Source organism: Myodes glareolus, chromosome 19 (genome assembly GCF_982192425.1).
Source record: "Myodes glareolus chromosome 19, mMyoGla1.1, whole genome shotgun sequence".
NCBI lineage: Eukaryota > Metazoa > Chordata > Mammalia > Rodentia > Cricetidae > Myodes > Myodes glareolus.
This window is the reverse complement of record NC_142044.1, coordinates 5,979,203-6,113,597: the sequence shown is the minus strand read 5'-3', so window position 1 is coordinate 6,113,597 and position 134,395 is coordinate 5,979,203. Positions and strand designations below refer to the sequence as shown.

Sequence of the window (134,395 nt, the reverse complement as noted above, 5' to 3'; positions counted from 1 at the left end):
TTTTTAATTGACTTGTATATACTTCTGGTTCAAGAAGTAAAAATAAGTCTCTCTCCTACACTGACACCCATCCTTTCATTCTATTTAAAAAGATACACACCAGTACCAGTGTCTTGTACATCTCTCCAGAAACACCATATGCTGTCCATACAGTACCGATCTGTGTATTACTTCCAAAGATTGTATTGGAGATCGCCCATGTGGACACCCTATGCCCTTTCCCATGTACGTCATTAGAGTTGGAATACACAAGGTTAGATGTCCTTTATTTGATTGTTTTAACCTTGAAGTCAGTGATTCCTCCTAGATTTAGGGCTTCAAAACTGATCCCCCCGCCCCGCCCAGGCAACTGCCTTCTTTTCCCACCGCTACTAATCCTTGTCCCTTAACTAAGAACTCCTACAAAGAATAGCTCCACTTTTCTAGACTCTTCTCTGCACTTGATCTGCCTGCCTTTCTGTACCAGTACTAACTACATTGTTTTTGACAACCACCATTTTAAAACGGGTATTCCTCTTCCCTCTGCCCCTCTTCTCTCCTCCCGCACCCCTTCCTCTTCCTCCAAGAAGCGTCAAACCAGAAAGGGTGGTGATGGACGGAGTTCCCTGGATGACTCTTCTGTGGTCCTCACTGTCATTCTTCTCTTTCCTTCATGCCAGTGCGTGAGCCACCTGCACAGTGTTCTCATTTCTTAAAAAATTAGAATTTGAGAATTTCCTATGTACAGTTCAATTATCCTTGCTTGGTTTTTCTTTTTACTGTTTTTCCTAGACAATTTTAACTTGTAACTAACTTACATTCAGCATCATTATGTTAAATTATTTATCTAAATTAGTGCCTTCTCAAAAAAAATGGCATTCGTTTACTTAAGTCTTTTTGTTGGATCTTTCTGGTAGATTTTGCATTTTACTTTACAGGAGCATTTTGTTAGGAATTCTTTACCAGATTTTATCAGGTTTTCTTGCCGGTACCAATGCCATCCTTTCCTTTCCGTCTCTACTTTTACCCTGGTCTCACACACACTGCCCGATGATCCAGTAGGTCAGTCTCCTGCCAGCCCCCGTCTTCATTTTCTCAGTGTGTGCGTGTCCACATTTCAGCTGCAGGATCTTTGCGTGTACAAACATTGATAAGCAGGTCTGTGTGCTAACTGATAACTGGCTTGATACCTCTGGAATATCGTTAAATGGCAGGCTAGCCTGTACTTGGTTTAGAGAGAACTGATGCTACTGAAGTGTCCGTGGAGCCTGATTTTAAGCCAGTTTCCAAGAATGCATGCTGAACTTTATCACGTGCCTTTTTGTTTGACATCCAGGGGGGAAGCACGTCCAGTTCCTCCCCTTCAGGCCGAAAGGGAATCTTGTAGGATTGTGGTGTAGCATTAAACCATCCTTGCATCCTGGATGGATTCTTCATCTGAGTCGTGGTACATGCCTTTAGTCTCTGCTACTCAGGAAACCGAATTCCGGGACCATTCCTAAGTTTGAGTTAGCCAGAGCAACGTAACAGAATTCTGGCCTTGAAAGGGTGTGTTTGTGTGGGTATACATTAGCAAGTTGACTATTTCTTTTTGTGTGCTATGTCTTATGTGTCTGTTCTGTGACATGGTTTGCTTTTTAATTAGTTGATTCCCACTTGGATAAATTTCTCACTTTTTGCCCTAGTTAGTTTGATTCTCTTCCCTAATTTCATGAGTTAATAATTCATTATATTTATTTATTTATGGGTATTTTGAGACAGAGTTTCTCTTTGTAGCTTTGGTGACTGTCCTGAAACTAGCTCTTGTAGTCCAGGCTGGCCTTGAACTCACAGAGATCTGCCTGCCTCTGCCTCCAGAGTGCATGCACCACTGCTGCCCGACTTATTTTTTTAAATTTTAAAACACATTTTAATTAAAATATATCAGTCACCCCCTTTCTCTTTCCTCCCTCCTGCCCCTCCTATGCCTCCAATTCTAAAACTGAATCCTGATTTTATTTGATCATTATAGTTACAGATAGATGCACAAACACATAAGTTCAGACCTGGACTCAGCTCTGAGCGCCTCTCAGGTTGGGATCTTAGAAGAGCCAGTATAGCCATCGCTGATAGGAACCAGGTGCCAGCTAGTTTTGGGGATGGGAATATTGTTCCACTAGGCTCTCCCAGTCCTAAAGGAAGGCCTCGTTCCTCTTTAGCCTGAAAGTATTTCCAAAGATTCCATTTCTGTCTTCACTACTTTTCCAGGTAGTAGGTTTTTTGACAGAATTGGGGTATTTTGTTGTTTGTTTATTTCGTCTCATGAATTTTCATCCTTTTAGATGTCAAAAACAATGTGTAATAACCTTTGGGAAACTTACCTCTGTACTTTTTCTCAATGTAGAGACTTTAGAGAAACTTTAGAAAGACTTTACATGACACGCATTTGAATGGCTAGTACATTTGTTGTTCGCATTTTCTGTACACCTGGCCCTGTGTCATCAGAGCACCGGTGTCGGGAAGGAAGTTCTGTAACCTCCTCCCCGCCACGCCTCCAGTGCCCCTGTGCTCAAGCACACCCAGGGTGTGAGGGTAGGAGCCACTCTTGCCCCGCCCTCACTTCCCACTGCCCCTGCCTAAGCTGGAAATGAGGAGGACTAGAGATGAGTACATTCCGTCAGCCCCTGCTTACCGTGCACCCACCTCGGGCACAGGTGCTCACGTTTTGCAGCCCTCCAGGCGGTCTGCCCCGCTGTTTCTGGTACCGTCCCCCGAATTCCAAAGAGCAGGTGACATGTTGACCTGCTTTGTGCAGGGCCTGTGTAAAGCTCAGTGAGAGACAGTGGGGAGAAGCCGTTAGCTCAGAGTCCCTCAACTCTGAAGGTGTTGGTTTGGATTCCAAGCGGACCTTCAAGGCGGTGGGTGGAAAGGAAACCTTAGAGGGTTTTAGAATTTTCTTGGTCTCAAATCTGATATTCTCATATTGTCACAATCACATACATGAAACCATGTCCACGTATGCATGGTGATTAGTCACTGTTCCATTAAAATGCTGGGACCTTATGACGTGGACCAGCCCCTAAATGTGTGAATCCCATGTTCACACCATCACAGAGCATTCTGGGAGCACTTTCTGCTGCCTCTTCCTTATGGGATAGAATTTTCTTTCTTTCTTTTTTTCTTCCTTCCTTTCTTTCTTTCTTCTTTCTTTGTTGTTTGTTTGTTTTTAATTCTTTTAAATTTCATGTTACATTCCAACCACAGTTCTCCCTCTTGCCTCTCCTCCCACCCTCCTTTGCCTCCCCTCCCCCAGGCCACCTCCCAACAGGTCAGGGCTCCGGAGAGGAGTCAACAAAGTCTGGCACATTAAGTTGGTGAAGGACCAAGGCCCTCCCCCTTGGATTAAGGCTGAGCATGACATCCCACCATAGGGAATGGGCTCCAACAAGCTAGCTCATGCACCAGGAAGAGATCCTGGCCCTACTTCTTGGTCCCTGAAAGACCCCCGATATTGGAAGACTCTCACTCAAGCCTCAGGATAACGCGACCCCCCCCCCCCAGTAACTCACGAGAGACCGTCCTTGCTGCAATCACACGAAGTTTAATGACAAGACGACATGACAGGAACCAGTGCACTGGGGCCGAGACTCATAACCCATGCAGGGGAAGAGTTCGACCCTGAGTGACCAGGAGAAGTAGTTTTTGTAGGAAGAAACCACACAGCCCAGTAATCCGAAAGGGGGGCAGGGAGGGTGTCACAGAAAATTCCGAAAATTCCAGTGATGATTACAAAGGGGCAACTCCCTGCCTCTCAAGATCATTCTCAAGGTCATAATCAGCTAGTTCCTATTCTAAAAGTACCAATGATAATTACTAGGGGGGTGATAATTACTAGGGAGAATCTCCCTGTTTCTCAAGATTACTCTCAAGATTACAATCTACCTTTATCTTCAGCTAGTTCCTGAAACCCTGAAACTGGCTAATCCTAGATTTCTGATTCTTCTCTTCCTGCTAGATTTTTGGCTCTATTTTCCTGCTAGGGGGATCTGGTTTTATCCAGGTCTTTCAGTCCCCATCAGATAGTTCAAACTTCACGACTGTCTCCCACACGTGGAGGGCCTAATTCAGTCCCGTGGAGACTACACAGCTGTCAGTCTAGAGTTTGTGATTTTCCACAGGCATGGTTCAGCTGTCTCTGTAGATTTCTCCAGCATGATCTTGACCTCTCCTGCTCATAGATTCCCTCCTGGGATAGAGTTTTTTCAAAGCAAATTCACCCATTTTTAAGTGTCTGTCATTGCCCGAGTCCTTCACAGTCCTATGACACATGAAGCACTATTTATTGTAGCAATGATGGCAGGATTGAATTCTAACCTTACTCATGTCTTACTCAACTTCTGAAAGATTAATCACACATGAAGTTAAATCTATCAGTTGAGAGAAACACTGGTCCCAGTTCATCATGACGGAGGCTCCAGAGCCTGGGGCTCACCCTCATACGTAATCAGCACCACCTCATGAGATAATTGTGAGGAACAGGCATTTTTAAAGGCCCCGGTCCATCTATGTGTCTGACTGTCCCAAACAATCTTGCCAATCAGAAACATGTGGCTGGGGAATTCCTTGCTGGCTGCTGGCTGCTGGCTGCCGGCTGCTGGCTGGGAGCTCAGGGAGCCTGGGGTCCCGCAGGGAAGTCTGCAAGGAAGTCTGTCCCAGGGTCTGTGTGTGCTTCCTTCCAGAATGGAACTGGAATCCAGAAATAGTCAATAAACCTCTATAGAAGCACAGACTTCTTAGGACTGAGTTACAGACCTTCTAGAATGTTCTGCAACATTCACTTTTTTAAATCACTAAGGCCAGCCCAGCAATTCAATAGGAAAAGAAGTCAACTCCACAATCAATAATAGAAACAGCAAAGGGTTCGTGACATCCATCTACTTCACATACTGATACATCAAAACACTGAATTGCTATTAGAGTCTTTAAGTCAAAGGTTTTATTGTCTTCAAAAGAAACTTGTTTGTTAAAAGACTATCAAATCTGCTCCACTCTCATCTGCCAAGTATATTGATTGTATCCTGTATTTATTACTTTAATTAAAAAAAAATACCAGCATTGGTTAGAGATGTAGCTAAGTGTGACACATTTGAATAAGAATGACCCCTCTTAGACTCACCTGTTTGAATACTTGGCCCATAGGGAATGGCACTATTAGGAGGTGTGGCGTTGTTGGAGGAAGTGTGTCATTGTGGGGGTGGGCTTTGAGGTCTTATATGCTCAAGCTAGGCCTGATGGGACAGTCTTCACTTCTGTTACCTGCAGATCAAGAACTCTGTCAGCCCCTTCTCCGGCGCCATGTTTGCCTGCATGTCACCACAATTGCTGCCATGATGGTAATGACTAAACCTCTGACCTGTAAGCCAGCACCAGTTAAATGTTTTCCAAGAGCTGCCTTGGTGTGTCTCATAGCCATAGAGACCCTAACTAAGATGCTAAGTGTCCTAAGATTTGCCTAGCATGTTTAAGGTCCTAGATTTGAGTCCCCACCATGCGCACAAACCAAACATCATTTATGCAACTTGAGAGAAACCCTTTTGTGGCATTCTGTGAATACGAATGATGCACAGTTATTTTTTTCAACTACATTCTACTTCTGTCTCTACATGATATTTTAGAATTTATTAGAGGCAGCAATATAGTAGTTAAAAGCTCAGAACTGAATTGCCTGAATTATAATCTTTTCCTTTTCCTTACAACCTTGCAGGACACTTTACCACGGAGAACACATTGGGTTCTTGCCAAAGGCATTTTCTGCATCTGTCAAGATGAAGGCGTGGGTTTTTTGTTTAAGCCCATCTATATGATTTATTAGATCTATCAGCATTATCCACCCACACATCAGCATGGGCATCAGCAAGTGACTTTGTCATTGAGATAGAGGATAACTGTAGAACCCAAATTAGTTCCTCCTGAGCTATATTTTCACTTATAGACAGATAGATTGGTTTTCTCTTTAGATCTGAATAGGCGCATAATAAAAGTTTCTGTTGTATTAAGAAGATTAGAAACCAAACACTTCACAATCAATAGGATGTCTCTGCTGAAGGAGAAGGAGCAGTAGGTATTAGCAAGGACGTGGAATCGAACGCTTCACACACTCCTGGAGGGGATGTAAAGTCATGCCTTTACGTGTGAAAACAGTCTGGAAGCGACTCAGAAACAAACATAGCCACTACATGAGCCAGAAATACAATTCCTAGAAAAAACTGAAAATAGGTCCGCCCAAAAAATGTGCCCACAAATGTTCAGACCACCATCATTTCTAACAGGAAAAAGTGGAAAATGTAAAACCTCATCAGCTCCATAAATGAATAAACATGATCAAAAAGCCCCACAAATGTGTGGGGTCCCATTGATATGAAACATTGGGAAGGAGCAGATTTATGAGACACAAAGTTGCTAAGTGTTTTTTAGGGCCCAGGAAGGAGAACTAAGAGGTGGGGTCAAAAACTACACAGGACAAGAGTTTGACAGTCGGTAGAAGACAGGCAGCCCATCCCTCCTGAAGGAAAGCCCGAGAGAGCTAGCAAAACACTGTTGGAGATCCCGGGGGAAGCAGTCCCCAGTTACATAGTTGCCAAGAAGCTGTGAAAAGATACATCCACATTTAGTTGTGTAAAGAGAGATTTTACAGAAAACCTTCCTTTATTCCTCCCTTACCTCTGGGGCCATAAGATCTCCCCCAGCTCAGCTGCCTTGCGCTCTGGGCCTGGGCTGTGGGCACAACCTGGCAGGAGGCAGTTCCTGTGTTTTGATAGCCTGCCTGAGGAAAGGTAGGCCTTCTGTCAGTGAAGTCCCTGCCCAACAAGAGAATCTGAACAAGTATCAGAAGATCCAATAGAGAGCATTTGAAGGAAGAGATGGGTAGACGCCAAGGCAAGAACTCCTCCAACAATCTGAAAAACAACATGAAAACACCAGATCCCAACGACCCTACAATAGAAGGATTTGAACACCTTAATCCAGGAGAAGTGGAAAAAAATGCCATTATGAAAGCAATAGAGTCCCTTAAACAGGGTATGAATAACTCCCTTAAAGAATTGGATGAGAAGTACAACAAAAAGTTTGAAGAAATGAGTAAAGAAATGGATGAGAAGTATAACAAAATGTTTGAAGAGATGAGTAAATCTGTGAATGATACTCTGGGAAACCAAGAAAAAACAATCAAGCAGGTAATGGAAACAGTTCAAGAATTGAAAACTGAAATGGTGGCAATGAAGAAAACACAAACCGAGGGTCGGCTAGATATGGAAAATTTAGGTAAACGAACAGAGACTATAGAATCAAGCATAACCAATAGAATACAAGTGATGGAAGAATGAATCTCAGATGCTGAAGATACCATAGAGAAAATAAATACTCTGATCAAAGAAAACAGCAAATCCAACAAATTCTCATCACAAAACATTCAAGAAATCTGGAACACAATAAAAAAAAAAACCAAATCTAAGAATAATAGGGATTGAAGAAGGAGAAGAACTGCAGATCAAAGGCCCAGAAAATATATTTAACAAAATTATAGAAGAAAACTTTCCCAACCTAAAGAATGATATTCCTATAAAGGTTCAAGAAGCATACAGAACACCGAATAGACTTGATCAAAAAAAAAAAATCCCCTCGCCATATAATAATCAAAACACAAAACATACAGATTAAAGAAAGAATATTAAGAGCTGAAAAGAAAAAAGGTCAAGTAACTTATAAAGGTAAACCTATCAGACTTACACCGGACTTCTCTATGGAAACCATGAAAGCCAGAAGGTCCTGGATAGAGGTACTGCAGAAACTAAGAGACCATGGATGCAAACCCAGACTACTATACCCAGCCAAGCTATCATTCACTATCAATGAAGAAAACAAAATATTACAGGATAAAAACAAATTTAAACAATTTGTAGCCACAAATCCAGCCTTACAGAAAGTAATAGAAGGAAAATCGCAACCCAAAGAATCCAACATTGCCAACACTGCCTACAATAACCCAGACATCTAGTGACCCTTCACAAGCACAACTCAAAGAAGGGAAACACACAAACTATACTAAACAAAAAATAAAAATAAAAAAAATAATAACCAGAGTCAACAACCACTGGTCATTAATATCACTTAATATTAATGGACTCAACTCACCTATAAAAAGGCACAGACTGAGAGACTGGATACGAAAACAGGATCCAACATTCTGCTGTTTACAAGAAACACACCTCAACCACAAAGACAGACATCTACTCAGAGTAAAGTGTTGGGAAAAGGTTTTTCAAGCAAACGGACCTAAGAAACAAGCGGGTGTGGCCATTCTAATTTCCAACAAAATTGACTTCAAACTAAAATCAATCAGAAGAGATGGAGATGGACATTTCATACTCATAACAGGAACAATTCATCAGGAGGAAATCTCAATCCTGAATATCTATGCCCCTAATATAAAAGCACCCACTTATGTAAAAGAAAAACTTTTAGAACTCAAGGCAGTCATCAAACCACACACACTAATAGTAGGAGACTTCAACACACTTCTCTCACCAATGGACAGGTCAATCAGACAGAAACCCAACAGAGAAATAAGAGAATTAATAGAGGTAATGAATCAAATGGACTTAACAGATATCTATAGAACATTCCACCAAAATAGGAAAGAAGAATATACCTTCTTCTCTGCAGCTCATGGAATCTTCTCAAAAATTAACCACATACTCGGTAACAAAGCAAACTTCCACAGATACAAAAAAATATTAGTAACCGTCTGTGTCTTGTCGGATCACCATGGAATAAAGTTAGAATTTAATAACAATTCTAACACCAGAAAGCCTACAAACTCATGGAAGCTGAACAGTCAACTACTGAATCACCCCTGGGTCAAGGAAGAAATAAAGAAAGAAATTAAAGTCTTCCATGAATTTAACAAAAATAAAGACACAGCATACTCAAATCTATGGGACACAATGAAAGCAGTGCTAAGAGGAAAGTTCATAGCACTAAGTGCCCAACTAAAGAAAACGGAGAAAGCACACATTGGAGACTTAACAGCACACTTGAAAGCTCTAGAAAAAAAAAGAAGCAGACTCACCCAGGAGGAGTAGAAGACTGGAAATAATCAAACTGAGGGCTGAAATCAACAAAATAGAAACACAGAGAACAATCCAAAGAATCAACGAAACAAAAAGTTGGTTCTTGGAGAAAATCAACAAGATTGACAAACCCCTAGCCAAACTAATCAAATGGCAGAGAGAGAACACTCAAATTAATAAGATCAGAAATAAAAAGGGGGACATAACCACAGACATAGAGGAAATTCAGAGAATCATTAGATCTTACTATGAAAACTTATATGCCACAAAGTTGTCAAATGTACAAGAAATGGACTGGTTTTTAGATAAGTACCATTTACCAAAGTTAAATCAAGACCAGGTGAACAATCTAAATAGACCTGTTCATCGTGAAGAATTAGAAGCTGTTATCAAAAACCTCCCAACCAAAAAAAAGCCCAGGACCAGATGGTTTCAATGCAGAATTCTACCAGAACTTCCAGGAAGACCTGATACCTATACTCCTTAATGTATTTCACAATATAGAAACAGAAGAGTCATTGCCAAACTCTTTTTTATGAAGCTACAGTTACCCTGATACCAAAACCACATAACGAAACAACCAAGAAAGAGAATTACAGGCCAATCTCACTTATGAACATCGACGCAAGAATTCTCAACAAAATCCTGGCAAACCGAATCCAAGAACACATTAGAAAAATTATCCATTATGATCAAGTAAGCTTCATCCCAGAGATTCAGGGCTGGTTCAACGTATGCAAATCTATCAATGTAATCCATCATATAAATAAACTGAAAGAAAAAAACCATAAGATTATTTCATTAGATGCTGAAAAAGCATTTGACAAAATTCAACATCCCTTTATGATAAAGGTGTTGAAGAGATTGGGGATACAAGGTCATACCTAAATGTAATAAAAGCTTTTTACAGCAAGCCGACAGCTAACATCAAACTGAATGGAGAGAAACACAAAGCCATTCCACTGAAATCAGGAACACGACAAGGCTGTCCACTCTCTCCATACCTCTTCAATATAGTGCTTGAAGTTCTAGCAATAGCAATACAACAACATAAGAGGATCAAGGAGATTCGAATTGGAAAGGAAGAAGTTAAACTCTCGTTATTTGCAGATGATATGGTAGTGTGCATGAGCGACCCCAAAAACTCTACCAAAGAACTCCTACAGCTGATAAACACCTTTAGTAATGTGGCAGGGTACAAGATCAACTCCAAAAAATCAGTTGCCCTTCTATACACAAAGGATAAAGAAGCAGAGAGGGAAATCAGAGAATCTTCACCTTTCACGATAGCCTCAAATAGCATAAAATATCTTGGGATAACTCTAACCAAGGAAGTGAAAGACCTATTTGACAAGAACTTTAAGTCTTTGAAGAAAGAAATTGAAGAGGACACCAGAAAATGGAAAGATCTCCCCTGCTCTTGGATTGGGAGGATCAACATAGTTAAAATGGCAATTCTACCAAAAGCAATCTATAGATTCAATGCAATCCCCCATCAAAATCCCATCAAAATTCTTCATAGACCTTCAGAGAACAATAATCAACTTTATATGGAAAAACAAAAAACCCAGGATAGCCAAAACAATCTTGTATAATAAAGGAACTTCTGGAGGTATAACAATCCCTGACTTCAAACTCTATTACAGAGCTACAGTATTGAAAACAGCTTGGTATTGGCATAAGAACAGAGAAGTCGACCTATGGAATCGAATAGAAGACACAGATATTAACCCACAAACCTATGAACACTTGATTTTTGACAAGGGAGCTAAAGGTATGCAATGGAAGAAGGAAAGCATCTTTAACAAATGGTGCTGGCGTAACTGGATGTCAACCTGTAGAAGAATGAAAGTAGATCCATATCTATCACCATGCACAAAAATCAAGTTCAAATGGATTAAAGACCTCAACATTAATCTGACCACTTTGAACCTGATAGAAGAGAAAGTGGGAAGTAGTCTACAAGACATAGGCACAGGAGACCACTTCCTAGGTAGAACCCCAGTAGCACAGACATTAAGAGAATCAATGAATAAATGGAACCTCATGAAACTGAGAAGCTTCTGTAAAGCAAAGGACACTGTCAGTAAGACAAAAAGGCTACCTTCTGACTGGGAGAAGATTTTCACCAACCCCTCATCAGACAAAGATCTGATCTCCAAAATATACAAAGAACTGAAGAAACTAGACACTAAAACTCTAATTAACCCAATTAAAAAATGGGGTACTGATCTGAACAGAGAATTCACAACAGAAGAACTTCGAATGGCCAAAAGACACTTAAGGTCATGGTCAACATCCTTAGCGATCAGGGAAATGCAAATCAAAACAACTATGAGATACCATTTTACACCAGTCAGATTAGCTAAACTCAAAAACACCAATGATAGCCTATGCTGGAGAGGATGTGGAGTGAGGGGAACACTCATCCATTGTTGGTGGGAATGCAAACTTGTGCAGCCACTGTGGAAATCAGTGTGGCGGTTTCTCAGGAAACTGGGAGTCAACCTCCCTCAAGACCCAGCAATTCCACTCTTGGGAATATACCCAAGAGATGCCCTATCATACTACAAAAGCATTTGTTCAACTATGTTCATAGCAGCACTATTTGTAATAGCCAGAACCTGGAAACAACCTAGGTGCTTCTCAATAGAAGAATGGTTAAAGAAGGTGTGGAACATATATACATTAGAGTTTTATTCAGCAGTAAAAAAAAACAATGACATCTTGAATTTTGCATGCAAATGGATGGAAATAGAAAATGCTTTACTGAGTGAGGTAACCCAGACCCAAAAAGAGGAATATGGTATGTACTCACTCATAAGTGGATTCTAGCCATAATTAAAGGTCTTTGAGCCTATTATTCGTGATCCTAGAGAAGCTAAATAAGAAGGTGAACCTGAAGAAAATCATGCAGTTTTCCTCCTGGAGATTGGAAGTAGATAAGAGTGCCAGGCAACATTGGGTGCACGGGGGCAGGAGTGGATGGATGGGGAGAGGGTTAGAGAGGAGGGAGTAGGGGAGGACTGGGGAAAGCTTGGGGGATTGGGATGAGGGGGAGGGAGGAAAGATGGATATGGGAGCAGGGAAGTATATATCTCAACTAAGGGAACCATTTTAGCGTTTACAAGAGACTTGATTCTAGAGGGGTTCCCAGGTCCAAGGAGAGATCCCCAGATTGTTCCCTGGACAGCAGAGGAGAGGGTGCCTGAACTTGCCTTGGCCCATAACCATACTGATGAATATTTTGCATATCACCATAGAACCTTCATCTGGCAATGGATGGAGATAGAGACAGAGACCCACATTGGAACATTGGACTTAACTCCCTAGGTCCAAAGGAGATGCAGAAGGAGGGAGAACGTGAGCAAGGAAGGCAGGATCAGGGGGAACCTTCACCCAATGATGAATGGAGATTGAGACAGAGACCCACATTAGAGCACTGGACTGAGCCCCCAAGGTCCAAATGAGGAGCAGAAGGAGGGAGAACATGAACAAGAAAGGCAGGACTGTGAGGAGTGCGTTCACCCACTGATACAAGGGGACTGATCTAATGAGAGTTCACCAAGGCCAGCTGGACTGGGACTGAACGAGCACGTGATCAAACCGGATTCTCTGAATGTGGCTGGCACGGGGACTGTCTGAGAAGTCATTGATAGCAGCACTGGGACTTGTTTCCTCTGCATGTTCTGGATTTTTGGGATCCTAGTCAGTTTGGATGCTCACCTTCCTAGACCTGGAGGGAGCGGGGAGGAACTTGAACTTCCCACAGGGCAGGAAACACTGACTGCTCTTAGGGCTGGAGAGGGAGGAGGAGAGGGAGTGGGGGGAATGGGAGGGTATTGGGAGGAGGGGCGGAAGTGGAAACTTTTATAAATTAATAATAAAAAATAAAAAAATCTATAACATACAATATATTTCATCATGTTTTCCTCCTTCTCATTATTAATCATAGCATAAAGTTGCTTTGGGAAATAATATTAGTAAAATTATATTAGTATATAAATTAAGTTATAGTTAAAAAAATAGAGTTAGGACTTAACATCACAAGACAATTAAACAGCACCTGTACAATACTGAGAACATTATCGATGCTAGCTAAATATTTGTAAGATGATAAATGCAATAGTTATTATAAATAATTTCTTTTATAGTTTATGAACATTTAGTTTGATTTTAAAATTTCATTGGACACTGACAACAATTTTCATGATTCTTCGAGATTTTTATGTAAGATATTGAACCTTAAAGAACAATTTTATTAAGAAGAACACAGAGAATTGGAAATTTTTGTACTTAATCTTATATATTTCATATTAAAATATTAAAATATTTAATCCTATATTAAAATGATAATTCTTGCCCTAAAGGGAAAAATTGCACCCACTTGCACCAAGGTTCATGGAACATTGTGAAAAAGGCTGCGGAAAGGATATTAAGAACCCGAAGATGGGGGGAAGTGCTGTGAAATGTGGTTCTTGGACATGACAAAGATATTACACCCATAAACCTACAACATCAAAACTAGCCTGCAAAAGGACTACACAAGATCAAGTCAATCAAAATTCAATGGCGCATGATGTAGATGATCTCCAGTCCTCACTGACGTGCAGCTGGTAGCTGTTGAAGAAGGGAAGAGACACTCACTCTGTTTGGAGAATGTGGCTACTGGTAGAATTTCTATTAAATGTCCCACACCCATGCATGTATGAGCAGACAAACAAGAGTGGATAATTAAAAAGGTATGAAGTTGTGACATTGAGGTGGATTGCTGAGGGGGACAAGATAGGATATGAGAGTGGGAGCAGTGGGTGGTGATGATTATAGTCTACTATATATACATATATATGAATTTCTCACGAATAAATAAAAATGATGTTAAGAGTAATATATCTTCAGCAATTTCTCCCACTTTATTGCAATTTTGAATAAATAGCCATGTGGAGATACTTTAAGAGTAATATCTATGGCCTGTTCCTTAAGGACATTATGTATAATAGCAAAGAAATGCCTTAAAAATGCTTCTTAGATTGTTCATTTTATTAAATTATTTTATAAAGCAAAAAAAAAAAAAAAGAAAGAAAGATTTTACAGTTACAATGCTCTCTAAGCGGGGGAGAGGTGGTGAGAGAGCAGGTTAAACACCTTAGGGCTTTCTTGACCAATGAGTATAAGGCTTCTCTGGGAGCTGACGCTTTCCTGAAATTAGAGAGAAGAGAAGCTTGCAAATCCTTGCAAATACACTAGACACCCTTGAATTGTAGATGAGTCAGTTTTATGATACAGCAATTAAATAACAATAAACTTAAAATACAAAAGAATTGCCGTGTGTGCATGTGTGTGTTTGTGTGTGTGTACAGATATAATGTCTGCCTTTTCGTTTGTTTTTCTAAACTATTCTATAAAAAAATTGCTTATTCTGCAGGAATATGCTTTATCAAATTAAAAGCAACAAAATACTGCATTTCACCATTTGGTGGATTTAATGTAGTGATCGTGGCCCCCGATGGCCTTAAATCAAATCAAAGCGGTGAGTTTCTTTGGCTGTAACCGCCTGAGCTGCAGCTTACCTGTAAAGTGAAAATGGTATTTCCCACGTGATTCAGTTTGTGTTTGTTGGTTTGTTTTTGCACATGTGTGGACATGCATGTGTGGATGCAAGCGTGTGTGACAGATGTGTGTGCAGCTGCCTGTGGCTTGAAGCTCTTGTCTGGAGCCGCTTTTGATTGCTGTCCTCTGTACTCAATGGACCATTGGTTGTGAGGAATCCCCTGCCTCTGTGTTTACATGCTGGAGTTCCCACTCAGCATTTATGTGGATTCTGAGGATCCAAATCCTGGTCTTCACACTTGCATCCAAACCACCTCCCTGTGGAACTCTTGTAGAAAAGAGAGAACACACGAACAGGCTTAAACCCATGCCTTAAGGTCTCAGTTTCACAAACTAGTCACAGATAGTTATGGAGGGCCTATTCTAAGCCCAGTATTGTTCTAACCGGTCCTACCCTTGTCTGACACTATGAACCCTGCTTTGAATCAGTCTTCCTTTGATATCTTCTATAGGTTTCCCAAAGGGACAAGGACATGGGGGCAGGGAGCCAGGCTACCACCTCACTCAATTGAAGACCAAATTTTTGGTACCTATGATCACAGAATTTTCTGTCAAAATGGTTGGCATGTAGTGCAGTCTGCTTGCCCTCTCCTCTTGGTCTGTGTTCCCTGGAGATGGATGCTGTGTCCACAGCTCATGTATCCACACAAAAGAGCACAAGGCCTCTCCCAGGACAGGACTGGCCTGGGTGAGAAGAGAAGGGCTCACTGTCCATAGCCTTCCCAAGTCTGCTTCTGTCACTGGGAATGGAGTATCCAAGACACATGTGAATCTCGTGAAAAGCATGGGCTCTAGCTCCCAGTTGGAAGGAGAGTTACAGTCCATTGCCTTTTGATTTCTCTGGAACTCCTAAGCATGTGGCTATGAATCTAAGACTCCTCTGTCCCCACATAGGCTGCCTGCATTTTAAAAATTACTATAAATGAAGAACCAGTGCCTCGAGAGGGTGTGCATTTGCACTTCCTTTGTGATCAATAATGTCTTTGTTCTCTCACAAAGAATATTCAAGGTTTTAAATTATGACAATAAAACATATCCCCCCCAAAAAAGATCCATTTATGTAGATTTCCCAAGTGTCATATGCCGTGATATGTTTCCAAGGAAAAATGGAAAGGCTGGTAGGAACCAATAGATGTTAAAAATGGGAAACAGTAGAGAGAGGACACAGGAATTTCAAAGAGAGTATAGATTGCAGGAATCCATTTCAACACTTCTTCTCTTCATTGCATTTGGTGTCCATGGACTGACTTTTCTGCAAATGTTCAAATATTAGTCGACTGCATTTGATATAAGCACTGTAGCCGATGTGAAAGCTAAGTCCTAAATAAGATTGTGAAAACCATTCATAGGACACTATGTTGGAAATGCAAGACAGGGGCTCATTATGTGAAGGTCCCCATTGATAATCTCTTCTAGTCAATAATTACTCTCAATACATTTTTCTTTATCATAATATGAAAATTTTGCTCAAAGAAAAAGAACGTATTGCATAAATCCAGAATGTCACAGTTTTATTATATGAAACCAAACTTACAGATGTCCACAAAGATAACTAAAGATGTACTTGAGGAAAAATCAACAATTATGTATCAATAATATAGATAATCAGTTCCAATGAGTGACTTTTTTATAGCAAGGGCAACCCAAACACACAGGTGATTTCAAGAAGCTCTCTGGCTGGCCTGGGTCAGTAGTAGCCCGTTTGCCTAACCTTCCAAGAAGCATACAAGAGGACAGAGCCACCTAGTGGTGCACATAAGTATTGCAGTTACTTTGCAAGTTACTTGGTGCAATAACTTTTCAAACTTAACTTTGAAATCAAAAGTGAGAATTGAAATGTAAAAGATGCTAACACAGAGTTGTGAACTCCAAGGAGTTTAAAAGACACCTTTGGTCACAGCATTAATGCAAACTAAACGCCTCTCCGTAGAGTCCGACTGCACCGAGGTATAAAGTTCGTCTTACACAACACTGAAATAGACCTTTGCATCCCGAGAGATATAGGACACGGCTTCTGCCTGCCAGGGCTTCACAGATCAGTGGCCTTGAATAGTTGGTAACCTAATGCTTAGGCAATTAGACATTATTTCCCCCACAACAACATAGTCACTGTGCTTGCTTGCAATAGTTCACCGGAGTAAGTTTACTCAAGCAGGTATATATTTAATGTGACTTGTGTGTCTAATGAAGAGAGAGAGATACAGCCCCATTACCTTTACTTTGTCTTTAGGCACGGGGTCAAGTCTTGTCTGTCCAGGGCTTGTGACACTTCTCTGATTCACACCCAGGTCACCAACATTACCAGTGCTATTGTCTTTATAAATATGGTATAGCCTTGGAAGTGGAGCCTGCTCCCCTGACTCCACCCAGAGACTCTCAGGGTTCCCTCTTAGTTGCAGAAAACCCCAGTGCATTCTGCCTTTGGCTTTAAGACTTTGACACTAAGGGGTTGGTTTTGCCTTTTTCTTTTAATACTACCTACCATGAAGCCTAGATGACCTTTAAACATGCTGTGTAGCTGAGGTTAACTTCCAGGCATGCCAGGGTTACAGGCATGTGCGACCACAAAGTTTCTAAGTAGTGCGCAGTAGCCACGCGATCTACGAACTGAGCCCCATCCCTAGCCCAAGTTACAGATGGTGACTTTCAAAACTAAACATAGATCCTGCAGAGTGTGAGGGTCACAGGATGGATGAGTAGAAGGCTCTCGGATGAAAGCCTTGCCTCCGATAGCCACTGCTTTGGGACCTAAAACAAAGCATTTGTCCTCAAAAGGGTCATGCGTTAAAGGATAATACAGGGCTTGTCTCAATTCGTGGTCAAGAGGAGCACTTAAAATTATGCAGGTGCCAAATCTAACGCGCTGCTGACAAAGTGTGCTCACTGAACCTTCCCAGCTGCTGGCACTCTCCCTCAAGGGAGGGGTGCTTTGGGAATGTGTGCCTCCTGGGCTTCTATTGGCCCAGGCACAGCTCTGCAGGGCCCTGTGACCATTCTTGCCTGTCTTGCCCTTTATCCTTGAGCAGTGATGAAAATGGCCCAGCTTCAGTGCAAGGACTTTCAAAGTAGTCCTGGTTTCCTAGTCCACCTGCTGGAACAAAATGATTGAGACTGAGTCATTCCTAAACGAAAAATTTCATTTCTCGCAGTGCGAGAGGCTGGGAAATACTCAGTCGAGGTCCTGGCTTTCTGATGAGTGACATCTTGTTGCTCCAGCCCCACAGTGGACAAACGTGTCCTCACACAGTAAAAGGGATAGAAGGACAGAAGTAAAGCCACCACACCTATCAGTATTATTCTGTGGATTCTGTCAACGTGAACTAGAAAGTGACTTTTTCTCGTTGCATCAAGTGCCTGACAAGTAGCAACCTTGGGAAAGGTTTATTCTGTCTCCGTCTGGGGACAGAGTGCATCACGGAGAAAGCATGGCAGAGGGAACACAAACACCATGTATCACATTGCAGCTGTAGGCATGAAGCAGAGAGAAGCAGGAAGCGGGGCCGCTACCAGACCTCTAGGCACATGCCTAGTACCACTCTCTCTAAACTGAGGCTGCATCCGCTCAAGATGTTCCAGCCTCTAAATCCACCATGATCTGGAGACCAAATTCTCCAGCACGGGAGCCCATGAAAGACCCTTCACAGTCAAAACCCAAGACCCAAATATTCAAGCCGTAACACTTGTCCGACGGGTGCCTGGCATCACTGTGGCGTTTACACCCAGCTCCCTCCCAAGCTGAGCCTCTCAATCTGGAAGGAAAAAGCAGAGATGAAATGGTCCTTGGCATAGAAAACAAACCCTACCCAGCCACCAGCTGCACTGCTGCAGCCTGGGGAGAGCTGACTTCCGGAAACACCCAGCACCCTCCATTTCAGACTCTCAGAAGGTGAAAGGATAAAGATGGTGGGCTTATCAACTTTTGTCAGCCAAACAATGACTCTTCATGTAGGGAGAATGAGGCCCTGGCATGTCTAGCCCAAACAGTTCTTATCAAAGCCAGAGTTTCACTCCCAATTCCAATTCCCCAATCATATCCCTTCCAGCCCTGAGTTCTGTCTGGATCCCCAATCTCACTTCCATCACCCATCCAAGTAGAAGCTCATTATCAGTCCAGAATGTTCTCTCCCACCACAGAGCCGGGGAGCTGGGGTGTCCACAGAAACAGAGGCAGCAGCATCTGGAGGTCAGCTCGCTCTGGGTCTGAACTGCTTTGCTCAGACTGCGCCTCCACCCCTTGCTGAGCGGGAATGGTCCCTCCAGACCAGCAGCCAGCATCTGTCTCTAAACTTGCTCTTTTCTCCTCTGTTGTTGTCTGAGAATCTCAAGGAGCCATTTCCTCCTGGCTCTGAGCTACTCCACAAGCCCCACCTCTGATTTAAAAAAAAAAAAGTTGCAGTAATTAAATGTGGGAAGTTCATTTTGTGTTGTGTTTGGATATAAAGTGTCCCGGACAAAGAGACTTTGAAATCCTTCATCTGGACAGTTTTGGCGAGAACAACTGTCACAAGGGCAAGGACCTCCAGTTTCACTCTGGGGGGGGGGGGAGTATTGACTTGCCCAGCTGGGAGGAGTTTCTTTGTGTTTATAATTACCCTCCTTCACCGGCACACAAAGGTCTCTTGACAATAATTACATAAGCTTTCTGAGCTTGTGCTGGGGTTTTGCCCCCTGGCTTGACAGCCAAATGGTTTTTAATGATTTTGAGTCCTGGATACGCTGATGCTTCGGAAATTTGACACAGGCACACCTGGGATCCGTCTCTCAGGTAGATTACCTCCTTCCTGCCTTGGCCAGTTCTCTCAGGCCTGCCCTCTGGCAGCCCCTTGCTCCCTCCCTGCTTGGAGTCCGCCTCCGCTCAGCCCCAGCCTCTCCTTTGCTTATCCATCCATCTGGAGACCAGAATCCCAGCACAGCCTCCAATCACTGACTCTGCAGTGTTTTGCCTTAATTTGTGAAGCAGGAGCCAGGTCACGTGTGTCTGTTCTAAGAGTTATTGCTGCTGGTAAACTATGCGGACTTCTTCGACGTTTTGATGTGGACAGTGCTCACACCAAGGAACCAAGTCGATTTCTTTCTTTCACTAAAGTACCTTTCCTAGGAAGGCAAACCCCTGCAGTCTTCAAATTCCAAGACTTCTCCCCTCTATTGACGCATAAACTCAGTGGGCACCCAGACTCGGTGCAACAGCAAGCCTGGGGTTAAGCTCATGACCTTGTCCAGGCCTGTGGCAGGCCAGCCCTCCCCTGGGGTGGAGCAACACCTGTGTCCAGCACTTCAACCCTAGCAGCTCAGCTGCTGCTGGAGATCTGCGGGCCTTCAGCCCAGCGGGAGTTTGGGCACAGTTCACGAAGACCTCAAAGGTCTCTCCTCCGGGCGGCTAGATCGCCAGCACCCCTGGCCATGGCACCGCAGGGACGACTTCTCATCCGCGGGGGTCGCGTGGTCAGTGATGACTGCTCACAGGTGGCCGACGTGCTAGTGGAGGACGGCGTGGTGCGGGCGCTGGGACGGGACCTGCTGCCTCCCGGGGACGCGCCCCGGGGGCTGCGCATCCTGGACGCGGCGGGCAAATTGGTCCTGCCCGGAGGCATCGACACACACACGCACATGCAGTTCCCGTTCATGGGCACCCAGTCAGTCGACGACTTCTACCGGGGCACCAAGGTACCCAACTCGCAGGCCTATAATCTGGGGTCTGTGGCGACCCCACCTCTCTCGCTCCTGCGTAGTGCTAGGGACTGGAGTGGAGGTGAGACACCTGAGCTAGCCAGGGTCGCCAAGAGGACGCCCATCTGGGGTGAAGATGCTGCTGGAGGGTGCCAAGCCCAGCATACGGCTCCTCTACTCCTGTTGGGTGACCTGGCACTCCAGAAACTGTTTCTTCCTCTTCTCTCCTTCCTCTAGGCGCCATTTCCTGGTGTCTGACATTCCTCTTCCTCGTGATAGTCCATGGAGGTTTCCAAAGCTTCTCCTTCTATATGCTTGCTTTTCAAATAGGCTCTAACCAACTTCTTCTCCCAGTTCTCCACTCCAGCCGCGAACAAGTGAAAATTCCTTTCACTTAGCACAATGGTTCTCGATCTCCCTGATGTTGCAACCCTCTAATACAGTTCCTCATGTTGTGCTGACCCCGACCATAAAATTATTTTTGTTGCTGCTTCGTAACTGTAATTTTGTTACTGTTATGAATCGTAATGCCAATATCTGATATGCATGATATCTGATATGTGACCTCTATGAAAGGGTCGTCGGACCCCCAAAGGAATCGTGACCCCCAGGTTGAGAACCACTGACCTAGCCATTACTTTTGTGACTGGAGAAGTTGGGGTGAGTTGGAAGCCTATAGCTTCCAACCCTGACCAGGATTTGAAGACAAGCATTCTGGTAGCGCGCCCCCACCCTTCACTCACACCAGGGTGACCTCCCTACCCACTTCTCCCACCCACTTGCTCCAAGCAACAGCTAATGTGGATTCTTGACGCTTGAGTACCCGCCCTTAGTGATGTTCAGGAAGTGGTCAAATCTGGATCCCAGGAGAGGAAGGCTTGGGGTCTCTGGGGGAAAATCCACACGCTCAAACCAATGAAATGGTTCCTAAAGGTTTCCTCCGAGCTTCTGAAGCCAGCACGGGGTTGGCAAGGTAGCTTTACAGGAGAAGAAAATGGCGTTCCTCAGCACCCAGGCTGAAGAGGTCAAACCCGTACCATTTTCAAGTCTTGCCTCTAAGATGCCTTGAGAGAACTGGCTTCTTCCAAAGTGAAGATCACACCGATTTCCTCAAGGCCGAGGTTCTCCATTGAATTCCTGTGTCTTAGTGTATCCAGTCACAGAGACCTGGTACAGAACGACAGGCTCTCTCTCAGAGAAGCCCACAAGTTGTTTATTTCAGTTACTAGCCTGGTCTGTGAACCCTTTACCCTCCTCACCCCCGCCCCCACCAACATCCCCAGTCCTCCATGACTGCCCAGAACAGGTTACAGAAGGGAGAAAAGCAGGCATATTTGACCCAGAGAGAAGGGTTGGGGGCGGTCTGCCTAACACAATCTTTGGAACTCATCTTCTTAGTTACTCATTACCAATGATATCAACGTGATAAGAAATATCTTTTTTGCTGGATGAGCTGTTATTTCCTTTCAAAATAAGAGTTCTGTATTATGACTATCTCTATTTCCCTTTTTATAAAATGTCATGAACTCATTTTTTATATTTGGGATGAATCTGCCAGCTATTGGAACAATTCATGGTTATAGATAAGTAGAGAAATAACAGATAAGTAGAAAGAAGAAAAGCATCTCCAAGCACCTTCTCAACACCCACCCATGTTTTGGTCTATTTCCTTATGCTTTTTAATTTTGTACACCGTGGATGCTTGACACCATTTTGGTGTGTGTGTGTGTGTGTGTGTGTGTGTGACTGGGAGCATGTAAACCCGCACGTGAAGCCGTGTGACCAGCTACTGTCGTTACACTGTTAACTTTTTCTGTGATCTCAGACTCATCATTGGCAGCAAGTCGCTAATCTCAGGTCTGACTTTGAGAGCCCCCATTTGCAGAGCGGGGAGCAACTGTCCTGTCTACCACTTGCCAGACTCACTTCAGCATCCCCCTGGAAGGCTGAGCAGTGACTTTCCTTCCTTTATTTCTGATCAGGAATCCAGACAAAGCAGCTACACAGAGGAGCTTGGAACACTGAGGACAAGGGACATGTCTTCCCTTTCTTAGGGATCCGCTGAATGTGTCCTAAGGTCCAGGCAACTGGTTCTTTGTCTTCTACCCATTCCATGGGCAGTCTAGAATCTCATGGCACAGAGAGACTTATACTTCCTCACTGAGAAGGTGTCTCCTTGCAGCATGTGATAGACTGCTGCCAGCATGGGAAGGGACTTAGCCACCAGCTGACTCTTTAGCTATTGCTCCATTTAAAGACTGTCACGTGTTAAACAAAACCTATTTCTTAATGAGCCGAGTATGTCAAGCAGAAATTGATGTGAGTAGGGAGAGTAAGGTCAAAGGTTTTGTAAACACACAATGTCTGCTAAATACCAGAGCGTACTCCCAAAGGATCTGAATGTTAACCTTAAAAATGGTTGCTGAATTCCAGGATGAGAGTTTGGAAAGGCCCAGGAAGAGACAGGGCCTCATAAGGGAACCCGATGAGGAAGGGCCAGACCCATACAAGCACTTTGGCATGGGCCTGAGCTCTGGGAAGAGACGCCATGAGGTCCTTTTGTCTTCCCTCCTAGACTTAACAGCTCTCAAGGTGGTGTTGATGAGCCCTTTGTGTGTGAAATTAGGGACCAAGAGACCTTTTGTAGGCAATGAATGTATTACATATTTCAGTGCCTAGAGAAACACAATTTTAATGCTGTTAACTGCCATTTCTCCTACACAGATCACACTGTATACCAACTGGGCTAAATTATCCATTATCCTTTATAGTCATAGGTGTCATTACCTACGTTTTTTAACAACTGAAGAAAGAATTGAAACCAGTTAGCTGCCAAGGTGGCACCCCTCAGAAATGTCCGAGTTAAAGGCTTTTGGATAGCCAGCTCAGCTTAACTCCATCCCTAGAGCTCTGCCCTCTAAGGCCCTGTGCTTTTGGGGAAGCAGCCCACATTCTGATCTCTCAGAGCGGCCAATGACGGAGGAGCGAGCCGTGCGGCTTCTGTGTGAAGGTGAGCTGCAAACATCCTGAGGCGCTACGGCAGCCCTGCTCTTTACCTTGCCAGTGCCGGCGGCAGTTACAGTTCTCAGAATGAATACGCAAACCACAGGTATTAGATCCCTAGGGCATCCAAATACGTATTTATAGCCACACCACCTTCGAGAGCGTAGAAAGAAGTGCTTTGTACATGGAAAGCCATAAAGCGAATATGATCTAGTATGCTTTCAGGAGCTGGACCCAAAAGGTAGAAGCAGAGCTACTTGCTTTCTGCAGCCCCAGGATGATCAATTCTAACATCTGACAAGTCGAAGGGCACTGCTTGTGGTGTCCTTTTATTATTGGTCGCGTGATTGTGATGGGCCCCCGATTTAAAGAGTGAAATATAGGCCAACTAAAGGTTAGGTGCTTTGTAACTCTAATTCCTGTCAGGCATTGGTTAAAGCCCTGTAATGGATTTACTTAATTACAGGTGAAAGCTTTCTGCCTGGGGTAACTAATGGAACCGGCGGCCTTCTGCTGTGAGGGAATCCTCTTCATCTCGTTGTGGCTTGGCCCCAGATGCAGAGTGATCTTCCGAGAATCCAGTGGCTACAGAGAACAATGTGATTTTCAAATTCGGTAGATATTGTGAATTCAATAAACCTGCAGGAATTACATTTTGGCTCTTAACTACACTCTGCAAGTGTTTGAATATATGTATTTATGACGAGACAAAGGCCCGGGGTGGGCGGATGGACGTGCCTTCAAAAGCAAAGAGACTGAGTAGCAGGCAGTGGACCCATACTCCTAAAAGCTGGGGGAACATCCCAGCATGCATTTTTCTTTTTCTTCTCGTCTGTTTTCTTCTGTTGCTTTCTTTTTCTTTTCTTCCTTTCTTTTTCTTTAAAGGACAGACAGCTCTGCTTTGCTTTGGAGAGTCTTGGTGAAACGCCCCGAGGATGATCACGTCTGAGGGGTAGGAGTAAGCATTTTCACAGCTGGATTTATAGAGCTTTCCCACCTGCAGAAGAAACCTTGAGGTCCCCTTTTCTATTGCTTGCCAGAATTCGACTTTGCTAAAGAGCTGGGTGACTGACCCAGTGGCCTCCAGCACATCACTTCCTGCCTTGGCTTTGTGAGCATTCTCTGGGTAAATAAGTCAGTTAATAAAAGCTGTTAAAAGTCTTCTTTAAACCAATATATTCTTGTCATCTAGCTCTTGGCAAGTTGCTGGAGATTTTATAGACGCTCAATGTCTGCTATTATAATAAACTGCATTTAAAAATAAAAACATGCAATAGAATAAAGAAAAATAGAATTTAAGTGACCTATAGTCTTAAGATTTTTCTGTCTATCCACTGGGACTTCTCTCTGCAGGGAGTTATACAAACACGTGTTTATTCCATGGACTTTGCAGAGTTAGTGGTGTTCATTAAATGCTTCTCTATGTCGTTAAATGTCACAGGGGTATACAACCTTGTGGCCCATCGTTCTTGTTCAGACGGTTTCAATTTTTCCTGTTCAACCTCTGTAATTCTTGGGTATCAAGATGTATTTCTACCAATCTTCAGAAATCCCAGAAATGCCCCAAAGTCAGGCATTGCAAACCAAATGTATCCACCTTCCAAGCTCTTGTTTCTGCTTCTCCTGTGATTGATAGGATTGACAGCTACACTCTCTTCTTCTCCATGGTGTGGTCTTAGGGTTTCATTGTTGTCTTATTGTTGTTTGCTAGTATGTAACAACTAGCCAGATAGGCCAGTCTTTGTTTGGATGCTTGCTAGTTGCCTGGGAAGTCATTCCCAGAATATTTTGCCAGGATAAATGAATGTTAGACACATCTTAAAGGAGCTTGATACTCTCAGAATATTCATAGTTTGCGCTTCTTTATAGCCCCCACTTCGCAACCTGAGCATGGACACAGACTGGCTTTAAACAGAAAGCTACGCCAGCTTAACGAAGAAAAAACTTCCTAATTTTAAAATTACTTTGTTTCTTTAATTACTAGACAGGCTAAGCTTTGAATGAGTGTGTTCTATTAATGTTTTGTCGTTCCAGTTCTGAGCATTTGTAATTTTGTGCTTTTTAAAAAATTGCCTATTTAATGATCATAAAGTTAGTTTTTGGACTGCTCCAAAGGAGGAGAAATAAGATCTCAAAAATAAACTTGGAAAGCTGACGTTAAGCAGGGCTTTGTCTGACTGGGGGAGGCTGGGTGTGAGGAGTCGTCTAAGCCCAGAACTGGCCTCCCTTCACCGTTCAGACCAGGACACTCCGTATGTTTCATTTCCAGGCCTTCGCTTGCCTGACTGACGTGTTCTCATGTTCGGCAAACCAAGGTCTCCAGAGTTCTGTCAGGAAGCCCTCTTTCACCGTCCTGGCTTGTAATTGGGAACATGAGAATTAGAATGGCAAAAGGTAGTTTTGTCAGAGAAGACTGATTTTTTTTTTTTAAAGAAAATTCATGCATTTAGGTGGGGATTCATGAGAAACGTGTTTCCAGCGATTGCTTAGAACTCGGGGCTTGTGCACCATCTGAAGAGAAGGAGCGGAAAAAGAAGCATAGACAAGAATACAAATCACTTCCTCATAAGGATGCTTGGGGAGGTGGGATACATGTGTGGGAAGACAAAGACGTTTTAGGAAAGAGAAATGGACCATAAGGAAGCAGATGGGGGTAAGGGCAGCTTTGCCATGACGTCTGTTTGGGTTTCTAGACCATGGTAATGAGTCACCCATCCCTGAATGCAAAACTCTTTGAGTAGGAGGGTATTTATAATTGGATTCTTGGGCATGGCTCTACTTGATGGCAGAGGTGAGCGCACAGAAAATACCTGACCTCACATGTCTTTGACTCAAAATAATTTTAAACAGTGGCATTTTTGGATACCCAACTGCCAACTAATAATGACAATTTCTTTAGATATATTTAAAAATTATATTGGTTTGGGAAAACGGCAGCAGTAGCTTCTTCTCTGGGGACTATGATTTCTCCAGCCATGAGTAGATAGTTGGCTTGGTTTACAGTATGAAGCATGAATTCCTTTCTGTTGAGTAGGTCTTAAGTCCAATTAACCAGTAGTTGGTTACCCCAAGATTAAAGTACTACTATGGCACCATCTTGCCCGCAAGCCATTCTCATGGTGGAGGGTCATTTGTTAACACCTGAGTGGAACTATCAATTGCTCTTCTCCCTTGGCAGCTTTCATAGAACCTACTGATACAACAAGAGAAAGTCTATAAGGACCAGGGACAGCCAAAATTTTGGGAAACAGAATTTCCTGCTAACTTGCATCATGCATAGGTTCCAACTTGTGAATGGGAAAGACAACCATCATTCTCCCGGCTCAAAATTTTTGAGCAGCTCGGCCCCTCCCTTCCTCCTCCTTTAAACACTGTAATGGGCACAGGGTGTGCAGAAACGAAGCAGCATCAATAAATCTCAAGGACGGGGTCAAACTTTCCGGGAGGACTCTAGACTGTGACCAAGGTTAAGAAGAAATCAGTGGGTAAGGTAGAGAAGAGGTGGGGGAGGGAAGAGAAGGAACAGCATCCCTCTCTGGGGTGGAAAGGACTGAGTCTCAGAGGACAGATAGTGCTGGTGGAGGCGTGCGTAGGTTTGGAGATGACTGTAGGAAGCCGGGGAAACAGGTACGACGTGAGACCCACCAAGACCTTGGGGGTCATGTAACAATTTCTCTTTCTTCATCGTAAGAGGAGAGCAAAGACAAGGAAAGACTGGCAACCCCAGTCTCAGGGGCAGGTGTATGGCAGGGAGACCCCCTAATTCCAGTTGAGTGTGGATTGTCACCCGAGCACCCCCAGGGTAAAGAAATCAAACCACTCACAGCCCACACACTGCTCTTTCCTCCTTCTCCTTTCTGCACTAGCTTACCTAGTTAGGCTAAGAAAAGGGGGACACAGGGCAGGGACGGTGGCAATGTACAAGGTGGAAAGACTCCTGGAACTGATCAGCATGGCCTTGGAGTGGGTATTTGAACTGGATTAAAAATTTAGGGAAGCAGAATGGCAGATCTCGAGTGAGACACGTAACTGTCTAGTGGAAAGTTGGATAAATAATGTCCTCAATAGTTTGAACTTGTGGCGTTAGGAAGGCAAGCAGATGCAGGGCACCTTCAAAACTCAGACATACTTATGGAATTGGAACTTAAGCTGAGATTATAAAATCTGTTTGCATACATTTTAAGACTATAAGAAAGCTACCAGTTCAGCCCAGCTGGACTATGAGGTTTCTTTTGGTTTTGTCTAGGTCCTGTGGTGGATTTTAGTGAAGCAGAGTCACACTTTTCAGGATGAGTTTAAGACACAAAAAATGGGTGACACCATAAAATAGAAGAATATGCTTTGGAAATTTTCAGTATTGGCTTACGACCTGATATATTCTTCAATAAGAACTTGTGTTATATGACATTATGATCCACTGTGGGATAGTTGATCTCTAGGTAAGTTCTATTGTATTTACACTAGAGACGTGATAGGCTCTTTTGTCCCCCAAATGGGGATTTAGATAAATTAGAAGGCTTTCAAGGGCACAAGCCAAAGAAATTAGGAGCTGGGAGAATTTATTTATGAGCCAAGATTAGGAAAGGTTAAAGCATTTTGCTGGCTGACTGACTGGTAAAAGGGCTGTCAACCAGGAGTAACGACAACAGAAATGATGGTTTCAAGTCCCATTCGGGCTCCTGTTCACCCTATATGCAACCATTGTCCTGTCTTTCTCCCCTGGACACTGCCATTTTATCTGGTCCTGGATGGCCTGATTCTGTCCTTTCCCGCAGCCTGCTGAATTTCCGGCTCTCCTCCTCAGAGTCTCCCTTCTCAGCATTTGCTGTCCCCAGGAACATGGAGCACATGAAAGCATGCCTACCCCAAGCCCAGTACACGTTTGTGCCGGAAACATGTCTACCCTTCTTCTGCCAAGTATTCTTACTACCGTTCTCTGCTCAGTCTCCTCTGCTCCGTCATGAGGTCAGCAATACTGAAGCTGGAGAGACAATTGAAAGGTGCCTACTCCAAATTAGTGATTTCTGAGCACAGGCAAGCATGTGCTGTGTGTTAGATACCATCATGGTGGTTGACAGCTTCCATATGTAGGTCCTACTCTTAAATTCAAACTCGCTCAGATCCCTGATTTGAATCTTTCTCTCTGAATTCCCCGGAACCTTTTCTGTAACTCTTACAGGCAACTGTGTAAAGTTTCCCCACAATTAGTATTTTTCACAGTCTGTTGGTGTTAGGAATGGACCCGCCGTCTGTTTTCCCGGATACTGTCTTACAGTTATCTGTTTCTCCCTCTAGACCAGCAGTTCTCAACCTGTGAGTTGTGACCCCTTTGGAAACCCTCTATCTCCAGAAATATTTGCTTCATGATTCATAACAGTAGCAAAATTATAGTTATGAAGTAGCAATGAAAATAATTTTTTGGTTGGAGGTCACCACACGATGAGGAACTGTATTAAAGGGTCACATTGTTAGGCTGGCTGAGAACCACTGCTGTAGGCTATGCACACCCTGGGGAGAGGAAAGAACTCATGTTTTTTTTTTTTGCATGGCCCTTTCAGCTTCCTCCATTCCATGTAAAGACTGTGTGTGATGGCGTCTTTTTAATAACATTTTTATCGTAAATAATTCAAATGCAGCGCAACCCAGCTGGTTTAACTGTGCGATTCCATAGTTTCTGGAATATTGACAGAATGGTAGCGACATCACCAGTCTGTTTTAGAGCATTCCTATGGCCCTCTGTCCCTCCGCCTGCCAAACTGAATCTCTGGCCCATCCTCCTCCTGCATCTTCAGCCCTAGTCAGCCTCCTTGCCCTTGTCTGTCCCCGTGGACTTTTCTCTCTGGAACATATTCCACAAATTGTGCAATGTGTGCTCTTTCGTGACTGGCTCCTTCCATCTGGCATCATGAATTTTAGAGTCCTTCTGTGTTATGGCAGGGGTCCCTATGCCACCCCTTTCTAAGGCCAAATCCCGGCCCATTGTTTATCTATTCATCAACCACTGGGTACTGGGGAAGTTTCTACTGTTGGCTACAGTAGTAAATACTGGCTTGAATCTTTGTGTCCTGGGCTTGGGGTAGCCATGTTTCTACGGACCGTGTGTGTGTACACTGAAGAGTAAGCTTGCTGGGTCACACTCGCTATGCTTAACTTCAGAATCCCTGAAGTGTCTGCAGCATTCTATCTTCTCACCATCTGTAGCCTGGGTTGTACACCCTGACGATAATTTTTGACTGATTCATAGCAAACATGCGCTGAGACAACACAGAAAAAACAGTTATTTACAAAGCATTTGCACTGTTTGAGGTAACGTGAACAGTCTAGGTGTATACAGAGCAGGGTGTGCCTGTAGCTTGTGCCGTTACTATGCCATTGCAGATAAAGGAATTGAGCATGCACCATTTTTTAATCCACTAGGAGTGATGGCACCAGTTCCCCGCTTCCTGAGGGACCACTGTGTCTGATTTCTGAGCATCTCACGTGTGGTGGGTTTCTCTATATCTGTAGACTTAGAAACATTTTTTTCTAACACTCTAACTATTTCCTACTAGAAAAAATTCCCCCCGTCCTTGAGGGACACTTTATTGTATTGGAAAGTCACTTGAAAAAGGAAGAAGGTGACAAGATTAATCTCTATTCAAATAAAAATACAAAACCTGAATTTTTTCCCAAGTCTTGCCTTTGTACCAAGAGGAATTTCTTAGGAAATGCAAATATGTGTTTTCTGCATGAATAAGGACACTGTTATTTAAAGGTGGTAACAAAGGGTAGAATCTTACATAAAAAAGTAAGGCGGTTAAAAGTAGAACGAAGTGGAACCGCGCCAAGCGACTGAAGGAGAACAAAAATATTCCATAAACTGAGTGAGAGGGAGAGCCGAGCTGACAGTCCCAGCTGTGAGAGCCCTGGCTGCGCCTGGACTGTGGTGTGGGAAAGGGGCAGGAGTGAGGTTGGAGAGCCACTGTCCCTCTTGGATCTCAGCAAGTGAGCTGCGGTGTGTGTTAGAAACACGGAGCAATTCCTAATTATAAACCAATGATGCAAGGGCTTCTGGCGAGCTAGAGAGCGGTTCTCAGAAGGCAACTGCACTAAGCACTTTATACGCCGTGCCCTAGCCGGATCCCCCTCCCTAGCTGAGGGCTTGGATGCAGGCATTGCCCTCGCTTCTCCGATAAACAATCAAAGGATACAGAAGAAACCGCTCAAGAGAGCCAGCTAGGCATAGAATCTGAGTGCTGTGCTGTAGAGCCAGGGAACCCCCAGAGTCCCTGCTCTAAACTATGGGGCCACCATTCTTCTATGATAATGTTTGTTTTCCACACCTACGTTGTTTGAGTACAGCAATTAAAAACACATTAACCACCTTGTGATTTTTGTTTAAATTAAATCTATTTAAATAATGAGTCAAAGGCATTTGTTTTTGTAATAGTTTTTAAATTACTTGTAATGTAGCCTAATAGGCCGCCAGGTCTATCGGGGGTTGAGGCAGGATGCAGGGACTCAGGGACCAAGTTTATGAAGATTAAACTTTGTTCCAGAGGCAGCAAGAACATTAGCTTTCTGAAATTTTCAGCTGGCAGAGAATAACCATGTACTTAAGGAGTGCGGTGTGTTGCCTGTTGTAAACGTTGTGTAGTGATCAAAACGGGGTAGTTACCATATCCATTGCCTCAAATAGCGTCTCTTTGTGGTGAGGATGTTCCAAACCTTCTCTCCTAGCTATCACAAGGCACACAGCACAGTTGTTCATGATGTCCACTCTACTGGGCAGTGGAAACCCCTTGGTTGCTCTACCGTGTTACCAAAACCAGAGGGTGTTCCCCTTGTTTAACGGCAGCTTTGTTGCTCCGCCCCAACTTCCTTAACCTTTTGAGCCAAGTGTCTCATCTGTGGTTGGAAGTGCCCCTTCCAGCCTGTGGCTGGGTGTGTGGGTGGGTATTTAAGACAGAACTAGAGAAAGACCAACTCGGAACCTACTAAAATAGTGACCGTTGAAGATGAAAAGGTTCCAAGCTAAAGCCGGAGCAGGTAGCCACCACAGATGTCAATCAAAGAAAGATGAAAGGGTCCACAGCAGTTTCAGGGTGCAGAGGCTTTAGCCTTGCAAGTTTTCCAGGGTTCTTTGAGTGGATCACAGGACGGCCAGCGATGTTGTGGCTCACAGGGCTGCTGGAGATGTGATTCTCTAAAATGGATCCCAAGAAAATGGGATTTTACAGTAGCAGGTGTAGTTTTTGTCTTTGTTAATTGCTTATACATTTTCCACTTTTCCCACCTGAGGATTTCTGCTTAGTTGTTTTCTGAGAAAGGATCTCACTCTGTAGCCCAGGCTAGACACTCACTCACTGCAACCCTTTTGCTTCAGTTGCAGAGGAATTAGGATTGCAGGTATGAGTCAGCACGCCCGCCCATTTCAGTTTTCCTTCACAGTCCTGACTTCTTTTTCAGAAGCAGTTCCAGGTATTTTAAGACTTTCTCTTTTAGTTTCTGGGGGATCTATTCAGGCTTTCAGGTAGTTTAAAAGGCAGCATCTTTGGCATTTCCTCGACCCATCAGATTAGCCCAGAGGCTTGCAGATGTGCTGTTTTCTCAGAGCAACGGACGACTAACTGACCAGAACCCTCTTGTGATTGTAGGCTGCCTTGGCTGGAGGTGCCACCATGATCCTCGACTTCGCCATAATTGACCAGAACCCTCTTGTGATTGCAGGCTGCCTTGGCTGGAGGTGCCACCATGATCCTCAATTTCGCCATAATTGACCAGAACCCTCTTGTGATTGCAGGCTGCCTTGGCTGGAGGTACCACCATGATCCTCGACTTCGCCATCCCTCAGAAAGGCAGCTCCCTCCTCGAAGCCTTTGAGACCTGGCGCAGCTGGGCAGACCCCAATGTCTGCTGTGACTATAGCCTGCACGTGGCGGTGACGTGGTGGAGTGACAAGGTGAGGCAGCTGGCTTCCAGTGTGTTCTGTTTGGTCCCCTTGTCCTTGGCTCTGCATGAGAGCAAGGAACTGGCGATGTCCAACAGCAGACCCAAACCCCGGTGATGTCCCTGCCTGGTGAGGGGTTGGGGGAACTGGCGGGGTGAGTTCTTGTTGCATTTTCTTCTGAATCTGTTGAATTGTGAGTACTGTGAAAGATTGCAGTCTCAACATTAGAGTGTAAAGACATCATCACGTAAAGCACACAATGAGACTCCAGCCTGCTTGCTCACAGAAACATCCTGTGTTTAATACAGGAATTGCCGAGGTTTCCTCTACTCTCCACGGTACCTATTCCTCTTAGTCTCAACATCAACATGCCTAGAATCTTAAGAAAACAAAAATGTATTAGAAAATTTTAATGTATGAGAAAACATCAAAGAAGTTTTAAGTTTAGAATTTCTTCAAATTAGAGGCCTCCATTCCTACCCCTGACAGGAGAAGCCAAGCTGGGATGTTTTCCAAGGCCCCTCCCAGTTGAGTCTAGGGGTGACTTGGCTCTCCCACAGTACCACTGGTTGTTGTCACTGTGAGTCCCCCAGAGACCACCAGGAGTTCCAGCTCATATGCCAAAGCAAGTGTAAGCTTAGGCCTGGGCTCTCACCCATCCATTCTCTCACAGCGGCTGGATCAGGGAGAGCATTGGGCTCAGCCGTGGCAGGGTTTTGAAGGAGCAAAGGATGGCGGGTAAGAGAATTCTGGATTCAGACGGGGGTTGTGCTCCTGATTGGGCAGGAGTGAGGTGACAGAAATCTTGTCAAACAGGGACTGGTACTGGCGTTGCTGTCAGGAAATTGGCAACCTATATACAAGTTAGGGAAGCTAGTCTCAATGTTCTGAGGCAGCTGGTACTTGTTTGTCTCAATTCTGATTGGTTCCCCACAGGGTACAATCCATGACTTTTCCTGGTTATTTTGATGGTGAGGTCTAGTCTCAGCATTGTTAGTTGGCAGCCTGTCATGGCTGCACTGATGTTAAGTTGGGTCTCTTCTGTCACCTGAGAACCATTTATTGCAGACCTCAAAACACATTTCCATGCCCGGTAATTATTTAAGCTATGAAAATGATAAGAGCCAGATAGACAAGATTACTTTGAGAGCCATTAAAATACACTGGTTTCCTACTGAAAATTTGTGTGTGTGCCTTGGAAGAAATTTTCCTTGAGATTTAAACCCTAATTTGTTTCTTCATATTGGGTTTCATTCAGAAGTTTTAAGGCGGTGGGGCGTGAATCATGGTGACGCTGTGTGAGTAGTTCATTCATCAACCTTTTCAAAGCTTGTTTCGGACACCGAGTGAATATAAAACAAGTAACAAGTCTGTAACGAGGAACCCAGCAAACATCGAGGGTCATAGTCCGCAGCTCGAGCTGATTTCTCTCCACAGACAGGATTCTAAGCCCTGAGCTGGACCTACTTTATACCTTCAAAGGCAAGCCCTTCCTTCCTTCCTTCCTTCCTTCCTTCCTTCCTTCCTTCCTTCCTTCCTTCCTTCCTTCCTCACCTTCCTTCTCTCCCTCCCTTTTCTTTCTTTTCTTCTTTTTCTTCTCCTTTCCTCCCTCTCTTATTTTGTAAGAAGCACAGGCAATGATAGTGGCTTTGACCAGTCCTTTTCATACTTTAACAAGTGGAGATATCCCCCCAACACAGGTTCTGTTGTGTTCCTATGGCCAAGAACAGTACGAGTGTATTCTCTCCCAGTCTTGAAGGTTAGAAGGCCAAGGTGTCTTGTGATTGGTTTGTCCTGAGGGCAAACAGCTCTGTCCCATGCTTTTCTAGAAGCTTCTAACTCTCTGTGGTAATCTTGTGTGGCCCTTGCCTTGAAGAAGGAGCATTCTGATTTTTGCTTCCAACTCCTTGTACAAGCTTTTATTTCAGGCCATCTTTCTCAAGGCTCCCTGTTGTGGGGGATTAGAATGTACATCACTGACATCATAGTAGCTAACCACACCTGTGCTGAGCCTACTTCTAAAGGAGGGTTAGGACTTTTGCATTAAGGTTGGGAAACACACAAGACAATTTTCTAAGACTTTTTCCCTTTTTATGAGGGTTCTTCATAGTCTTTCTCCCCATTTTATTGAAAATAGTTTTAGCCCCCACATAATATATTCTGTTCACTGTTTCCCATCCCTCCACTCCTCCCAATTCCTTCCCAACTCTATTCCCATCTGATCTTGCAGCTCTTTCTTTCTCATTAGAAAAAAAGCAGGGTCTCTATGAGGTAATAATAAAATACAAGGAAATAAAATAGGATAAAATAAAAAAATAAAAATTATCCCACTGAAGTTAGAGAAGACAAACCAAAAGAAGGAAAAGAGCCCAAGAGAAGGCACATGAATCAGAGACCCTCTCGTTTGCACTCTCAGGAATCCATAAAAAACACTAACCTGGTATTGTAGGAGGCTGCTTGTTTGTTCCCGGCTGTTCAGCCCTGAAATAATCATACAGAAACTATATTATTTGCAATACTGTTTGGCCAATAGTTTAAGCATATTTCTGGCTAACTCTATGTCCTAAACTAACCCATCTCCATTAATCTGTGTATCACCACATGGCTGTGGCTTACCAGCAAAGTTTCAGCATGTCTGTCTCTGGCGGGGGGCCCCATGGCTTCTCCTGACTCTTTCTTCTTTCTTTCTTCTTTCTCCCAGCATTCAGTTTAGTTTTCCCCGCCTGCCACTATTCTGCACAGGCCCAAGACAATTCCTTTATTAACCAATGGTATTCACAGCATACAGAGGGGAATCCCACATCAATCTGGACGCCATACTATATACACAGAGGACCTGGTGCAGACCCATGCAGGCCTGTGCATGCTGCCTCCGTCTCTATGAGTTCACGTGGGCTTTGCTTTCTTTCCCCACCCCCTCTGGCTCTTACATTCTTTACATCTCTTCTTCTGGGTTCTCTGAGCTCTGACGGGAGGCATCTGAAGAGATAGCCCATTTAGGGCTGACTTTTCCAAGGTGTCTCACTCTGTGGAGAGTCTGGCTCTGGGTCTCTGTATTTGTTCCCATTTGCTGCAGCTTCTATGGTGATGGCTGAACTCTCTTACCTATCTGTCTGAGTCAGAGAAGTCCGTTTGTAATAGTGGGCAAGAGTACCTGCATGTTTAACATGGAGAGGGACTCACTATGTGGTCACATGCTGGCCTTGTCCTCCTGCTTACACCTCTGAGAACTGAGATTGCAGTCTGCCGACATGCCCAGCTTGGTGCTTTTTTATTGTTTGTTTTTTGTTTCTTTGAAACAGGGTCTCTCTTCATAGACCTGACTGTCCTAGAACTCACATAGACAAGGCTGGCCTGGAGTTCATATAGCTCTGCCTCCCTCTGCCTCCCAAGTGCTAGCATTAAAGGTGTGCACCACCATACCCTGCAGCTTTGTCTGAAAGTTAACCTTCTGTGTCTAGGTACTTAATTCATGAATTGTTGATGACATTTTCCACCTCAGTTAGTAAGGTTTCTCTTTCAGAGTCGGGGAGTGTTCTCTTTTTCTGTTATTTTATGAATATATATAGTTGTAAGGATTGTTTAACAAGCGATTTTTAAATATTCATTATTGTCCCAAAGAAAGGCTCTTGCTAGACTCTTAACTTTTAACAAAGCTGTCCATTTTTTTTAAATACTAGATGACTGGAGCCAGGCACTCCTCTGTGCACTGGACCGCCATCGCTTCACCCATTAGGCACCTCATGCTCTAAGAACCAGACATACACGTGGAGGAGGTCTATCTCGCTGAGCATCAGGGTGTGGATGCAGGAGTGGACGGACATGTGTGTCTGTCAGCTCTGCTGTCGTAACAGCGTACCACAGGATGGCTGGTTTAGTAACAGAATTTACTTCTCAAAGCCAGAAGGCAGGAAGTCCTGTATCAATGCGCTTGAAGAGCTAGCTCCCTGTGAGGCTTCTCTTTCTGGCTGCAGACAGCTACCTTGTCACATAAGCCTCTCTGAGCCTCACCTCTATGCCAGGGTTTGGTGACTGCCCCCTCCATCAAGTGGGAAGAGATTTTATTAGCTACGAGCAACACTCCTCCTATGGTTGCTATACTTTTGGTTGTGTGTGTGTGTGTATGTGTGTGCGTATGCATGTATGCATGTGTATGTATGTGTACACGTTTGTGAGTAAGTGTGTATGTGTGTGCATGTGTATGTATACATGTCTGTGTGTGAATTAACTTATAGAAGATCAAACAACTTTCCTTTGACAGTTGTAGGCAGACTTTTCTGTCCCTTCAGCCAGTTCTCAAATAACCATAGAGACTTAATATTAATTATAAATGCTCAGCTGATAGCTCAGGCTTGTTACTAGCTAACTCTTACATTTTAAATTAACCCATATTCTCTACCCTCTAATGAGGTACTTTCTTTCAGTGAGGCATGTTCATCTTGCTTCTCTCTGCATCTGCTCGAGACTCCCAAGACTCTGCCCTCCTTCTTCCCAGCATTCTCTGTGTCTTGCTGTCCTATTGATACCTCCTAACTTGCTACCAGCCAGTCAGCTCTTTTATTAAACCAACAAGAAGGCACCTTGTCAAAGATACATCTTCACAGTGTACAAAAAGATTATTCCATAACAGAAAGCCTTAATCCAATTTGAGACTTGAATTTGAGACTTCAAACTCTCTTACTGGGTGGTTTTGCTCTCAGTTTCCCTCTGATATCTGACAACCCCGAAGATCCCCCAAGCTATGACTATCCAGAATCTTGTCAGTAATGAGCTCTCCTCCCATGTGTGTTGTCGGGGCGCTGCAGCACAACGCTCAGCTCGTGCTTCCTCAAGCAAACCTGGGTCAGTCCACCGCCCTCCTCTGACAACTCAACCTACTTCTCTTAGATTTGAGCCCCAGCTCTGACCACATATAGTAAGCTTTGACGCTGTCTAGATCCACGGTTACCGCCCTTGCTGCCGTGTGGTTTCGCCTTCTTTTTTCTGTAATAGTCTCCTCAAATTGGAGAACAGATGCCCAGAATTTTAGATTCAAGCACAATAACGAAGCATTTTGTGGAAGGCTGTTAATGTCCCCTGATTTAAGAACATCCCAGCAGCAGTTTATCAGGTGAAATGGGGGTGTGGCCTGGGAGAAAGTCTGGGGATTCCATTGCGTGTTTTCTGAAGGAAGCTGTCACCCTTGTGTTGCTTATTTCTTTTCTGGATATAATCTTTGAGGGACTGCTGAGATTATCCTTTAAATTAATGAGGGGTGTGCTGTTTTGGCACGAATTCTAATTGATCTTAATAATAAAAACCCAGAGTCAGATATAGGGATGAATCCTGAAAGATCAGAGAGGCTGAGCAGCCAGCCACTAGTTCTAACCTCTACTGAATCCTCAGACCAAAGGGGTGATCCTGTTCCTGTAAATCCTCAGACTAAATGCTCTCTCTACGAAACCTCAGACTGGATCTGAGCTCCTGTCTCTTCCCACCTTATATTCCCCTCTCTGCCCAGCCATATCACTCCTGCCTCCACCTCCCTAGTGCTGGGATTAAAGACATGGGATCCCAAGTGCTGATCGCATTTGTGTGAGCTCTGTTTCTCTTTTAGACAGATTCAATCCCGCAGAGCCCAGGGTGGCCTTGAACTCAAAGAGAGCCATCTGCCTCTTGTCTCCCGAGTGCTGGGATTAAAGGTGTGTGCACCGCTGCCTGGCCTCTTTGGCTAACTGGTGGCTTAGCTCTGCACTCTGGTCTTCAAGCAAGCTTTATCTGTGGATCACAAACATCACTACAGATTGTTGTATCTGTTGTCCGCCTAGGTAAAAGAGGAAATGAAAATCCTTGCCCAAGATAAAGGAGTTAACTCCTTCAAGATGTTTATGGCCTACAAAGGCCTGTACATGGTGCAAGATGAGCAGATGTATGCCGCCTTCTGCCATTGCAAGGAGATCGGAGCGATTGCTCAGGTGCACGCCGAGAATGGAGACCTGATTGCAGAGGTGAGCATCCCCCTTCCAGCCTTCTGTAGACAGGAAACTTAAAAAAAAAAAAAAGAAAGAAAGAAAGAAAAGCTGTAACTTAAAGCAAGGACATTCAGCCCTAAGAAGGTAGACTCAGCACATGGAAAGACAGAAACTAAGTCGCTTGTTTCCTGTGTTACATGTTACATACCTGACATGGTTTTCTTGGTCACTGCCTTTGATTTTATTCAGTGGATCTACATGATCGGGTGAAGAATTCTCCCAGTTACCTATATTCAATTTTAAAAACATGCTGGAAAAAGTGTGAGTCCTTTTCTTCTAGGTTTACCTATTTATTACCGTGTGTGTGTGTGTGTGTGTGTGTGTGTGTGTCCCCACATGAGTTCATGTGTGCCCTGTGCATGCAGATTCCTGGAGAGGTCAGAAGTTACAGCGGCTGTGAGCTGTCACGTGGATGCTGGGAACTGAACTCGAGTCCTCTGGAAGCTTGGCCAGTGCTCTTCACTGCTGAGCTGCTTCCCTTATGTCCCTTGGCTCTGGTTTGTTGTCGGAATTTTCAGAGGCTGGGGCTGCCGGTACCGAATGCTAGCGTGTGGGTGTCGCTGTGGTCTGGTGAAGTGAGCGGACGGTGCTATAAAGCCTTACACTTTCCAGAGAAGGGATATTAAAGTGTGCTCTGGAGGAGTCTGGAAGATACTTACTTCTCCTGTTGGCTCCATTACTAATGCCCGAAGGGGACGCCGTCTGCAAGATTTAAGAAGCTGTTCCTAACCCTTTATATCAGCTGATTTTTTTTTTCTTTCCCCAGGCTTAGCTCCCATTAAAGTAAGTTAAGATTGCAGCTTGGCAGCCAGGAGGCAGCGGAAAGAGAGAGAGAGAAGGGAATGTGAGGTATAGACGCAAACAGGCCAGGGTTTACATTCAACGATGTGACTTCCTCACTGTGTGACATGGCCAAGTGGCTTCATTCTTCTGAAGCTTGACCTGCAACCCTTTTTGTGAAAGAAAGAAATAAAATTTTGGAGAAATAATGGATCTAATATTATTAACAGGTTGAGTTGGGAGCAGAGTAGACTACGATTAGTAGAAAAATAAAACTAATCAAACAATACTCACAATGAATCACTTGAGCAAGACTATTGAGTGGTTTTATTTTGTTTGACTGAATTAGTATGTTAAGTCTCAAACATGGATGGGACTGGACAGTACTTCTTACAGAATATGAGAACAAACTTCATCTTTTTCAAGGGTGGGATAGACAGAGAGACAGACAGATTGTAGAGTTCAAAGGACAATCTCAAATGTCGTTCTTCAGGGGCCAGTCTGCTTTATCTTAGAGATGGGGCTCTCACTGACTGGGAACTCGGCAAGGAGGCCTGGCTGGCAGTGGGTCCCGTGGCTCCATCTGCCCCTGCCTCCCAGCTTTACAGTGGCAGCCATCACCGTGTCTGGCCTTTCTACATGGTTCTGTGGACTGAACTCAGGTCTCATGGCTGTGTAGCGAGCACTTCACCAACTGGGCTGTCTTCTAAGTCATTCCCTTCCCCCACCTCTTCAAATCTAAGGCTAATGATAAAATAATGCACAGGGATACTACTAATAATATATACAATCAGCATATGTACACTCTGACCCTACACACCTATAGCTGACAGCTCTAAAAGTCTATCAGAACTTTTAATTTTCAATAATGATGATGATGGTGATGATGATAACTCTTGTCATTACTAATCCTTCCGGCTATCATTTTACATTTCCATTGCCTTTTAGGGAGCAAAGAAGATGCTGGCACTGGGAATCACAGGCCCAGAGGGGCATGAGCTCTGCCGGCCCGAAGCAGTGGAAGCAGAGGCCACTTTGAGGGCCATCACCATAGCCAGCGCGGCGAACTGCCCTCTATACGTCGTGCACGTGATGAGCAAATCCGCAGCGAAGGTGGTAGCCGATGCCAGGAGAGAAGGTGATGTCAGTGGAGCCCCACCCCTCGGGCTAGCGAGCTGTAGGACGCACAGGCCATTTAAAACATGACAATAAATTTTAATTTAAAACTAATTTCACACCGACTTCCACCTCTCCCGATCTTCCAGCTCACCCTGCTAGCACCTGGTGGGGCCAGGGCAGAGTTCATGCTCAAAAGCTTGTTTTTGAATTGAATCGATTTGTCTGACAGCACCTTGGATGTTGGGTCAGTTGGAGTAGTAACCCCGAAAGCATTTTAATTATTACTACTTTGAAGGTTATATTTTAACTCTAAATTGATTGTTGCTCCAATTCTCTAGTCCAGTCTGAATATGGTCATGCAAAAGAAAGAAAATCTGTCTTTGGGTCAAGAAAAAAAAGTCATTTGTTTGCTAGTAACGTACAAAGATGGGCGAGAGCCATATATGAGCATTTTATTCAGTGACCTTAGGCCTCCCTGAAGCCTACATCTCACGGGCAGAAACACCAGGAATCCCATAGCGGGTGACAGCGAGTGGATCATGTACCACATTAAAAACCGTGAGTGGATCTCGTATGTTTGTAATAGACACCAAAATAAGTCAAAACTACTTGCTGCAAGAAGGATTAGAAAGGATTTTGTGAACCGTATTCACTTTTAAAACGCAATCCACCACCTCATGTGTTAGGAATGAGGCTAATTCCAAATGAGCTCACAAAGTCTTACTACCAACAGCCCCTGACTTCTTCCCTCCCACGACCCACGTGTGTCACGATTGCTGGTGAAACCTTCCCCTGCCCCTCACCAAAACAAAGCAGAAAGTACCTGGGAAACCCAAGCTGCAGTTCTCGCTTCTGCCCACCAGATGGTGGTGCTGCCAGCTCTGTGGAATTGCTTTCCTGGGTCCCACCAGATACAGTGTTAGGCTAGAGGGAACAGTAAAATCTGCCGAAATGCCCACCATCAAGACCATGACTTTGAAAGTTCAAGCTGGAAGTTGTTTTTGGCAATGTGTATTTGTTCTGTACATGGACAAAATTCAGTTAGAAGCCGGTTATAAAAATCTAGGGACCAAAGACAACTCTCAGTCTTAAGTGATGGGCATTTTAATTTTATTTTAAACTAGTTTTAAATACAATTTTTGCTTCTTGAAGGTGGGGACTGCTTATCATTTCACATTAGTCCAAGTTTCAAAATTATATACAAAAAAATGTTCAAAGAAATTTTACTTCCTTCCAGCTCCTCATCATATTCCAAAGGAACATTTTTTTTTTTTGTACATTTGTTTCTGGCCCTAATGGACAGTTCCTCTTTAAAAAGTAAAATTATCCATATCTTCTTGTTTTTCTTCTTCTTCCTTCCTTCATGAAAACAACAACAACAACAACAAAAGCCCACCATACTTTGCCCCTTGCTGGTTTTTCCAGTAGAAATATGTCCTTGAGGTTAGCCCCCAGAGGAGGGGTTTCCGTCATTCTCAACTGCAGGTCTGGGATATGCTTCTGCGTTTATTCAAATAATCCTCCACTGGTGGTCTGTGGAGGCTCCGGCTCTTACAGACAAACACCACAGTGGTCACCTATTTCAGAGACTGTTTGGTATTTGCAGAAGGCACGTGGTTTTTCTGCTGCCTCTGTAGGAGATTGCTTCAAGCATAGTGACTTAAAACATGGACTCTATCCAGCCGTTCTAGAGGACAGAGTTCCCCGGTTTTTGGGGAGCCCGGTCCTTCCTTACCTTGCCCAGAAGTAGAACCTGCTCAGGTTCCTCAGCTTACGGCTCCCACCCGTGCTGGACTGAGCCAGGCCTGCCATGCCATCCTTTTCTGGATGGCCTCTTGTCTTTCTCCTCCACTGTAAGGGTCTTTGTACGACACTGAGCCAACTCCGTTCATTTAGAATGACCTCCTCGCCTCAAGGTTCTTAATCACGTGTGTAAGATCCCTTTTTACTGTTAGGTAACATCTAAACAGACTATGGATTGAGCATCTTTATGCTCTGTTATGTGCCTAACATAAAAGAGTATCTTCTAGAAGTAGGATTGCTGGTTCAAAGATTAAGTGGGCATGTAACTTTTTAGATACTGTTACATTTGTTTCCAAAGGAGCTCTAAGCAACTGTAAAGCATACCCTAGTACCCAGCTGTCAAAGAGACAACAGAACTCTACTATGATTAAAGGTGAGCTAGTCCGTTCTGTGAATGTAACCTCTCCTGCAGAGAGGAGGGGAGGAGAGGGAAAGGAAGAGGAGGGGAGGATGTGTGATCGAAGAGGAACCAAAAGGAGAGAGGAGAGAGACTAACAGATTCCCAACTTTTCCCATGGTTACTACTTCAGCAAACGCAAGGACAGACCCTGAAAGTGCTAATGGCTAGGAGCCCATGGACCACACTGACCTTCTGGGAAGGATTCGGGTATCTTATCAGTAATTCATTATCCTCTAACAGTGTTCTTGTGGAAATCCACTCCAGCAGGAATCAGCTGGGGTACCTGGGCGAGGTGGGGGGGGGGCGGGGCGCTAAGCTAAAGAAAGGTTAGAGTCAAAGAAATGGAGACAGAAAACATAGGATAGACCGGGAAGACTGAAGGTTAATACCAAACAGCCCCGAGTTTATTTCTCAGCCAGCATATACTAATTATAGGCAAAGGGCAGAAGAAAGAGCAGTCCAGCCAGCTAACCACCTCCCTGCATTGTCCTTGGGAGGACTCTCCAGCAGGTGCATTCTCTCAATACAAGAATTCACACAGCAGCAAGCAGCTACCAATCACTAAGGCAGAGTGCTTCCGACTGGCATACACCAGCCCAAATCTTAATAGATAATGTGTTCTTTCTCATGGACTAAAATTGCTCTTCCCCATGGGCTTAATCAGAACTTGCTCACAGTCCTCAGGATATTTGGAGCAAGCAGAGCAGGCAAGCTTGAACTCAAATCACTTCTTTGAGTCAGTAATGACTCCAGATGGAAACTGAGTCATACAGTGGCTACCACAGTTTCTGAACACCAAAGTACAATAGAGACCCTGTTATTTGTAACCTTATTTAAATAAGAAATAGTTTCTTCTTATGAATTTATTCTACATCTTTCTTCCTGGACCTTGGTACTAACGTGGGTCTCAGAATACAGCCTGGCTGATGGTTGCAGAGCCTGGGCGCCCATCCCAGACTCCAGAAATCTAATGTGCCCACCTAACTGGAACTTCAGGCAGTTCATACGCCCATGAGAGTCAGGATCCAGGCACAAAGGCTGTCCAATCATTGATTACCTCTGTTATCACTTAGGGATGCAATGATGTTAAATTTGACTTCATACCTCAAATGCATACGCAGAAAAGCCAGGCTGTGGTCGTAGCTGCTAACACTTCTCCCCTTCTCCCCTCTACCATAACCCCATGCTCCCAATTTACTCAGGAGATCCTGTCTTTTTTCTCCTTCCTATTTAGATCCTTGGGTTAGGGTCCTCTTTGTTGTCTAGGTTCTCTGGGTTTGTGGATTGTAGGCTGTTTTTAGTTTGCTTTATGTCGAAAAGCCACTTATGAATGAGTACATATTGTATTTGTCTTTCTGGGTCTGGGTTACCTCACTCAATGTGGCTTTTTTTCCCCTAGATCCATTTATTTGCCTGCAAATTTCAAGATATCGTTTTTTTCCCCCTAAGTAGTACTCCATTGTAATTGTACCACATTTTCTTTATCCATTCTTCAGTTGAGGGGAATCTAGGTTGTTTCCAGGTTCTGGCTATGACAAACAGTGCTGCTATGAACATAGTTGAGCACATGTCTTTGTGCAAACCATGTTTTATAAAACCATGTTTTATAATTAATTGATTATAATAATTTATAATTATTTACAAAAATTAGCTGAATGGGGGATTTTGTAATTATGTTTGAAAATTGTGTCAATGACATAATCATTATCTTAGCATTTTGGCATTATTGGAAGGACAGAAATGCCGAGAATGGATTTGCTAAGGCATTCACTGGAAAGTTAGCTAGCTTGAATTTCTCTCAGCCATTCTTTGGGGCTAGTGATTTCGACCACATCTACTCTTAGTTTTAAGTAGCCACCTTCAATTCTAGATGGTAAGGACGAAGTAGTGACTTGCAGTTTGGAGCATCAGCTGTCTTCCAACCACGAAAGATGACTGACTTAGCTCATGTGAGTTTTGTTAGCAATAATCGTCCCTTCTAATGGCAGAAATTTTTGCGCCTGGCTAGTGCTTTTAGTGAAACTCCAGCAATGTCCTTGCCAGCCCCTTCTCCTCTGCTAGGGTGAGGAAAGAACTCTGGGGCTGTCTTAGCCACCTCTTTATTATTATCTTGCTCCGACAGTGTTCTTCACAGCATTCATTTCCTTCCCACAATCCTGTCTCTGCCCTGCTTTGTCTGCAGACCAAGCCCCTGCAGATACATTCAGATACAGTGTAGAGTGTGACTCTAGTCCTCTCTGGCGAAACAGTCAGCGTGAAGAGAAACTTACCCTCTCGGGGAAGCACGAGCTGGAGCAATTTTGAGCAAGGTCAAGCGCGTTTCCTTCACGCCAGTGAGGCTCCAGAACTCGCCTAATTTTAGTCGGCTGCACATTTAGACCATTGTTGGCTTCTAAAAAGTTTCTTGGTTTTCCTGGAATTTTTCCAGCTAGCTCTTTTTAAATAGGTTTAGAAAAGAAACACAGGCCTCTTTACCACGCCCGAGCAGTTCCAGCTTCTACTTTTCCATTAGATAGAAGCAGCTCCTTCTTCAAGGAGGTATTGGGGGGTAATCTTCCTCCTTCCCTGCCCCCCACTCCTTGCCTTCCTGCTTGCTTTCCTCAGTTTCTCTTTCTCCTCTTTCCTCCTTCTGTTACCGCTGCCGTCTTTTTAACCCTGGTGCAGATAGAACGTGGCCTTGTTGGCAGAAGTGTGGTGTTGTTGGAAGAGGCTGGATGACACACTTTTAATCTGGGCCATACCTTCTGCTGGAAGTGTATCACTGTGGATGTGGGCTCTGAGGTCTTTTTCTCAAGCGCTCAGTGTGACAGTCAGTCAGCTTCTTGTTGCCTGAGTCAACATGTAGCACTCTCAGCTCCAGCACCACATCCTGCCTGCTGCCACGCTCCCTGCCACGAGGAACTGAACCTCTGAACTGTAAGCGAGTCACCCTCAATGAAATGCTTTCTCTGTTAGAGTTGCTGGAGTCATGGCGTCTCTTCACAGCAATAAAAACGAAAACTAAGATAGTCACAAACTACATCTTCTGGAAAATGACAGTGTGATTTCTGGTATCAGTACAGTGCGATTGTTTTCTTCTCTTCTCTAACCAGTTTTACTATCTGGAATATTCTCATTTTTTTTGCCATCATTGAGATATAGAAATTTCATTAAGCCCATAAGGTCATAAGTGTTCAATAATTCCACTTCATGTTTAGGACATATTCTTTAGTCTAAAGGCTGATTTTTTATGCTGAAATTTTTCTTCTGTTATTTCCTCCATATTTATTTTCTCTGTTTACTTATTTACTTTCCCCAGAATCAACCCCAAAAGCATCTTCATTGCCTTCCACTTTTTTCCTCCGTTTTTTAAAAAAATCTCAAGTTTTTTCTTTATATCTTATAAAACATTTCTGTTTCTGTTTGCTTTCTCTGCCCTTCTAATGGATTTTTGTCTTGGTAATCTCCTGTTTGCTCATTCCCTCCTAATTACAGCCTTTTTTTATGTTCTTCTTTTAATTAGAGATACCATCTTGATATCTTTAAGAATATTAATGAGACTCTAAAAGTTGCTTACATTTTGTGTTTTTTTGTTATTGTTGTTGTTTAATAGATGCTTTGTCTTTTTCTCCATGATTAGGAAGATGGCTCAATGGGTAAGAACACTTGTTCTAAAAGCAGAGGACCTGAGTTCAAATCCCCAGCACCCACTAAAGAACCAGGGATAGAGATCTTTGCATGTAACCCCAGCTTTGGGGATGAGGGGTGGATCTCAAGAGCTCCCTGGCCAGCTAGCCTAGCAGAAAAGGCAAGGTGAGCTCCTGGCTCAATGGGACCCTTGTCTAAAGGCATAAGGTGGGGAACACAGCGGAAGACACCAGCTTCTTCCTCTGACCACCACATGTGCACTAATGGGTGTGCACACTCGCAAACCCATGTGCATGCATGCACCACGCATCCATGTACCACAACACACAACAGACACATTCTTAGTCTTCCTTTTTGTGTGATTCGTGCTTGTAATATTTTCATTTATTATAGTGTGTGTGTGTGTGTGAGAGAGAGAGAGAGAGAGAGAGAGAGAGAGCAAGAGAGAGAGAGAGATCAAGTGAGAGATCTGTGTGGGTACACACGTGCCATGGTACACATGTGTAGGTCAGAGGAAAATTTTCTGGAGTCTTCCCTTTCACATTTATGTGAGTTCTGGGGATCGAACTTAGGCCACCAGGCTTGAACCGCAAATGCTCTTACCCATATAGCCTGCTCATCCACTCTGGCTTATGTGATCTTTAAATGTCTGATGGCTCTTGGCTGTCACCGGGCTCATGTGACCGGACAGTTCAGGTGCTCAGCGTGAGGAGTAGGTGCGAATTTGCTCTTCTCTGGGTAGGACCTATTTCCTGAATGAGCTCTGGGAACAGAGGAGCCGTGGTCTTTGGTGAACTGCAATGTAGGTGTGAGGTGTTTGCTTGGTGGGATCAACACACCCAGAAGCCCAGCTTTCTGGTCAGAGGTGAGGGTGCTGAGCCCGCTCCTCTCCCCTTACTTACTGTCCTTGCACCGGAACTGCTGTCCTGTCTCTGCCTGCTCATCTGGATTCTGAGCTCTCTCCTCTAGTTCCCCTCGCTAGTCATCCCTTCCCATGTGTGCCTCCCTTCCTCAGAGCCCTCAGAGTCTCCAGGCATCTGGAACTCCTCTTTGCCCTGAGGACAGTGATGGATTCCTTCCCTTTGAGCCTCTTCATCAGAGGCTGCCGTGGACTGGGAGGAGGGAAGAATGGTGTTCAACTGCAATCCCAAACCAGGCTTTCTCTTTGCTGGGACCTTACTGGGGTTTTGTTTGTTTGTTTCTGTTGTTGTTGTTTTCTAGCGTGCATTACCTATGACGTAGAACCAAACGTTCAGGTACAGGAAAAGGAGTAAAAAATGTCAAGGTCAAACCATCCAAAGCTGAGTTGCCATTGACCTTGACAAAGAGAGGCCACATCATTGTTAAGTTTTTCTAGTTCTGAACTAAGTGACTAAAATAGGTTAAGTTTTGCTAGTTCTGATCCGCCCTTCTCTTGCTAAGCCACTTGTGCAAAAAGGAGGTAAAGCAACAGAAATCTGCCCCAAGAGTTACCGCAGAGAACCCAAGCCGGAAGTTGGGCACGCCGTATCCACCGCTGTTACATCTCACTCAAAAGTCCCGGTCAGCCCAGCCCAACCTGACCTAATCACTATTGCCCAATGTAATGTTTTATTTTGCTTGTTTTTTTGTTTTGTTTCGTTTTCTTTGTTTTTGAGGGTATCTTTTTTCTTTTGAGATGGGATTTCTCTGGATAGCCCAGGCTAGCCTTGATTTCATGGTCCTCCTGTTTCAGCCTTGGAGTTTTGGGATTACTGGTTCAAGGGACCACTTCTAGCCATAACCTAGTCTTTAGCCCACAGTGCCTGTGCTGCTGTAAGCCACTGACATCAATGACAATACTAGGCTCGCTAGCTTTGGCTACACTCATACCTTTTCAGCCACAATGCTGCACATGGGGCTCTCAATGACCCTTTTGAAAACACATTGTATTCTTCTCGCCACCTGCCAATAGAACCTACACCCTGGGTTCCGGTGCTCTGTTTAGAGTGGAGACCAAGTAGCTTGGTAGCTTAACTCAATGATCTGCTTGCATCTTTCTGTTATTCATTCCCATCTGCAACTGAAATGCTAAGCTCTTCCCCATCCTTGTTTTAACGTATCTTTTTAGATAGAATTCAGTCTTATTTTATATCCAAGCTCCTGTCTTTAGAGGACAAGTATGCATCTTATCTGAACATATTGATGAAACATTTTCTTTATGCTTTTCACAAGAACCAAGTTATGGCCGGGATAAAGACATGCTGACGTCAGGTGCTGTGCTCGGGATTGGGTTTGAAAATTGGATTGAGATCCTGTTGGTTCCTCAGCCACTCTTTGTGAGCTGGACCTTGTGGTTGGTTTGCTGTTTGGTTGCTCATTGTTTGAACTGGCCTTGGTTTTCCTATGGTACAAAGCTTCCGGGTCACGTTTATTATAGGATTTAAAGTTCCCACACAGAGGTTTGGGGTATTTCCCACTTTTCAACTCCATCCTCCACACCATCCTCTCATTTTTAAAAAGTCAAAGAGAGATGTGCAAAAGGCCACACCCTCCCAAGTGGTCTCGCTCTCTACGGCTGAAGCACAGTAAGAGTCTTTTCAGTTGGGGTTTTGTGTCAAAGGACAGAAAAAGACTACAGAGAAAATCTGTGGACAGGGAAGCCACAACCTACCAAGAAAGTTGCTGGGGAGGAAACCGAGGACGGAGGGATCTTTCAGTCCCGAGAGTCACTGGAGCCATCTCCTTGCAAACACGATCAGACCCAGACGACGGAACCACGCGCTGTTCACAGCCACCTGCAAGGCAGAGCAAAGGACACCAGAAAGGGGAAGCTGGGCAATTGTTTGACCACATCTATAGATAGCTTGTGATTGACTGAAAATATTTAAAAAGACATGTTCCTTCACTGGGGAATGGAAATGATGCTTTTCTTAGTAACGAGGTATATATGGTCTCAGATCAGAGGAGAAGGGCTTTAATTCTGGTCATTCCTTGCCCATCTTTGGCAAGTCAATAGCTTTCAATGGGCATCAGCTTCTTCATTTACCAAACCAGCGTGAGGTGTTGCTCTGAGGCCAAGTGAGGGCACGTGCAGGGGTTTTGAAAGCTACACAGACCACACCTATGCTAGCGATTTCCCTAGCCTAATTTTTAGCTCAAATCTACCACGACGGGCGATTAGGTTGGATTTTGTAGTTTGATTTTTCAGGTTTTGGACTACCAACTCATTGGTTTCCTTTTCCTTTATACTTCTTCTGTGAGTTTTGGTCTTTTCAAACTTGTGGAAAGAAGCGACGAGCCATTAGGAGTTTTTATTTTTAATTTCTCTATGTTCATAAATATGTAATAAGGCTTAAGATGAAAATATACTCCTAATGAAGAGTTTGTGTAGGCTAAAAAAGTAGCCTGTCACTCTTGAAAGGCGTTTAGCCCTTCTGGGGAAATTACCTGTCATCTGCTTTCATAGCAGCCTGGCGGACGCCCGACAGATACTGACATTTAATTTTTCCCGAGAGCTATTAAGATGGGAGACGTTAGGGAGCCGCACTTCCAAATCATCCCGATGTGCCGCGTGATTGAACAGAGCATGTGACAAGGACCTTTCCTTGATGATGAAGCACCACGGAAAATCCTGAGTTGGCACCTCATGAAGGGATTGCAAATCAAGCCAGAGTCTTGTTGCCCAAGTCACGGGGAGAAGAGCTCTTGGAACGGCAAGCTCTCGTTGACGCTGCCGATAGAGAGTGCGCCTGTCTCGGCCTCTCTCCATGGAGACCTCCTAGCTCACTACCCATGGCTGTCGTTTCTCCCACGTGCCACTGAGAGATGCTAAAAGTGCTTCTCTTGTCTGAAAGTCAGGCAGTGAGGACCTGGAGTGGTGTGGGGTTATGCGTAGCACGGAAGTCAAGTTTATCCGCGGGGTTTAGCTTCGCGGGGGACCATGGTGTGGACGTTGGGCTTCAGCAAGCCTGGCTCTTCTGTGTCTCGGTTTCCTAGGCTGACTGAAGGAAGGGAGTAGTTTGGAGGACGGAGGGGTCTGTAAGATATTAGGGTGCCGCATTTCCATTTGGAAGACTCAGGCAGCTGGTGGCCATCCATCGCGTGTGCTCTCTAAGGAAGTCCGTTAATTTCAGTTATATATCTGGATGGTAACTAAAATGTGGCATCTGATTAGCCAGAGTGAGCTCATTTGGCATGCTAGCATCTCCTTGCCATGCACTTTTTTTTTTGATTGCTTGCATGTGATGAAGCTGATGCCAGTGAATCTATTATTCTGACAAATGCTAATCAGATAGGAACCTGATTTTAAATTCAAATTCATTGTGCACTATTAAGTTTTCTAACATTGTGTGCTATGGATGGCCTCATTTGCATGATTTTTTAAGTGTGCATTTCGGGCTACAATTCTATTATCTGAGTGTTCTTTTATTGAATATGAGTCTTCTAAGAAAGTTCCTTTTGAGGGTATGGAAAGGTCACCAATTGGTCTGCAGCAGAGATGCACCATGGTTTGGAATCCGTGTGGCTATATGGTAGCCTGCTGTCTGGCTACAAGGCATAGAAGTTGAGACCACTGATTCAAAATTCCTGGGTTCAAATCCTACTTCCTCCACCCCACCTCTGTACGGTGTATATAAAGTAGCTGCAGTGAAATTATGTAATCTTATAGCTTTCTCTTTAATGGAGAGAGTGAGAGCATTTGCCCAATAGGATTTTCAGATTGCACTAACAGGCCACATGTTGCCTCCAGCATCCTCTGGATTCTGCTTTAGCAACAGTGGAGCCAAAAGAGGAGTAGCTCACAACTGGAGGTTTGTGTCCTGTTCCCGCTCATGTGCGTGTCCATCGTGGGTTGGCTCTGTCTCTGCTAGATAACCTCTTCCATCTGTGGCACCCACTCCACTCCCAGCGTAGTGGCAGAAGAAGAAAAAGGAAAGAGCAGAATCCAAGACCGTTTTAATAGCCTAGGTTTGGAGGCAGAACATGCCATCTTTATCCATCCGTTTGACCAAAACAAAGCAAGCAGCCAGCCGGATGTCAGCGATTAGGAGAATTAGCACAGTCGATGCTCAATAATTATCACTCTTTAACTATTGAGCCCTGGTCACGAAATGGTTAAGCTATAGTATTATCCCTGACTGGGACAGAGAAGGCAATCTCTGCATTTGTCCAATGACTTTCTTTAAAGTGCATTAAAACGGCTGAGTCCTCCCTTTGGACATTCCAGGGAAGGTGGTCTATGGAGAACCGATTGCGGCGGGCCTCGGCACGGATGGCACACACTACTGGAGTGAAGAGTGGCACCACGCCGCTCACCACGTCATGGGTCCTCCGCTGAGACCCGATCCTTCAACACCTGGCTTTCTCATGAACCTGCTGGCTAAGTAATAATTTTTCAGATGATGGTAAAGTATTTGGGTGAAAGATAATCCTTTGTAAGTCTCATCTTTGGGTCAGGGAGAGCTGGCCCTGTAACTACAGCTTCCACGGACCCTTCTGGTCTTCCGCTGTTTGACCCATGTTATCTCGGGAGCCAAAACACTGGACTTACGATGTATTAGGCTGATAAAATCAAGGAACTAGTTGTTGTACAGACAATAGCCCTTCCTAGTCATTCTGAGCATCCTAGCATGCCCCATTCACATGTCTCCAGATTTAAGTTTATGGGGAGATTTACACACCAAGGAAGGAAGGAAGGAAGGAAGGAAGGAAGGAAGGAAGGAAGGAAGGAAGGAAGGAAGGAAGCAGTTGCCCTTTTCTAACTCCTTCCTCCTCCACACATCTGTATTCCAGAGATTATTAATAAGCCAAACTGATATTTTTGTTCCTGGTGGCACAGCTGTTCTCAGCCAGTCTTACACCGTGTTCAAACGGTATGGCCATCTGGCAGTGGGTTGTTCCGGAGGACCTGTCTCCATTGCCATAGGTCACCATGACAATATCATGTGTGACATTTTACTCACAAACAAAACAAAACAAACCTACTTACATTGCTCTTAGTGACCCTGTTGTTAGCTTTGTCAGGTCCATGCAACTATCAGTTTCTAGCTCATAGTCTTGGGTTCCTAAGCATGTACTCTCTTATCTCATTCCTTCCTCGAACTAGTCGCCTTCCTTCCTCCAGCTAGCCTGGGAAATTGAAAAACAGTAAAAGACAGGCTTGCTAAGGATTCTTCATGATAATCCTTAGGAGTGTGTTCTTGAAAAGTGCTTCCGGTGATTAACACAGAAGAGAGGTGAGACCGTGTACCCGGAAGTCCTACTCACGGCCCCTCCCACTGCTAGGCGTCAGGAGGAGGAGGCCGGCAGAGGTTAAGAAACTCCAGGGAGTCGCCTCCTGTCTGCGAGCCTCCTCATCATTCTCTTCCTCTCTTTTTCCTTCTCTGCAGTGGCGATCTGACCACCACAGGCAGTGACAACTGCACTTTTAACACCTGCCAGAAAGCTCTGGGGAAAGACGACTTCACGAAGATCCCCAATGGGGTGAACGGTGTTGAGGACCGGATGTCCGTGATATGGGAAAAGGGCGTGGTGAGTTTCCCAGGAATGAGCCTGGTTCACCAAAGAGGCACAGACCTTCATAGAAAGCAAGCGCTCAGCCTCTCTCTCTCTCTCTCTCTTTTCTCTCTCTCTCTCTCTCTCTCTCTCTCTCTCTCTCTCTCTCTCTCAACTGGGAATCACACAGTCGCTATCAGCTTCATCCCTCCCCACCTCACCCAGGACATGATCAGCAAACAGTTGATTTCTTCTCATAGTTCAGCTCAGAAGATGGTTACATAATTTGCCACTGGGCGGATACATTGGGGACCAATTTACATTGGGTCCAGCTAGGGTTATTCTTTATGTGTCATTAATGTCGATATTTGAACTGATGATGAAGAATATGTGAAGGATATTAAATTTGTTGTCTGAAGTTATACAGATAATGAAATCTATGAACAAAATGATTTTTAAAACTAATAATAAATGAAGAAGTAATATTTTTTTTTCCCCAAGAATGGAGCAGATCACACAGACAGATGCCGTGTGTTAAGCTGTCTATCCATGTGATGTGTGGAGTTGTAAAGATCCATAGGATCTTGGTAGACTCAAGGCTCCACTGTGATGCTTTTCAAAGACTCGTAGACGATACATTAATCTTATTTCACACTTGAGAATTCTCTTCGATGGGTTTCTCCTACATCTACTACCATTTCTATTTTTCATTGACCTAGTTAGGATTTCAACTCTGGTGATGAACACAGTGACCAAAAGCAAGCTGTGGAGGAAAAGGGTCCATTTGGCCGACACTTCCACATCATACACAGTCCATCACTGAAGGAAGGCAGCAGGGCAGGAACCTGGAGGCAGGAGCTGATGCAGAGGCCATGGAGGGGTGCTGCTTACCGGTGAGCTCGTGATGGCTTACTCAGTCTGCCTTTTTTTTTTTTTAATTAGAACCCGGGATCAGCAGCCCGGAATGGGACCACCCACAATGGACTAGGGCCTCCCCATCAATCACTAATTAAGAAAATGCCCTAATCCAGATCTAATGAAGAAATTTCCTAAGTTGAGTTTCCTCCTTCCACATGACTCTAGCACAACACTAGTCAACACACTCATCATTCACCGAGTCCCATTGATCTGATTTTCAGCATCCATCTTCATTCCTACATCCATGGGTACCATCTGATTGGAGGCTCATATCTTGTCTGGACCGTCCTGATAGTCTCAAGCTTCGTTTCCTTATTCTCAGTGACCAGTTGTTCCTATCTGTTCTGTCCTGGAGTTGCTCCTCAGAAGTGAAGCTCTGCTCGTGTGACTTGCTTCTCGAACACACTTGAGTGTTGTCCATGACTAAATGGCAGTGTTTAAGTCAGTAGTATAGTATAAGGGTCTTCAAAACACCTCTCTAGTTCTAACTGCGTTGTTCTTCCTCCGTGATCTTCCTTTCTCCATGCGGACCTCTAGCATCCCTGATGAGGCCCCTCTCTTTCTCCTGGCTTAAATATTCTAGATTATAATCCAACTTTCCTCCCTAAACTTGTGTTATTACAGTGAATATCCTTAGAACGGCAGATTTTCCTAATCCATTATAGCTCCCATTACATATCAATATATAGTTATATATATATATATCTTTAAACATGATCTTTAAAATAATTGAATGTATCCCAATAACATGCGTAAAACTATATTGTTTTCTGAAACAATGAGATAATTCACCTCTGGAACTATTAGAAATAATTAACTAAATCTTAAGGAAAGTCTTATCGTATCATATATATTAACCCTATAAGGGTTCTATATTAAAATTTCTTAAAAATAGACTTTTCACAATTTCTGGTTCACATAAATTTAAATTGAACAAAATTGTACTTCTTTATCTTTTGTCTTCCAAAAGCATTGCCACCTAATTTAAAGGCATCATAGCCTATCTTTTGCCTGTTTAGTATTTTGCCTAATATTTACGTGATCATCTCACAAATCTCAGGTCTGCAGTAAGTAAGGCAGACAGACCATAAATGTCATAGACGGTAGTAGAAAACTTCAAAGGGGAAAGAAAATGCCACAGCCCTTAAGCCATCGTGTGGTCTGATCTTGGGTGATGAGGGTAGATGGCAAGGAAGTGGTTGGTTTGTCTTTTTATGTGATAAGATTTTTGAAAAGTCACTTTCAGGCTTCCTTAGGCCACCCACTTCATCCCGGATGCTGCAGATGGTTTACAGGGAGCCTGCAGAGATGTGGTTCCTTGATGTAGGATGTGGGTTACAGTTCTATTAGGGTGGACAGGTATGGCTTTCTGTTTGGGTTCATAGATGTAAGCCTTCCCCTTGCCTCCCCAGAGGAAGCTTGAGTGTTTAATCATCACAGCAAATGCATCTTCTTTTACTGGTTTACAGCACAGTGGTAAAATGGATGAAAATAGATTTGTAGCCGTTACCAGCACAAACGCAGCCAAAATCTTTAATCTTTACCCCAAAAAAGGACGGATAGCTGTCGGTTCCGATGCTGACATTGTGATCTGGGACCCAGAAGCCACAAGGTAAGTCTGAGATCTGGCACTGGTTTTACCCTTGAAGAAAAACACCAGCTTGCAAAGGAGCTTTGCGGGGCCGTTACCAGCCTTTGTTTGTTAGTTGATTTATCTTGCCATGCTCAGGGATTCTGTGCACAAGACAAAGGTTTTGATGTACAAACGTTTCTTTGCTTTTCTTGGCATAGAGGATGCAGAAGCTGTGTAGAACTCGCTGGGAATGGATATGTATAGAAAACCAATATGAATTTGCCATCCCAGTGCCTGGCAAATGCCCGAGTTCACACGGAGGGACGGTGCAGAGCCCTGAAGAAAATAATAGGCTTAATTTGAAAAGAGCTGAATTGGAAACTCAAAATAATTACAGCCTTTTAAAAGCTTTTAGATAGAAAGATTCCAGCACAAAAGACATTGCTTTTAGTTAGCCAAACTTTCCAGAGGAGTTCAGACCCAACCTGTCCTTCCCAGTAGGCTTAAACCCTTTTTGTCCTCAATTTCTACAATTCTCTGTTAATATTGTGGGTCTGACCAACTCCACCAATTCAAAAGAGCATTTGAAGTTGAATTTCTGATAAATTCTTCTTGGGGATGTTGTCCCCAGCAGCTCTTGTTTGCTCATTTGTGCTTGTGGTAAACGCTAGTAAGGAAGGACATGCCACACATTTCAACATTTTGTGTGCATGTGTGTGCGTCGTGGGAATTTGGTGGGCCTTCCGTCTTCACTCTACGGCATCTATACAAGGTCTAGTGTGTTTGTTTTTATCCTCGTTAGCAAAAGCACCTCCTTTCTGGGAAGTGATGGTGTCACAAAGAGACAGTTTCAACAGAAGTGCCCTTGGGCCACCTTCTGGGAAAAAGATGGCCATTTGGAATTTGGAACATGAAGGAAGCTACTATGGCTGAGAGCCTAGAAACAAACCCCAGATGGTCTTTTTGTGGTTGGCACTATCCTCAGGATACTCATTGTTCCTACCTAGGGACCAGCTCGTGGAGTTGGCAGGCCATGGTCACAGCAGGTAGCCTTTGGCCCACACTCCAGCACAGCACCCCATTACTGTTGTAAAATGCATGGACAGCAATGAAAAGCTGTGTGAGAGGGAACCTGACCTCAGAAAATATCCTGAGGTAACAGCCAGTCTCAATCCAGGGCCTTTGTTGCTATGCTAACAGATTTACATTTCGAGAATCAGTACCTGATAAAACTGATGCAGACAGGTTTCCTACTGGTCTGGGAATGCAATACGAGGACATTGTTTGTCTTTATGGACTCAGGATGACCTAGGCTGGCTGCAGTTTGGAGAACTCCTGATTCTTTAAGTTCCTCTCTGCAGGGACTGCCACTGCCCAGCAATCTGAGTAACTTAGACCCCTGCTCCATGGCTGGGATCAGGTAGGTCTTTTGAAGTATCTTGTGGCTTACGAGTATTACAAGGTTTAATTAGAAAATCCCAAAATTCTCAAAATTCTGCTCTTATAGAAGGAATGTGTGGAAAAGTGGTGACGTTTGAAGCATCCTGTTTGTGTCGTCATGGTGATAATTAGTCACTGTTTGTGCAGGTCAGTGGGGCCAAACATACCCGGCAGCTAAGACATTGGAGCAGGATAGGTCTATGGCATGAAAGCCCGTGCCTGTGAACCGTGTGTGAGGTTTGACCTGCCGGCTGGGAGCCCATAGCTGTCACTTCTAAACCTGCTGTTTTCTGAAAGCTGAGCACTGGGTATTACATTTCACTTTTCATGTTCTGTCTTATTTTAAACCCAATGTGGGGGGCGGTTTAATTCTGTTCTGTGTTTTTCTGTATCAAAGTGGAAAGAAAATAAAGATACTCTATTGAGCTATGAAACTCTCCAGTCTAGTCTCTAACCCCGTGGAGAGCACTGGGGGGCCACTTCTGTGGTTCTTCTTTTCTCCTCCTCCTCCTCCTCTTCCTCCTCCTCCTCTTCCTCCTCCTCCTCCTCCTCCTCCTCCTCCTCCTCCTTCTCCTTCTTTGGTGGTGAGTGGGGGGAGGGGGGTTGAGACAGGGTTTCTCTGTGAGCCCTGTCTGTCCTGGAACTCACTCTGTAGACCAGACTGGCCTCAAACTCACAGAGATCCACCTGCCTCTGCCTCCCAAGTGCAGGGATTAAAACGTGCACCGTCCTCTATGGCTCTTCTTAAAAAAAAAAAATACTTTTTTTTGTAAGCCATTCCACTTTTTTATTGAAAATAGGTTTCCCCCATGTTATATATTCTGATTATTATTTCCTCTCCCCCAGTTCCTCCCAGATCTCCCCATTCTCAACTCACCCAAATCCATATCCTTTCTTTCTTCACTCTTTCATTAGAATACAAACAGGCATCAAAAAAATTTAAAAAATAAAATAAAATAAACAAGCTAGAATAGGATGAAGCAAACAAACTGCAAGAAGAAAAAGAGGTCTTCCCACCCCAAAATAACACAAGGAACACATAAACGTAGAGACACATTCACAACACGTAAATCCCATAGAAACACACCACTGGGACCCATAATACATGTGCAAAAGACTTGTAAGGGGAAAACAAAAAGGAAGGGAAGAAGGAAGGAATAAAGGAAGGGAGGGAGAGAGGAAGGGAGGGAGGGAAGGAGGAAGAGAAAAAGAAAGAAGATGCCTAGACAATCATTATGAGACATGGAACCCCTAAAAATGTTTGTTTTGAGTTGCTGCGACTCTTTTTTTAAACCCCCGCCGTGTGTCTCCATGAGGACCCAGGTTGAGAGTCCTTGGCTGCTTGAGTTCTGTGGATCACACCGGCTCAGGTACAAAGCGTCATCTTCCTCAGACAACTGGACAAAGAGAAATGACCGAAATGCAAGGTTGTGAATAATTCACTCCCTTTATTTGCCACATTTTGCCACTTGGAGGGTATTTATAGGCTGTGATTATGTCCCCTGAGTCATGCCTCAGGCTATACAAATTTAGATCACTTTTTCCCGAGCTCCAGTTACTAATCTCTAGAACATCGCTTTGTCCCTTCTGTCCTAGGCACTTGCGTGGTGCGTAATGATCCAGATGTGTGGGCATTTTTTTTAATCGTCTATATATTACTTACTTAACTTCCCTCTGTTCGATCTAAAAATAACTAATTTAAGGTCAAACTCAAGACTCCTGTATCTCTTAGACATTTATTCACCATCGGCCAGATAGTTATTCTGTTGTTCCTCTCTTTTGTCTGTTCCTGACCAGTTTTTACATAACAACTGCTCTTTATATAAGAACGACTAAAGAAAGTTAAATAGTTAAAATCGCTTTTGGTGAATGAATATATATATGGATTGAGCCTTTAATGTTGGGTGCTACATCTTTATTAATATAGCTCGTATACTTTCTCATTGCTAAGAACTCCTATGCTTCCAACCCAGGTCTGCTCATCACGAATACCCCAGTGCCAGAAATAATGAAAACCAGTGCAGGCCATGTGACTGGTACTAGGTTAGGCCCTGAGCTCCACCAAGGGCCACTTGAAGCCTCTGCAGTGCTCAGAGAGCTTGTTGGCCTGGCTGAAGGTCTGGGCTCTGCCCCTGGTACTATGCATCCAGCAGAAAGAATAGAGGAAATTAGGTCGTTGTATATCTACTTCTCTTTTGCAAAACAAGGTCACTCATAATTATTATGACTTTTATAAAAATTACCACAAAGTGACATATGAATGCATATTTTATAAGCTAAACTAACCCTTTTACAGTGCTAATTTGATGCAGGAAGCCCCAGGTTCAAGTCCCAGCCATGCATAAATCAAATGTGATGTCACACACCTGTAATTGCAGAATTTGGGCGGTAGAGACACGAGAATCAGAAATTCAAGGTCATCTTGGGATACATATATATATAAGGAGTTTACAAACAGCCTACTAAGATTTCACTCCTTTTCTAGTTTAGCTGGTGCTGTACTTTGCCCATCCACTATTTTCTCTTTTAATTGTGTCCAACTAATCTGCCTGTGTTGACCAAGCAGCCAGGTAAACAAAGGAATTCTGTTGTGCTGACCCCCACGCCCTCTTAGGAACACAAATCTTCTCATTTTCCCGGCTTTTGTTGTCCAATTGAAGGTAGAACAGTACTGTCCAGCTAATGAATGGGCCAGGTCCTCTTTGGAACTTTTACTTGGTATTTTAAATTCTGTAAGATTTTTCTCTAATATACCATAATAATATTTTGCACTAATGTGAAATTTGTAGAGTGTGGAGAAAAGAAAGATGGGGGTTTTGAGGTGGAGGCTTCATGGGATGAGGGATTGGATGAAGATTTAAACAACATGAAGAATGTTTTCCATAGTTCACATTTAAAGGGAGAAGCCACGCTGTGTATCTGGGTCGATCACAACGCCAGCTTTCTCTATTCTCGGCCTGCTTAGTGTGAGGAAGGTAGTCGGTTGGGCTTCCTGTTCCAACCAGAACATCTGCAGATGACCTCATCTAATGTACCTGTGCAGATCACCGTAGCTCTCTACTGTCCTTCGAGATAGAGGGTGTTCACCATGGTCACTGCCTACCTGTCCCCACCCTGCACACCCAACACCTGTGCCCAACGCTGTACCATGGTTCTCCACTACTTTCTGAACCTTTGTCATATTCTTGAGGCGTTGGTGCATTTTTTAAAAAAGTAGGAGGTCACAATGATGGTGGACCCCCAACTCTTCTCTGCTATTATTACCCAACAGATTGCACAGTTAACGGACTGATGTTGCTGTGTTATGATTAGTTAGAGCCTATTTTTCACTCAGGTTTGCTTAGCTATTACCCAGCATTCATTTCTGCTCCAGGAAATCCCCCAGGATTCCATATTACATTTAGTTCATGTGTGTCCTGAGACTGGTCTGAGGTGTGACACTTTCTCTCTTTGTTTTAAATAGCTTTGCCATTTTTGAGGAAAGATGCTCGAGTATTCTGCAGAACGTCTCCCTACTGTGGTTTTCTTTCTGGTCTTTTTCTCCTTACTCGCCTCAGATTTGGAGAAGGGATAATTCAGAAGCCAGGTCTCACTTTCCATAACACATGAGGAGTGAAGAAGGCAGATGCGATGTCCCGAGGCTGGGGCAGCGACAGCCCTGCTTCTGCTCCCTTGGTATTGCTCCTCTGGAGAGGAGATCGCTGCATGCAACTGCAGCCTGAAGAGAGGACTCACGCTCTGGACTTACCGTCTGAATTGATGCTTTAGAACCTAGGCTTGGTCCAGATCAACACAGAGTAGATTCGCATTGAACGCTGATGAGCAAAGTGAAGGGCAGCCACCTCCCACGCTACCGGGGAGGTAGTGGGACTAGGCAGTGGCCCGAGGGACACTGGGAAGGCTGCTTTCAGCAACAGCTGCAGCCTGGACAAAGTCAGGGACAGCATCCCTTATTTGTGCTTTGAACTTATTGGACAAGATCCTTCGATGGCAAAAGGATGAAGGGCTGCAGACAAATGTCAGCAGAAATGAGACTTTCTAAGTGTGGAAGGTGCCCCGTTTTTCTCCTCTCGTTCTCTGAAGCAACCCTTTGACTCTGTGTTGAGAGCGGTTTGTTCAGCAGGAGCCTACGGGCTTGAAGAGAACTGTTTCTATAGGCTCACAAATTCCTATGAGCTCTTTCTCCTCGGAAGCCAGGCACTGAGGGTCGAGGCTGTACTGGGCTAGGAAATATCCTCAGTCTCAGAAAGGCTGACTTAGGATATCGTGTGAGAGGCGAGAGTAAGATGTCACAGACGTTCAGAACATAGAGGTCCTGCGTGAGAGCAGACAGAGGTGCGGCCGCACACAGGAGAAGAGTGGGTGAGGCATCCGTCCCTGAGAGCCATGACTGAAGCAGAGGCAAAACAAACTGAGGCACCTGGGGAGGAGGCCAGAGTGAAGCCATTAAGGTTGAGGGCTGCAGAAGAGAAGGCAATCCAGGCTGCAGAGAAAGAGAAGGCGAGGCCCTTACAGTCTGCCTCCACTTTTAATTTGTTTACCACATACTGAGGTGATTTTTCACAAAGTTAGCCTTGTGGAAAACCATTATTTAATCAAGGGAAGAATTGGATTTATAATATTCTGTCTTGCAAGAAAACATTCCCCTTTATCCTGTGCATATATTTTAACGTTCACTGTAGTGCAGTGTTCCGTACACTTGCTGTGCATATCATTAGACACTAGATGTTTGCCTGGGCAATTCCTCAAATGGGGTTTTAGCAAAGAATGATTGCTGGCTTTTAGTTAGTTGTTGCAGATGACAGTGATGTGTAGTGAACGCTGTATCCTGAAGGGGGCGCCCACAGCCCGCGCTGGGCCACCCGAGCTGCTGATTTCATAAGCACAAGGCAAGTAAGTCTCCTGAGGGAGGGTGCCTTTGCTAATGATTCGGCGGCTTCTGGGTACCTAGATGTTTTTGCTCGCTTTTGATTTATGTTGATTGTTAACGGCATGTTGAAATAAGTGTGCTTGTCACATAAATATGCTCTATTAAAAATGTGCTTTATTAAAGTCACCAAAGGAGATCAGTAGAAAGAAAAGCAGGGAATCCATACTTTTCTCTTTCCTCTCCTGCTTTGTAAATCCATAAAGAAGCTGCATGCCTCCATCATGATGCGTTTGACATGCACTGATGGACGGGGGGAAGGACTGGATTGGGCATGTGAGGGCAAGGGTTAGATATCCCGATGAGAGATTACCTTAGACATGACTAGCCTGTAAAAAAAAAGTCCCTGCAAAACCAGCTGCGGTACCTCTTCCATGCCATTGCACAATTAAAAAAAAAAAATAGTGCAAAGAGAGTGTCAACCTTTTACTTTGGAAGTGAAGAGTTCCCTGTATTCAGCTTGACGGCTCACTGAGCCAGTGTCTATCGCTTGTGACAGACTTGTGTCTTAATGCCTCGGTACTCGGGTCAAAGCTGTAAATCTAAGGACATAGCCTCCTCTCGCTGTTTTACCTATTTCTGTAGAAGACTCTGGTCCTTAGAGTGTGAGGAAGAAGTCGGGAGTCTGATTTTTAGGTGGTATCGAGACAGAGTCTTATGGTGTCATATGGTCAAGACACAGAGCAGCTAAAGTGGCCACCCTTTTAAAAACCTGGCTAGAGAGAAGGGCGTGTGAACTTCTCGCAGGCCTGCAGGAGCCTGGCAATGTAAGGCTATCGCCTGAGCTCCCATTCCTCAGGATTCATTAAAGAGCACTTGGTTACTATGGTAACTGTCCCTTTTCAGTGTTTATGAGCTACAAGGTCTCTCACAGCATCTCAAGCACACAACCACACAGCTGACGACCGTGTGCACTGAGACATTTGATGAGGGCCTCTATCTGCTCTGCACTCTGCAGAGGAGGCGTGTCCGCATTTCCGGTTATGCTGGGTTTATTGGTTTTTTAAACTCAGTTACCGCAAGCTCTGACCCCGACCGAATCCATGGCTCTTGAAGGCGTTGTCCTGCCCTCCCGCTTACTCCCCCTCCCTCTCTCATGGTGAAGAGGGATGAACATGCTTGAGTTTGCATGCAGTGAAAAGCCCTGATCCGAGGATTGTGAATGTGCCCCGGGTTCCATGGGTGGACCTTGTATGAAACTGAGCGGGAAAGGAAGGGCGCTCACCCACAGAGAGTAGGGACTTTGAGGGGAAATGAAACAACGAATAGCAAATAGCAACAAGAATCAAGCAGTGATGCTTAGGGATATGGATACAGCCATTTCATCAGGGGTCGCTTCAAAGACACTACTAGGAATCTTGCTTGAAGTAGTACATTGTATGTCATCTAATTTCAGAACTGCGGTCCTTCTCTTTTTCTGTCACACACACACATACACACACACACATACACACAGAGAGACATAGATACACATACAGACACATGTACATGGAGACATACATACATGTACACACAGAGAGACATACATATACATACAGACATACACACATGAACATATATGCACACATACACAGAGAGACATATACACACTTGCATACACATACATACACAGACATACGTACATACATGCATACACAGAGACATACAGATGCACACATGTATCTACCACATATGTAGCAGCCCAGCAGTCTGTGCTTCTGTTTTGAAAAGCTGGTCAGCATGCAGATCTGCTTTCCACGCCTGTTGCTGACAGAATGTGTGAGGAGCTCCTCCCCCGGGCTCACGTTGTTCCAGTACACATGGTAGGAGAAGGGGAGTGGGCACACAAGGCTTGTGACCGTGCCTGAGTAGGCACAAGGGTGGTGAGCCCTGTGATTTCTTGCTGTGTTGCCAAAGTGTTGGGCCCTGCATGTGGGCCTACATGTGTTTGTGCATGTCTGCAGGGGCATCCTCCATGCAGTTATTACAGATGTACACGGTACCCGGGACAACTTGGCAGATGATAATTTATAGTGAAGTATGTTGAGATATGAGTGTTTTTTGTCTTTAAATTGTTAATCCACACAAAATCCAGCCCACTATCCAGGCAGTTGGGGAAGTAATAACCTGATGGGAGAAAAAAAAGCAAAAACCTTTCTGGTAAAAGCTTTTCCTTAGAAAGGCTTGAGGCTGAACAACTTCTTTGCCTTTGCTGAGCTGGGTGTGGCACTGGGGATGCTGCTTGGTTTAAAACAAAACATTGATTTTGTTGTTGCTGCTGCTGGGCCACACTGCTGGGTTCAGGACATGGCACACAAATCCTTGGTGTGTAAGGAATGGCTGCAGAACTTGGTACACAGTTGTACCCACTCATCAGCAGGTGGTCAGTGTGTGGGACGAGCGGGGGCTGTGCCCAGCTGTAGTTGTCACTCAGAACTCATTGTTTGATGACCTCACTCGGGCAGGGACTGAAGATAGCATAAGAGAATGCTAGTTCACGGAAGACGTCTCTTGGTTCATAGACGCCTCCACTTCTCACCAAGATAGAATTAAACTGAGAAGCTCGCTGGGTCCTTCTGCTAAGATAGCCCTGATGAAATCCGGATTCTTCAGTGCCCCCAAAAGCTGACCTCTTAAAAATTATTTCTAGTGGAGCTGTTCAAACAAACTGCCTGAGATTATTTTCATGGCCTTCAGAAGACAAGTTGCTTTAAAAGAAGTTTGGACTGCATGCAACTAGAGTCTAACTTTCCCCGCCACACACACATACACACAGGCACACAGGCACACACATACACAAACACGCACATACGCAGAAAGACACGTGCTCACACACACAGGCAAGCAGGCATGCACACACATGATGTGCACACACAGGAAACATACCCACTGCTACTTACTGCACATTGTTTATTTAAACATGTTCTTTTGCAGCTGAACCTCTCAAGGGAGCTAGAAGCGATTTGGGGACTTTCCCAGCATGGGCCATACCGTTCACGTTATGAAAATGGAATAAGTTAGCCCAGAGTGGCGGGCACCCATCCTATGCTGAGAAGCCTCCTCTGCAGAACTTATGTCAGCGTTAAAATCAGAAACATAAGCCCCAAGAGAGGCTGCAGAAGGGGCTTTACCTGAACACCTGTCTCGTCTTTCTCCCTGCCTAGCACACATTCATGTTTGCTTGTCTCTGGGAGCTCGATATTTACCTGTTGAGTGAGCGAACAAGGTATTAGTGCCCCTGTGCCAGTGAACAAATCGGTGCCTTGAAATGGGTGTGTGTTTGTCTATTTGGGGTTTTAAATGTGTGTTTGTTTATTTGGGGTTTTAAATGTGTGTATGTTTGTCTATTTGGGGTTTTGGTTTTGTTTCCCTTTCGAACTTTGTTTAACATTTCTTGGACCCATCTCAGGATCCACATTTTACAGGGTTTTTTTCCCCCTCTTTGAATTGAAAAGAATAAAAAGAAAGGAATCCCAGGCATTTTTGTCATTGTCCCTAAAGCTGCAGTATTCCACAGCCAATGGCCAGGGAGCACCCCCAGCCTGTCCATCACAGTGGCTTATTCCAGGCTGTTTCCTTTTGTAGGTCCCAGAGCCACTCCTAAATCTGGCTGGTTACCCTAACAACCTGGGTTCTAGGTTATAGAGAAGCCAAAAAGAGTTCATGGGGACCAATGGAAATTTGATGTCAGTACCTAAAGGGACTCCCAGGGGCCCTATACTCAGAGTGCGGTAGGGAGTCGTGGCTTTAGAGCAAACCTCAGCCGAAACACAGGCTCCTTCCAGGATGTGAGCACAGGGCCCTGATAGTTGGAGATTTAAGTATCTCAGGGAAGGGTTGTTTTTGTTTGTTTGTTTGTTTGTTTTAGTGGCTTGAACAAGACATCAAATGCATAATTTAAAGCTTGTTTGTTTTGTTTTGTTTATTTCTTTCTTCTTTTTGCAGAGGAGGGGTTTTGAAATATGGCCCCTAGACTAGCCACATCACCACTGGGGATTTGCTCCAAGTGTGAATTCTCAAGTCCTGTTCCACCCCTGCTCCTTCAGGAGCTCTGTAAACAGAGCCCCGCAGGCAAGTTTCCCTGCACCCTAAGACACCGCTGCACGCTGCAGTTTGAGAAAGAACTGGGTAAAAATTAGAGACTTGTAAAGTCGACTGTAGCCCAGCTGACCCCAGAGGCAGAATGCTTCATCCTGAGTCCATTCCTGTCTGGACAGAACTTCCCTTTCTTCTGTATGATACTCTGTCTTGTGCTTTACTCATGAATCACATCGCTTAACCCAGGAGATCGGGGCCCTTTCAAATGGTTGGTCCATGAAGTAAGGGGCGAAGTGCTAAGGCCTGACTCCGCTTTTTACACCCAAGTTGGAAAAACATGATCGGCAAAGAGATTGTAGATTCCGTTTCTTACCCCAACACCTGTTTTGTTTCTTTTTAAAGTTTTCTGAATTTCTCTTCATTCAAGACTGGAAGAATGAGGTTAAGGATAACCGTGATGGTTCAATAAGAATCCCCAGGCATTGTATATTAGTTCACTTTTGGACAGAAACAAGGGAGGAAGGGTTTGGTTTTGATTCATGGTTTCAGAGTCATCAAGGTGAGGAAGGCAGGGCCAGGCAGCCCAGCTCACAGCAGCAGTGAGGGACAGGAGCTGTTCACAGAGCAGAAAGCAGAGAGCAAGAACCAGGGGCCAAGCTACAACTGTGAAAGACCGGGCCCCTACCGACCTACTTCTGTGAGCCAGGTCCAAAGACCAAAAGGTTCTACAGCCCTCCCTAAAATGTGCCATCCACTGGGAAACAAGCATCCACAACATGAGTCTGTGGAGGAAATTTCAGTTTCAAACCATGACGCACGGCCTCTAAGCCTGTGTGACCATCTGGAGGCCGTCCATGCCGCCATGAAATGGGAAAGCATATGGAAGACTCACATCTCAGTCCACGGAGGGAGAGCATGTCTGAAAAGTCTCCAACCTGAGAAGAGAAAAGGCAATGGCTGCCGGTAGAGGGGAGAAAAAGGCAGATGAACGAGTCATCAGCAATCACCCTTCACACTCCAGGGTCCAGGCCTGCGTCAAACTCTACATTCCCTCAGGTTTTATCCATTGATTTATTGATCAGAAAAGTAGCTGTGTTGCACAACCACAGTTCAGTTATTTAGGAGGCTGGGTGTAGGAGAAGTTTGAGCAACTGGGCAACATGGTCCGAGACCCCATTTCAAAAAACCAAAAGCAAAGGCCAAGGCTGTGGTTCTGTGGTAGAGCATTTGTCTCTGATGCATACGTCCCAGGTTCAATCCCCAGAATGGCCAATAAATAATAAATAAATATCCCCTCAAACAAGCGCATTGAATACAGGTGTGAATGAACTATAGCACAGATGCCAGGAGCTTAGGGAATAGGGCACAAATAAAGGTCCAAAACTTCATACGTGGTAGGAGTAGGAGTGACGATATGTACAGGGGACATAATGGAAACATTTGTCAGTCTGTCTTTTGAGCAGTGATTCCAACCTGTGCACATCAGCCGAGCCAGACCCGCAGAAACTGAGCCTAGGACCCTGGAGCTAGGAAGTAGAGGTCACTCCGACTTGAGATCCTCCTCCCTTCCTTTAGGGTAAAACAGATATTTACGTTTAGACTCAAGTCTGCATCTATTTTGCCTTTCTAACACCTAATCCTCAAAATATTGTCTCATACTCAAGACGCAAGAGCACAGACGCGGGCCTGCTTTCTGTGAGTCAGAGTCGTCAGTCACAGACACACTCCTTCTGGATAAACATCCACGCGGACCCTTCAGTTCCCAGCTCTCCTCACACGGTTAAGCTGAGATTCTTGATCCAAGGTCAGGGCCTCCTCCCTGTATTCCTGGGCAACAGACTGCACGTCTGTCCTTGCTCGTAAGAGTTCACTTGGCTGCTACACGGCACAGATCCCTGCCAATCCACCAGGGTGCCTGGACCCCAGCCCAGAGCACATCGGGCAGGCAGCATGGATTCTCTGGACACCAGAAGGCAGTTGACTTTCCAGTTTGAAGGACTTTGTGTTCCTGCAGAACACCTACTCAGCATCTTCCCTGAGAGACCGAGGACTGCACAGAGAGCAGTCCGAGGACTGCCAGAGAGCGCTAGGAAGGGGTCAGGGCTGGGCAGGTCTGCTTTGCGACTGAGTCATGTCAAACCTGTTGCCTGGTTTCCTTTGTCTAACTTGATGTCTCTTTGGCAGAGAGGCAAACAGATCACTACTGCTTTTTATGCTATGATTATGTTGCCTGAAGGAGATTTTTCCATCGGTTCGCCAGGCCTGCCCTTAGGACTGTTACTGAGCTTGCAGAACCTCCTTGGACCGGGTGTACGGCCTTCCATCTGTCTAGAGCCCACAGAAAGTTCCTTCTGGGGCAGGGTGTCAATTGCCCCTCTCAGGGCGAAGCGTGGCACTCATGCAGGGGGTGGTTGCCCGTGTTCCTCTGCCTATCATCTGCTGCTGATGCCTTTGCAAGGGCAGAGGCTGTGGCTCTGTGGTAAAACATTTGCCTCTGATGCATGATGATGTCTCAGGTTCAACCCCCAATATGGCCAAAAAAAAAAATACTCTCAAGCACACTGAGTACAGATATGAATAAAATATAATACAGATGCCAGGAGCTTATGGACGAGGGCACAAATGAAGGTGTAAAAACTCCATACGTGTAGTAGGAGTGTACGAAACCTAGAGGCTACACAACAGAAACATTTCTCAATCTCCATCTTTTGAATTGCAGTTCCCACCTGCCCTGCGAATCCTTCCCTCTAAATGTTTTTCTATATTTGTAATGCTCTTTGTCTCGCCAGCCTTCAAAAGGTGGCTTCTTTGCCATTAGATTTTCTCTCCGCCTGACCCCTCGTCTCCTCCCTGATTTCTTTCTCAACAGGAAATATCCTGACATTGCTCTCAACTCAACTCTCCTGCCAAGCATTTCAAGGAAACTAAGCTTCCAAAAGAAAAATAATGGAAAGACAATTTATCCATATTTTTTAAAGTGGAGTATTTTGGTACAAAAGACTACTGAATTCTGCATGTCAGAGGAAAAGACCATAGTGGCAGTTACATATAGACATACATTTATTGTATACTTACTATGTATAAGAAATTTCTGAGCACATGGGGAAGATAAGGTATTGTGTATGTTATCCAAAAAGGGTGTGTGCTACTGGGGCAAGCAAGACACAAATGTGGGAAAAGACAAATAATATTTCAAAAGGGACATGGACAGCAGTCCCACTGGTGCAAGAGATGGGGAAGAGGTGACTACTGGTGGTGGGGGGGGGAGGGTCCAGATGATAATCCTGAGCTGAGTTCATCTGCAGTGGCTCCAGAGAAGGCTGGGTTGTGTTTCGGCAAGGGCACCGGATCAAGAGGATGCTTGAGGGTGATTCTAGGTTTGTGAAGAGAGGGCAGGCGATCTAATGTGATGAAGTCAGGGTCAAGGAGGAGAGAGGGGAAGGTTCGCTCACAGAGTCATAAAGACACTGTCGGGGTGAGGTTCAGATGGTAAAGAAGTAAAATTAGGATCTACAGGGGCTTTGAAGGCTGAAGTAACTATAGAAGAATGTCTGGAATGAAGCTCAAGCACCTGGATGCTTTCAAGCCATAGTTCGAGTTGATCTACAACCTTTACGATTTACTTTTTCAGAGCCGTGGTGAATTAGCACGACCAAAGCAATTTATAGAGAAAAGAGTTTATTTGGGCTTACGGTTCCAGAGGAGTAAGAGCCCTTCAGGGTGGGGGTGGGGCAGCAGGCAGCAGGTGCTGTGAGACCAAAGCATGAACCATACTCCTTGCAGGTTAAGGTTTCTGTTTACAGTTAAGATGGTTAGGATTAAGTTCCTGTTGGTCCTCTGTGGGTTAAAGTCTCTGTTTGTAGTTAGAGAACAAATTCCCGTTTGTCCAGTGCTAAGTCCTTGCAAGGAAAGGTTTCTATCCGTAATTAGGAATAAGTTCCTGTTTCTTAGATTGGATATAAACTACAAAACATATTTTTCAACCTAAACTCGCTCTTCTTCCTTCCTCTCATCGTATTTTTCTAACGATGTAACAGTCAACTCTCTCATCCCTGAAAAACTCTTTATCTCTCCCATAAGAGACCTCAAAATGCCAGCAGGGGCTGTCCTCCAAAATCCCGACTTAGGGACTGGCCAGTCCCGGTGCACCCCAAAACAGCTAGCTCTAATTGGACAATTGAGAATTTGGGTTGGTTGTTTCTTCTTTTTTTGTTTTGTTTTCCACAATATCCAGTTTAACACAAGTCTGCCCTGGGCAACCTAGTGAGAGTGTCTCAAAATACAGAAGAAGAGGGGCTAGGGAATGGTCCACGGTAGCCAATAAACAAACATCCTCAGAAGCCATGGAAAGGGGGTTGAGAAAAAGGAATTGATTTTAGAGATTTTTTTTTTTTTTTTCTGGCCGGGAAGCTCCAAGAAATGGATGAAGCAATGGAAGTGGAGTTAAGGAGAGGGGCAGCTGTTAATCCCACCGCTGGAGGATAAGACCACTACCACAGTTTAAAGCTAAATTTGAAGCAAGCTTTAATTAAATACTGGCCAGGTGGATGGGTTCTGGCCAGGTTATACTCAGGTTCCTGGGAAATGACCCAGAATCAAGTATGGCAAGGGCTTAAGAAGGAAAACCCATAATTCGTTGCATTTCCGGTCAGGTCCAGTCAGGGGCAAGCACACATCCTGACGTATCTGCCCATATGTGATCAAGCACATCAGGTACAGATGGGTTAAACAAACTTCTTCAGAGGAGTAAAAACATGAGGTTTGTTATCTCCCATAAACAAAAGCCTCCAGCATTGTAGAAACTGTCTGTCGTCTAAAGCAGGGGGCTTGCAGGTCAGAGGCAATTTTGTTTCATGGATCTCTTAGGCATAGTAATTAAAACTTAAAGTGTAACTTTGGCTCCCACACAGTGTTGCTTAGTTGTGACCCATAATTAAGTAAATGCCAGGTGAGAGTAATGGACAGCACTCAAAATCAGGGGGCAGGTTTTTAACTTGGGACCTAATTGGGCGGAAGAGAAACCTCCCTTGGGCAAGTTACTCCCCTGACCTTGGTAAAAAGTAGATTTTCTCTTTGATAAAATGCAGAGGCTACAATAAGGATAGCACCCACTTTTGGTGAGTGTTGGAAGGAATTGATGCCTTCAGTATGGTGTGCAGCACAACAAATATTAATGTGGTCATCATCGCAGATAAAATAAGGACAGCACAAGAGGTTTAGAAGCTGGCAGGAAGATACCAAAAGTAACCACCCCAGAATGCGGAATCCTACAGCAAATAAAGCTTAGGAGAATCAACAGTCGGCCCAGGGCCCAGCTTGGCTTGTCAATCACGGCCCCTTCCCTGTCCTTGCACTGACAGGTCAGTCAGGTGCTATTTTGACCACAGTGTCACCAGAATGTTGCTTGGGTGCTGCATTGTGCCAAGCCATTAAATAGTTTGGGGTGATCCAAATATATTTTAGAATCCTTCGATTCTCAGGCGCTCAGCCGGACAGAGTGAACTGTGGCCTCGGGGAAGATATTCTAGACACTTCTCTGTGAAGATCCTCTCTGGGTGCATGGTAATGAGAACCTCTTACGATTTCTACAGTTTTGCTATTTTAAAACTGAATCCTCTGGTTATCTCCATTGTATAAACTCCTAAAAGCAGACCGGTTCTAGCAACCGGAACACTCCCACTACAGCACAATCTCTGACTTTCCTTTGATTTTTCTTGCTTCTTTTATATGTAAAAATTATTACCTTTCAACTGCAAATGGCTTTCGTTTGAGCACTGATGAAGCTGACACCTTTTTGTTTATTAGTCACCAGGGTTGGTTTTTCTTTTCTTATAAAGAAATGTCTATTCCTGCCTATTGTTACTGTTTCTTTAGGTGACATAATACTATTTGTCTGTTTAAGGGTTCTGTCACCTTTCTGGCAAGCTCTCCGAGCTCCTTTTGAGAAATAAATGCCGTGGTTCCTGGAAAGCATTCTGGGTAAACCGTGAAGTGCCACGTGCCTGGTACTATTATTGAAATGCTGATCTTGTTCATTAACCCACGTTAGAATCCTGTTTCTAGCAGAGAAATCTTTGTTAATTCAGAAACAGTCTGACTAGACTGGTCAGCTGCATGGGCCAGGGATTGTCATCGGGCTCACCCACAGCACCCAGCACAGCACCCAGCACGTGGCAGGTGGGCCAAAAGTACACAGATGAGTGAGTGCTGCCCGGGGCAACCATAAACCGTTAAGGATTAGCTACATTCTTTCACCAGTGCAAAATTTGGTTTCTTTTTTCCTTCCTTCCTTCCTTCCTTCCTTCCTTCCTTCCTTCCTTCCTTCCTTCCTTCCATCTTCCTTTCCTTCTGAAAGAACTGGAATCAGCACAAGGCACCCAAGACCAAGTTCTCAGCACAAAGGAGATTTATTTGCCCCAGAGGGAAGGGGCAGAGACTAAGAGACAGGAGATAGAGAACTAAGGAGAAGAGGGGGGTGGGAGAACAAGGTGAGGGGATAGAAAGGAGACAGATGTGGCCTATAGGCAAATGGCAGTTTATAAAGGTAAAAAGGGAATCCTGTGTTAGGATGCGGTGGTTAATTTTGATTGGAGAGATTAATTAGGGAAGTCAAAAGGAGGCTTTAATACTTTGAAAGCTGGACCTTGATCATAAGCCTCAGGGGTAGAAAGTGGCCAAATAAGGAACTAGACCTTGGTGGCCAGCTGTAGGAATGTGATCTAATGGTTTTGGGTTTGTTTGTTTTGCTTTGCTTTTTAGCAAGGAAGAGGGAACAGGGAAGGGCAAGGCCTGCGGAAGTGTTTGTCGGTCAGGCCTGCTAGAGCCTGCCACTTCCCTTCCTTGAAACCAGGGGTGAATGCATCTGTGTAGACGGGATTTCACAGGCCACAGCTCTGCAGCAGTTATCTGAGATCCTCAGCCTGCAAACCCCAAGTCTAGGAACCTAGTTCCTCTACAGTAACATCACAGGTCTAGTTAGCAATCTAACCTCATTCATTAAGTTGTGATCCTCCTACCAGAGCAGCTAGGTAAAGCCGGTGCTGGATCTCTCTCTCTCTCTCTCTCTCTCTCTCTCTCTCTGGATGCTGGATTCACTTCCTGTTCCCCATTTGTGCAGAGGACTGTGATCTGTGAGTCCCTCCAAAATAATACTCAATTCCATGTTAGTGTGATTACTTTATTCACGTTCTCCTTCAGAGCCAGGGAGTTAATCCTCAGGAATTCTTTGCAACAGTGCCCAGAATTTTAGGCATCCCAGCAGCTAGGCTATTATTTCCCCAGTCTGTTCAAGTCAGCAGATCTCTGAGTACCTGGCTGTGACTGAGTCCTGATGTCCTCCTGGGTGTCACTCCGACCCCAGGTGAATCTGCCTGTGTCTCTGAGTCAGGTGGCAGCCTGCACTTCTGCAGGTTTGTGCTTTTGCTGGTTTTTCGCTTTTTTTTTTGTTTTTGTTTTGATGGGGTTTTTTGCATCTTCCTCTTCCACTGAATGCCTTATATCTGTTTGGGATAGCCACATTCATTTGACACCCCAGGAGCCAGCAGCTCCTTAGTTATGCTTCTTAGAAGCAAGTGTCCTTTGGTTTGGGTCAAGTTCAAGCCATACATTGTATTGCTACCTGGGATTCAGGCTGTGCTAACTGCGTTTCAGAACATGCTAACTGGGATCCAGGCTGTGTTAACTGCGATTCAGGCTGTGTTAACTGCAATTCAGGCTGTGCTAACTGGGATTCAAGCTGTGTTAACTGGGATCCAGGCTGTATTAACTGCGATTCAGGCTCTGTTAACTGGGATCCAGGCTGTGCTAACTGGGATTCAGGCTGTGTTAACTGGGATTCAGGCCATGCTAACTGCGATTCAGGCTGTGCTAACTGGGATTCAGGCTGTGTTAACTGGGATTCAGGCCATGCTTTGGGCTCTGACAGAGCCTCAGAGACACTCAATATCAGGAGGGTGGATGAAACGCTAGAATGCACCAGGCAGAGGAAGGTGATGATCAGTTGTCTCCGAATTCCCATCCGGCTGGAAAACAGCTAGTCACCATCAGAACTGACTGCCCTGGTCCTCTTTGCAGGGAGTGAAGAGTGTCCAGGTTTGTTTTAGCAGGGCCTGCGCCGGAAGGCCTCCTGCTTGTGTTTGGTTTCTGGTCCTGAAACCTAGAACTGGGTGACTCCTGAAAGGTCACTCATCCCCTCTCAGTTCCTATTTCTTCGTTGACTACCAGAACAGTGATGTGGGTGCTGGGAAATCAAGTAAAGCCACATTCATGAAGGGGCTTGGGGCCTGGAAGACCATTGGTCCATGCCTAGAACTTGTTGAAGGAGCCACGAAAACCACAACTTTTGGGCCACATTTGCTGTTACTTTTGCCTTAGTCCTAGTGGCCTGAGAGCCCATCTCCCAAGCCACTACCCTGGGTAGTGAGGATAGGAAAGAATGCTTCTCTGCGTGAGGATAGGAAAGATTTCTATAATAATTTCACACATGATGTGGGGGTCATTCTCTTTTATTCTTCTTCAATTCTAATTCCCTTTAGTTCCTATTCTCTATTTCAATTCTCTCTTGCTTCTTTGTTGACCTCGCTTAAATACTTTTTTTTTTTTTAAAGACGGCTTAAGGAAATAAGAACAAAAGCTACAAGAGTTACATCTCATTGGTCATAGCATATTCCTTGGGTAAACTATAGGGCAAGAGCCTTTTACCATGACAACACAAGGTTTTAAGGTCTCTGGTGCAAGACTGTGAGCAGAAGCCAGGGGAACAGCGCCCTGGTGAGACAAGCTGCAGAGAGATCTGCAGAGACTCAGGTCTTATCAGTCAGGCTGGACGGAGGAAGTACTGGCCTGGTGTTTTAGGCTGTTTTGCATTAGACCTCTGCGGAGAGGTCTCCACCTCTGACCTTGTGTATAACTGCAAAGTGTTTAACGTGTATGATCCCTTTACAGAAACAGTCTAGTTTGAACTGAGGGAAAAGTGAGCAACCGTGTGTAGTTTGAGTAAAAGAAACAAAGCAGACATTTAAGTGTCTTACCGTTCTCATGGGATAATAAATCTAGTTATGAAGCATATCCTAGTATATATCAAAATTATACAGATTAATGAGAAGTCATCTTCCTGACCATCCATGGGTAGATGTGCCCATTAGACTGAGATGCAATCATGAGATCACATGTACATATCATAAGAAACTACATGCTACGGTGCAGGTACTGGGGAGACACTATAGCTGCTTTAGCAGATGTGAAACTTTAGACAGGAGTAACAATTCCCAGAGTCAGTGGTCCTGTGGGCTCTACCTGAACAGGGTTCTCCTCCATCAGAGAATCATAACTCAGGTGGGTCCACAACTGAGCACCAATTATCACCAACGGCAGCCCCCACAGCCTTCGACACTTAGTGTTCTTTTTATTTTTTTTCTTTTCTTTGCCCCCCTTTCCCCTTCCTGTTCTTACCTGCCATCTTCTCCTTCTTGTGGCTTTCTCCTTCTTTCTATGCTTTAACCTTCATCCCCACCCCCATGCATACCCAAAAGTGTGTTATTCTGTTCTGGTTCTGCCCCTGGAGACATTTAAAATACTAGAAAAGTAGTGGGGTTTCTGGTGACTGTCCAAATGCTTCTTGCAAGCTTCATAAGCCACAGGTCTCTGCTGTTGCTGTTCAACTCTGTTCCTGTAATGCAATCACAGACACAGATAATATGCAAGTGAGTGAGGGCAACTGTGTACCAATAACATTTTATTATAGGAGGAGGCTATGGGCCAGATTTGGGTTGCAGGCCAGGGACTATAGTTGATTGGCCTGTAGATTCCCCTCATTGGATATCCATTCTCTGACATCCTGTTCTCCACTGAGACATCTGGGAAGCCTTTGTTGCCTCTTGGGCTATGCTTGTCCATAGTACAGTGTAGTGATATTTTGTTTGTGTTTTAACAAATAAAGCTTGCCTGAAGATGAGCGTGCAGAGATAGGTCACTGGAGGCCAGCAGTGGTGACTCACACTTTTAACCCCAGCAATAGGGAGGTGGAGACAGGATTGCATAGGACTGGGTGGAGAGAGGGGTGTAAGGCAGAAGGAGACAAGAGCTCAGTGCAGTCTGGAGATGCAGTCTGGAGATGCAGTCTGGAGATGCAGTCTGGAGATGCAGTCTGAAGCAGTTAGTCTGAGGACAGGATCACCCTTTTGGTCTGAGGATTCAGTAGAGAGGTACAAGGTCTCTCTGGTGGCTGCTGCTCTGCTTCTCTGATCTCTCAGCTTCCACCCCTAATATCTGACTCCAGGTTTTTATTAAGAACAATTAGAATTTGTGCTATAGAAGGCTTCAAGCAGTGATTGGAGAGGCTGACCTGTACTACCTATCCAGTTAGAAGTGGTCCTGGGCTACACAGAGAGACTCTGGTTCAAGTGGGGGAAAAAAATGAAAGGAAGGAGGAGAAGAAGAAATGTTCTTTTGTTCTTAGTTAGTAGCATCATCAATTTAAAGCTGAATGGTGGCTCTGAGTAGTCCCCGTAGGCAAAGGAGTTAAGAAGCATACAGTGGCGCCTGCTTACCTCAGATGGTTTCCAGATAAGTGTGCCCAGCCTGCACTGAGCGGCTCTGAGCAAGCCGCCCTCACTGTTGAGCGGCAGTCTGCACTGAGTCCGGGATCTACCGTTGTCATGTCCACTTGACTCTTGCGTGGTTACAGTCGCTTGCTCCAGGTCAGAGCTGCTGCTGCCGTCTTCAGTCACTGTAGCCAGAGGTCTCCTTGTGGAGGGAGGAGTTCCAGGGGCTTCTGTAAGGTTCTCCCTAGGTGGTTTTGTGGGAGAAGGGACTTGCTGCCAAGCCTGACAATCTGTGTCATTCCCCAGGACCCACCAACATTGTTTTTTACAGAGATCCTGTGGGTCCCCTCGATGGCATGCCTTGGTGGGCATGATAAGAATTTTGCTATCACACAATTACTGGGAGATTAAATTAGATGAAGCTTTAAATCTTACTTTAAACATATTACCAATCTAAACTGGACAGTGTAGCTACTCAGTAGATGACAAACAGTGGACATAACTTCATCGAAATGCTGCCCAAACATGGCCGGAAAGGGACAGAGAGATCAGGTTTCGCACTTGGAGCTGCATTACAGAGACCATCGTCTCTTTCCACTCCGTTATCTGCCTCTTTCTGCTGCAGAGCCTCGTGGCTTTCCTCCAGTTCTTTGGCTTTCTGGTTATCTGCCTGTTTGTGCCTGTTCCAGTCCCTTTGCCAGCGTTCCTCTGCCATCAATGATGCTCACTAGCTCTCTTCGTGTCCCCTGTGGTGAGGGAGGAGGAAAAATAGGTCATCTTCCATAAAAAAAAAAAGAGTGAATTTTGAACGCCTCAGCTGTTTCTTGCCCTATCTTCTCTTTTCATTTCCTCTGAGGAGAGCTTAGCGATTTGCCACCCTTCCCTTCTGGTCCCATGATTCAGAGCTGGCCCTGAGTATAACAAGCACCTGGCCCATTGGGTGCCCGGGAAGGGACCGGCATAGTTTAGCCCAGTTGACCCCTGTGTAAGAAACCAATCCTTTCCCACTCAGACCATGCCTGGGGATGTGTCAGGAGATGTCGCCTTGCCAAAGGCAAAGCAGATCCCCGGAAAGTCACAGAATTCTAAGGCCAAGCCCACGTGCCGCCCCAGAATGCTGTCCCAACCCTCACTGGCTGGCCATGCCAGCAGACAAGCCTTCCGAAACCTAATAAGCATCCCTCATCTCTCAGCACTTACCTGCTCAGTATTCATAGGCTGCTCTGCCTCCTGTTCTGCTAGCTTGCCTGGCTCACGTGCAATTCCTGTTTCTTCACAACACTCAATTATTTTTAGTTTCCCATTTTCTGAAAGCTGGTGATTAAAATATGCAGGATTTATGTTAAGTAGCAACACCGAAATTGGCCAGTAACTTACTTTTATATAAATGAGGATACATGCAAGGGCCTTCTAGATGCTCAGTGCTGTGTGAGGTACACGGGGTGAAGGACATGGTCCCTACCCCACCCCAAGGTCAGACTTCTCGTGTCTGACACAATTGATGCTGTCATGATCTATACCACTGTCCGTGGCCTATATTGCAGCCAAGAGTCAAAGAGCAAGGGACAGGATTCATTTATTCCTCTAAATCAGCGTTTGGCAGCATTTTTAGGAATCAGCGTTAAATATTTTGTCATCACTGAGGACCAGTCAAGCTCCAAGCAATTTCCATCTCAGATTAATAATGTGGTTGAAGCGATGCCCATCTTCCTTTCTGTGGGAAGCTGGTATAGAAGTCTGAATGGAGGAAGGAAGATTGATTTTGCAGAGAGCAGCAACTTTGCTTAATAATGACAATGTCCTTGAAGTCACACCAGTTAGCATTCCCAGAGATGTGCCTCCTCGGCTCCCCTCCACGAAGCTGGCAGAGGAGGTAGTTGGAACCCAGGACTCATCCACTATGGTAACGCTGAGAATGACTGACCAATTCCAGCCAAGGAAATTTTACTAGCATCTCGAGTCTTTGATACCACACAGAAAACAGACAGAGAAGCACCACAAAGGATGGAGAGAAAAGTGAGTTCCTATTTATTTTCTGAGAGTGAATGATGTTTTCAGCAACCATACACTTTTTGTGGGGCTCCCCATAAAGCTTGAAGGGCAGTTGCTCCCAGCTCCTGAAGCCACACAAGATCCTGTTGTAACTCATCTCTGTCCCGCAGCTACATGAGCCTAGGCTGGGTACCACGGGTGAGGTATTAATCCTTTTTATACCTCGGCCTCCTTCTGTCGGAGGACTGATAACTGCATCTCCCTCCTAGACGATGGAAGAGATTTAACAATGAGCTATTACTGTTTTGTGTTGAGTGTACAAGGTAGCTTAACAGGGAGAAATGGGGTACGCTTTTTAAAGATGCCACTAATAGCACCGTGCTGGTTCCATTGACTTTCTTTTTGTGTTTTGTTTTTCCTGTCGATCACATAGGAACCCATTCCTGCTATGGGTGAAATGAAGGAGTTAAGATACAATAGAATGCCAAGACAAGTCACTTTTGGGGGGGTCAGGAAGACCCGCAGTTCTCTAAGGAAAGTCCCTTCCTCTCCGCCTCTCTCTTGGGATGCTCGTGGGCGGGGCTGCTGCCTGGGCTGGCTTTGCTTCGGTGATCTCATCTACAAGAGCAGGCGGCAGGCTGGTTGCTAGAAAAGCCATTAGAAAAGGACGCAATGCCTTTCCGCAGCTGTGACGTGAGTGGCATCCAGCTATTGACTAAGTCAGAAAGCAACTTAACGCTAGCTTCGAGGCCCCTGGTCCTCTGTGGGTGTCATCACCCTTAGCTAGTGTAATCTTAACTGGGTCACAGTAGACAGAGGGGGTACCCCCTCCAGAGTGAGACCTGCCTGCCACTCCGATGATACAGGCTCAGGGTGAGCTTGACTCAGGTCAACATCCCCCTGGCCAGCAACCAGAAAAACAGCTTCCTTGTGAATCTGCTAAAGAGGAGACAACAACCCGGGGACCCAGTTCACTGCAGGGGAGGAGGGGTGTTGCTCATTGAGCAGTCCACAGCTAGTGGCCAGTGAGGAGGAGGAAGGGTGTGAACAAGATCCTCTGCATGCTTGTGAGACCAGAAAATCCCTGGTGATGCATCTTGCCGTTCTCCAGCCCCATGTGGAAGAAGGGTCTGGCCCACACTCGCATCTGCCCTCTAGGTGATTTGTCTGTGATCCTCTTTCCCCATTCGGGCCACCTGCACTCTGTCTTACAAACATCCATGCAGTTCCAGCTTCATAGTTTTTTCCTGCCTGTCTGCACCACTGAAATCTCTAATAATTGATATCCTATCTTCAGGTTAATGATTTTTGTTGTTGTTGTTCGTTTGTTTGAACAAACTATGGGGGCGGGGGGGGGGATAAGTCATCTGTGCTGATCTTATTCTACTTACAGTAATGGCGTCCACTGGTATCCATTTTGTTGTGAGTAACAGTATTCTGCTCTATTTTGTGACTGAATAATATTCCATCGTGCATATAGACCGGGGCTTTTGGACCATTTCAGCTGTTGACAAGCCCTGCGGCTCAGCCTATGACTCGGCTGTTGTGAATTGGGCTGCAATAAATATGGCATGCATAGCTCTTTGTTAACTGAATGATCCTCCTCGGGCCACACTGGCTGTCAGCCTTTGATGGGAGTAACCAGCTGTGCTCACTGATGTAAAGATACAGTGTAAGGAAGGCCAAGGGGAACCCAGAGGTTGGGTCACTTATTTGAAAGGAGGAGTCCAGGGTCTCATGGTGTGGGTAGCCTGTGGCAGGGTGTGGTCTAGTGTGGGGTTGTGCCCTCTCAATGCTTCTGTTTCTCTTATTACTGGGAAAGAAGACATCCCCTTCCATCTCTGGGTTAGGATCCAGGAGGGTACCATGACTGAGAGTCTCACCAGATTCCCTCCAGGGAAGAACAGAGGTTCCTTAGAGGAACACCGGCGTTCTGACCTTAGAAGACGGGAGAAGACTGCTCAGGGCAGCACCACACGCTCACCCCCACTCCACCCCTGCGGACCGTGGGTGGGGCCCACCTAATAGCAGACTGTGCTGCAAAGACACCCCAGGTTTCCTCCAGCTGTCTCCCAGACTGCTGACCCTCACAAGTTCCTATTGACTGAGTTCCTTGTAGTCAAAGCCAGAACATGAGTGTGGCTACCTTTGTCCTTATTGCAACATCGCCCACTTAGCCATAGCATAGCAAACCTACCAGATTGAGAGCGGAGATTCTAAGTCTGGCCTTGCCTTTCACACCAATAGCAGGCTCTGTTAGAAACTCATAAAAGCTGAGGGCTGTCACGTGACAGTGAAGTAGAGATGCAGGGGTGTGTTTGGAGAAGGACAGGACCTGGTGACATGCACGTTGACGATAGCTGCAGATAGATGAGTTTAAAGGGACCATGCGCAGCCCTCATCTCTGTCCAAGGCTTCGTGCAGGATCAGCTTGCAGAAGACCTCAGACTGGACATTCAAAAAGAACTTCAGCTTCAGACTTTTGAGACGGCTGTGAAAAGGAGGGTTTGTCACAATCCCAGAGCCAAACTAAATGCTTCCTACCCCCCTCCCTTGCTTTTGTCGAGGTGTTTTATCTCAGCAGCAGAAAAGTAGCAAAGACAATAGGGCTCTACAAACAGAATGTTCTCCAGCTGGAACGAGTTTCCTAATCTCTGCAGTGTCTCAGGGTATTGAACTACGTGAGTTAACAGCTTCGCGTCAGAATTGCCACTGGAGAAGTGGAAGGCTAAGACTCAGCCTATGCTAAGGCTGCTAATACTGTAATTGCCGAGAACTGCTAGTGTCAATGAATCCCTGCTTCACGTGGGTGGCTCAGATGCTACAAGGGTGATAGCTGTCACAAGTTTACTTATTTATTGCCAATGAACCTGAACCACTGACAGCAACTGCTAGGCACTCAACAGAACTCCTGGACTGTGTGTGTATTTGCTTCCGGTTTAACTCAGTGTTCTGGTTCCAGAACACAGTCATGTCACCAAGGTTAAGAAATAAGAGTGACCTGAAGAAGCAAGAGATAAATCGTGGGATCCCTTTGTTTGGCCATTTTATATTTATAAAGCACCTACTATGTGATGAGCATCAAACAACCTGCTCTATGACTCACAGTGTGCACCCACTAGGAAAAGAGTCTGTTCAGGAGACCCTGATCCTACTCTTAAATTAGGGTTGGGTTGTGGTGGGTGCCGGCTCAGCACATGTGAGGGCATGGGCTCCATGCTCATAACTTGAAGAAATAAAAATGAAGCAAAATAAAACTCAAAGAATTTGAGGCTACAAGGAAAATGCAGTCGGTTTTGCCAGAGCACTAGGGTTGGATTCTGGGATCTACAATTCTTGTCGTTCATTCAGAACAGCCGTAGCTACTCAGGGGATCTGGTATGACATTGGTTTACATGGTTGTACTGCGTGATAATTAAAGCAGGGCTGTCAACTGCCCCTGTGCGAACATGGGCAGAAGGTAGAGTTTTAGGGGGCAGGGAATAGAAGCGAGGAGGGCATTTGGGGTGACGAGCAGAAAGTGCAGAGATGCAGATGTGTGAACGCTCCTCAGAACCGCGGAATTCCAGCTCCGGCTGGAAGGAGAAGCTGAGTGTGGATGACACCCTGTCAGACACCTTCCTTGTGAAAGCGGCAGCAGTTCTTTAAGCTGCGGGTGATAATGCCTAGAATTCTCATCATGTGTGAGTGTGACTGCATTTTTATCACGCCTTATAATAAAGACTCTATCAGATGTGATCTGTTTGTCCCCTTTCTCTGGCTAACCCCGAGGATGAGAAAGATCACAGCAATGACCTTTGTTTGGTGTGGAGCAGAGAAATCTGATTTGTTTTTTTTCCATTAAAAACCCCACTTCAAGCCACAGACGTAGTGTAAGAGTCCGAGTTCTCCAGATCCATGCCCCCACCCGTGTTTCCTTTTATACCCGCCCATGTGTACATATGTTTTCTTTCTAGAGGTTGTATGAACACCCAGTAGCCTGTTTTCTTTCCTCAGTTGTGCCTGTCAAAGACCAGCATGCTCTCTGCATTCAGAATGTCTTGTGATTTAAAAGTAGGGGAAACATTATTCTTTGAAATACCTTTCTAAAAGACTCAACATGACGGTGTCTTTTCCCGGTCTATCTTCGTTTGTTGAAGGTGGGTCTCTTGGGTTTTCCTCTTCAAGAACATAATGACTTTGTAACAAAATGTTACTGGTCTGTTCATTTCTGGAAGCCGCTGGCACCGTGACGAAGTCCTGCTAAGGTTTCTACTAAATCAGGCCTCTTGTAGCATTCTGTATTCACCAGATGATCCACCGATGACCTCAGTTTGTTCTGGTTTTACCAACGCAGGACGATCTCTGCGAAAACTCACCACCAGGCCGTTAACTTCAACATCTTCGAGGGCATGGTTTGCCACGGGGTTCCCCTGGTGACTATTTCCAGAGGCAAAGTGGTGTATGAAGCAGGCGCTTTCAGTGTCGCAGCGGGAGACGGGAAGTTTATTCCACGCAAACCGTTTACTGAATACATCTACAAACGAATCACACAGCGAGACCAGGTGAGCCCCACCGCAGCGACCAGTGCCGTTAAGCCGCACCGCCCTGGGTGTCAGGTTTGTTATTTATTGCTCATGATTGTGGTATCATTTCAAGGTAGGTTCAACACACTCCTGGGCTGTCAAGATTGACCAGGGAGCACAGGCACATCCCAGCTTTCAGTGAAAGAGGTCCTAGCTGGACATTTGCAGATGTGTTTCTTAGCGTTTCCTTGCCCCCCCTTTTTTTTGGGGGGGGAGACCTCTTCACCATTGTGGCAGTCAGGGTCTTCCAAGAGCCAGGCCACGTGGATCAAGGCGCTGGGGAGAGGAGTTGTTGGAGATAACCGTGGGAGAAAAGAAAAAGGGCCTGAGAAACACTGAGAGCCGAGAATGCAATTCAAGAATAGCCCACAAGAGGAAAGAATACAGGAAAGTGAGGGACACATTCTAGGTGACTGTAGTTCAGACCAGGCTGGGCTCTGTTTAGGGGGGATCTGAGACACCTCTGAGGCTCCCAGCTCCAGATGGCACCATCGTTGGCTGGGAGCTGCCATCAGAGGCATGGTCGGCTGTCTGCACACCATTGGGGGTCTTAACTCAGCAGCAACACCTTGAAGAATGGTTCCCCCTTTACCTTAACATCCACAAGATGCTTTCTCAGGGTGACCACCAGAGGTGGAGTTTGGGGCGGGGAGATCTGGATGGGAATCACCCCGTTGCCTAGCAGTACGGCCAGAGCAAGTCCCTTGTCGTCCCTGGGCTCTGCTTTCTCACCTAGTCCCCTGGACATTAAACATTTCCACCTTCAGATAAGATTCCTAAATGTCAGAATTAATAAATGTCAGTCCTGTCTCTTCGTTTTCCCATAACTGATTCTGTAATGAAGGCCTACGATCTTTGTAACAACTCAGTGATAAAAAAAGAGGCATTTTTGATTTATCTTGCATTTCATGTTTTGGTTGTACAAAATTTTGAATATTTTTTTTAAATTTCATCAAATGCACTAAAATACTGTAAAAAAAAATGAAAGTTTTGGTGAAAGAATTTAGAATTCTGTATGTTGAGGGTGGGGAGGTAACCCCGCCCTCTCAGTGTGTGCTAACAGTCTGCCTGGGCTACCTGACTGGCCCCACTGTTAGTGCTTCCGCTGCTCTCCTCCCAGCAGGCTTCACTGATGCTCGCCCCTCCTGGGGCCTCCTTGGTGTAACCTTTTGTGAATTTGCTTCCTTTGCAGATTCCCAGAGTGCATTACACAAAATACCTCTGCTTTTCAAACAATTTCCTAAGGTTTTGTTTAGGTAAACCAGTGCTCTTAAGATACTTTAAATTTCTCCCAAATGCCACAAATCTATTTTTATCCCCCCCCCCTTTTTTCCATGCTGGGTGACACCTAGGCCTGCCTCCTCCTGCTGAACCACACCCTGGCCCTGCGGTTCTTTGTACGCTGCATCTCAGTCAACAGAGATGATGTTTAAAACAGTGCTGAGCTTGCTGTGGGGCTAATTTAGCAATGTCGGCCCTGACAGGTGAGAAGCTGAGAAGCAGCAACCGCAGCAATCCCAGGTGTCTCTGCTGGTCTGTGCAGCGTGGAGAAGCAAGTCTAACGGGCGTTCCAAAGGACTGCGCCTGCACAGGGAGGCGAAGGTGGAGGCTTCCCCTCGCTTTAAATATTAGAAAGCTGAGCCGGGCAGTGGGAGCGCACCCCTTTAAACCCAGCACTCGGGAGGCAGAGGCAGGCAGATTTCTGTGAGGGCAGCCTGGTCTACAAGAGCTAGTTCCAGGTCAGGCTCCAAAGCTACAGAGAAACCACGTCTCGAAAAACAAACAAACAACAAACAAACAAAGTTTAGAAAACTGAATATTCAAGGAACCAAAAGGCTTGTTCAGTGCTCGGAGAGAAGTCACAACTGTCAAAAGCAGCTGATTTCTTAGAGGACCCAAATTCTGGTCCCAACACTCTCCTCACAGGGCTGATGACCTCTGCACTTTCAACTCAAGGGATCCGATACTGTCTTTCTAGCTTCCATGGGCACCTCCACCCATGTGATATACGCATAAAGATAAAAATAAATGCCTTTTAAAAATGGTAATTGGGCCTTGAGAGACGCCCCAGCAGATAAGAGCACTGTTTCAGAAGACCATGGTTCAGGGATTAGGTCCAACACCTACATGGTGTCTTATAATCAGCTGTAACTCCAGCTCCAAGGGATCTGGCCCACTTTACTGGTCTTCCCAGGCACCAGGCATAGTACACAGACATACATGTAGGCAAAACATCTATACACGTAAAACATTTCTTTAAAAAAATTTTAAATACAAAATAGAAGACATGAATCTAAAGGAAAGAGAAAGTGATTTTTTTAAAAATCATTATTTTGGAATATAGGTAACTAATCTTGCCCAGAATGTTTAAAATAAGAAGATGAGACATTAAAACATCCTTAACTTTTACATAACAAGTCATTCAAGGAAGAGCTCCAGCAGGGTAGGAGGGGAATTAAAGAAATAAAAGACAGAAGTAACAGGAACTTAGATGTTTCAGGCTTCTTGAATGAACAGACTATGTGTTATTAATTCCTTACCAAACACAAAAAAGCTCTTTAATTTCAAGTGGATTATATCCCTGGAAGTTTTGTGTATTTAGGGTATTACAGTTTCAACAGAAATTGAAGAAACAAGCCTTCCCTAAGCTATTCTCAAAGCCCTTCTTTTCCTCTCTTCCCTAAGCTGTTCTCAAAGCCCTTCTTTTCCTCTCTTCGGTATTAAGCAGCTGCAGCCTTTTCGGGAGACTACGGTCACGTTCCTCTTTATAGAGAACTCAGAACAGCTTCCTGGAGACATATACGGCTTGTGAGTGCTGCTGCCAGAGCTGTTAAACTGCCCTGTATCTTTGCGGCGAGAAGCACAATTTTCCTTGTAGATAAGAAAAAGCCGAGTGGATGGCTGGCTCGGTCCTTGAAATGGGTATTTTCCATTTCCAGCATTACAATTTGTCAATGCCTTTCTCAAGGTGGTAGGTAGCGTGAGAAAGTCATTTAACTGGTGTCACCCACAGCCATAGAGTCCTGATCACGGGACTGACGGCGAACAGCAAGCAAAGGTGAGGCTGCTGGAGCAGGCTCTTCGGCTCGCCGTCTGCGTCCAAGTCCTTGTTCCTGTCAGGCAGGAAGCTCGAAAGCAGACAGAAAGGCACATTTGCATCCCAGGAAGAGGCAAGGGCTATGGCTGGGATGTTAAGCACTGAGAAAGAAGAGGGCTTGCGGCTGCTGTCTGCCAGACCGCTGCTGCAGGAAGGATGCTTTCTCTGAGACCTGAGATGTTCCAAACTCTGAAACACTAGGAAATTTCAAATGTCAAATCTTAGAGCTAGGAATGCCCAACCAAAATACTTCAAAATATAAACAATGTCTAGTCTCACACTTTGAAGGGCATTCAACCTGAGTTCTTTCTTTGCTTTATCTGACCATTCTGCATTGTTCAGCCAATAATATTTATTGCTCATCAATTCGGTGTTGTAGTTTGATTCTCACAATCCTGGAGAAAAGAGCTGCTGGTCCTATTTTATAGATTAAGAAATTGAGGTTCATTGGTGCTGGAGAGATGGCTCAGCGGTTAAGATCACTGACTGTTCTTCCAGAGGTCCTGAGCTCAATTCCCAGCAACCACATGGTGGCTCACTACAATCTATAATGAGATCTGGTGCCCTCTTCTGGGGTGTAGGTATGCATGCAGGCAGAACACTGTACATAATAAATAAAGACTTATTTTTTTTAAAAAAAATCGAGGTTCATTGTAAAGCCCATTAATCATTAAGTTTCAACCCTACTTGGTGCATAAGCCTCGCCTCCTGTCTCTCAGGTGAGTTCTCAGTCATCCCGCTGCAGCGGGTAGGTTCTCACTTTTCCTTCTGTTGACAAATTGAACAGAGAACCCAGCCCTGAAGTAAGAATATTAAGTGCTGCTGCACTGTCCTTGGGCATGTTCAGAGCATATATGTAACATATATGATAGCATACATATGCCTTCATCCTTAAGCTTTCTCTCTTCTGTTGAACCCAGGAGCTGCTTACATTGTAGTGACTCACTGGGAGCCACTGGGTAGCTCAGTTTAATGTGTTCAGAATGCCCTCTGTCCTCACCAGGGCAGATGGACTTCATCCAGAGGCTGCTGTCATTCATTTGGTCTGCTGGAGGTCAGGCCAGTATGTGCTGCCTGGCGTTCGGAGTTCCTGTTGTTTTTATGGATATCTGGGTGTCTTGACTCCCGTGGGTGACATGACATCAGCTGTCCCCCTGAGGTCTGGGGAGGCTTCTCTCCCGTTCCTGCCACTTTCAGACATTCTAGCATCTCCTTCAGTGGATAACACAGTCACATTTTCCATCACTTTACATGCTCCTCTTCCCCGATCAACTCACCAGAAAGCATTTCTGTAATTATGTAGATATAATGATGATTGCGATTAATGTTTATTCATAGCGCTGCATCTAATTCTCATTTTGCCTTTCTATTAACACATCACAATGACAATCATAATTAAATATGATGAACTCAAATTGAACTCTCGTCTGCTAAAGTAATGCACCCATACTCTGTCACATAAGGGGCTGTTTTCTGTCTGTGCCACTCAGGGCCCCTTTCCCCGTGGGTTTACCTTCAGGCTGTCTTATCTGACTGCAGTACTGTTGAGGTGGAAACCACTGGCACTAAATTGTGATCGCCAACTCTGGAGTGGGGTGCACTGGAGAGGTGGCATGACCCATGCCAGATGTATCCTCAGGCCCCCGGTGTCTTCAGATACATCTTGAGAGAGTATATGAATATTTTTAATTAATGTTGCTCTCATCATAAAGAGTTCCCAGAAGTCCAATAACCAAACATCCTCCCTTCATTTCACAATAGTTGTTGATCGTCAGGCCCGACTCGATACTCGGATACAGGGACCGGTAAGCCAGCACGCCCTGATGCCGAAGGGCTCAGCATCCTACCTCTCAGAACTCTGGTTCCTAGTGTGTGCCTAGGTCTTCGCTCATGACCCACTTTCCCCACCTCTCTGCTGTGGTTTTCCGCTGTTTTTATCAGGGAATCGGGAATGGAAGAGATAAAGACTCCAGATCAAGTTAAGAGTCATCAAATGCAGATTTCAATTCCCAAGTGCAGTGTCACGAAGGGAGCTGTCTGGCAGAAAGAAAAGAGGAGTCCTATTGGTGCTAGGCGACCCCAGCCTTCAGAGATCAAGGCTAAGAGAAAACATCCGGGGAGCTGGAGAAAGCTAGACAGTGAAGCAGAGCAAAGGAGATGGGTTTTATTCACTATTTTATTCATGGGCGAGGATGTAGGCCCAGAGGCATTTACTTACTTGTCCATTCCCTGCAAATGATGAGTAGAAAGAGGAAGTTTCAGCTTAGATCCACTCCGCTTCAAAGCCCACACCGTGGATCATTACAGCGTATTAGTTTGAGCCGCCAATGTGCACCCTGTAATAATTTGTGTGCTCACGAGCGTCTTTGCCTGTTATTGTATTGGCCGAGAACACGTTCCATGCTAGGCACTATTCTACATGCTTTATGTTTAGCTCTCCTAGCTGGAGCGTAGGACAGCTTTTCCCATCAGCTAGTGCTAGGGGAGCTGAAGCAGGAAGTGAAGAACTGTGCAGGCCGCCTGACTCCAGAGCCCGTTCTTGTCACCACTGAGATAGACAGCCTCTTGCTTCACCCATAAGGATATGGGCCTGTTTGCCAACACCGTGGTTCAGTCACTTCTCATGAGTTCTTTGACTTCTAAAGTTCAGGATGCTTTTCAAGGCCTGAATCAAGTCCGTCTGAGCCTGTTGCCTCATGGGTCACTGCAGAGGTGAGGTTCCACAGAAGGCCTGCTATGTGCCACCAAGAAAACAAAACACACATGCAAATGATTGCACTATGCAGCCAACTATCCGAAGAGTTGTTGGAGAGAAGAAAACCCTCTGGGGCTATGGGCAACTGGGATGGGAAAAGGTAGACCAGGCAGTTGGGGCTGGAGAGACGGCTCAGCAGTTAAGAGCACTGGCTGCTCTTCCAGAGGACCTGGGTTCAGTTCCCAGTGCCGAATGGCAGTTCACAACCATTTGTAACTCCAATTCCGGGGCATGCAAAGCTTTCTCCTTCTGGACTCTGTGGGCAGCGCATGGCTATGGTACACAGACATACATGCAAGCAACACATGCATACACATAAAATAACAAATTTAGAATATTTTATAAATATATGATAGGTTTTTTAAAATATCACTTTTTTAGAAAGGAAGAAAAGACAGAAAAAAGGCTATAGGGTGTGGGACCAGATGGAACGTTTTCTGGCCTCTTTTCTCTAGGAATATTTTTTTTTTGCTGGTGTGTATGGGTGTTTGAATGTATGTGGACACATGTATGTGTTTATGCGTATGTCGTTCATGCTGAGGCCCAAAGTCGACAGACAGCATGTGCCTTCCTGCATTACTCTCCCATGTTTCTTTAATGAGGGAGGGTCTCTCAGTTGAACCCAGAACCCGTAGATCAGCTAGTCTAGCAGGTCAGCTTGGCCTGGAGAGCCCTTGTCTCTGCCTCCCGAGGACCGAGGGTAAAAACGTGGGATGCATCATGATAGACCCACATGGTTATTGCTCTCTCTCAGTTCAAGAAGAGATCTGTGGCTAACTTGAAATTCAAGTGTGTAAAACCACAAGAGAGACGTGAGATGTGTTCTGTTTCAGACTTGCACACCTATGCCCGTGCGGCGTGTACCCTACAAGGGAGATGTCTTCACACTGAAATCCAGAGAGGCAGAAGAGGGTGACCGAGCTGGGACCAGGATGCAGGGCCACTCTTCATCCGGCTGATGTGGCTGAGCAAGGACAAAGCAGGCGTTCTGCAGTGAGTATCCGCATATGATTGCCGGCTTATCAAATAGCAGCTTTCTTCTTAGGCCTGTGAAGAGTCCAGAGCTTGAAGCTGGAGGCGGAGGAAACACTGATAAAGGCCTGGATGACTTAGAACAGTAGGTGGGCAGTGGGACTGACAGGCCTTGGCTAGCTGGATTCATTCTCTAGAATATTAGAGAATATTCCAAAGAAGCCCCAGAGAATCTTCTATAGTGCAAAACCACAGGCGAGTGGCAGGCAGAAAGCCCTACCTATTGTACTAAAAGAACGTCCCATGGCCAATATTTAAAATCCAACTAGAACTTTATGTGGAAAAAAATGAATCTTTGTATTGTAAATATGACTTAGCATTTATGAAAATTGAGGAAATAAGGAAAGTTGTGCAATGGTCTTCTGGGCGTGTCTGGTAGCTTGGGCGGCTGCTTCCGGCCCTCTGCAGAGACTGTGGGCGCTGCTCACTCCTGCGCCACCTTCTGCCGCGCAGATATTTCTGTTTTGAAACTCCTGCTATTTCCCTTTTCTCCCAGTTTCTTTTCCCTCCGCTGTTTTCTGTTCCTACTCCATCAAATCACCACTAAAGGGCAGTGCTAGAGCTCTAGTGTTTCCGTGACGTCACTTCCACTGACCTGGTAAAATGTCCATTTTCCCCTTCGGGTGGTTTTCCAAGAGTCTGATTGTTTTTTAAAATTGTGACGTGTATTTGTATGTCTCAGCATGTAGCCATCTGGAAGAGTCTCATACTCGCAGGCATGTCCAGCGTACTCACTGTGGGTCACAGGATAGCCGTTGGTGCAGCCCATCACACAGTTATAGGACGTTCTTAGAGCGTTGTGAGATGCTTTTTTGCAGTGGTTTTCTTGGTAACTCCATTGTGTGGCTCTCAGTGTAGACTTTACTAATGACAAACGTCACGGGGCAACGTCAAAGGGTCAGACAGTGCTATTGGAAATTGACCCGATCGATAAAGGTGTATGTGCATGTGTGCGTGCGTGCGTGCGTGTGTGTGTGTGTGTGTGTGTGTGTGTCAGTTGGAGCGCTGCTGGACGCTGGTCTGGTTCTCTACATACTCGGGTGCTGCGCACATTCTCATTTGACAGCCTGTGCTTCCCTGCTAAAATCCTGTGGCAGCGGGGATTTGGATAATGAACTCTGGGACACGGCAGGCCTGGCTCCCTCATGCAGTGTGCTCTCATTGTCGGGCATTGTCATTTTTTAACACCACTAGCCCCAAGCTTCAGGACTTCTGTCATTTCCACATTACTGGAATTATTCATGCGATTCAAAAAGACTGTATTTAAAATCCCAGAGATTAGCAAAAGAAAGAAACGGTGCTGGATGGGATCACACGCTACTCCCAGCTTTTGCAGGAACAGGCTTAGTGTTTACTTTGATGAGAACATTTCTTGGCGTTAGCTTGAATTCGGTCTCTCTTTGTGAGGGAGAATGTTACACTGAGTGCCTTGTACTCTCTTCAAAGGTAGAAGCGGAGCAAAGGCCCCAAGGCCGCCTCCCTGCCAGCCGTCAGCCCTTGGAGCAGAGTCTGTTATTTCAACTCCCCGAGATCCTTTAGGAGAAATAATCGCGCTGGGCCGCTTTGATTTTTCTCTCAGAAGCAATAGCCGCCTGCCTCACTGTGCCTTTGTTGCTGCGCGAGATTGAAGCTATAAATGAACGTTTCAGGGATGGGAAGTCCGCATGAAGACTCATTGGTGAGACCTTTCGGGTGTCGTCTTTCTCTACACCAGGTTTCTTTCTCTGGGTTTTTAAAGATGACTTTCCTGTGGATAGCTTTGGTTGCTGTGTTGTTTTGTTTCAATGGCTGCATTTTTTTGAAACAGCGCTATGATTTTACATTTGATTGCAATTAATAAACACTGGGAGCTTCACTTTGTATTCTAGTATCTGAGTTGTGTGTGTCTCCTTCTGCCTGGAGGGTGGGACCAGGACCCAGAGGATTGAGTCCCACAAGCAAACACAAGTTCTTCTGGTTTCAGTGGCTCCCATGAGCCAAGTCCCTCGACAGGTCCCAGGAAATCAAACCATGTGTTCAACCATGAAATGAGTCCAAGGCAAACTATCCAATCAAATCACATTGATGGATTCAGGATTTGAAGGAATTAAATGGCATTGGTACCACCCAGAGATATGTTGATCCTCCTAAGCCCTTTGTGCCTTGCGGTGGGGCTTCTCTTTCTTTTTCTGAGTAGATAGGCCAAGAGGGACGTCTTTGGATGTACCCACACTCCGATAGATACACTAGCCCACTAGAGGATGTGTTTACACCTTTGACAGAGGGCCGTGGGGGACTGAGCTGTCATTTGTTCTGAGCACACAGAAGAGAAGATGGTTCGACACACCCAAAGAGAAATCTTCCAGCTCAATTCAACTGCAAATTCTTTTTTCTCAGGTTTGATACTGCAAAACATTTTTTTTCTTCCTGCACTCTGCTTGACAAAGGCAACTCTACAATAGAACACAGAATCCTCTGCCAGTGAATAAGTCAGTTGCTTTCTTACCCAGAAGTCAGTCCTCACGCATCATTGAATGCTCACTTGAAATGTCACCTTTTCCCACAGGCTTTCCAAAGTAGGTTAGGTCCTCTTTTATGCAACTCCATGGTGAAGCACATCCACCCCATCACCACATCCCACCTCATGCAGTGTGCAGTTACTCCACATCTGCAGGTTCTAACCAACGGGTCAAAAACATCTGGTAAGAAAGAAAGACAGGAAAGGTCTGTACTGACAGGTAGATTTTATTCCCTTGTCATGATTCTCTAAACAACACAGTATCTCAGTCTCTACCCAGCATCTACTTCACACTAGGAGGTAAAAGTAATCAGGAGATGGGTTCAAGTATAAGCGAGGGTGAGCACACGTAGTTAATGTGACACCATTTTATACAAGTAAGGTCAGCATCCTCAGATTTGGGAATCACGCTGTCCTGAAGCTGACCTCCCACCCCCACCCCATGCATACTCTCCAAGGGTAGAGCTGCTTGCTACACTTCTCCTCTGGAAGTTACAGGGAGGGGCTTGTCTAGCTCCCTGGCACTCCCCCACACCCAGCACAGTGTGTGGTTAGTGATGGCTGAGCAGAGGTCATATTTTAATTTTTAAGTAGAAGAGGAAGTGAAAGAATTCCTACTAAGTTCTTCAGTTGATATAGATGAAGATAGGGGGCCTTCGATGCGGCAGAAGCAGCCTCTGTAGTCTTTCCTGCCCAGCTCTTCTGGGGAAGAGAGAAGTGGCTACAGGATTCTGCTCCAGCAAAGCATTTGCACATGCATGTGGCGCTCTTTCTGAATTTTACAAATTGCCCCAGTCTGTAGTTTACAGATTGAGACCAAGTCCTTCTTATGAAGTTTAATTGATCTTCCCAAACCTCAGTTTCTTCGTTTACAAAACAAAGCCAAGAATTTGCCCTCTCAGGGTGTCCTGAGGCCTGTGAGACCCAAGCCCTATATAGCAGATGTGAACTCCCATTGCTCCCAAGGTGATAAGTCAACACAGATGTTCTGTCCAGAAAGCCTTGACTGCTTTGTTCTTTCCTCGAAGTTCACCACATTTGGCAGTACCAACCCCTTAGTGCTGTAGAAGAATGGAAGCCACGAGAAGGAAGGTGGCACAAGATGAGGCCATGTGGCCATCTTGGAGATGCCGGTGGACATGAGAGCCAGGATGTGGACACCATGAGTAGTGTGAGCAGAGATACATTTGGAAGTACGGGCATGGATGGATGAAACATGGAGGCAGCCTCATCCTGGCAGGCGCCCTTCTCCCCAGTGTGGAAGAAAGCAGCCCTGGGACTTGTCAAAGGCACGAAGGTTGCAAAAGCTGCATTTGAACCAGCCCAGCAAGACATTCAACCATCCTCAGCTTCCGTTCTTCTGTTGATGAAACAGAAATTCAGTAGCTAAGACTTTTTGTGCAAGGATGGTTGAAGACTAAGATCCTATGCATAATGCCCCTGACCTCTGTCTATTTAGTCCAGAGACATGCCCTTCCTGTCTGTCCTCCAGAGACACACCCTTCCTGTCCATCCCCCCCCCTTCTTTCCAAACTCCCTAGCGCTGAAACCCCCAAAAGCATACAATATAATAATTCGATTTCTTTTTGTCAAGACCATTTTCTCCCTTGGTTTCTTGCTGGAAAATGTCTGTGGACAAGTCTTTTAAACAGAGCAACAACGCCATCCATCATCTACTGAGCATCTGCTATTTGTGGGGCATTGAGCCAGACCATTTTGGTAGTCACTGCCCCCTGAAAAGCTGCACAGACTGGTGCAGGAAGGAGCCTAGGAATTTTGGGTTGACAGAATGAAATTGTTGTTCAAAGAACAGGCAGTGAGAGAGGAGACGAGGGTTGTAGTACATACACAATGAAAAGTAGCTCAACAACAAATTATGGTTTGCGTTCATGGTCTGGGTTGCATCTGTTTCACGAGCCATCCATGGTGAGTTGGAGTTGGTGGTATTGGTAAAAATGTCACCTGCACGGGGACTGGCCCTTGAGACTCTGTGTCAAAACTAAAGAGGTAGCGCTGTGGAATAATCCTTTTGTACACTGTGAAGATTTGTCCCTGTGATTGGTTTAATAAGCAAGTTGACTGACCAGTGGCTGAACAGAATAAGGTTAGGTGGTAGAACCAAACTGAGAATGCTGGGAGGAAGAAGGGCGGAGTCTGGAGTTGCCAGCCAGATGCAGAGCAGGAGATGAACACGCCATTTTAAAAAAGGTACTGCCACATGGCAGAGCATAAATGTGGAATATGGGTTAACTTAAAATGTAAGAGCTAGTTAGTAATAAGTCTGAGCTATTGGCCAAGTACTTATAATTAATATAAGCCTAAGTGTGTTTATTTGAGAGTTGCTGTGGGACAGGAAAACTCTGTCTACAGGGTAGAACAGATTAACTGAGCTTTTTCAAACTGTGGGGTGTGTTTTTTGTTTTTTTTTTGTTTTGTCTTATTTTTGCCTTATAATAAAGATGTAGTATCCACAAGAACACAGGACCCTTGTTGTTTTTTTTTTCTTTAATGAAGCAAATGTGCTCAATAGGTACTAAGTGATGCCTCCTACTAGGCCTACACCAGGACCAAGCTCTGTGGACTCTATCACCTAATTCTGTCTACAGGCTCATGGGATAGCATTGTTCTTGATTATCCAAGACTCAGATGATACGGGAGAATTGTCTGTATTCTGTCGATCATTTTAATAAAACGCTGATTGGCCAGGCATGCAGTATAGGCGGGAAAGCCAGACAGGAAGTAGGGGTGGAGCAAAGAGACTGGGAGTATTCTGGAAGCAGAGCTCCCTCAGCACTCCTGCGCAGACCACTGAAGAGGCAGCATGTAACTTGCCCAGCTGAAAAAGGCACGGAGCCATGTGGCTAACATAGATGAGAATAATGGGTTAATATAAGTTATAAGAGTTAATAAGAAGCCTGACCTAATGGGCCAATCAGTTTATAACCTTATGGAATCCTGTGTGTGATTTTCTCTTTGGGGCATGCCGACTGTGGGTTATCAGGCGGGACAGATACCCCAACAAGCCAGCCCTCATACTACACTCAGAGAGGTTTAACCACTGCCCAAAGTGTGACTTATGGTCATGTGGTTGGCAGGTGGCTGAAGATGTAACCCATCCATTTGTGACTAACTGTTCTAAAGCATTCCTTTGTCTAGCATTTCCCTATTCCTAAAATGTGACCCCAAAGAACCCACAATCACAGAGAAGAAAGAGAACGTCTATCCAATACTGATAGCTACAGAGAACACTGTAGAACATTCCAGTGGTTTGGGGTCCAACAGCCAGCATTGATCGGCAGGGACCATGGCCAAGGAACTGAGTCACTCTGGAAACAGAAGCAGCAGTGGAATCATTGGGGCACGGTGAAGCAGAGGAGAGTGCAGACAAAGCAGTCAGCTCAGAGCGGGAAGGCAGTGACCGCCTGGCAGATTATCCAGCCGACACCATTTTCCCATCACTGCTGAGCCCTGGGAAGGGACTGGAGGGAAGCTAGCATCACTACACTGGGTTCATCACCCAGCTATTTTCCCGCTGGACCTGTCTCGGGTTTGGCTTTTGGGGTGCACCCAGCTCCATCAGCCTGCCACTTTCCTCAACCCTGCTCTTGCAGCCCAGTAGTCTTCTCTCTCAGCAGTGCAGACAAGTGAGTTAAGAGTTATTCATGCTTCTGGCCTTCACATCCTCCAGTTCTGTTTTCTCTTCTTAAACAGTTTTCACCACTCTGGGAGGCTTCATACCTTGGGGACAATCTTACCCTAAATAATTCTCTTGTCTTGGGAAGTCTTGTTACAAGAAGGCTTATTTTGGTTTCTGAGAAAACACACAGGCACACATGCCCCCTCCAATCAGTATTTGCTGCTCTGCAACAGTTCTGTGGAGATAAGAGATGTTTAGAGCATAGTTGGAAGGTCAGAACACAAGCCCAAGGTAGCTCATAGAAGCAACCCTGCTGAGGAGGCCTCTGGGAAGGCCTGACTGGGCTCCTGGAAGTCAAGCAGGCAGCTCTGCTTGCAGGGCTGGAGATTCAGGGCCCATCCTGAGGTGGGAGAAGCCTCTGAGAATAAATAGTCTTGTTGCTTTGTTTCATTTTGATTGTTGGCAATTGTTTAAGTTAGGGTTTCTGTTGCTGTGAAGAGACACCATGGCCACAGCAACTCTTAGAAAGGGAGACATTTAATAGACATTTAATTGGAGTGGTTCCCCTACAGTTCAGAGATTCAGCCCTCTATTTTCTTGGTGGGACATGGTGACATACAGACAGACATAGTGCTGGGGAAGTAGCTGAAGGTCCTACGTCTTGCAGACAACAGAAGGAGTCCGTCAATCACACTGAGCAAAGTGTGACCAAGAGAGATCTCAAAGCCCGCCCCTACTTCACCAACAAGACCACACCTACTTCAACAAGGCTACACCTCCGAATAGTGCCGCTTTCTTTGGGGGGCATTTTCTTTCAAACCACTGCAGTAACAAAGAACAAATGAAGAACTTCATTTTCCAGGGGCCTGGATTCTGCAAGTATGTCTCTGCATCTGAAGGCCGAGAAGAGAAGGAAGAAACATCTTGGTGGTTTTGTTTCCTGAGTTCTTGGGTGGATGCTGGCTTACCTGTCAACCAGGAAGGACTCATAGGAAGAGTGACTCGGAGACCTAGCCACAGGAGGCAGAGCCTCCTGCAAGAATATACAAGATGGCCAGGTGACCATTTGGGGACCACGTGGTATCTGTGCTTCTAAGGGTGTGTGTTCAGCCTGGGGAACGTCGCTTGCCCTCTCTGAACCTCAGTTTCTTGATCTATGAACTGGAGACCATTCATAAGAGTTCCTCTGCCTCCTTGACTGTGTGACTGAAGGAACCCAAAGAGCTGACAACATTTGTGCACAGAGCAATGAGAGTGTGTCAAGTGTGCCGTAACGACAACGTGAGCATCACACTCAGTCGCTCTGGAGACTGGTAATAAGAGAAGACATTGAATGAGAGCAATCAGAAAGAAGTAGGGGGTTTAAAAATAGATGAGTGAGCTCACAGTCACACAGAAGGGCCCTTCTGCGAGGAGAGTGCCTAACACCGGAGAGAAAAACGTGGGCAGAAAAGGAAGGTTAGCTGTGGATCCGGGAAGTGGAGGTGTTGCTCACCCCGCTGGAGGAAGCCAGAGCTTTGTTTATTGGTGCACAGAAGCTTGAGGTTGGGGTGACAGCTCATGATGCGGCATTTTCTGAGTCAGGGTGCTATCCACACTGAGGGTCACATGCCCAAATCGGAGCCAGATGCAAGCACAGTCAAGCCAAGGTCAGGCTAAGCCCAGAAAAGAGAGAGAAGAGGCTGCACGTGGGAGGTTCAGTAGGGTGAGTAAGATGGATGTTAGAGGTGAGTTCTCTACGAAGAGGCTAGAACACGCAGGTGAGGCTGACCACAGGGAGGTGTCCTGCCACTGGGCTGGGGGTTAAGGCCAAGAAGACAAGAGTCCTGGGCAAAGCGACAGTGGAGCCTGTTGGCTAGGAAGGAAGCCCAGAAGAGAGGATGCTCAGAAGCAGAGCTACAAGGTTTCTCTGGAGTTAGACTAACTCTGCTCCGGATGGCTGGCTCCTTTGTCCCCTCCGTGCCCAGACTGGCACACGGAAGTCAGGTCTAGCACACAAAAGGCGCTCCTAGTCATGTTGGAGTGACCTGCCAGCAGAGCGTGGCCAAACTGAAAATGTCCAGCAAACCAGGTCTGCTGGCACAAGCTGGAAACCCCAGTTATTCAAGAGGCTGAGGCAGGAGGATTGTAACTTACTGGAGCCCTATCTCAAAATAAAAGTATAAGCAGTAGGCTAGGAAAGGTAGCTCAGTAGTAGAACGCTTGCCTAGCATGTACTAGGCCCTAGATTCAATCAGCTGCAATATTACAAAGAGAAATAAGTTAACGATCTCAAAATTATCAGACAGGCTCAGAATTTGAACCCTTTTTGTGACTTTGGCAACAATTAGCTTTCTTTCTGGTACCTGATACATGGAACACTTCTCTGTCCCTCTTGGCAACCATGGGTCATCTGTCTTGTTCTTTGTCTCGGGCTGTGGACTCAAAACAAAACAGCGATGAACAGCTTCTACCTTAAAGAGAATAAGAGGTAGTTTATTCTAGAGCCAAATTTGCATGACCATGGCCATGGGACACAGATTTAGGTTACGCCAAGTTCCACGTTCCGACACAGAAGCAGCTTCAGGAAGTATTACAGTCTTACATAGCAAAGAAAGTCATACATAAAGATAAATAAAATACATCAGCAGGGGCGTCAGAGAGCCAGTTGCTCAAGATGGGGAAGATTTTTCTATTAACCTCAGAACTGCCTAGTGACTATCTTAGCTTTGGGGTTGGTGGAAGTTAGTGGTCTACCAAGTTCATACATCCCAGAGGTTTTGTCTATTAGTCTTAGGATGTTAGTTGTGACACAGAGGCAGGCAAGGAATGGAAGTAAAAATGCCAGGCTGAAGGAGGTAGGTAGTTGGCTTCTGGGCCTGACTGAAGGAGGTAGGTAGTCGGCTTCTGGGCCTGAAACATCCCAACTTCTTTATAGACATAGCTATATAGCTTCTTTCCAGGAATATATTTTCTCTCTCTCTCTCTCTCTCTCTCTCTCTCTCTCTCTCTCTCTCTCTCCTGTGTGTGTGTGTGTGTGTGTGTGCGCGCGCACGCATGCATGTGTGTCTTCCCGAGTGTTACGACTGCAGGATGATGCTGTCTTGTCTCACCTAACCCCTTTCCTTCTCTTTATATCATACAAGGTTTAGAATTGCCACGCTCCATTTAGCAACTTGTTTCCATGGCAACTTGTTTCTGCCTTTTGCCATTCTCAATCCGGCTATGCCTGCTTCCCACTTCCAAGCACGGCGGTACTCAGCCATGTTTACATCCTGCCCTGATACAGAGTGTCATGAAAGGGAACACTGTCTTCTCAAATAATTAGTTTAAAAATACATTTAAACACATGAAAGCATAATAGAAAATTTCTTCACACCCCCTAGTTAAGAAATAACTCTTCTTGTCAGCCATTTTTCATCGACTCATTCAAGGCTGTTTGTTTCAGGCATATTAAATGTGGTGATTTGACTGAGGAATTCCCCCAAAGACTCAGCCATTTAAATGATTTGTCCCCAGTGGGTACAACTCCTTGGAAAGAATTTTGAGGGAGTGTGGCCTTGTTGGAGTGGGTGTGGCATTGCTGGAGGAAGTATGCCACTAGGGGTGCCACTTCCTAGTTAGTGTGCTTTCTCTCTCTCTCTCTCTCTCTCTCTCTCTCTCTCTCTCTCTCTCTCTCTCTCTCTTTCTCCAGCATGGTTGTAGGTGAGAGGTTATCTTATCTATTGCTCCAGTGCCCCACCCACCTGCCTGCAGGCTGCCACACTGCACACCATGGTGATAACGGACTAACTCTATGGCGCTATAAGCAAACCTCCAATCAAATGCTTTCTTTCATAAACTGGCATCTCTTCACAGCAATAGAACAGTGACTGAGAAAAGACAGCCATGGAAAGGATCCAACTATAACGTTTGGTTCTCAGAGTTTCTTGACAGTTTCCATGGCAATCAGACCTTGGTAGTGTCCTCATCCTTAGTGATGCAGGCTGGGACTTAATCTTAAGCACATGCAATAACAAGAGCCATGGTGAAAATTCACTTTTGTCTCACTGATATTTTGTTCTTAACTAACAAATCCTTATAGTTTTTCTTCTTCTTTTCACATGCATGTGTGTATGCGTCCGTGTGTGTGTGCATGTGTGTGTGTGTGTGTGTGTGTGTGTGTGTGTGTGTATGAAAGCCTGAAGCTGATGTTGGAAATCTGCCTCCATGGCTCATTGACCTTATTCTTTGAAGTAAGGTCCGTTCGTCAATCTCAGAGCTTGCCAGTGTGACTAGTCCCATAAGGTCCGTCCGTCAGTCTCAGAGCTGGCCAGTTTGACTAGTCCCATCAGCTGGCAGTGTGACTAGTCCCATCAGCTGGCCAGTGTGACTAGTCCCATCAGCTGCCAGTGTGACTAGTCCCATCAGCTGGCAGTGTGACTAGTCCCATCAGCTGCCAGTGTGACTAGTCCCATCAGCTGCCAGTGTGACTAGTCCCATCAGCTGCCAGTGTGACTAGTCCCATCAGCTGCCAGTGTGACTAGTCCCATCAGCTGCCAGTGTGACTAGTCCCATCAGCTGCCAGTGTGACTAGTCCCATCAGCTGGCAGTGTGACTAGTCCCATCAGCTGCCAGTGTGACTAGTCCCATCAGCTCCCAGTGTGACTAGTCCCATCAGCTGCCAGTGTGACTAGTCCCATCAGCTGCCAGTGTGACTAGTCCCATCAGCTGCCAGTGTGACTAGTCCCATCAGCTGCCAGTGTGACTAGTCCCATCAGCTGCCAGTGTGACTAGTCCCATCAGCTGCCAGTGTGACTAGTCCCATCAGCTGCTCGATTCTCTGTCTCTTCCTTGCTGGGCTGAATTTCAGGTGGAGCTGCCACATCCGCCTGTCATTCGCTTGGATCCTAGGGATCCACACTGCGGTTCTCTTCGTGCGTGGCAAGCGCTTTAACTGCTGGGAGTCTTCCCAGCCTGTCTTTGTGTTTTCCCTTGGCGCCGTTTTCTACTTTAGTGAGGCTGAATCTTCAGAACCATTATTTTTCAGCCTATTGTTCCCCTGGGTTAGTTCTGGACCACGGTCTGCATTGGCTTTTGTTTGCTTTGTCTTGGGCTTTTTACCTGTAAAATTGCAAGAGTTCTAAGAGATGCTTGGATGGGGGCCCATAAATGCTGGTTGACAATCAACTTGCCTTTTCAGGATGAATTTCCATATGTATACAATAGCAGAACTCTGTCCCATTTACCCTTGGCAGTCAGTGTGGATAAATGACCTTGTGTTTATAATCTGTGCCCCAAGAAGCCAGGTTCAGCCACCTGGCTTCGATAACAGGACTGGAGTGGACAAATTTACAGTAAAAACCAGAAACATGAAAGTTATTCAATATGACCACGTTTGGAAGAGTGATAAAGAGATCCGGTGGGCCTTCTTCAAGTTCATCTTCGGGGTTCTGTAGTGGAACTGAAGTTTGAGTAAGGTCAGAGATACGCATCTCTGAGCAGCCCCAATCAGGGTCTGTCGCAACACATCGTTGTCGGGGCTCCAGTCTCCCAGCCAGATGATCTGACAAGTTCTCTGTGCTGTACAAAGTCGCTTTTCTGGGTGACAAGGTCCTCCTGTGGCGGGTAGCAGCCTTTAGAAGGTGTCCTTCTCCGGTGTAAATTTCCTAGTGAAATCAGCAGTTTCTTGGGATCCACTGTGTCAATAGTCTGTAAGCCACAATAAGGAACACAAGTGTCGCTTCAGAATATTCCTGCCAGGTCAGTTACAGCTCCACATAGGTGTCAGTCACTGGCTCGACTTGGTATTGCTCACTTTTCTATTGTGATAAACCACCATGACCAAGGCAACTCAGAGAAGAAAAAGATTATCATGGCTTATGGTTCCAGAAGGATAAGAGTACACGGTACCAGGGTGGAGTCATGACAACGAGCCGTACACATGGTGGCTGGGGCAGGAAGAGGGCTCCCATTTTGAATGGCAAGCATGAAGCAGAAAACAGACTAGTAATAGATGGGGCTTTTTACTCTCAAAGTTCACCTCCAGTGATATACTTCCTTAAGGTCACGTCTAAGCTTCCCAAGCAGTGCCACCAACAGAGGGCCAAGTATTTAAATGCCCAAGACTGTTGGGGACACCTTGTTCAACCTACCATAGCATTTAAGGGCATGGCTCCGTATAGTGCGAAGGTCTGCTGTTTGGGGTTGGTCCCCCTCTGCTCCAAGAGACTCAAGGGAACAGAGCCATCACAATGTCTAAGGGACATTCCAAACATTTTAGAACAACTGTCTCCTGATTTCATCACCAACTCGAATCCTGACATTTCCTGCCCTTTCCATGCCAGCACGAGAAGATAAGCACTGTTCATCCTAATGGTGCAGGTCTGACGTTTGCTGGGGGTGTCTTTGCTAGCTGCTTTTTATACTGGATGAATTCTCCTTTTCACAAAGCTGTGCTCAAAACCTCATCCCCAGTTCCTTCAACATAGTTGGCCCTTTCTGTTCGTGGGTTCTGGGTTCTTTGAATTATACAGCATTTCCATGGCATCTCTAAGTAACCTAGCGATCATTTACAGCATCAGGGAGGACACAGTGTTTCCATGGCATCTCTAAGTAACCTAGAGATCATTTATAGCATCAGGGAGAACACATTATTTACATGGCATCTCTAAGTAATCTAGAGATAACTTTTATAGCATCAGGAAGGACACATACAGGTTATATGCAAATGATGTGTTGCTTAGAAGAGGGATTTAATAGAATGTTTGGTACAGAATGAAGAATATCACATGAAAACAGTGCTAAAATCATAGAGTACCAAAGACTTCCGGCTGCCCCCGGAAGTTGGAGGAGATGAAGAGAGAAGGCCATAAATTTCCCGTCATGTGAAGCCATCCAGTGTCTGCTTTCTGGTCACAGCAGACCAAGGAAATGGACACATTCAGCAAGTCAAACACGAGATAAAGCTGAGAGGTGTGAACTCTCCAGAATCTCTGACTTCCAAAGTTCAAGTCTCCCACAGACAAATGGGAATGTTCCCAAGTTACCCTTATACTTGTGGATGAGAAAAAGGAGTGGACATTTTTCTATCCCCAACCCTGAGGAATAGAATTGACCACAATACATTCAACACAGCATTTTCGAGAGTGCCCGGACACATGCAGTACCTCTGGGGATGAATGCCTGTCATCCTGATGTGGGGACTACCTGAGAGCCAACCTGATCCTGCTGTAAACCTCTGCCCCTCCTCCTGTGACTTGAACATGACTGCTTAAAGTTGCCTCACCAACCTGCAAGGCCACCAGGCAACTTGGGGTTGGCTGTGATAAGTGAAGACAACGGTGTATAGTCATAGCAAACTCTCCTCGGGGGAAAACACTCTGAACAAAGTGCTTCTAAATTGTTTTTTGCTTTGTTTATGGAGAAAAGGCTGGGAGGATTGAGAAGGTGTGGCTGAGATGGAGACAGATGTAGCAGTCTGCATGGGGTGGTGACAGTTGCTAACAGCTGATCCTGAGGGAAGGTGACTCGGAATGCTTAGGCAATGCACTGATTGGGGTTTAGGCACAGCAGAGCACCAAACAAACCTGACTTCTAATCTGAGAAAATTGGAAACTACTTGGGTCACCAACTGCTGTAGGAAGCTGATATCTAAAGGTGAAGGGTAAGAAAGTTGTTGAGGCGAAGGCCTTCTTGGCTCACAGGCTGGGGGAGTATGGTAGACATCTCAAGGTCATTGCCACTGAAGCAAATTAATATGAATATAATAGCTAATGCAGAGTCAGACAAAAGTCAGAATCCAGGACTCCTGTCGGAGCTCTGTGCCCTTTCCAAATTAGAAGTCAAGAATGAGAAAAAGTAGGCACTTTTAGCCCCAAACTTCTAGATTTTGTAGAGTCCCATTTTCTAGTTGATTAACACAGAAGATCCCCAAAGAGCAACGGGGCAGAATTCATGAACTAAAGTTCATGGTTTGGGCTCCACTCTATTTTAAAAACACATTAAAATCCAATTTTACTTCTAACATTAACGATTAGACAAGTTCCCATAACAATCTGGGTCTCTGGCTGTTCTGGGAAAAGTCAGTAGCTCTGTGGGAAATAGAGTAAGTCTTCCACGCCCTGCAGATGAGGTTCAGGTGGACCGCTCTTACACGCCTGCCTGGCTTTGTTAACTTACACTATCTACCTGGCCTGTCTAGGCCTGGAGATTGCAACCCCTGAGACCAGGAAAGAGAAACAGATTCTCAGAGCGCTGGGCTGACAGTCAAGATGTCAGGTTATGAAGCAAAAGGGAGGGAAGTGGCCAGAAGGACACTGAGCAAGGAACAGAGAGCCAAGGTCACGGAAGCAAAAGGTCTTGTCCGAAATCCAGGGGCAGAGTTTTCATCTATTTCTGGATAAAAGAACAGGATGTGGGAACCAAAACTGTGGTCAGCTCTCTTCTGCCCACAACAGTGGTGACTTAGACAGAGCATCCTCCTTCTATTTTTAACTAGATCTCGGAGCTGCGTCAGAGGACCTTGCTGCTGACTAATCTTGTCAAAGCGTCTTTTTCTGAATTGCATAAATGCCATCTACACAGGCTGAAAAATCCTGGAGAGAAAAACTGTAAAGACACGGGACACGTTATAAATAGTGTCTCAACAGGAGCCGGGTGTTCCGGGCCATGGCCCTCTGGAGGGTCTCTAGGATTTCATGGTTGAGCCACGCAGATATGACACGAGACGTCTTCCGTTTGTTTAAGCTGAATTAATGGTCGGTGTTTTTCCGTTTGTTTGTTTGTTTGTTTGTTTGCCTCTCCCCGCCCCCTTCATTCCAACGCACAATGGGGGCTGCTTTTTTACACTATATGAAAATGTATACAGATTTCTCAGCAAAACAACTTTTTACTTGTATATCCGTGTGCCAGGAATAAGCATTTCGTTGGAGGAAAGCAGTTAGAAATGGGAACAAAGATCTTTATGGCAAAAACCCCCTCCCAGGCAACAAGAAGACCATGCTGAGTGAGGTGAGGTGGTCATGGGTTACAGCCCCTCACAGTTCCCTAGTGGGGAAACAGAGAGTACCCTGCCACCGTGAGACCTGACTCCAGCGCCACTTCAACCGGCTTGTGTCTCTGCTTGGGGTTTGTTTCTCCGGCAGGGAAAGCCTTTGGTGCAGCCTGCAGTGGCAGGGACGAGTGCCTAGCACTCAGCTGCCCACAGCTAGCCACTGACAGGAGCTGGAACATTCTACCTTGACCCCCCCGCACAGTTCCCTAAACTCTTCCCCTCCACAAGGGTGAGCAGCAGGCTCTGCCAATCATGACCTTAGAAGTGGAAGGTGTTATAGTGTAGGCTGTTTCCCGTGTGTGCATGCGTGCATGCCTGAGTGTGTGTGTAAACTTACACCTATAGATTGTATATGTAAGTGCAGCTGGTTCTCTCCCCATTCCACCCAGGACACAACAGACTTAAAGTGTCCAGGGGAAACCACAGTGTGTCTATAGGATGTGTGCGTAGTTTTTGTCGTTTTTGTGACTCCCTGGACAATAGTACAAATACACACTGCTCGTATTGCATTAGACATTATTGGTAATCTAGAGAAATTCTCTAAATGAAAATACTGAGTACACTCAGAGAATGTTTAAATGAGTGGTGGAGCAGAGACTATGTAAACATGGCTGCTCATGAACGGCTAAAGCTGGAGAACTGGCATTGCAAGGGCTCATTTGGGGGCACCAAACGTCCCAGGAATATCAAGGAGTATCTTGGGTTTACTTTGAAAACAAATTTTATCCAAAGAAGTCATGACGGCCGTTCCCCTGGTGTTCGGCATGCACTAGTCTCATTGAGTTCCTGGCCTGGGCCGTTCATCTCCTCACTCAACAGGTGTTTAGTAAGGTTTGAGTGATATATATATATATATATATATATATATATATGACAGGGTCTTGTCTTAGTTAGGGTTTCTATTGCTGTGAAGAGACACCATGACTACAGCAACTCTTATAAAGGAAGAACATTTAACTGGGACTGACTTACAGTCTCAGAGGTTTAGTCCATTATCATCATGGTGCAACACAGTGATGTGCAGGCAGGCATGGAGCTGGCTACATCTTGATCCGAAGGCAACAGACTAGGACACTGGGCTTGAGCATAAATGAGACCACAAAACCCACCTCCACAGTGGCATACTTCCTCCAGCAAGGTCATACCTACTCCAACAAAGCCACACATCCTAATTGTACCACTACCAATGAGCTTATGGGGGGCCAATTACATCCAAATGACCACAGATCTCATTCTGTAACCCTTGCTGGCTTATGTAGACCAGGCTGGCCTTGAACGTGCAGCTGTCTTTCTGCCTTTTTCTCTAGGTGCAGGGATCACAGATGCACCCTGGCGTGCCAGCTGGGGTGATGTCCAGGTGCAGGGATCACAGATGCACCCTGGCGTGCCAGCTGGGATGATGTCCAGGTGCAGGGATCACAAATATACCCTGGCGTGCCAGCTGGGATGATGTCCAGGTGCAGGAGCACAGACACAGCCTGAAACACCCAGTTGTGATATATGTCCTTTATGAAGATGCTGTGCTGTCTACTATACACAGGCTGACTGCAGTAATTACTATGATAGAAAACCAAAGAAGCAAAAACGTATGTTCTCTTTTCATAAGAATGTTCAAATCTAGTCGGGAAGCAAAGGTAAATTATCCACTCATGTGTGATATATTATTAAAAGCATGCAACATCTGAATTCAGAGGAATGAGTCATTTTCAAAAATTGGAATAACCTGGACTATTTCCATTCCGCTGCTTTGCAGAGGCAGAAAAACCTCTACAGCTACCGTGTCCTTTGGCTTTATGCTTGGGTTACTCGGTTTTCTGAGCAACGGCCACGATGAAGTAGGAGGAGAGGATGGTTTCAGCACCCAGGTGCGCTCCAAGCCTTGGCTGGCTGGGAACTGACATTCCGAAGAGCTCATTAGAGAAAAGATGCTAATACACCACGCTTTGTCAGGCAGCACAGGAGAGAGGACCTGGGTTCCGATCCTGCTTCTAGAACAAGCCACATAGCTTCTCCGAGTCTCAGTTTCCTCATTATGCTCAGAAAGTTGGTGAGCTATTACACCAATTAGCCTGATACCCAAGAAGGACTCCAACAGTTAGTGTGTTTGCTAGGAAGAAGGAGGGATTTGAGTCGAGAGGGAGAGATGCTTGGTTGTGTCACCTCACGACAGGAGCAGAGCAATAAGTAATAAACTCGTTCTCTAAATTCTGAGCTCAGCATTTTTTTTCCTTCATCGCATTGAGTATTTGAAATGACTGTATTTATTTTTCCTTAGTGTATTGATGTGTCCACCTATAAAACACAGGGCACTCACTGTCTCAGTATAAACACTCTTCTACATGCCTTCCATTTTCAAACAATTTGGATTGATTTCCTTCTTCTCTAATTAATAGATCACGTTTACAGCGAGTGCACCTCTTGCTGTGGAAAATCAAGACTTTCAATTTTCAGGCCGTCAGCCACTGACAGGGAAGTCCGACTTTAAACTGTATGAAATTACAAATGACATTTAGAATTGAATAACAGAGCGGATTGCCTCTGTGTCTGTGGAGAAAAATAACACTTCTTTTGACCCGGTGTTATCATTTTCCGTTTTCAGCAAATAAGTCACACTCATGACCTGAGAGCTTCTGTTGTCCTTTATGATTCATTGACCAACTGTGAAAGAGCAAACCAACCAAATGCCAAGAGTCCGGCCTCTGTGCGTGTACTCTCCCGGGCACTGCTGTCTCCCCAGAATCCTAGGCTTTGAGGGATAGTTACTTCCTTGGAGATTAGCTCATGTCTGTCAAAAGTCCATCTCTGAGAGGTGAAATGGCTTGTAAAGTCATTCAGCTAACTGTGACTAAAACAGGGTGTAGGGGAGAATTTGAGAGCTTCTTTGTGTGTTTCTTTTTTTTTCTTTTTCTTTTTTATTGATTTATAAAAGTTTCCACTTCTGCCCCTCCTCCCAATACCCTCCCATTCCCCCCACTCCCTCTCCTCCTCCCTCTCCAGCCCTAAGAGTAGTCAGGGTTTCCTGCCCTGTGGGAAGTTCAAGTTCCTCCCCCCTCCCTCCAGGTCTAGGAAGGTGAGCATCCAAACAGACTAGGATCCCAAAAATCCAGTACATGCAGAGGAAACAAGTCCGGCACAAGGATTTGGAGCCAGCCTACCCCAGTTAATAAATCTGTTCATTCTGCTATACCACGGTGTGGTGCTTCAAGGTTGTCGTCCACTTTAAAACAATGTGATCTAGCATCCCCTAAACTTAATTAAAAATAAATTAAATTTAATCACCGAGTTAAAAATAGATTTAGTAGCAAGTCCTGTTTAATAAATAGCTAACAATAGACACAGCCATCTTGTGCATGGTGTCCTCGCCCATCCGCACCAGTAGGAGACTGGAAAGCAGAGGAGGAGGGCAGCCACTGGCTGGCAGGCAGTTAGCATTTTGTGTTCTTGAGGAAGCTCAGTGGCTCATCAACAGCAGGTGGAAGTCCTGTGTGGATAACCAGCTACACAATTAATTACACAGGCATCACGTAGATGTGCTCTTAGTTAATCAACAATCCCTCTTCTCCCAGGCTTACTAAAATTCTCCAAATGGATGTGTATTGAGATACATAGTCGTCTCATTCACCGGAGTTCTTTAGAACGTAGATTCCCAGGGTCTTCCACAAATCCCTAAGTCGGTACACCTGAATGCAGGTTTGGAGATCTGGAATTTTTCTCTTTTTTTTTTTTTTTTTGCCTATGCGGTTGATCTTCTTTGTTGTTGCATGCGTGCATGCGTGCGTGTGTGTGCACACAGGTGTCAGAGGTCAGGTTTAAGGAGTAGGTTCTCTCTTTGCACCTTGTTGAGGTGAGCTCTCTCCTGTTTCAGCTGTCCTGAACACTCCCTGCTAATTGCCTATAATCGTCCCATGATTCCCGTCTCTGCCTTCCAGTCAGCCTTAGGAGTGTGGCGGTTGCAAGTGTCAGCCACCACATCTGGCTTTTTGTGGGTTTAGGAGCTCCAACTCAGGTTATCAGGTTTATGGGGCAAGGGCTGTCCCTCCTGAACCATTTCATCAGACCTATGCAGATGACTTTGACACTGAGCCAACTCTGAGATCCAGGACTCTGGATGAGGTCAGCAAAGGCCACATCCTTGCCTATGTCCTATAGACCCCCCCCCGCCCCCACCTACCCTTGTGTCTCTGATTCTACCCTCTTCCCAGAGACCCGTGCCATGGTCATAGAAGCAACATCCCTGGTCCTTGCTAAGTGGGGCTGGAGGGAGGTGTTAGGCAGCAGACACCACCCTGTGTCTTTCCTCATCATCCAGAATGTGGGGGACCGTCTGTTTTATCTGCAGGGACCATGGCTAGTTGTGGTATCTCTCTACTGTTGCATTTTTAACTTGTTTGCATTTGTACAAATTGGTCCACTGACAAACTTAAATCTGTTTTGTTCTCTGAGTATAACATGAGGTCCACAGACATTTAGACTTTATATAATCAAAGGCAATTGTCCCCTGTATCGTGTTAGCACCTTTCATTTTCATCCTGAACCTTTGGAAGCTTATTTGGTCCATCTTTTGATTTGAGTCTTACCTGTGCAATGTCAGGGTATTTAAGACTGATAAAACAGATTTTCAAATATGTCTGTGTAACTACATCCAACAACCACTCTTTTATCAGCCAGCTCCTCTGTCATCTTTAATTAGAATAATTGACCTCAAGGGTATTTGTTACTTATTGGAAATCACTATTATTAACTTTGAGTAAGACAGTGAGTTCTTAGAGAGCTCTTAGTAAGAATGTGATATGTGTGTTTCTTTGTCATAGGTGAATTAAAACTATATGACAACTTCAATACACCCCATACTGTAATTGTGACTTATCAGGTCCTAATGGGGAAAACAACAGACATGGGATCTGAGAAAGGAAAGATGTCTCACATCACAGGTAGAATCATGATGAGATCTATTACTATGAAGTGCTTAAAATCACTACATCTGGTCCTCAAATGATAGCGAATATGGAGTCAGTGAAAACATCAGAAAGGCTCCAATAAGGCCCTGTCCCCAGACTGGGATTCAAGATGAGAAATGATGACTTAGTCCACACTGCCATCAACTTCATAAGCCGTCAGGACGAGGCACGAGGAAAGGTGGCTGTGTAAAGTGACCACAGCCAGGGGCTTTCTGCCTCTACACGGTTAACAGAGCGTGTTTCACATCAGCCGTCCCCAAGAACAACCCACTGTAATGTGCAGCCTGAACCCTGTTCCCAGCATCAGAACTGCTCCTTGTGACAGCATCTTCTTGTCATCTGCCCTCCCAGGGAGGGCTCCCTTCCATCACAGGATAAATGTGCCCAACAGAGTAAAATAGAGTCACAAGTCCTGCGACTTGCTGAGACAAGAGAAGGAGATTGGGTTTGATTTCTATGAAATTAAGACACTTTATTTGTGATGTCCTCTCCATATAGAAGGGGCTGGACAGGGCATTTGTGGTAAGGTAGATGACCAGCCATGGTCATCTAACATGGCGTTCCCTGTGCCTGTGGCACTCACCTAAATCTACCACACATTTTTATTTTGACTAAGTACATGTGCTATTCCCTCACTAGACTGAAAAAAAAATGCTGAAGGCAGGGACCAGGTAGATTCGTGAACATCACCAGCCCTTGTGAGTAGCTGGGCACAAATGTTTGCTCTGGATGGTGGTGATGTCGATGGTGAGGCAGATAAATAGGCTAGGTAATGACCAGAAATGAGATGCTTAAAAGCAACCAGGTCTCTCTAAATACTGACTGTCTAATCCTTCATCTGGGTTAATGTGAATGTGATCTCAATTGTGTAGAGAGAATAAACTAAACATACATGCATGAAATCATTCATTATACAAATTTATTAGCATATACATTCATTTAAAAACTGCAGCAGGTCCAGGGGTATGACTCTTGGGAAGGAACTTACCTATCATGCATAAGGCCCTGAGACCCAGGGTTCAATCCTTTGTATAGCAAAACCAAACAAAAGCCACTATACATAGGCACGTGAAAAACACAGGAACACACAACATCATCAGTGTTTAAACAAGCCAACATTGCAAATGTATCCTTGCCTTCCCAAATCCTTTGGTTGACTTTCATAACTATTCTATACACTTTTACTAGAACAGGGTCTATAGGACTCATGTATTATGTTTATGGTAATCACAGGTGCTTTGTTCTGTGGTCTAAAGGGGAAAATTCTGGGTGACCCAGGTTAAAGGGATTTCTTCATTGTGGAGTTTCTCAGAGTTTTTTTCACTGACCCAATATGCTTTGTGATTCATCTATGAGTTTATTACATGGTGTTTCCCCAAACCCCTCTTTTCAAGAAGTGACCGCAGACGAGAACCTGCTTTGAGAAATGCCAAATCGGACACATCTCTAACACAGGTCTCTTGAAGATCTCCAAATCTGTAAGAGTCTATGGAATGTGGTTCTGAATCTTGCAAGAATCACTAAGTAGCTTCAAACATGCCAACGTGGGGGTCCCTGTCCTAGCAGCAAAGTCAGGGCCTCTGAGGTTGAATTGAAAAGCAATACATTTCAGAGCTCCACATATCATAGGACTTGCATCTTGTTACCAGCCCCGGAGTAAGCAATGTGAGCTCTTCTTCAAGGATGCATGTCAACCGGTGTACTCCGGTGACTCTGCCTTCCGATCCCTTCCAACAACAACAGTATCATGATACCTCATTTTCATGTGTGCAAAAGCAGAGACAGGCCTGATAGTACAGGCCTTTAAACTCATCATTCTGGATGCAGAGGCAGGTGGATCTCTATGAATTTCAGGCCAGCCTGGAGTATAGAGCATGTCCCAAGTCAGCCAGGGCTGTGCAGTAAGACCAAGTCTTTAGCCAGGGGTGTGGCACACACCTGTAATCCCAGCACTCAGAAGGCAAAGGCAGGCAAATCTTTGTGAGTTCGAAGGCCAGCCTGATCTATAGAGAGAGTTCCAGTACAGCTAGGTCTACATGGAGTGATCTTGTCTCAAAAACAACCAAAACAAAGCAAAACATTTTACCAGACTTCTGTGAAGGTCTACAGATAGTGAATAAGCCCCTGAAAAGATATGCAACATTTTAAAATAAAAATAAGTAGAAATAAAGAATAAAGAGAAAAACAGAGATAATGCTTTATAGAGAATTTGGGGGCCAAATCTTCAATAAAGGAGGGCAAAGGTAAGAGCTGAAGAGGTGCTCACACAGATGGCTTTCTTTATTCTGGTGTCTGTCATAGCAGAAGCCCAACCAAAGCAGTGAGGGACTCACTAGACAATGCCACTCTTTTGGGCCCCTTTTTATAACACGCCTGCTTTGCAGAACTGTTGAGAGGTTAGCAAGGATACACCACTGAGCCTGGACAGAACAGGTCTAGCCAGAAAAGCCTGCAGCCAGCACAGGGGACCTGAGGCTAAGGTCACAAGCTGCATAGGAGAAGTCCTAATCGGACACTTTCACCATCTTCCAAAGGGCCAACAAGTGTTGACTAGGTGTCCCTCGGGTCCCAACTCCTTGGAATCTCCTGTAGCTCTGGGCCATGCAGAGTTCTGAGTCCTTTTGCTCATGAAATGCTGAGATAGCTCCCACCCTTCCCTAATAGATATTGGCGGGGGGGGGGGGGGAGAGATGGGCGGGCATATCTGATGGAGAATGGACACATGCAAACATTCTGACCCAAAGCTTCTGGGACACAGAAGGGAGCCAACCCTTGACTAGCTTACTTGTTCTCTGGGATACTCTCTCTTTTTGTCTGCACATGTACCTCACACAGTTCCAAGCATAGACGAGACAGTGTGTGTACAATGTTTGCTCCTGCTAACTCCTTCACAAAACTGTTCCTCGGAGGGAGTGATTGCACCTGGCAGTATTATAAGCAAGAGACATGCAAGAAATTATTAAACTAGAAAATCACTGTGTTAGTCACCACGGTAATCATTTTTGCATCCACAGATGCTGAAATTAGAGAGCAAACCCATGTTAAGCAGGATGCTTGTGTAGTCTCGAAAGTTTCTCCCCACAGGTGCCTATTAATTACAAAGGAAAACAATAATTACGATGGAAGAATTCGCCTGACGTCACCTTCGCCCTATGAACAAAAGCAGCGCGGCAGCCACGCAGGCCTCCTGCAGCCGAGCAGGAAGCACAGCACAGACTCACTTTCCTGGAATGTAGTTCTGGTTAACTGAGAGGGAACCTTTGCAAATGCAAATGGAAGGAGATAGAGGAACTGGCCAGGTTTCTCCAAAGGGGTTAAAGTCCTGGCACAAAGGAAATGTTGAGGGTATATCCACTCTAAAGAAATAGCAGCCTTACTGGTGATGTGGGATCCTGGCTTGACGGGTCCAGAAGAGGGTGCTAACCCTTTGGTTGGCAAAAATGGAATAAGAGCTTCTGACTCTGTATATTGCTAAGTCATTTTTCTGATTTTGAGGCTGTTGGGTAAGATGCTAATGTTCAGAGATGATGGTGAAGGGCAGGTACAACTTTATACCACTTCCTCAGCCTTTTATAAACCTGCAGATTTTCACAATGAAAAGATAAAATTAAAAAAAAAAGAGAGGAATAAAGAAATGACTTCCCTATTCTGGAGCTCAGAGATAACAGGATCAGAACTCAAGGAAGTTCCCCCTCTTCTCCTAGATAACTTGTGATAGAAAAGGCATAAAGACAGCCAAGATGTGCATTTTAATAAGCATGTCCCAGGAGGCCGTGCAACACACCATCCCATCCCAGACCTCTGTAAGGAGGCTGGAAGAATCGACAGAGCAGACAAAGGCTGGTGGGTGTGAGAGAAGAGGACAGAATGGGAAGGAACTGTGCGTTCTTGCAAACAGACTTCAGAAAGAACAGGGAGGAGAAGCAGCTGTGGGGTGGCTTTGTGAGAGACATCATAGGAAAGACATGGAGGGGCAGAAAGAGACCAGAAGATTAATAGATACACTGATGACTTTGTACATGACTTCTCGGTGTCTGTTGGCAAGACTGAAGTAGAGTTTGTAATGGTCTGCTCTATCCCTTTAAGAGACAAGCCACGCCCACTCCCTCCCCATCAGCTGAGGTCAGCTGATCTTCAGCTTCCAGCCTGAGTTCCTTCCTTTTTCCTCTCTCCCTCCCTCTCTCTCTCTCTCTCTCTCTCTCTCTCTCTCTCTCTGCCCCTCTCTCTGCTCTTCTGCCTTCACCCCTTCCCTTTCATAACCGGCTAAATAAATATCCAACCTCACTATGCATGGCGTGCCCCGTCCCTCCAACCCCCCCCACCCCCCCACCCCCCCCACTCTTCCCACCCCCACCCTCTAACCGCCCCCGCCCCCCCACCTCCCCACCCCCCCCGCCCCCCCCCACCCCCCCACCCCCCCCACCCCTCCCCCCCCACCCCTCCCCCCCACCCCCCCACCCCTCCCCCCCACCCCCCCCCCACCCCCCCGCGCCCAGGGCCAGCTGCCTTCAGAAACCTGCAGTGTGGTCTTGTGGCATGCCCATCAGCCTGTCTCTCCTCATGGCCTGCTGCAGTCACTTGGGGAACTGCGCTGTCCCTGCCTGGCTTCCCACTGCCCACTACTTGCTGCCTGCTCCCCCCCCCACCCCCGCTCAGGGACCTGCAGTGTGATCTCATGGCCCACTGCCCACTGCAGCCACCAGGGACCCTGCAGCATTTTACTTAATTCATTACAGAGTTCATAATTATTTTTTGAATTTTTTTTTCCTCTGCTCTAAGCCATACTGCTTCCTTGTCCATTGCGGTATAAGTCAAGGCGACTTACAGTACGAAGGGGTTTATTTGAGCTTAAGGTTCCAGAGGGAAGACTCCATTACCGTCACAGTGGGGAAGGTGGTGATGGGCAAACATGGAGGCAAGCCCAGCCGGAAGCCCCCACCTCCAGCCACAAGCAGGAAGCGGAGAGCAAACAGGAATCAGTGCATAGCTTACAAAACCGCAAAGCCCTGCTCCAGGGACACACTTTGTCCCCCAGGCCGCATCTTTAAGCATCCCCCAAACAGCACCATCAAGTTTTCAAACATCCGAGCATCTGGAGTACGCTTTCAATGGAGCCACCACAGTCCCTTTAGCTGTGCCACGGTCTAGATACCGTGCTTTGTTTGGAAGACAGACTGAAAAGTCATCCACTTGGGAGCCGTTTGGCATTATGATCAACAAGTAGCCTGAAAAACCACCCGAGAGAAAAGGGGGCCCTGTAACCACAAACATCGGTAGATCTTCTCACACAGCCCCCTTTGCTGAGCCGACAGTGAGCAGCAGCAGCTGACCCGAAAGAGGGACTCCAGGTGTCTCACGGGTAATCTTCATATGCTGTGTTTGTGTGTCTCCTCCGAATCAGTTTCAGGACTGGAAGCCAGAAATGGACCTGAAAAGAGGGTGGGTAGACACGGGAGCCACTGCGCATGCCTCTGCTATAGCTTTTGAAAGACCCAGAAGTTATCCTCGTGGTCTTTCTTGGGCTTGCCTTGGCTGTAGCTGTTTCCCAGCGGTGTCTGTTGTAGGGGTCTGAGCACAGCGAGGTCGGTCATCGCGCGCTGGAGGTGAAATGGATGTCTCTCTCTCGAGAGCCTGGTGATTCCTCCCGTCCACCCTTAAGAAGGGTCTAGCTGGCCTTTGTTTTTGTTTTTTCCAGATAGGGCTCCACTGGGTAGCCCTGGCTGTCGATAGGGCTCCACTGGGTAGCCCTGGCTATCCTGGAACTCGCTCTACAGACCAGGATGGCCTCGAACTCAGAGAACCGCCTCCCAAGTGCTGGAATTAAAGGCGTGTGCCACCACTGCCTGTCTTAGTTTTAGCATTTATAAAGCAACTTTACTTTGTTATCCTGATGACCTGGATCTGAGAGTGCTTTGAACTATTCTTTTAACTGGTTGCAGTTTTTTTTACTTTTATCTCATTAATAAATAAGCCAAATAAAATCAATAATGTATATAGGAGGCATCTATATCTATATTTATATCTGTCTATCTATCCGTCCGTATGTCCGTCCGTCCGTCTGTCTGTCTATCCAACTACAGAGACATACAGATAGAATGAGCAAATTATTTAAAGTGGTAGCTCCTTCCATGTGTTTACTTTATTTTTGGTGTGGAAAGGAAATAATTGGACACTGTTCCAAAATAGCCAATACAATAGATCTTCCCAATAGCCAACTACAACCTACTTGGTTCAGTAGGCTCACTCAACTGTATTGTGGCTGGTCTCCTGATGTGAACTTGTAGAATACTTTGGAATCCTCTGTCATTTGCCTTCCAGACTCAGCCTTGGCTTACTTAGAGGCATACCTCCCCCTCGACCTTACCTTTTTAAAGTACAGATTCCGTTTCCTTTCAGCTTCTCCCCGTGGCTGCTTTGCTCTTTTCTTAAGGAGCTTTGCATGGAGGTATTGGATTCGCTCCCTCTCCACTCCAGGGTAGAAGGCTCCTGACACCAGAATTTTAAGCTGCATCAGCATGGAAGACAACAATCCTAGTACTGTTAGCGCTGCAAGAATAATACTGAGAGGAACCCAAGTCTCAGACACAGTAAGCCTTGGTTTAGGAATGCAGCTGCGTTCGAACATGGATATATTAAAGGGAGAATCATGGATGATATCTTGAGTGCCTCGCCTCTGAAATGAAAGAACAAAATAGTCAATAAATACGCCATCTTCTCTATCTTTGTCTTTCTACTTCCTTGCAACACACTATTTGCCTGCAAATATTTAGGGAGCTTTGTCTAAAGCAACTGTCTGTCAAGTCTTGCTGCATGGGTCATGATGGGAGCCGAGGAGAAAGGATGACTTTATCTATAAAGGGGACAGTGTCTTCCAAGTGGATTTGTGGAGAGAATCTATGAAATAGAGTTTGTCTGCTCTATCTCTTCTCAGTGAGCCACAAGCCCGTGGAAATGTTAGGTTCTAGGAAGGCTGGGGACTACGTTAGCAAGCATAGCCATATACCCGTTTTCTAATGGAATACCTGCTTCTTTACTTAGGGCACATAGAGGCGATGAAGGATGGGGAATCAGCTCAAATGGAAGAGAGCGTGGTTGGTTACATAGTCATTCAAGTCCCAGGCACAGCCTCCAAGGAAGGACAAATTCCCCTTCCTCAGGCCACAAAGTTAAAAGATGTTCACTGAGTCATAGCATCAATCAACTTATTGGAGTTGAGGGGACTGCTCCCTCCTAAGACTCTGATGTCCCCTTTTAGGGTGACATGTTGGCCCACATCGCTGAGGGAGATCCTAAAGTCTTGTTGGAGGAGGTTTTTAAAACAGGGCATTTTCTGGTGTCTCTGGGTGGTCGGAAGGGGTCTGAGGGCTAGAGAAGCAACTCATGGTTCCGCTGATGCCACAGAAGATGGACAGACGGATGGTGACATTGAGCCACCCAGCTCAGCCACCCGAGGGGAGACTGCTTGCTGACTCAGCTCTTTTCTCATCTGACCCGGGAAAGTCATTTACTCTCTCGGTGGATTTGTTTTCTAATTTGGTAAAGCAGGAATTAATGGACCAGATCTGCCCCTGAATAAACTACCTCCCAGTGTAAATTGAACACCTTGGGGATGGCGCATTAACCTTACAGACTGGAATACTTAGTAAGTTATTGTCACCCTGGTGCCAAGCAGAAGCAAATGACCTCTCAAAATAAAAAATAAAAATAACAAAACAACCCCACCCAGAGAACATCTTGCGTCTTAGACCTACCACCAAACCTAGGCCCTCTGTATTATAAGTGCCAACTCACATTTGTGCCTAAGCAGAGGGAAACGTTTGGGTAGCCGCTCTTCTCCCTTTATTAAAAAGACAGTCGGTCTACAATTAAATGGAGATTGCAGTCCCCAGAGTGGCGGCATGCGCTCTTTTTAATACGAGGGAAGAAACAAACACATCGATTGAGTTGGTGATGAGCAATTCTGCAATAAGAAAGCAGCGGGTGTTCGGTCTGGGAAGGAGCTATTCAGTCAGGAAATCTAGCTGGGGATTTGCCATTGGGAGTGGGAGCCTCGGAAAGATTGAGTCAACGTTTTTTGTATGGGCTCGGTTCGGGGCAGCGTGGAAGGCACAGTCGCTCTTTCAAAATGCCAGGCAATATACGAAATGAGACCCCGATGATTTAAACCATGTTTACGTCTCTTAAGTAAACAATTTGCTGAGACGGTGCTGCTGCATGATGGATGGAAGGCAAGCTCGCCCTGTTATCGGATTGTCCTGGAGAGCTAATGTGTGCAGAGCCTGGCCCATGGGGTGTGCTCATGAAATAGGAACGAGGGCTATTATCGCTTATACTGCTGATCCATCCCAGCTCAAGTCGGATCGTTTCCCATAGTCTTTATCTGAAACATTTGTCTAAAGTTGTATGATAGTGGGAGAGAAATATTGACAAAACTCTGTACCAATGTTTCTCTTCCTGTCTGATTTCTCTTTCACAAATCTGCAGCAACAGAGGAGGCAAGGAGCCTTCAAGGGCATCCTGAGGTAAGGGCAGGGCATTGCCAGCCACTCGGAAGGAGGCTAGCTGCTGGCACAGTCTCCCAGGGAGAGCAGAAGAAAACTTGGGAGATGTCACAGATGCCTTGCACAGACATCCGACCCAGCTGCTCTGCTGTTATGTGTGGCCACAGTAGCCTCTTCCACTGGCATGTGAGCTCTGCATGCAACTATTGTGGTCTAGAAATTATCATGTCCCTGGTACTCAGCAGTGTTTGTGGCAAGATAGAACTTACACACACACACACACACACACACACACACACACACACACACACACACTCAAGTCTAAATCACTGAGAATCAGGCATGGATATTTGTTATTGACTGAGAGAGAAATGCATGAGAGAAACATAAGAGGAGGGAAGGGGACAACTGAGAGGGAAAAACATCAAGACCAAGGGAAGAGTGAGGTGGACAGAGGCCTTTGCTTCTGGGATTCTTATTTGGCTTCATTTGAAGCAGGCCTTCCATTATCGGCCTGTTCCGACTATCTAGAGCAACAGAGGACCTTGTAATTAAGTGAATTCTTCAGGGGCAGCAGAGAGCTCAGAGTAATCAACTCTAAGAAGCAGCTCAGGATTGGGAGGGCAAGAGCCCAGAGACTGGGTGCGCTGAACCAGAGGAAAGGGAAGTGGATGCATGGCTGCAGCAGGAGGATCTGAGCAACCCAGAAGCAGAGAAAGGGAGAGTAGGGTTCTACTGATAAAAATTCAACACACACATACACACACACGCACACTGTCTGAAGTTATGTGGGGAAAAAAAAAGCAAAGATGTACATGGGTTCAACATCCCACCCTTTAGACAGAAGTCCTTTTCTGGTGACAAGGACTCAGACTGCATGAGAAAGTTCTCCAGTAGAGTTTGAAGTCTGTCTGCCCAAGTCTTGACAGTGGGAGGAAGTCAAGCCCCAAACCTGCCTTTCAGGTTCGTTTACACCCCTTGAGATGCAAGCAAAATGAAACCAAAGTTTAAAACCAGAGTCAAAACCTATTTCTACACTTCAGGCTGTGCTGAGTATAAGTTCCCTGAAGATAAAATGCCCTACTCCAGGAGCCTGTGATACTCGGGAACCTGTGACACACAGGAGCCTGTGATACTCCAGGAACCTGTGACACTCAGGAGCCTGTGATACTCCAGGAGCCTGTGATACCCAGGGAGCCTGTGATACTCCAGGAGCCTGTGATACTCCGGGAGCCTGTGATACTCCAGGAGCCTGTGATACTCCAGGAACCTGTGACACTCAGGAGCCTGTGATACTCCAGGAGCCTGTGATACTCCAGGAGCCTGTGACACTCAGGAGCCTGTGATACTCCAGGAGCCTGTGACACTCAGGAGCCTGTGATACTCCAGGAGCCTGTGACACTCAGGAGCCTGTGATACTCCAGGAGCCTGTGACACTCAGGAGCCTGTGATACTCCAGGAGCCTGTGACACTCAGGAGCCTGTGATACTCCAGGAGCCTGTGACACTCAGGAGCCTGTGACACTCAGGAGCCTGTGATACTCCAGGAGCCTGTGACACTCAGGAGCCTGTGATACTCCAGGAACCTGTGATACTCCAGGAGCCTGTGACACTCAGGAGCCTGTGATACTCCAGGAACCTGTGATACTCCAGGAACCTGTGATACTCCAGGAACCTGTGACACTCAGGAGCCTGTGATACTCCAGGAACCTGTGATACTCCAGGAACCTGTGATACTCCAGGAACCTGTGACACTCAGGAGCCTGTGATACTCCAGGAACCTGTGACACTCAGGAGCCTGTGATACTCCAGGAGCCTGTGATACTCTGTCTGGGAAACAGGCTTCAGCAGAAAGATTAAGTCAGCTGCCTCGAGATAGAGAAGTTGTCCCCGTGTACATGATGATGTGACCATGTACCTGGTTTGAGAAGGACATAGAGATTTTTTTCCATGCACAGAGAGATATGTGTAATACCACCATAGGCCAAGGAATATCACTGTCCAAGTAAAACTGGACCAGGCAGAGTTAAGTTCCCCTACTTTCTGGAAGGAGGACGCCCACGCCAACAGCAAGTGATGTTAGACCTCTCACTGACGAACTAGAAGAAGAAGATAAATGTGTGTTGTTCTCAGACACCCAGCCTGTGATTGTTTGCTGCTCAGACACCCAGCCTGTGATTGTTTGCTGCCGTAGCCACAGAAAAATAACACGGAGTCCTGTTCTAGCCTTGGGACCTAATTTAGCCATACCTACCGGGCTCCTTCCGCGTGCCAGACACCCATAATCTGAAGACACTGTCAGACTTGGGAAGTCCCAGAATTTTTTGCAAGGCCCACCAATAAAAAGCCCGGGACACTGCAGGGAGTACCTGTGAGCCCCTACCTCTCCATGAAGTTTCAAATGAACCTCAAGCCCTGGCGAGCTTTGGAGATGTTTGTTCATGGAGGAAATGAGTCGGAAGAGCAGAAAATCCACAGCTGCAAACAGCACCCACACGTAGAGATGGGTCAGGACGGGAAGGAAAAAGAACCCCAGGCTTTTCCTCTCTTTGGGACTCAGCCAAAGGGACGGGATGATGATGTATTTCTTCCGTTCCTTCCTACTCAGAGGGAGGACACAGGGCCGCTGTTGGTGCCTCTGCTTTTCGTCAAACTGAACGAATTGTCTGGTGATGTAGACGTTCTCATACTTCCGGCCACAAGGGCCCAGGAAACGCTTCATGAAGAGGCCAGTGCTGAAAAGGATGAGGAGAAGCCCGGCCAGGGCGAGAAGCTTCTGGCCCAAGGAATACAATAGCTCTGTCATGACTACCATATGGGACAGGGCACCAAGGACTTCTCCTTTGGTGTCATTCATATGAGCCTCGAGGGTACGGCTAGGACTAAAGAAGGAGACCACTAAAGTCTGGTTCCAAGAAAGTAGGTCATCAAATAGATTCGGCAGAGTGGCAAGGCCATAAATCCACTGAAGGGCTTCACGGTATCGGGTCAAAAGTGGAAAATGGATGGAAAAGCTCTTTGCCCTTAGGTTGCAAGTCATACTGTCTAGGAGATCTCTGAAGTTATAAAACGTATTTTTCACATGTCCCAAGATCACCACCCCTGTGCCAGCCGCAATCAAAGCGTTCCTGCCTTCCCGGAGGCCGCAGGAGAGGAAGGCGAGAAGAAGGAAACAGCGGGCATGCTTGGAACAGCACAGGAAAACACAGGTGCTTGCCCACACGGCAGCGAGCATGGCGACTGAGGGCAGGACCCAGTAGAAGGCTGCCGAGAGGAGGCTCGTGGTGAGGAAGGCCACAAAGCAGCAAACTCCCAAATGTTGGATGAAGTTCATCCAACCTGTACTTCCTGAGAACACATATGTCCGCCAAAGCCTTAGGAAGATGCTAGTGCCCAGGGTCCAGAGCCTCATCCTCCCTGTGCACCTAGAAATAAAAAACGAAAGACAAACCAAGTTTAGAAATTGCTAGGAGGTCAGCTATTACATACATATAATTTCTTTACCCCTCCCTGTCTTCTCCTTCTTAGTGGGAATCCCACCAGGAAGCGGGGAGAAATAGATTACATCCAGAGGTGAAGTGAGGCAGGGTGGTGGCACATGCCTTTCGTCCCAGCACTGGAGAAGCAGAGGCAGGAGGATCGCTGAGTTTGAGGCCAGCCTGGTCTACAGAGCAAATTCCAGGATTTCAGGTCCACACAGAGAAACCCAGTCTCAACAAACGAACAAAAAACCAGCAGCTAGAGGGAGAGTCTCTGCATTCTTTGGCTCTATGCTGGCCTTGTGATTGATTTAGTCAATTAAAGGTGCCCATCTGCCCTCTTTAGGTTGGTGATCCACGTCGTCTTGCTGTGCTAGCCACGCCCTCGGCTGCATTGTAGTAGTTAAGTGTTGTCATGACTACTAAACATCACAAACTCGCCGGCGCTAAGAATTCCTCCTGGAGGCCAGTAGTCTAAGATGGGTCTGTTGAGCTGTGGTCCTTCTGGACTACCCAGGGGCCGTGTTACTTCCCGGTGCCAGTTCCTGAGGGGCCTGTGTTCTCCAGCTCATAGTCCTCCCTCCATCTCAAAGCCAGCCAGGCTGACTCTTCCCTTTTCTCTGGCCCCCACTTCCATCTTTACCGCTTCTCTCTAATGCTGATCTTCCTGCGTGTTTCAAAGGAACTTTGTGACATTTTAGGGCCACCCAGATAGTCTAGACGATTCCCTCTCAAGACTGCGTCTATAGGCTTCCTTGTACCATGTAAGGTGGTATATTCGCAGGTTCTGGGCATTAGGGCACAGACAGCTTAGGAAAATGTTTAGCCTGTCACACTAGGTTCTAGCACAGCAGCAAGATCTGTCCCTTAGCTGAACTTAAAAGGCAACGCCATTGTCAAACGTGTAAGACAGCCCCCACCCACCCCGCCCCTGCGACCAGGCTCCCAGCTGGTCACGTACACTTGGAAAATAATAAATACTGTTCTGTTTTGTTTTCCACAATCCAACTTTTGTCCTGGGCTGCTTGACTGTAATTATCCATTGACAAAAGCAGTAGTCCTGTATCATGGGTTCTAAGAGTTGAAACAAGCTTTAGGCTGATGGATGGGCTGCGATGTCAATAAAGTGCATTATGTAAGTGTATCTTTAACAGTCACCCATCCGTCTTCTGTGCTCTCATTTTACAGACCAGAAAGCACACAAGGGCATCCAGACTTGACTGTGGAGTTGAACCGGTACCACTATGTTGCTGCTTCCTCTTCTGCCATCTCTACCCCATGAGTATGGGTCCCTCTGGAAACTGTTCAGGGAAACTACAAATATTTTTGTCCCTAAATTAATCAGGTCTGGGATAATTAAACTTTAGGTGTGAGGAGGCTGCTACTATTCTGTTCGTTATGCATATTTAGGTCTGTGATATACTGAGAATGAGTTGGATTTGTTTGGACCGATATAAATAAAATTGAAGTTTTTCTCTGTTAACTGACTTAAAAATATCTAATGAACATTGTGCCATATGTATGAGATTTAGTGGGGACACTGAGAAGTCTTTGAACTCAAATATATTTGATTTCATGTAAGTATTATGGGCTAGGACTTACGGTGCTGCTGGACACTGAGAACCCACGCGTGGCACTTAGCGTGGACATGACAAATGCAGGTGGTGGCTCCGGGGTATGAACTGAGCAACCAGAGGTGAGGATCGGATTCTCTCTCCGTGCTCAGGCCGAGTGAGGTTAACAAAAGCACGTGGAGATGGAGGACACAGGCACCCTAGCGACAGACTCCTATAAATTTCTGGTACATGACACAGCCCCTGCAGGTGTCATCTGAATGGATGCTAGCAGAAAGGAGATGTGGAGAAAACCCTCGTGTTGAAGAAAGGCCGTATCTATTGCTTTTGTTCATTGCTGCAAGAAAATTCCTGACAGGAAAACTTGGTAGGATATTTAAGGGCAGGTGTTCCAAGGCTTTAGTCTTTTTTTTTCGGCCCCAGGACTTTGGGATAAACATCCAGACACCAAGAAGGTCTTACAGAGGGTCTGTCCTGTCCCTTTAAGAAACAAGCCCCGCCCACTCCCCCCACCATCAAGGCAAGCTGATCTTCAGCTTCCAGCCTGAGTCTTTTCCCTTTCTCTCTCTCTCTCTCTCTCTCTCTCTCTCTCTCTCTCTCTCTCTCTTTCTCAGAGGCAGGTTCTGCCTAGTTCCCTTCTCCCCATTTCTCCCCTTCCCCCTCTCTCTTTCTCTCTCTCTCTCTTTCTGCCTCTCTCTGCTCTTCCCCCTCCTCCCCTTCTCCCTTTTCCCCTTCCATAACCCACTAAATAAATACCCACTTCTCTGCATGGCATGCCTATCCATCTTGGTCTCTCACCCGCCACACGACTCCCTGCCTGGGACCCAGCTGCCTTCATGGCCCGCTGTGGTCTCATGCCCGCTGCCCACTGCTGCCACTCGGGGACGTACGCCATTTTATTTTTACCATAACAGACAATATACCCCTAAGAACTCTTCCCCCAGTGGCCCACTTCCTCAGTCTCAGCCCCACCCCCTAAGTGTCCACAGCCTTCCCAAACAGTGTCTCCATCTGGAGACCAAGCAATCAAATCCTGAACCTATGCAGGAACATCACATGCTCAACCCCATAGCAAGGGTCACTGTCACCTGGGCTAGCTTCACAGAGATCAAGATTCTAAACATGTGGGACCAGCAGGATGGCTCAGCAGGTGATAACAATTGCTTCGTAAGCAATTGGTCAGGTTTTTGTTGTTGTTGTTGTTTTATGTCAGCTTGACACAGGTTAGTGTCGTTTGGAAAGAGGGAACCTCAGCTGAGAAAATGCTCCAACCAGATTGACCTGTGGGCAATCCTGTGGCGCATTTTCCTTGATTGATAATAGGTATGGGTAGACCTATTCCGCGGGAGGGGACGATGCCAGCCCTGGATGGTAGTCCTGAGATTCAGAAGAAGGAGGCAGACTGAGTAGCCAGTGGAGAAAGCCACCGAGCAGGAACACTCCTCCGTGGTCTCTGCTTCAGCCCCTGCCCTGGCTTCTCCTTATGATAGACTGTAATTTGAACTTGTAAGGTGCAGTAGGCCGTTTCCTCCCCGCCACCTCCAATCTGCTTTTGGTCACAGTGTTTGGTCACAGTTATAGAAACCCTGAATAAGACACATGGCTTCCTGACTTTTGAGACCTGGAATTCACATAAAAGTGGATTGACAGAAGAGTGAACTCCACAGATTTGTCCTGTGACGTCTACATAGCAATACATAGTAAATAAACCCCACTCCCCCCAACACACACACACACACACACACACACACACACACACACACACATACAATAAAGTAAAAATATTTTCAACAAAGACTCCCCACAGGAGACTGTTCTAGTTTCATCGGCGTGCACGGGAATTAGAAAGGAGACCAGGATGGGCCCATGAAGAACCCTGGTTCTTTACTACCGCAAACATGCATCATTTCAGAATCAGTTAGATGGAAGGTGAGCAGTGCACACACACAGCCAATATCACCAACGAGTCTGTGCTCCTGAAACTTTCCTGCTTGTCCCTACACAGGAGGGCTTGGTGGGCATTGGACACTGAGCAGAACATCCAGCCCAGAGCGGGTCAGGAGCCACTGCGTCTCCTCAGACATGACTTCACGCACTTTCTTCACCATTAATTTTAGAATAACCGCAGAACTTTTGGATTCAGCCCCACGCTGAAGTGGCCCATAAATTAAGCTAATTGTCTTTGACATCCAGGGCTCTTTGCAAGAAGCCTCCACATCCCCTACCTCAAACACACTTTGCATTTTATGCTGAGGAAGCAGAAGCAGGAGCCGACCTTCCTGTGGAGCTGTCTGTACAGGGGAATTCACAGCGGGCTGTAGTTAGCCCCAGGCAAGCCATCACCTCTGCACCCTGCCTAGATTTCACAAATCTGGGTTAGGGAACAGGACACACAGCTGTCTGAACTGTTCCTACTGGAAACACACCACACTCACTGCCAGCGTCTGCTCCAGAGCTGCCCCAAATATCATAAACCCATCTGCACCAGCTACGCATTGGTTTTTCTCTTCTTCAACAAAACGGCTGACCCCGTGAGGTTAAAATGTCTCTAACAGGCAGGTTTGTCTTGAACCAAATTAGAACACCCAGCTTCATTTGTTTTTCTGATTTCCTCTGTGAGGCCCCGATTCTTCTCATCTGCTGAAATATTAATAATGCACATTGTAGGCTCATTTCTTCCTCTCGTACAGCATGTTCTCAATACAGATATTCCTCCGCAAGCATGGAACAGATTTATAGACACATTAAAATTTTAGCATTCTACAATAAAATCTAATATCAATTAAACGAGATCTATGGCTGCAATCTCATCCCGGAAGAGGCACGTGTTTACGCGACAAGCAACAGTTCCACCCTAGTCCCCTGTGTCTGTGTGCTGAGGAGAGAGTGTGAGCGAGGACCCCCCCCCCCCCCAGCCCTTCAGGGAGAAAGACTGGAGGGCGGTCTCTCGTGCTTAGCTCAAGGGACAAAGCACGACCTGACCTTGACCCTCCCCTCTCCTACTCACTCTCACGGGATTTTGGTTTCTTCCCCACCCTTGGCCTATCATTTCTTCTAATTTAGAGGACCTGTCTGATCCTGCTTGTTGAAGCTTAAGGAGAGAAACTTCTCCAAACACCCGGATATTCCCTGGAAATGGCGCGTCCTCTCAACACGACACATTTATGCCCTTCCATAGAACACTGAGATTTTCTTCTGTTCTAGGCAAAGCCTGGATGCTCATGTTCATGGAGACCTGAGTGGCAAGACGGTTGCACCGTTTACTAGGATGCTATGTCGTACATCCTGCTAGTCTTTCTTGGAGTACCTTGATGCTCTCCTTTCCCAGTAGCAGTGAAGTCCAAAGTCTGACAAACTATCTGCTTGTTTCTTTCTCAGAGACTTTGGAGAAAAAACACCCTGCGTGCATGTCATGGTCGGCCAGGGACGCCACGACGAAATGCCTTCGAAAGGGGCAGGAGGCATTTCTTTCTTGCAGTCCTGGAAACTGGAAGACCCTGTTCAAGGTCTCACAGGACCAAGTTCTAGTGAGGGCTATCTTCCTGGTGTGCAGACAGCTGCCTTCTCTCTGTGTGTCCTCAGGTAGCAGAGATGAGGGAGAAGTCTCTGGTTTCTCCTCCCCTTTACTCCTCTTCTTCTTTGATTAACTCTCCCATGGTGTGTTATCTCTAACCCAGTGTGAGAGCTTGCCCCTCTCTTCCACAGCGGCAGCCAGCTACCTCCTCCTGTTCTTCTAAGGACACCGGTCACCCAGTCACATTGGCTGAGAGTGCTCCCTGCAGACCCCGTTAACCTTTAACTTCCTTAGAGAGGGCTTTTCCTCACGCAGCCACTGGGCGCACTGGGTTTGGATACTAGAACCCTATGTGGGGAAGGGGTTTTAAAACCAAGTTGGCTCAGTCTGTCAGACTTTGGGCTCAGTATTAGCTTGAATTTGACCTTCTGGAAGCTCATCACTTCCTCCAGCCCCTCCTCCCACTTTAGCTCACCTCCCAGCCACGCCCTGAATCACTTCCCTCCTCCTCTGCTCCTGGGCGAGCCTGAGTGTGCTCTAAGCTAATTTCTAGTCTCTGCATCTTAGTATTTAGCTGAGCTCTGTTTGCTTCCCTTCCTTTGTGTTTACAGGCCTGAGTCCTTCGTCCTCTCCCTTTCTCTTGGCAGCTTCTAAAAGCCTACTTGATCCCTTTAACCTATCATTTCTCTTCATTTTGCTTCCATTATCAATAATGCTTATTGCCTGACTCAACAACCTTGTCTCTCCAACAGAAAGAGCCTGCTTCTCGCTTTTCCCGCAGCAATTTCCCAGGAGTAATCACCACTTCCCTGCTTTTCTCCCTAGCCTACGGTTTGCCGCATGCCCCTAGCAGGCAAACCTTAGCTAGAGTTCACAGCAGAGCACTACCCGGACTTCATTTCCCTCTCACAGGGTTAAAGTGGTGTCCACAAGACCTGGTGAGAAGAAACAGCAAAAAACGGAGCTGTCGTGAGGACCCTGAACCAAACCAGTGCCCTGCAGAGTGGCGCAGCCTGTCTAGCTAACCTGAGCCCATGTTTACCTGCTTTCCTGCAGAGCTGAGCTGTTCCCATGGAAACAGAAGCATCGGTCTTTCCTATCCACCCTGCACATGTAGCTAGCAAACACAGCTGCCATGGTTTTCTCTGGCACTGTGCGTGTGCATGTGCGTGTGTGTGTCTTAATTTTCAGTGTATCAGCATGAACTGGCATGAAATTTATGATTTCCCACCCCAATACCTAGAGTCCATTCTGCCTACCTTGCTGGGAGTCAGGGACAGCCCTACTCCTGAGCACTGTCCTCTGAGCACAAATCAAACGTCAGCTCACAAGGATATCTCCTACCTCGCTTCAGCTACAAGGCCTGGCCAGACCTTGTAACAAATAGAATCATGGATTAATATTAACAACTTGCAGGTGAGCGGCCCACCCTACAAGTGCTCTAGACTGTTCTAGATGGAAAATACACATCCACAGTGGGCACACAGAAAGCTTGCCACTAGAGCAAGGGAAGGAGGAGGAAATGAACATGGCCTTCCTGCTGGGAAAGGCCAGGAGCCTACACCCTCAGGAGCTGTGCCGTTCTTGCTGGTCCTCTCACTGGCAGAGCACTGGCCTGGCCTGCTATCTTACACTTTGCAGCTCGCTCTGACCCTGCTTCTGCACAGAGGCCAATGGCCTGAGCTCAGCCAGCCCAGATAACCTGCAGACTCCTGGCTGGACACTCACCCAAAGGGACAATCTCTCCTGTCCTCCAGAGCACCTTCCACCAGCTCTGTCTTTGGCCTTTTTCGGGATCTGACATGATACGAAACTCATTTGAAAAAAAAAAATCCCCGCAAAGGAGAAGGTAAGATAGATAGATAGATAGATAGATAGATGGATGGATGGATGGATGGATGGATGGATGGATGGATGGATGGATGGATAGATAGATAGATAGATAGATAGATAGATAGATAGATAGATAGATAGATAGATAGATAGATAGATAGATAGATAATCCGGGGCATGGAGACAGGAGGTCTGCTCTCTAGCTTGCAGCGACCTACACAGACTGTGTGGCCTTTCATGGATCATTTCACCTCCTGGGCCCTCAGCTTGCTGAGCAGCTGCTCTCCAAGGTTCCTGTTCTGAGTGGTCTCTGAGGGACAGCTGAATGAGAGCCACAGATCCTGGAGCGAGCACTTCTGAGGCCCAGAGTATCAAAGCCCAGCACCTGGCAGAGGGACAAAGGAGGAATGAAAGGCGGCCGCTTCCTTTTTCCTTCCTCCTTTTCAGATTCCCTCTCTTGCTTTCTTGCAAACTTATCGTTTGGTTCAGAACACGCTGTTCCCTCAGGCTGCCAAAATAGCAGGAGCAGGAGCGGCGACCTCGTCTGAGGTGGAATGAATTCCTCACCGCTCTGTTTTAATCATTCCTGCCTTGGGAAAGCCGGCAACTGCCTTCTCCGGAGAAGGCTGCTTTCCTACAAGACGGGAGATTAACGACAGCTGTGGGGTAAACAGAAGAGCGTCTCGGGAACAGGGCAGTCCATCACTGTGTGCTGCAAAGCTGGGAAGCTCACTGTGGGCCAGGCTAGGCCGCTCTGCCTTGGTGCCTCACCAACCAGCTCCCCACGCCAAGCACAGCCAGGATGCCAGGCCACCGAGATCCACCCTTCCCAAGCCGGGTAGATCTGTGCACACCGTGTCTTCAGCAGGGCATCCCTGAGCAGCTTCCCCTGAGATAGCCAGCCAGCAGTCCCAAACCTTCACACCATAGGCAGACAGCAGCGGTACGAGAATGGTTTACAGTACTCTCTGGTCATGGGGCTGGATTCCAGTTCACTAGTATTTTCTTTTAAAAGCAATTTTAGAAGCAAGATTATTCTGAAGATTCACTTACATGTTTCCCTCAGGTTCTTCCACAAGCACAGAACAGACCCTTCTGGACTCTCCAAAGCTTAATATAGGGCAGAAAAGGGGAACCAGACACGAAGGTGGCCACATCACCCTGAATCAATGTCTTCATTTCCCCCACAAAGTGACTAAGTATTTAATGTCACCAAGGGTAAAACTGGTGTGAAAAAACCATTCATTCTAGTAGCTTCCTCAGAAGACGTTCCAGGCACTAACTCTAGGAAACAGTGTGGTAGGACATTTTCAACACAACACTTTGTGAAGTTGGGGGCCCCCTCTCTTTGCTCTTTTCTTCTCATTGACCCCAGCTGTGGGGGGTGACAGACTAGTTTACTCCAGCCCCTATCCACAACTGGAGTCAGGCTCCTGGACGAGCCCAGGGTCTGAAGTACTAGTCAGTACCCAGCCTCAGCGTAGCACCTGGCAGTGTAGACATTTCACTCCCTAGCTAATAGGACCATGGTTGGTTAAGGGAATTTAGGAAAACTTCAAGGACTCTTAGTCTGTGAGGATGTACAACTCCTAGTGAAATTTTAGTGTCCCTGGGGAGGGTGTTGCTTTCAGGATTATCATTAACAACAATTCTGACCTTATGCCTGACGAAAAGCAACATCATGTCCAAGATCTCAGGTCTTATTTTCAAAACTGTTACTCAGAGTAACACTTTGCAGTTAGTCTCCTGATTAGATACCAAGTTTCTCCCTTCTCAAAGTGTCTTTGGTCTGTTTCACATATGCCAACTGGACTCTTCAACAATGCCAACAGTTTTCCGGCTTCCCTAAAAATTTGGAAGAGTCATTCATTTTGATTTATTTCAAATTATAAATCAATACGCGTTTATTGAAGCTCTACCAAACGCTGAGAGATGTAAAAAACCTAATAAAATTCTAACTTCTGATTTTAAAGGGCTTGTACTTTATTAGAGAAACAATTAAACATTTATGCCTATCTCTGTCTATATATGTAATACATATATAATGTATATATACATATGTAAATATGTGTGTAAATACACACACATATATGTACACACACATACAGGGGAGGGCGTTAAGGAACTGGCTCATTCAGTTGTACCAGGCACGGACAAGAACGGATCACGAAACGCACAATAGAACCCACTTTTAGAGTTTATTAAGAAAAAGACACGTGTGCACACCTGAGGAAATTGTTGGAGAGAGAGAGAGAGAGAGAGAGAGAGAGAGAGAGAGAGAGAGAGAGAGAGAGAGGCAGGAGAGACAGAAAAAGAGCGTGTGGTGGCTGTGTTCAGTTTTTAAAGACTGCGTAGTACATGCGCGCAGGGGTTTATGTAGCTGTAGCTGCGGCATGCGTAGATCACGTGACCATGCTGATATACTACACTAGAGCTTGAGGACCCCAGGTGGCTCTGTAAATTGCCTGAACACTTGATGGCGCATGCTTGTCCCTGGAATCCAGAGGTGCCCGAGTGTGTGGTGACTAGACATTTTGCCAAAGGGCTGAGTGATGGCAACCTAACACTTGCAATTCCAAAATCTGCATCAACAAATATTTTCCCTCTCTCCATAGTAAATTTAAGAGTGTCATTCATTTTGATTCAGTTAAATGCAATTGAATCTGTTGAGGACAAGCTGGAACTATGAGACTTGAACTGATCGAGCAGACCCAGGAAAGAGCTGGCGTTGCAGCCCAAGATCACAGGGCATTTCTCCGCAGAGTTCTCTCTTCCTCAGAGACCCCAGGCTTATAGTCTTCCGCTGAGTAAATGACGCCTGTCTACCTCATAGGTTCTCTATGCAAAGTTTATTGATTCAAATGCTAATCTCACTCAGAAAACAAGAAATTCTTCATGATATCTTATAGAATGTTTGGCCAAGCCTGATGGTGGTGGTGCACGCCTTTAATCCCAGCACTCAGGAGGCAGAGGCAGGTGGATCTCTGTGAGTTCGGGTCCAACCTGGTCTACAAGAGCTAGTTCCAGGATGGGCTCCAAAGCTACAGAGAAACCCTGTCTCGAAAAACTAAAAAAAAAAAAAAAAAAAAAAAAGGAAAACGTTTGGCCAAAAAGCTGCATGACATACTAAATTAACAAGCACAGCCAGATGGGCATAAATAGAAAAGAAAGACAAAATGTGAGGTTTGTTTGTTTAGTATCTGGGTAAAGACAAGGAAAGAGTGGTGGTCTCGGTCTTTCTGTAGGAGTCATTTAAACATGGAGACAGTGGCTTAAGGTTGCTATGGTTCTGATGAAGTGTCAAGATAAGCCCACTTCCCTGGTGATCTGCTCAGGGATACAGTGGATTAAAAACAGAGAGCTGGGATTAACCGAATCAGCACACCTTGGCCTCCCCAACAACAGGTTCACATCCATCTTGAAGCTAGGAGGTGAATTAACTTTCCGAGGATCGCTGTATTGGGACAGGGTGGGAGAGTGCAGGTGTCCCTTTACTGGGAGTGGCCATTGGAGACCATTTTGCACTCAGAAGCCAGGGGCTGCCTCTGACTGCCTGCAGCGGTGCCTGGGAGAGCTGAGGCGCTGGAAGACAGGCCCTCCAGGCAGGAGCTCACAGCATATCAGGGAGACTGATGAGAGCGGAGTGAACAGGAAAGAATAGAAAGCAGTACTGAGTGATGGGGAAACACACAAAACCTCAGTCTGTACGACACTTCCTCTGGGAACTGACTGTCCAGGTTTTCCAGCTGAATAAGGAGCCGACTGCTCTGCTGTTTCAGAAACAGTGCTGAGCCCGGCGGTGGTGGCGCACTCCTTTAATCCCAGCATTCGGGAGGCAGAGGCAGGCCGATCTCTGTGAGTTCGAGGCCAGCCTGGTCTACAAGAGCTAATTCCAGACAGGCTTCAAAGCTACAGAGAAACCCTGTCTCGAAAAACCACAAAACAAAACAGAAACAGAAACAGTGCTGGGGGCCCCAGTTGAGGAAAGGGCAAGCAGGGAAGACCTCAGGGACGGATCTTGAGACTGGGGGAGAAAGAGGAGACCCAGGAAATGGCCTTTGGGACTGAGGAAGTATTTAGTTCTTTTGGAAGAGCCATTTTGGTAGGGGGCTGAATCCAAGAGCCAGGAAGGGAGGAGTCTGAGAGAGGTGGAGCACCGTTGGGGATGGACATGGATGGACAGGCAGTGGGAGGGTACAGGAAGCTCAGCATCTTGCCTGTGCAGGCAATGCATACAGCGGAAGGTGTTGGCATTCGAAGAAGAAGAAGAAGAAGAAGAAGAAGAAGAAGAAGAAGAAGAAGAAGAAGAAGAAGAAGAAGAAGAAGAAGAAGAAAGGGGAGGATGGGCCCACCGGGTGGTCTCTTAGCAGAAGAGGCAGAGATTGCCGTCCTGCAGGGCAATCTGGAGCAGCTGAAGATGAGTTGTACTCATAGGCTCTCCAATCCCCTCAGCAGAGCTCCAAGAGTCCCTCAGAACTCTCGGCATTGGAGTGGGACTGAAGGACCACACTAAAGACCCCCTACAAAGGGTTTTTCTTGGGGTTGAGGGCTATGGCTATCTCACAGTCAGCTGCACAATGTCATCTGAGTGCTTCCGGTGAACTTAGAAAACGGAAAAGCCGTGGTCATCTGGAGACTTTAATCCTGTCCGCTCCAATGTTCCTTAGTGACTTTGAAAGGGCACGTTAGAATCGATCTGCAATCCTCAGCTTAACAGCTTCGGACAGCAAGACAAGGAGGGCAGGGCATAGAGTCCATTCTGATTCCACAGCAGTGATTATTAAGATCAGGGCCTGGGCTTCTGGGAGCTCACTGGGGTTCTGCCAGCAAGGAGCAGCCATCCTGAAAATCACCGTGGTGTCCTAGAGCCAGGAGCATTCCTCTTTCTTTCTCCCATCAACAAGATCTCTGCCATTTTAGATGTGTTGAGCCTAGAAGCATAGATGGTTCCAAGTTCAGCTCAGCTCAGGAATACTTCTGAGAACCAAGCAGGGTGGTTTTGGAAGGTGTGCGGTCTGGCGTAAATAAGGTCTGTCACAACAGCTTTTAACTTATGGTGGCCTCTCCTGCACAGCCGACAACAGGCAATGCAATGCTTCCTGTGCTGAGTGAAGAACTGGAGCTCTGTCTGAGGGTCCAGGCGTGTGGTTCTGCCTCTCCTCGGCACTGCAGAGCCGCACGCTCAGCTGGTCTTTCCTGGGAAGATCTGGTATCACTTTCTCATAGATGCTGCTTGTTTCTGCATCTCCACTACGGAAATTGCATCTCGTTCTCCTTGGCCTTCGACACCCATGACATCACCTGCCTTTTCTCTTGACTGACATCACTCTCCAAGCATAGCTGTGCACTGACCCTGTGCTAGGCTCCCAGGTCCCCTGTCCACCAAGACCTGGGACGTATAAGGAAACCTGGATAGAAGATGCTGGTCAGCTTTTCCTTCCTCCCTAAGGATTGCTTTTGGCTCAGTTTTGATTGACACCCTCCACCCATCCCCATCCTACCATTCATCTGGCTTCTGTTATTCCAAGTTGGTCTAAACTTTCCAGAGTTTGACAATGAAACCACCCCATGCACCCCGTCCTTTTTGCACTTGTAGTTTAGCACCGTAACCTGTCTGGCATTTGCCCACCCTGATGCATATATCAAGCCTTAATTCCTTTTGTTATTATTAAGTAGTCGTCCTTTGTTTGAACGGATCATGATTTGCTATGCATGGCTTTGCTGACGCACACCTGGGCAGTTTCCACGTGAGGGACTAAGCATGAGGCTGCCGTGAGCACTGGACTGCACGTCTTTATGGCGCTGTGCCTTCACAGCTTTGGAAATACCTGTGAGCAGAAAGGCTGATGGCGGAGTGGGTGTGTAGTCAATTTGGAGGAGGCTAGCATTTTCTAACATGGTGGTGCCCTTTGCTATTCCTCACCGCAGTGTGGGCACTCTAGCTCTTCCATGTCCTTGCCAACACTGAGTAGGGTTCATCTTTTTAAGTTGACCAGTATGCCACTGTAGCTGCAGACTGTCCTTGTCTACGGACAAGAGCAT

General features: G+C 45.7%; 2 protein-coding genes across 6 annotated transcripts; one reads left to right on the top strand and one right to left on the bottom strand.

Moving 5' to 3' along the window:
* The first annotated feature begins 19,329 nt into the window (after window positions 1–19,329).
* On the top strand, window positions 19,330–122,915 carry Dpys (dihydropyrimidinase). 5 transcript variants are annotated; one of them, XM_048457439.3, is made up of 10 exons: window positions 19,330–19,461; window positions 32,149–32,307; window positions 38,103–38,282; window positions 40,035–40,224; window positions 51,224–51,380; window positions 52,386–52,527; window positions 54,879–55,021; window positions 82,236–82,443; window positions 89,150–89,309; window positions 90,795–91,215. In XM_048457439.3, exons 2-9 carry the CDS (start codon window positions 32,173–32,175, stop codon window positions 89,273–89,275), a joined length of 1,281 nt encoding a protein of 426 aa, XP_048313396.2. In that variant the 5' UTR covers window positions 19,330–19,461; window positions 32,149–32,172; the 3' UTR covers window positions 89,276–89,309; window positions 90,795–91,215. The 5 variants fall into 5 exon arrangements, with proteins under 5 accessions (XP_048313396.2, XP_085535149.2, XP_085535148.2 ...); XM_085679022.2 differs by lacking the exons at window positions 19,330–19,461; window positions 90,795–91,215 and adding exons at window positions 19,976–20,360; window positions 122,621–122,915; XM_048457438.3 differs by lacking the exon at window positions 19,330–19,461 and adding an exon at window positions 19,976–20,360 and having other exon boundaries at window positions 90,799–91,215.
* On the bottom strand, window positions 114,227–121,372 carry Dcstamp (dendrocyte expressed seven transmembrane protein). The gene is made up of 3 exons (XM_048457440.3): window positions 120,337–121,372; window positions 115,818–116,126; window positions 114,227–114,881 (listed from the first exon to the last, which is right to left on the bottom strand). The coding sequence occupies exons 1-3, from the start codon at window positions 121,363–121,365 to the stop codon at window positions 114,807–114,809; spliced, it is 1,413 nt and encodes a 470-aa protein (XP_048313397.3). The 5' UTR covers window positions 121,366–121,372; the 3' UTR covers window positions 114,227–114,806.
* Window positions 122,916–134,395: the final 11,480 nt, after the last annotated feature.

Coding starts and splice junctions, on each gene's coding strand:
- Dpys (XM_085679022.2), top strand. CDS start 20,097: ATGGCACCGCAGGGACGACTTCTCATCCGCGGGGGTCGCGTGGTCAGT. Junction 32,308..38,102: donor TGACGTGGTGGAGTGACAAG/GTGAGGCAGCTG, acceptor TTGTCCGCCTAG/GTAAAAGAGGAAATGAAAAT. Junction 40,225..51,223: donor AGCCGATGCCAGGAGAGAAG/GTGATGTCAGTG, acceptor TGGACATTCCAG/GGAAGGTGGTCTATGGAGAA.
- Dcstamp (XM_048457440.3), bottom strand. CDS start 121,365: ATGAGGCTCTGGACCCTGGGCACTAGCATCTTCCTAAGGCTTTGGCGG. Junction 116,127..120,336: donor ATTTGAAACTTCATGGAGAG/GTAGGGGCTCAC, acceptor CTTTCATTTCAG/AGGCGAGGCACTCAAGATAT. Junction 114,882..115,817: donor GGAATCTGTACTTTAAAAAG/GTAAGGTCGAGG, acceptor CCCTCTTTTCAG/GTCCATTTCTGGCTTCCAGT.